The 144179-nt window shown below is 38.8% G+C and overlaps 2 protein-coding genes across 3 annotated transcripts; one reads left to right on the forward strand and one right to left on the reverse strand.

Moving 5' to 3' along the window:
* The first annotated feature begins 21121 nt into the window (after positions 1–21121).
* LOC5567768 (protein Skeletor, isoforms B/C) lies at positions 21122–85208 on the forward strand. Of its 2 annotated transcripts, XM_001657618.2 has the most exons (8): positions 21122–21768; positions 64305–64460; positions 64526–64873; positions 65759–66018; positions 81178–81277; positions 81903–82565; positions 82623–82816; positions 82873–85208. In XM_001657618.2, exons 1-8 carry the CDS (start codon positions 21720–21722, stop codon positions 85021–85023), a joined length of 3921 nt encoding a protein of 1306 aa, XP_001657668.2. In that variant the 5' UTR covers positions 21122–21719; the 3' UTR covers positions 85024–85208. The 2 variants fall into 2 exon arrangements, with proteins under 2 accessions (XP_001657668.2, XP_021712422.1); XM_021856730.1 differs by lacking the exons at positions 21122–21768; positions 64305–64460; positions 64526–64873; positions 65759–66018 and adding an exon at positions 73239–74263.
* Positions 85089–86259, reverse strand: LOC5567767 (putative ankyrin repeat protein RF_0580). The gene is made up of 2 exons (XM_001657617.2): positions 85635–86259; positions 85089–85566 (listed from the first exon to the last, which is right to left on the reverse strand). The coding sequence occupies exons 1-2, from the start codon at positions 86196–86198 to the stop codon at positions 85204–85206; spliced, it is 927 nt and encodes a 308-aa protein (XP_001657667.2). The 5' UTR covers positions 86199–86259; the 3' UTR covers positions 85089–85203.
* Positions 86260–144179: the final 57920 nt, after the last annotated feature.

A 144179-nucleotide genomic window follows, 5' to 3' on the forward strand; every position in this document is an offset into this window, starting at 1 on the left:
TACCAAATTTATGTACCGTTAAGTCACCAGTCACCGTGCGGCCTCCATCCACCGTGCACATATACAAATACCTATAGAATATTCATACAATTTTCACAAATTATTCTTTTGTCAGCAAAATAAGATAAAACTGATGATATGAAGTAGTTTTTGCCATAAAGCATTTTGAAAAACCTATTTTATGTAGTCAAAACCATGTGAATTCTGTTTGATAATGAAATTTTTCAACACTTTTAGTAAAAACGCCAAATATTCCCATTTTTCATTTTAGCGATAGAGTACAAACATTTTCAAAATTTCAACAATTTTTCGCTGTGAATACTATTTGTAAGATGTATTTCATCGTATGAGCAATTTGATTTCATGCAAATTAGAATTTTTATTGTGTTTTAGTCGAAACCCAAATGCACGGTGAATGGATCCTTTTCAATATATATGGTTCCTATTACCGTGCATTAGTGTAGAAGGCATGAAATTATTCAATAATATTAGATTCATTGTTATCTCGTCATTAAACTACTTCATATTTTGTTTTTGAGTGAATATGGAATGGTTTGGACAATACAGTCGAACCTCTTATAACGATTTTAATGAAAAAGTAATTATTTAGCCAATTTTTAAACTTTTTATGGTTTTCATTGTAAATGAAGATTTGAATACTCTTAAAAATTAGTGCGCATACTACTAGCAAGATAGTTGCTCCATCAACAGCGTTTCTTCAAGATACAAACTTAAATCATGACGAAAACTATTCGCACGGTGAATGGTGCACTAGTGTGCACGGTAAATGGTAACATAGAACGGTATGAGGCGACCTTAACATGACATTTTCAAACATAATTTTTGAGTATTTTTTTGTTATGCATTACTAGTTTTATATTTTTTCCTGAATAATTATATAATTGCACGCTACGTAGTGGTATTTTAGTACGCTTCAAATAATTTGGAAAAGTTTTATAATTTTTTGCAGTGCAAATTTTTTATAAATGAACGGTGAATGGTAGCTTGACGGTATTGTCATTTTGAATTTTTTTTAGATTTTCGACATCTTTAATGTTTATAAATAGCTGCGAATTTCAACCTGTGTGAGTTTCATGTTGTTTCCTAGTTGCAGTGTAAATTTCTGGTCAATCGGAGCATTAAAGGCTGAGATCCAGGCCTCCAACCATTTTGAATGTAAAAACGGCCAATGCGTATCTACTTCTGTCCGGTACTGCTCAAACTCTTTAGACTTTGTGCATTTATGTCGTCAAATGAGCATAACTTCAACACGAGACCATCGTTTTGTGTTTGGAATTTCTATCAAACATGCTGATTTGATGAAGATTTTGTTCTGACAATAACGTTCTGGGGAGCACCATGGAAGGAGTATCGATGGAAGGGCAGTAAAAGTGGTGCAAAAATAATACTGCTCTTGATGAAGGTCTAGGTTTTTTACAATGTAGCTGGGACTGTGAACAGAAATATTCGTGAGAAGCGGAAGATATGGGATGCAATTTCAAACTCATGCTAACGCCAAAGAAGAACCTCTTGAGCTCAGCAGTTTTGCGTGAGCTGCTAAGTTTGTTTACCTATACGGTTTAAGCATTAGATTATTGTCTTGAGCACAGAGAAACAAGAGCTCTCAGCTTCGAGATCCAATTACGTCCAATTAGCAAGGTGAATTGAATTCTCAACAATCATGCCTCAGTCGATTGACGATCAGCAACGGTAACCGTCTACGAACAGGAATCACACTAGACCAACTGCGAACTTTTAATTTGCATTGAATGCTCTTCGCTTATACCTGTGGGCACTCACAAACACAACGCAACGCCATTCAGAATCACGGTTTATGCAATCATCACAGACTACAACCGGGCGTCCGAGACGGCACATCTAATTTAAATATCATTAGCCATCACATCGCATCATCTTCGATGGGAACAAGTGCTTACTCCCTGCAGGCAACCGTTGCGAATCTACCGGTGATCTTTAATAGGTGCGACATGCCACCTATCACGAACTACGATCACCGTCACCTCAGCCACTACCTTCATCAACCTCACACTTAGGATAGACTACATTCTAAACATCTATGTTAACTTCGGTAGACTCCCCTTTTTGCTAACGAATTGATGTACTCCTCATTTATTCAACTATCGCATGAGAGCAGACAGACTACGGGAAGGGTGGTGCAAGGGAATCAGTCTACCTGTGGTGCTTCCAAGTCTCGTCTAATGGCGGATGGTGTGAGGTCATGGCCACGAACACCTGACGAGCCAGTAACGTACATGGATCAATGTAGTGCGCACGTCTATGTTTTACTGGTTCCAGGAACAGATAGGCAGAGTCCATTTATTACGTAACGCTAATTTGCAAATTTTCGAGCCCCTCTCCGTGAGCCTACTCCTCCCCTCCCCCTAGAGCGTTACGTAATTTGTGGATGCCGCCCAAGACGTGCAAAAGTTATTAGATATTTCGAGGAGGGTACTGTCATTCCGTTTCCGGTATTTAAACCTCTTTTTACGTAAATTCCATTTAGGCAATATTACGTAAATTGATTATTTATGTATTCGATGCAACTCAGCTTAAGTTTGGTATTTTCTCAGGAATCTTCAGTATACTCGAAACATTGAACCTTGTGCTAAGCCAAGAGAACATCTTTGTGGATATATCCTCCGTGATGATCTAAGGTATATCTTTTTTAACTCACGAGCTCCTTAAAGTATAGGTGTTCAGATTTATAGAGGTAACCGCTGTCATTGGGAGCATCATCATTGCAATTAATACTGACATTAAATCAAACAACTATGATCTATCATGTTTTAAGTTCAATTTGAATTTAGGACTTCAAGGCTACACGCATAATCAGTGATTTTTCTGACGTTAATAAATAAGGTTTACTCTCAAATAGGCTCAAACAAATATTCTCTATAGAAATTCGAAATCAACGTTTGTGAATCCAAAAATGTATTTGAGTTAAGGCCTTCATATCTACGCGCGTGATCAGAGATCTTTCATCGGTTTTGAATAAGGTTCATACCCAAGCACACTTAGACTCAAACAGACATATTCTATCAAAAATGAATCCAATGTTTTTTTAGGATTATCCAAGAACTACGTTGAACCTTGATCTCATGTTTCATCTCATGACATTTACACTCATGTTGGCGCATACAATAAAAGCAAACCAAGTTTAAAATATTCCGATAATCGTTGAACTCATTTGAGTTAAGATTCTACGCGCATATTCAATGACCTTTCAGACGTTGATGAATATAGTGTACACTCAAACTATATATGAATATAGTGTACACTCAACTTGCTCAACAATATATACGTTCTATCATGTTTCAAAATCTACGATTGTTTACAATTATTATCCAAAAACTTCTTTCAGAGCAGGCGCAACTAGAGGTCTTTCGAAGGTTAACGATTAAGATTCAAACTCGAGCAGGCTCAATAAAACACATTCTATTAAGTTTGGAGTCTACCCGACTAGAGGCTTGTAACAAAAATATAATAAAATTTTATCAGAATATGATATCCATATCATATTATGATATAATTTTGTTAGGCTCCGTTATCCATAGAACATAATAAAAAAGAAATATAACATAATGTGTTTTATTTCCCTTTAAGATATTTTTTTGTTCATTTTTGACAACTTTATAACAAAATAAATAGATAGTTATGCATTTCAATAATAAATCGAACAGTATTATAATTTTGATACTTTGTATCAAACATTATAACTTGGTTTGAAATGTTTTTGTTAGAATTAAAACACATTTTGTTATGTTCATATTACTATTCATACACTTTTTGTTATAATTTTAGTTATTTTAACAACATCCTGCATCAAGTTTGTAACAACCTATGTTCGAAAAAAAACTTATAACATAATAACATATGCTGATATAATTTTGTTATGTACCCTTAGTCGAGTAAGGTTGTCCATAAACCTGAAGACCTGCTTCCCACGGAGTTCTTGGCTGACCTAGATCACCAAGGCAAATTAGCACATATGTAGCCGGTATAACGTTACACAAGCGTTGTCAAACGTCCCAGTGCATAGAATAACTCCGCATCTGCTACACGATATACCTACCGTCAAGCTACCATTCACCGTGCATTTAAGAAAAATCTGCACTTCAAAAAATTATATTATTTTTCCAAATCATTTTAAGCGAACTAGAATACCACTACGAGGCGTAAAATTATACCATAATTCAGGGAAAAATCTAAAATTAGCAATGTATAAAGAAAAAATACTCAAAAATTGTGTTAACAAATGCATTGTTAAGGTCGCCTCGTACCGTGCTATGTCACCATTTACCGTGCACACTGGTGCACCATTTACCGTGCGTATAGTTTTCGTCATGATTTAATTTTGTATCTTGAAGAAACGTTGTTGGTGGAGCAACTATGTTGCTTGTAGTGTGCGCACTCAGTTTTAAGGGTATTCAAACCTTATTTTACAATGAAAGCCAAAGAAAGTTGAAAAAATGGCTAAATCATCATTTTTTCATTGAAATCGTTATAGGAGGTTTGACTGTAATGTCCAAACCATTTCATATTCGCTCAAAAATTAAATATGGAGTAGTTAAATCACGACATAACAATAAATCCAACATTACCCAATAATTTCAAGCCTTTTACACTAATGCACGGTAATAGGAACCATAAATATTGAAAAGGGTCCATTCACCGTGCATTTGTGTTTCGACTGAAACACAATAAAAAAAATCTAATTTGCATAAAATGTCATGGTGCATACGATGAAATACATGTAACTAGAAGTATCAACGGCGAAAACTTATCGAAATTTTGAAAAAAATGATACTCTAACGTTAAAATGAAAAATGTGATATTTTGGCGTTTCTACTAAGAGTTTTAAAAAATTCCATTATTGAACAGAATTCACATGATTTTGACTACTAGAACCAGGTTTTTTCAGAAAGTTTTGTGACAAGAACTACTTCATTCCTTCAGTTTTACCTTATATTGCTGACAAAAGAATAATTTGTGATAATTGTATGAATATTCTGTAGGAATTTGTATGTGTGCACGGTAAATGGAGGCCGCACGGTGACTGGTGACTTAACGGTACACATGCAAAAATAGTCAATAGACAATGAAAGTTCTTAGCTAATAACTATGGAAACGCTCATAAGAACGAACGCACAGCAAGAGAGTACGATGCGCAAAATAAGTCTGGATTATCAACGTGTGTACAACGCTAGTTAGTTAAATTCGGGGTTTTGTCGCGTACAGTTATTATTGAAAACGTGCTTTTTACTTCATATATAAAATAGGGTAAAACCTACTTGGACACATCCATAAGTCACGTTGACAAGGTTTTTGCGCGGATGTATTTGCTGCAATTCTGCAAAAAGAAGCACCTCAATACGATTCATATTGGGGTTGAATATGAGCCCGAGAGCATTAAGAAACAAACCCTGACGAAGTGAATCAATGAAAAATTTGGATGGGATACGGTTTTTCACAGTCCATATTTTGATTATAGCAGACGAGATTTGTGAATGGGCATTTATCAAGCATGATTTGTTAGCGAAACGAAACATACAGACCAATCAGTCTTACACTTTTTTTTTCCTGAAATCCATGGAACCCTGAATAAACATGAAATTGAAATTCTACACCAATGAACACCTATGTTTCTTGTGTAGGTTTTGTTGAGCATTTCATTGAAAAAGGTCAAAATAATTCCAAGAAACGACTATCATTTGTATCTCAAGTTTAATTATGCTAACGCTAATCAAGATTTAGTAGAGTCCAAGCTCGTAACAACTAGCTCAGATGCGAACAAATTAATTCGAATGGTAATAATTCATGCTGTTCAGTATTAAAATCAAGATGTCCGGAATACAGTCGGGTCTCCTATTAAACGCATTCCTATAACGTGCACTCCTATTACGCTCACTCCTATAAGACACACCAGAACGGGCTTACGGGATTTCATCACTTTGGGGGTGTCGTTGAATATCTCGTATGCCAAAAGAGATAGCACAGTACTGTCTTCGGCGAAGTTTCAGTGCTAAGTACGATCTACCTTCAGGAGTTGAGGATCATCCTTTTAGTTGAGAACTTGGCCGGTAGGGGCGCTTTTTCTGATTTGCACTATATGAACCATGAGGGATAAGAATGCAAAATTTTGTATCATATAATATCTCTAGATCCTGATGTTTTGGAAGGTTGGTGTCTTCGGAAGAGTTGTTCAGTAGCTCAAGGGCTGACATGCGGTGGTCATTCTGATACGGAATTACGCCACCAGGCGGAAATTGATCAAAAATTCTCCCAATCCGTCGAAAATACTAGGAAACTAGCCACACTTTTATCCGAATGTAAAATATAATGTATTTTTTTTTCTCTAGGCACTTTTACTTAAACGTGACAATGCCAGAAAAATCGATAGCCCTTATCATACTGGACAACTTTGGTCAGGCTACTGAGCTATCAGCGAAACAAAAATTATTTGCTCACTAGCGCCGCCTAGTGGCAAAATTTCGAAACTTTCGACTCAAATAATGTTAGTCCTCGTGATACTGAGCAACTTTGCCGAAGACGCCATCTTTCTAAATGGTCAGGCAACTGAGCTATGCGAAAAACAAAAATTCTTTGCTCACTAGCGCCGCCTAGTGGCAAAATTTCGAAACTTTGGGCTCAAATAATGTTAGCCCTTTTGATAATGAGCAACTTTGCCGAAGACGCCATCTTTCTAAATGGTCAGGCTACTGAGCTGTCCGCGAAACAAAAACTCTTTGCTCACTAGCGCCGCCTAGTGGAAAATTTTCGAAACTTTTGGCTCAAATAATGTAAGTGCTTGTGATACTGAGCAACTTTGCCGAAGACGCCATCTTTCTAAGTGATCAGGCTACTGAGCTATCCGCGAAACAAAAATTATTTGCTCACTAGCGCCGCCTAGTGGCAAAATTTCGAAACTTTCGACTCAAATAATGTTGGTCCTTGTGATACTGAGCAACTTTGCCGAAGACGCCATCTTTCTAAGTGGTCAGGCTACTGAGCTATCCGCGAAACAAAAATTCTTTGCTCACTAGCGCCGCCTAGTGGCAAAATTTCGAAACTTTCGGCTCAAATAATGTTAGCCCTTGTGATACAGAGCAACTTTGCCGAAGACGCCATCTTTTTAAGTGATCAGGCTACTGAGCTATCCGCGAAACATAAATTATTTGCTCACTAGCACTGCCTAGTGGCAAAAATTTGAAACTTTCGGCTCAAATAATGTTAGCCCTTTTGATACAGAGCAACTTTGCCGAAGACGCCATCTCTCTAAGCGGTCAGGCTACTGAGCTATCTGCGAAACAAACATTATTTGGTCACTAGCGCCGCCTAGTGGCAAAATTTCGAAACTTTCGGCTCAAATAATGTTAGCCCTTGTGATACAGAGCAACTTTACCGAAGACGCCATCATTCTAAGTGGTGAGGCTACTGAGCTATGCGCAAAACAAAAATTTTATGTCCACTAGCGCCGCCTGGTGGCATAATTCCGTATGAGAATGACCACCGCATGTCAGCCCTTGAGCTACTGAACAACTCTTCCGAAGACACCAAGGTTGGTGTTATCCAAAACATCAGGATCTAGAGATATCATATGATACAAAATTTTGCATTCTTATCCCTCATGGTTCATATAGTGCAAATCAGAAAAAGCGCCCCTACCGGCCAAGTTCTCTACTTAAAGGATGATCCTCAACTCCTAAAGGTAGATCGTACTTAGCACTGAAACTTCGCCGAAGACAGTACTGTGCTATCTTTTTTGGCATACGAGATATTCAACAACACCCCCAAAGTGATGAAATCCCATAAGCCCTGGGTCTCCTATAACGTAGATTCCTATTACGCCCCCCAACCATGTGTCTAATAGGAGACCTGACTGTATGAGACAGAATTAGCGCATTCAACACTTTAATTTTCATGGGGTAAAATAATAGTAAAAACCGTTCAAATATTATTTTAATTATACAGCTATTTTACAGTTTGACTTACCAAAGAGGTGAAAAATTTCAAAACTTTTAACTGACTCAAGCTCATGATATGCATAGGCGTTTTTTTTCTGGCCTAGCAAATTAAATTTTCAATACGGAAAGTATTCATTCTTAGTCTGATACAGTAAAAAAATCCTTCAAGAAATCTTTCAAAGAACACACGAGCAATCTAATTCTTTCACGAATTTTCCAGGTATTCTTGATATATTATTTTTGCACTTGTCCAGTGCATGCTTCAACAACTTCTTAAGCAGTGTTCACTTAGTAAGTTCCTCCTGGGGTTCCCACAGAATATCATTCCCGAAATTGATAGTTATTATTCAAAAGATTTTATTCTGAAGTTTCTTTAGGCTTTACAATCTTAACAGAAAATTTCTCAAAGATTCTATACCAAATTGTTCGAAAGATTTTATTTCGAATAAAATATTTTTCCATGAAGGTCCTCTATGTACTCATTACAAAAAAAATCAAATAGATTGTTCAAAATACTATGCAGTTACTAATAAATAATTAAAAAAACACCCAAATCGCCTTCAAGATCTCCAAGAAAGGATTCTTTCCGCAAATTCTTCTAAGATTGCCCCAACAGATTTTCAAACTTTGCCTTTGAGATTCATCCTAATTTTTATCTTCAGATTCCTTCACCAAATCTTTCAGATTATCTCAAAGAAATTCTTCAAGGATTGCATGACAAATTAACCACATAAATTATCCAGGACTTCCTGGAAAAAAATCATCGATTCTTACAGGTTACTCCAAACATTCATTCTAATATTCTTCGAGACTTGAATAATCAATTAAAAAAGATTCAATAAAGAAAATAATTTTCGCGATTTCACAAAGAAATTCTCCGCAGATCCATTTACATTTTTTCACAGAAAATTCTGAATTTTAATTTTGTCTTAAAACTAAATTTGATATTGCTTCCGGCATTCCTTCAAAATTCTATCTCAATTTCTTCAAATTCTTCAAATAGATTCCTACCAAAGACAATTGTTAAAACTTTAATCATTCGAATTAAGTTTCTAGCAGATCGCGTTTAAATGTTCTTTCATAAACTCATCCGTGAAAATACTCAAAAATTTCCAGAGTAATTTGCTCAGGGATTGCTCTGGAGAATTGTATTTTTATTTCCCCTGGGATGTCGTCCTAGAATTCTCTCGCAAAGCTTACCAGTGTTCCATCCCAGTATTTTCAGAGATTGTTGACTTAAAACAGCATTAGCGATTGTTGTGGTTTAAATCAAAACAACAGATTAACTAAGGATTTTGAAATATCTTCCTTTTTTTCTCTTTAGATTCGTTGAAATGTTGCTTTTTGTAGTATGAATAAAAATATGTTTGTACGAAGTTGCTCTAGAAAGCGTCATAGGAAAGAGAAACCACAAAATCTTGAAGCAGGCTGAAACAACTGATGGATAACGGAACAACTAAATGTAAGTTCTCTAGAAGCGATCTACTACAGGATAATTGAAATCTCTGAAAAGAATAAAAAAGCAAATTTCTCATCAGAATCTTTTTCTGGAAATCTTGTAGAAGTCTTTCTTCGATTTTTGGATTTCCAAGAACTTCCGTCTCAAAATTGCATAGGGATTCAATTCCAGAATATGGATTCCTAGCAGAATTGATAAAATTATTTTTAAAGTAATGTTTTTACATTGACGAAGATCCTTACAAATTTCTTTACGAATTTCTTAATAAACCCCTTACCACTTATTTTGTTGAATATTTCTCTCAGATTTCTTTACTTCTATGTTGTACACAGAAAGAAGTATTTAAATTTCAACGATCGAGTAAATTTAAAGTGAGTTGGATTGAAAAATGAGCAATTGGTCGTTTAGAATCGCGTTCATTTAGATACACCAAATATGTGCATGAAAATAAACGTGAATTTACAACATGATTTTTAGCTAATTTTAGAAGCAAAAGTATGAATGGGGGTTTTCAACAAATTTCTTCTGATGGTTCGATGGCAAGAGACATCCCAGAAAAAAAATCGTAGATAATTCCTGAATAATCCGGGGATTTGAAGTATAATATATAGAAAGAAAAAAAAACACAGGAGAATTTGTGACGAAATTTGTGATTTATTTTGATTTTTTTTCCTGGGGACTTAAAATATTACAATTCTTTTCTGGGAATACTATAGAGTAAGGTGGGGCAAAAGTTCGACCTTAGTGGTATAATCAAAGTTTCCAGGAAAACAAAAGCAGTTAAAGCAAAACAAATACCATACAGTGAATCTTCAACATATTGGCTATAATTTTGCTGAACAAACTTGTGTCACAACATTTACCCATTTTTAGTTATAACAGTTTCAAAATCGATTGTCTTATTCGAACTTTTGCCCCACCGGTGGGGCAAGAGTTCGAATCTAGTGTGGGGCAAAAGTTCGCTGGCTAAAACACAAAATATCGATCCTTTTATGACAGGCATACTTTACACCAGCCGTAAACTTAAGTTTGACGAAAAATACACACTAAATATTCATCAAAACATTGCCCAAAACCGGGTTAATTCAAATATATTCAAAAATAGCAGTTTTTTCGCAAAACTAAGCTGAAATGTAAAATTTTGATGACAGTTTTCACACGATCAGACAAATCAAACTAAATTTGAAGATAATAAGTGGATTTTAGGCAATTTGCAAATTTTTCCGTGATTATATACATGGGTCGAACTTTTGCCCCGCTGATTCGAACTTTTGCCCCACTATGGGCCAAAAATTGTTTTCAAGCATTTATGCAAAAACTAATACACCTCAAAGCAACCTTATGATAGGTCTAGGAACGCCCTTACATAAAATATTGAAAAAGATTTTATCTTCAATTGGTTCCATGCTACGAAAGTTTGACCAAAAATTACAATATTCACGTCGAAAAACAACAAATAGCCATAACTTTTCCAAATCTCAATCAATTTTTATGATATTTGGATTGAAAGTCTCTTACTTGAATGGCATTCAAACCACCATGATATTTAGAAGATTTGTTTTGAATTGAGCTAGAAATCTTAAAAAGAAACTCTTACCCCACTCGAACTTTTGCTCCACTTTACTCTATGAAAGAATTTGACATACTTTCTGAATTATGTTTGGAAGAACTGCGAAGGAAATGTTAGAACTTTTGAAAGGGGGAATTTACGTTGAAAGTATGAACAAACCGCACTCTATTATTTGACTAAGGTATCGTGGGGGAAGTGGGGTAAGTGGATCATTTGTGCATATTGTGATTGTCCATAAATTCTTGAATGTTTTGAATGTTTTTGCACCAATGCCTCGTTTTAGGTTATGTTCTCACATCCGCAATGATACTATTGCAATACTGGCACTGCACGTGCACTAATACAAACAAAATTGTTGGCCGCAAAAATCAATAAATTTCAAAATAATTTTCTGTCAATCAAAAATCTATTATAGCTGTGCGTAAAATCCAATAGTATTAGTTTTTTTAATGCATGCTAAACATTTCAGTTCTAATTGAATGAATCACAATGAAAAAATGTGTTTTTTATAAATAAATATCAATTGTCCTAGACAGATATATTAAATAATAGAATTAAAAGATTTCGGTTTATTATACTTAAGCATATGTAATTATTATTTTTAAACTACGAATGTCCTTCGAAAACATCGTTAGGAATAAACCTACAGTACTTCGAATAATAATTAATAGCATAACATAGCATAGCATAGCATTAACGACTGTACAAATCGTGGGTGGCTGTCTTTTTCTACATTATAGAAATAAACAAAACAAGCATCACATTATACGTTATATAAACTTTTAGATTGGCATGGTATTTTGATTTTAAAAGTACTTCAAATTTAAAAAAAATGAGTTTTTCATAAAAACCAACCGAACAAGGTCAAAAATCTAAATACACTCGATTCTGTTTTTGCACGGATTTTTTTTACACGGCCGGGCAAAAAAAGTTTCCATACATTTTTTTTCGCCAAAACCTTATTTTTGCATAAAACGTTGAGAAATGATGTTACTTTTTTTGCACGGTTTTTGAAATTTTGAACTGAAAACTTTTTTTGCACGGGGGATGCGTACCGTGAATCGGGATCGGGTGTATGACGTTTTGTAAAGCAACTCATGGGCTTTAATTTGAGGCGTAATCCAGATATGCCGTTTCAAAAATTTTCGAAAAAAAAAATGTTTTTCGGGGTAGTGTTTGAACTTGAGCCATTTTGCGAGTACTGCAACCCTCTTGCATAGAGAGGTTGTATTGATGTTCTTCGATTGAGCTGAAATTTACAGGAGTTGTTTTCCTGTATCAATGAAGTTATTTCGCAAAATTTCAGATTTTTATATTAGAGGGACAAAATAACCAGTAATGATTTAATATAAAAAATATATACAAAACCAAGTAAACTGCTATAGCTATAGTAAAATGCACGGATTTGTATGAAATTTGGCATGTTTACTTTACGTTATATAAACTTCAAAATGAACATGGTATTTAGGTTTGAAAAAATGTTTCATATCGAGAAAATCATGTTTTTTTGTATTTTTTTTTTATCAAATCGTCTTATATTTTGTCAACCGAACTAGGTCAAAAAACTAAATATTAAAAAATTAAAAATCCGGATGGTATGAGCAGTGTGTGAAGGCCTCCGATTACCGGGTACCGTTGGTTTGACCACATATAATCTGAACACTTTTTAATTTGTACCCTGCTAATTTGCTCACCGTCCAGATTAAAAATGATTCAAACGTCATTTAGCTCATGAAACGGAGTAAAGTGAAATGGAACGCTGTGGAACGGAACGCAGAATCAAAACAAAACAGTGAGAGAGGTAACCAGAAACACGTTTCTATGGTGACTAGATGTTCAAATTAAAAATGAACCCCGATGGTTTGCATGAGGTACCATTCAAATTAACGGGGGTGTACGGTATATCGAATCTATGCGAATCTATGACATTTGGTCGAAAGACATTTGGTCGAATGACATTTAGTCGAATGACGCTTGGTCGAAAGTACATTTGGTCGAATGGACATTTCGTCGAATGGACATTTGGTCGAAAAGGTTTAGTTGCAACAGAAAGTATAAGATATTTGGTCGAATTGACATTTCGTGGAAAGGTAAGTGGTCGAATCTTAATCGTATGGAAACAGAGTTTTACGTTTAGGCTGACTATAGTCGAGAGGGCTTTAGGACATTTCGTCGAATGACATTTGGTCGAATGACGTTTGGTCGAATGACATTTGGTCGAAAGTACATTTGGTCGAAAGGACATTTGGTCGAATGGACATTTGGTCGAATTGCTTTGGAACTTTTTTTTGCTGGAATGACGTATAGTTGAACGGAAATTTGGTTGAAAGCTTATTTTTAAATGGTGAGATAATGTATTATTTTAAGTAATCTGAATCATTACCTGTTGTGGAATAAAAAATGGGACATTGTATGTCGTCTTATTTTCAAAATCCATACATCTTTTGATAAAATGAAATTTTCGGAAGTAGTTGTTTTATACATTGACTGAAATGTTTAGCTCTAGTGAATTTATTATTCTTTGAAATTATCATCATTCTTTGAAAAAATGCTCAAGTTTTTATTTTATTACTCAACGCTCAAAGCGCTTGCATTATTTATTACTCTTTTGAAATGTCATCGTTCTTTGTAATGAACTGCTGATCTTCATCTGATGGAAGAATTCGGAGAAAGTGCTTGGGATCTTTCTTTGAATTCCGGGTCTTTCCGCTTACGGAAGTGGGTAAGATTTTTGAATGCGGAAATCACAATTAAAACGGGAGGAAAAAGTTGCTTTAAGGAAAACATTTATGGCCAATTAGCTTATTGTTACTACCAACTTAATAAAATTCCTCAAGCAAATAATGGACCTCGGAAGAATAACATATTTTGCAGTAGAAGCTTTTAGTTATTAAAAATGAAAATTGTGCAGATTCTATGAATCGGGTAAAGGAAGACGAGCTTACTGAGGAGACAAAAAATGGCTTGCTTCCATTTAAGATCAACTTATCTCGAATTGCAGAACATGCCTGAATGAAAAAGCAGCTTGAAACATTAAAAACGCAAGAGGTTGATCAATATGTTGAGAGAGCGTCCATCAAATTGAATTTACAAAATTTTGCTAATCGTGCAGAGATTGTTAGTAAAATGGCTGATACTTTTTCAATTATTCAATCTCTCTTGTATTAGCGACAAAATGCTACTCTCGACTATAGTCAGCCTAAACGTAAAACTCTGTTTCCATACGATTAAGATTCGACCACTTACCTTTCCACGAAATGTCAATTCGACCAAATATCTTATACTTTCTGTTGCAACTAAACCTTTTCGACCAAATGTCCATTCGACGAAATGTCCATTCGACCAAATGTACTTTCGACCAAACGTCATTCGACTAAATGTCATTCGACCAAATGTCTTTCGACCAAATGTCATAGATTCCATACTGTGTTGCCGCTGCCATATCTGAAAGAAATGTCATTTCCTTGCAAAAGTGATTATGTGGATAACAATAAGGCATTGCACCAATGTTTTCGGTAAGCAGTAAGCGTTGTTTCTTATCACGCTGTTTGGTTGGGAATCAACTACCACATTTTATTAATTTGGGTAATGTTTTGATGGGTTTGATTGGGAGGGTCACATGTGTGCGTACCTTATATGATGGTATGTTTGCTAGAGATCATTTTGTAAATAATTGAGTTGAGCTTAGTTTAGACTGACTGCACATATGGCTATTATGAGAAATTGTACTGTTTATATCTTGAATAGAATTTTGACTTTTACTGGCCTTGAAATTTACAAATTTCACGAAAGAGTAAAATTGCATTTTCTCACGAAAATTAGGTATTTTTACAAAAAAAAAAACATTATACGTTACAGTAATTCTTATGATTTTGTGTATTTTCCGACACCAATATACACCGGTTAACTGGGTCATTTTGATTCACTTTTAACTTATGAAAAGTGTACTTCTGCCAAATGTGTTCCATTTTGAATAGTAATGAAAACATATTGGAAAACTATAGATTATTAGGAGATAGTTGACAAGCTGTAAATTGTTCTTATTGTAACTTGGTTACCTGTTTGAGTTCAAACACCACAACGAAAAATGCAGCAAATCATAGCTATAAATCCGAACACTTTTAAATCAAAATCCGATCAACTTTGTTTCAACATAAAGTTGTAAAATTGAACCATGTAAAGCTTTTCAATATCAGCTAAATATATCACGCCTTTAATAACTTGTAGAATGCATGTGTTCTGTATTCATTTAAAAATACAAAAGTAAGCAATGTTTGTGATTTAGTTGTTTGGACAGACATGTTTGTGGTTTAAACTGCAATCATCCGCATTGAACGACGCACAGTATTGTTCTTATTACATATTACTCATGTGTTGATAAAGATCAAAGTATTATTTCAGTTTTATTTGAAAATTGTGTACTTACGGCATCTAAACATACGATTCCAATACAATGTCCGGATTTAAAAAATATTTGGCTCCATTCCGGACACCTCTTTTTACTGTTTAAAACTGTATTTACATCCTATTTTTTCAATGTGGTGTCACTAAACTTTTAAACTATAACTTTGTATATTATTATGTTACAATCACTATATAGAAGGCATATTTTTCATTCAATATAGTTGTATAAACGTTGTGGGTGTATTCGTTGGCACTATCATTAATACAAGTTCACCACGTGAAATACACCACGTCTGGAGTATTTTTTTCATTTTTAAAAATTATTTATCAATGGTTACTGAATTATAAATGCGCGTAAAATAAGTAATCATGTTTATAACAAGTTAAGAAATAAAATAAACATATTAACCTTCAATTTAGCATTTTTTTGGTAAATATTATCAGAATATCCGGATATTGATACCGTCCGGATTTTGATTCACCACGGTACACCGCCAATGAGCCCTTGAGTTGCCCTACAAAACTTTACATATATAGTTTTTCGACCTAGTTCGGTTGACAAAATATAAGCCGATTTGATAAAACAAATAATTAAAAAAACAGTTTTTTTTTCGATTTGAAACATTTTTTCAATCCACATATCATGTTCATTTTTAAGTTCATGTAACGTAAAGTAAACATGCCAAATTTCATTCAAATTCGTGCATTTTTACTACAGCTATATCAGTTTAATTCATTTTGAATATTTGTTTTCATATTAAATCATTAGTGGTTATTTTGTACCACTTCCCCCTAATATAAAAATCTGAAGTTTTACGAAATAACTTCTTTTATATAGGAAAACAACTCCTGTAAATTTCAGCTCGATCGAAGAACGTCACTACAACCTCTCTATGCAAGAGGGTTGCGGTACTCGCAAAATGGCTCAAGTTCAAACACTACCCGAAAAATTTGTTTTTTCCGAAAATTTTTGAAACGGCATATCTGAATTACACCTCAAATTATAGCCCTTGAGTTGCCCTACAAAACTTCATATTTAGATTTTTGACCTAGTTCGGTTGGTAAAAAAAACACAATTTGAAAATCTCTAAAACTTTTATGAAAAACTCTTTTTTGATTTGAAGTACTTTTAAAATTCAAATACCATGCCAATCTAAAATTTCATATAACGTAGAGTAATCATGCCAAATTTCAACACAATCCGTGCACTTTTACTTTAGTTATATCAGTTTTTGTGATTTTGCATGTTTAGTGACATGAAATCATTAGGGGTCATTTTGTCCCACTTCCCCCTAATATAAAAATCTAAAATTTTGCAAAACATCTTCTTTTATATAGAAGAACAATCCCTGAAAATTTCAGCCTGATCAGAGCACATCGATACAAGAAGGGGTTGCGGCTCTCGCAAACTGGCTCTTAATTCAATGTCTACTTAAGAAGATACACGGAACCCAAACTATCTTCAAAGACGTCACGGAATAGGAAGATTGTGTTAGTAGGGTAGGGTGTATAGGAAGATGAGCTCAATTCGACAATTTAGAGCATTACAAATAAGATATGGTAATAAGTCCATAAATATCAATTTTGAATTTACATAATATATCCAAACCATTACTGAAAGAAAAGTTTCGATTAGTTAGATAAAAAAAACATATAATGTCACTGCACTACGTAACAATGCACCATCAGTATTCCCCAGCACTACGCGAATGACACAATTGACACGATTAATCCTGACCGCTTCACCAGCCTCCGCAGAAGCAAGCACACAACTTAGTACTTCTAATAATTACTAATGTATATAAAATGAACGAAATCTCTCTCTAACAAGCGTTTGAAATCGGTGGTTGCGAACACCATGAAAATTCAGTTTGTAAAATGCAATATGGCAGCCAAGTTCAATATGGCCGCCACATATTTTTATTTTTGCAAATGATGTTCTTATGTTTTCTCATTATAAAACCATGTTATTGTGAAGGGGTTGATGAAGAAATTTTCGAGTTATGGCAGTTTGAGTGAGGCAAGAATTGAGCATAATTTTAAACATTTTGAAAGACCAAGTGTAAATAGTTGGGAAATACTTTTTATATTTGTTTTGAATTGAGCTAGAAATGATTATAAAAGAAACTCTTGTCCCACTCGAACTTTTGCTCTCACTTACTCAATGGACATCATGAAAGAACAATGCGCAAAAAAGGCTGGATTATCAGCGTGTATGTACCGTTAGTTATGTAGTTTAATTCGAGGTTTCATCGCGTACAGTACTTTTCAAAAGAGTGACAGATAAACCCTCTTTAAATAAAACGTGCTTTTACAACATATTAAAAGAAATAGGGTGAAAACAACTTCGGCACAATCCACATTGGCATGTTTTTTTTATTTTCGCTGGAATTTTTTTTTAAATTTTGCAACAAGAAACACTATTATACGACTAATATTGTGGTTAATTATTAGTATAAAAGATTAAAAAACCACTGCTAAAGTGAATCACAAGAATTATGAATATGCTACGGCTCCCTACAGTCTTAATTTTGATCATAGCAGACGAGACTTGTTGATGGACATCTACCAAGCATGATTTGGAAAAAATACATGTTAGCAGAGAAAGGACATACGTTGTATAACAAAGAAAATTGGTCAGTCTTTTTGCTGCAATACCGTTTTGATTCATATAACGGACACTTTGAATGCCAGACAGCTCATGGAAATCCTTAATAGAAAAGTCAAATCCTCAATTGCAATCGTCCACTGAAGAGAAGGCAACTGAGAAAATTCAGAGATATCTATGACAAATGCTGATTAAAATGGAACTTCAAAGTGAGAACTTTTGAACGGCGAAAATTGAAAAATTTCGTGTGAAATGTTCCTCACTGAAAGTAGAGTGTCCGGAGTTTGAAGCTGTCCATAATATGAATCAGAACGGTACGTGGTATTGGAATTCTACTGTGGTTTATTTTTCTTTTTTTTTTCTAATGTAACGTCCCTGTAGAGACAGAACCTGCTTCTCAACTATTTTATAAGTTTTAAATGACACCGACACGTTAATTCTTCCAGTGAGCGATTTGCCCTTTGAAGGAAGCACCACACAAAACAACGGACTAGCATGCAACGCCTAGTAGCACAGTCAAATAACATTCCTGATGGAAAATTTTCCGGGCTGAAGCGGAAATCGAACTCACACTCGTTGGATCGATGCGGCTAAATGCTTGATAACACTAACCGCACGGCCACGAAGCCCGACAGTTTACTGAAACTATATTAAGTTTTATACTATGAAATCTTTCGTTTGAATGAATCCATTCGTTATTTTCTGCAACGAAAATTTCAAAGCATCCAGCTACGTAATAAAATTCAATCTCCATTTCGAAACAAACAATTATTGTGTAGTATCAAACGTATTGTAATTGAAATTCATTTATTACGTATTGAGAACTACTAAAAAGCCATGCGAGAAACGCTTGCCTTTGACAATCACAATCTCAATTGGTTTGTTTTAATCTACAAGATAAGATGTTTGACATATAAGCTAAGTTATCCTACACGAGCTTAGTGGCGTTGTGTATTTTCTGCTTCAATGCTGTTTTCAGAGAAGATCTTTTATTCATGTGCACATTTCATTTCTTCATTAAGCGTGCTAAACATTTTTATTATTCTGTTTTACACATAACATACTGATCTCATTGCCAATCATTATTTGCAAGATATAAAAAACACTTCCGAAACATATCTTACATCATTCTTGGTTTGGTGATGCCGCAACCAGTCATGGTCAGCTAAATAAAATCAGAAACCGACGGTTGTTGTGTGTATTTTTGCATTTTATCCCATCTGCTATCTCTTTCAACCATTCACAACAGAACCGTAAAAATAAAACCGCAAGACAACTTTTCCCTTGCTGCTCATAAGGTCACGACCAAAGGATTCTTCTTGATTGATCATGCTTGGGGGGGTCTTATCTTTAAATGCACCATCATGCTGGAGGCGCTAGAACTACGCCACGATCCTAGAGATGCCAAGCGACGAACCCATTCGTTCTCATAAGAAATCGATTGCTGTGTGCGAGCTCTGCTGGAGTCTGTGCCTTGTGAAACTTTCCGAACGAACATACGCACAGTGGGCTGAATCGGACCCGTAATCGGACTTATTTAAAAAACGCTAAATTTGAATCTCGAGATAATGCATTTCCGGTGGGCTAGGTTTCATCCTTTCAAGACCTAAGGAAGCGTCCGTTTTTCACTTATTTCCCTAATATTTATATCTTGTTTAGCTGTTTTGTGCAGAAGTGTGTTTTTCCGTTTTCGCGTTTTGTCTGCAGTGTGTTGGATGAAATCCAAGCAGGAGCATTGATGTGTCACATGATATGGATTGCAATCATCGGATTTATGTCCTTTTATAGGGGCCTTTCTTAGCAGAGTGGTTAGAGTCCGTGGCAACAAAGGCATGCTGAAGGTGTCTGGGTTCGATTCCCGGTCGGTCCAGGATCTTTTCGTAAAGGAAATTTGTTTGACTTCCCGAGGAGGAAAGAATAACTCGCCAATAACTTATGCATACCATATTTTGGTATCATACCAGAATTAGGTATTGTTCAGTTATTAATACCTCATTTTGGTATTAAAATGGTGTTTGAAAAAAATGTTTAAAACAATTAAAAATACTTCATTTTGGTATTCGATAGCAATTGAGGACTGCTGGAGGTATTGAACTAGTATTGAAAAATTTCACTTTTATATGAAAATCCATCAAGTATTATTTAGGTATTACAATACCTGATCTAAGTAACAGCTTGGTATTTGTAGAATATGCAGAAGGTATTATTTGAGGTATTTTATCTCTTATGCAGGGCTCATTCATACCTCATTCAGGTTGTAAGTATTGGAAATTATCTGGTATGGAATACCTCAATTTGGTATTCAGTAGTTATTTTCTTCTGCTCGGGTTCCCTGGACATAGAGTGTCACCGTGCCTGCCACACGATATACGAATGCAAAAATGGCAACTATGGCAAAGAAAGCTCTCAGTTAATAACTGTGGATGTGCTCATACAAGCACTTAGCTAAGAAGCAGGCTCTGTCCCAGTGAGAACGTAATGCCAAGAAGAAGAAGAAGTCCTTTTCTAGGGTCCCGTAATCGGCTCCTGAACATCCCGGATTACTTGTAAATGACCCTATGTTGCAAGAAATTACTTAATTAGTATTATATTGTACTTCACGCAAAAAATCTTGAAGACTGATGTATCGTCTTATTATGGATTTATCGAATAATCATGGAAATGTATCAAATATCCTTTGTATAGACCCCACGAAACAGGTGTATAAATACGGAACTGACGGTCAGACTGAGGCTCCTAGTACATGCCATAAAACTTGAATAGTGTTATGGTGTTGTGTCAAATTTTCATAGAACTCGGCGGAAAATTATGGAATTTAGAGCCAAAAGTTCACGAAAATTCGGTATTGAAAACAGGCCAGGGATGCAAAAATTAATGTGATGAAACCGGCACTAATTAATTTATTGAGCGTTTTTCCATTATTATTGATTATGCATTATTTCAAGATTCAAATTCAGTAGCTTCTAAATAAGTCCGATTACGGGTCCAATTTTGCCCACTGTAACATGGTTGCACTCGTTCACGATCGGAGCTTTTTGCTTCTCGATCGAAACCGAAATGATCGGAGCCCGTGGTTGGGGCTCCCTGGATGTTGCAGCGGGCTACCAGAGTGTACATATTTTCCCGCAGCCCAGCGGTTGGATTTAGTCTGTTGTGAGCTTTTGAACGGTGCGGATCATCTCTTGGCCTATGGGATCCACTTGTTGGACCAGGGCTGTTGTCTTCTCCCCAACAGTTTGAAGCAAGAAGAAGTGTGCTGAAAGTGCGACGCGGCGAGGAACTGAAGAAATTCAAACGGGACTTGAAGGCCCCTAGGAAGGTCTTCTATGTAAATAGTTTTCAATCGCTAGGCATTTGGACGGATGGAGGCAAACTAGTGCGTGACAAATCGTGGCACAGACAAGCAAGCTGGGGAAGGAAAGGTTCCATTAGTGCTCGGTTGGGGTGTTGATTGGCGAAGTGCTTTATGATCAGAAGGGTCAATAACTCAATCGAAAGTGAGATTCTGGATTTGAAATTTCACCGTGAAAGTCGGGCTGGAAAAGTGACAGTGGTGCTATTTCTTCTCTACTCGGGAGTAGGGGTTCGTGTTGTCCAAGTTGGACACGGAGTTGCCATCGGTGGCACAGTGCAAGTGAAGAGTGAAGAAGGAGAAGAACTGGAGTAGGACGAAGCAGCACAAAAACCGTTAAGATGCTGTCCGGACGAGGGTTTACCGTCTTGGCTGGAGCACTTGCGATATGTAAGTTGAATATGATTGGACTCTTTGGATTATACGGTATACTCTAGGCTGAGCTGATGTAGCTGTCGGTTGATCGCTCAGGCCAACCGTGTACCATTCTTCATAGTCATGATATTTGAACGAAATGGTGTCATTAAAAAAAAAGAGATTCCGTAGCATTATTGGGGTCATCACCACCAGTAGTTACTAGCTTGGCAGCATACGCAGATGTATATGCAAGATTTGTATGGCAAAAATATAGTGTCTGGAAAGTGGATTGACATGTGGGACCAAGTGTTTATGAGTTTTTATCTACTCACCGCAGTTCCATTTTGATCTTTTGAACTTTTTCCTTTCGCTCATTGAAGGCTGACAGCTTCATAAAGATTGATTTTTAAACATGACAGACTTCAAATTACATAGAAACGAAGTTGAATATGAGGTGGCATAGTGACAATCATTTAGAGCTGAATCTTAACGAAACGGAAACTGTGCGAATATGAAAATCAAAACTTAATACTTTTTGAAGAGAAGTTGATAGTAAGAGTTTATTTTATTGGTAAACAATGATGAATCACAGTAATCCTTTCAAATTGAGTCAAATTACATATGGTTTCCATTCTATAACTTTATGTTAAGTTTAATATGAAGTCTACGTTTTAGATAGTTCGATTGTAATCGATTCAAAATCAAATGTTTTTGTATGCACAATTATTTTACCGTAATTCGTGAATTCCAACGTAATCTTAACAGATGGACAGTTCGGCAAAATAAAACACTGTAATTCCGTCGAAAATCAAAGGTGAAATTTTACCGAAAACTGTAAAAAATTACCGAACTCCGTTTATTTCACCGAACTTTTCAGCTGTTGAGATTACGGTGAAATTCACTGGTTCCCGCCAAATAGTTTAAATGTTTAGTGTATCGTTATTGTATTTTTTGATCGGAAACATCAAAATATCGTTGCAATGATGTTCGAAAGCTGTTATTTTTTTGAGAAATGTGGATAAGTCTCCATATATGGTAAAATTAAAGTGAGTTGTATTTGGCCTTAAAACTCTGTAATACAACCAATATTGTATGTTTATCACTTCAATGCCACTAGAACAACGTTTTTTATATCTTTATTAACAAGATATTTAGCCCTTAGCTAGTTAATCTCGGGATCAACAACGTTACTTCCCTTAGATGAGATGGGATTCGATCCCAGGTCCTCGGTATGAGAGACGAATGTTTTAACCACTACAACAGCCAGATCCGTCCTCATTAGGGGTCATGCACAAATTACGTCACGCTCCGAGGGGGGGGAGGTGGTCACGCCAAGCGTGACAAGCCTTACAAAAATTTCGGAGGACTCATACAAAAAACGTGACAAAGGGGGGGAGGGAGTCAAAAAAGTTGAAATTTAGCGTGACATAATTTGTGTACCATCCCTTAGGAACAACATGATTTGAATTTGTTAATTAACAAAACATGTTTTAACTGGCATTGCTGCCTCTTTTTGGTCTTTGAAGGAGTGGAAATAAGTTTTATATCTTACTCCTTCTTTATTTATTATTGAGTTAGTTGAGTTCTTCGTCTATGGCATGGTACAGGTTCCATACTAGGTAGCGGTATTGCAGAATTGGAATAACATATGTTATATACAATAGATCAATATTATATGGGTTTTAAAATTGTTGCTCAACCTTTTAACGATGCCAAACTAACTGTTTGCATTAATAATTATTTCTACAGCGAATTCATACATATGAGTTAATTTTGTTGAGAAACATTATTACTGATATTTGTCCACTAGTTAGCGTAGTGTTTATTATATATATCGAAGACATTACAAAGTGGATGGAATTATTGAAAAAAAAATGTAAATTGGCAGTATGGGAAGAAACTAAAATTTCTAAAAATTACCAAGAACTCAAAAGTCCTTATTTTAGGCTGAAATTTTATACAGCTGAGCAATTCTCGCTGAAACCAGGCCGCCATCGGCACCCATCGTTAGAATTCCAATTTTATGTCACTGATCGCTAGTTCTCGATAAAACTTAAGGGTGGTCCTTTCTGTTTTCTCAAATTGATGGACCCCTCGTACGCCAGCTAGCTGAACAGTTTGCGAAAAAGCCCATTTTTCGATAAATCTTGGGTGTTCCTTCACGGGATATGTCTCATATTTCGATTGGAACACATAGCAAACTTAGTGACATCGTATAGAGAAAGGATATAGCTCTCATTTGAAGTTAAAAAAAATAAGCGGCCATTTTGAATTTCGCCATCTTGAATTTCGTAAGAAAAATCGTTTTTCACCATTAGCGCACCGCTAGTTTTCAATTCTGAGATCATCATCAGAAAGCTGAGAAAAAAAAATGCGTAAGATAGGCTACAGAAACTTGGTAAGCAATGGTATTTACCCCATGAAGTGAACGATTTTCTAAATCATGTTCTACGATTTTGACGTATATGGCGAGTGCAATCAATGCAAACATAATTTTTTGTACAACAAAGAAACATTTTTTCAATCGTTGGTGTTTTATTCGAGTCGAGTGAAGAATAAGAATATTATTTTGAGTGAAAAAATCTGGCGGCCATCTTGGATTTTGACGCCATCTTGATTTCAAGTAGTAAAATGGTTTTTTCACCTTGATAGCACTCACCATGTCGAATTTAGAGGCTATCAATAAACACAAGGTTACATATACTCTTCTTATTATTATTCTTAATTTTCCTGTCGTTACGTCCCTACCGGAACCGAGCCTGATAGAAGAAAAGTAAGTGTAATGGTAGCATTAATATTCAACATGTCGAGTGCTAACAAGGTGGAAACTCAATCTACTACTTAAAACCAAGATGGCGTCATAATCCATCGACCATCTTGCCAATTTATTTACTCAAAATAATACTTCCATTCTTCATCTCACTCGAATAATACACCAACTATTGAAAACTTGTTTCTTTGTTGTACAAAAAATGATGTTTGCATTGATTGCACTCAACATATATTTCAAAATCGTAGAACATATTTTTTTAACTGCAAATTAAAGCTATATCCTTTCTCTATACGATGCCACTAAGTTTGCTATGTATTCCAAGGGAAATATGAGACACATCACGTGATGAAATACCCAAGATTTATCAAAAAATGGGCTTTTTTGCAAACTGTTTAGCTAGCTGGCGTACGAGGGGTCCACCAATTTGAGAAAACTGAAAGGACCACCTTTAAGTTTCTTCGCAAACTAGCGATCAGTGACATAAAATTGGAATTCTAACGATGGGTGCCGGGTGAATTGCTCATTATTAAAATAATCCAAAGCTATCTATCAAATTGTACACTGCAGGTTAATTATAAGAACTCCATGTCTAAAAAGATTCCTGTAAGAACTTGTGTTCCTCAAGGCAGCATTTTGGGACCAATATTATACAATATTTTCACATCTTTTTTTTTTTTTTTTTTATTATAGACCCTTTAACTTTATTGTCATTCAGGTCTTGTGTATGGTGGAACCTTCTATAAACTATTGTATACATTGATATTTTTCAGATAACATATAACTGATTCAATTCTTTCTTCATCATCTGCTAAAATCTCCCTCAAACTTATCGGCAATCCTACTTTTTTCCTTTCTTCGTCTAAACTTATACATTCAACTAATAAGTGTTTAACAGTGAGCAATTCGTTACACCACTGGCACATTGGTGCTGCCATTCGTTCGAATAGAGTTAGGACCGTATGACCGATACGTATTCTAGTAAGGACTACATTTTCTCTCCGAGTCTTGCCTCTAGTTTTGTACGGGATGACCGAGTCTTTTACTTCTCGTAATTTGTTTTCCCTAATCTTTCCCCATTCGTATTGCCATTTAATTATTATTTTATTGTTTAAAATTTTCTTCATTTCTTTATAGTCCAATGCTATGCTGGTGTCTATTCTTTGTTCTAAGGCTAACTTCGCTTCTCGATCCGCTTTCTCGTTACCTTCAATACCTATATGCCTCGGTACCCAAAAGAATGTGACCTCTTTTCTATTTTGTAAACATTGAGTGTAAATCTCAAGCATTTGATCTTTCCATAGACTTTTAACTTTACTACTCTCCAAACATGTTACAACACTTAGTGAATCAGTACAAATTAAATATGCACCCGCCCCTTCTTCATTTGCTACCAACATTATTGCCTCTTTTGCAGCTAGACTTTCTGCTCCATAAATACTACTCTCATCATATATCCTTTTACGAATTGTCATATTATCACTGACTACACTATACCCACACTATGACTACACTATGTCCAATAAAACATTTTTGAACCATCTGTGTATAAGGTTTTATGAACCCTGTATTTTGTTACTCTTCTTTCATTGAAGAGCTTCCGCAACATGATTTCAGGTTGTTTACGACGCATTGCTGTATACAGGGTCTTGTCCACGAGAATTTTCTTACGTTTCCATGGTGCACAAGATGGTAGAGTAAAAATGTTAAGTAAAGGAACCTGAACTTCAAGCTCCTGTAGCAGATGGCCTCCTCTTTCTCTGATTGTCAGTTCTGGTACCGGTTTCACTGATCCCCACTCTTCTCCTGAACTGCTTTCATATGTTGTTGTTTCTTGTGATTCATCTTCGCTGCTTGTTGTTTCACATGTTTCTTCGATTATCTGGGGATCCAGAGCTTTCAGTTTCACTGCATACAAGGCTGTCCGTTGATCCACGTATGTATTGAAGCTTGGCATTCCTGCTTCAGCCCTTATACTTTCCGATGGACTTGAACGAAATGCACCGCTTATAGCCCTCATTCCAGCATTGTGTACCACTTCAAGTTTTTTCAAAATATCTTTGGACACTGAAGAGATCAGAGGTGCAGCGTACAACATCTTCTCGAGAATCGTCGCCTTGTACAGCTTACATATTGTTTCTCGATCACCACCCCATGAGCTACTAGCTACACATTTTAATATTTTCATTCTCTGCTGACACGATGCTCTAATATTCTCAACATGTTCTCTGAACCTTAAACTTTGATCAAACCAAACACCCAAACACTTGAATGTTTTTTCCTTCGGTATTTTCGATCCATTTATTGTCAGCTTGTCAGAGGCACTTTTCTAGCTCTAGCTGTTTTAAAAGTCACTGTAGCACATTTTTCCGCGGACACGTTGAATCCAGTTCTTTGTTGCCAGTCACTTATTGTGTTCAACGCATTTTGTAGTATTTCTTCATTTTTCTCAAAGTCATTGCCACCGTAAATGATAACGACATCATCAGCGTAGATTAAATACTTTACTTCACCAGGTAGTTTTTCTACAATAGTGTTAATGGCCACCAGAAAGAGTGTAACGCTGAGCACAGACCCCTGGCACAATCCGTTTTCCATTTTCTTTTCACTAGAAAGCGTACCGTTTGCGAGCACACGAAAGGTTCGACATGCCAGAGATCGTTCTATGAATCTGAGCAGATGTCCACCTATTTTCCAGAACTTCAACTTTTCCAGTATGAGCCTCCTCCACGTTGTGTCATAGGCTTTCGATATATCCAGGAAAACAGCCTGAGCATAGTGTCCTTTATTAAGATGTTCTCTAATTGTTCCTTCCAATTCCACTAAATGGTCTGTGGTGGATTTCGCCTTTCTGAATCCATACTGATATTTGTGCAATAACTTTTTGGTTTCCAAAATGAAAATTAAACGATTGTTCACCATTTTTTCCAAAATTTTTGCAACACAACTATTTAAATAAATTGGCCTATAGTTCAGTGGATTTGTTTTATCCCCTTTACCCTTGTATATTGGGATCACAATTGACTTAGTCCATTCTACAGGGTACACCGATTGTTGCCATAACTTGTTATAAGTCTCCAGCAACTTGTATTTGCAATCTAGCGGTAAGTTACTCAACATTCCATAATGCACATTATCTTCACCTGGGGCAGAGTCCTTCAGACTCTCCAGTGCTTCATCCAATTCATACATTGAAAAGTCTTTATTGTACTCTTCTTCCGGTGCATCGAACATAAGAAAAGGGTTACTTTCAGTTTGCTGTTTAACATCACGGAAATGTTCTCTGTACGAGGTATCACTAGAGACACTGCAAAAGGCTTCTGCAATTGCTTCAGCTATTCCCACACTTGTCGTTTCTTCGCGACCTTCATATTTGATTCCTCCAATGCAAGCTTGCCTACATCTTCCCTGGAGCGACCTGTATTTGTTCCACATATCTTTAACTGAAGTATGCACATTGAAAGAAGACACAAACTGTTTCCACGACTCTTCTTTAGCAATTTTGATCACTTGGCGTGCTTCACGTCTAGCTGTTTTGAAGTCTCTGGCAAGCTCTTCTCTACGTTCGTCGCTTGGTGCTGATTTCATTCTTCTTAATGCCGTTCGTCGTTTCTTTACCGCAACATGGACTTCGTCGTTCCACCATGGGACTACTCTACGCGACGGTGCTCCTTTCGTTCGTGGTATCGATTGCTCAGCTGCAGATATTATTCCCGAAGTAATTCCCTTCATTTGTTCTTCTGGGTCCCCTATTAAAGGGAAATCAACGATACGTTGATACTGCTCCCAGTCCGCTTCCTGAATTTTCCATTTAGGTCTGGTTGGATTCTCTTGCGTTTCTCTTGGGTTACAGATTAGAGTTGGCATATGATCACTACCGTAGCTATCTCCTAGGACTTCCCACTCCAAATTTCCGGCCAGATGTGTAGAACAGACTGCTACGTCGATGCATGATCCTTTACCTGTTGTTTGATTGTAGTATGTTGGTTCTCCGCTGTTTAGAATCACTAAGTCGTTTTTGTCAAATACTTCTTCTAATTCTTTCCCTCTTTTGTTGCTAAAACTGGAACCCCATACTGGATGATGAGCATTTATGTCTCCCACTAGTAATACAGGATTTGGGCCCGCAAAAAGTGCTTCAACTTCCGATATATTAAGGTTTGCTCCGGGTGGGAAGTAGACATTTATGATGGAGAAATTCAAAGGAGGACCAATATTTACTTTAATGGCTTCTAACGTGGTCTCCATTTCGATTTCTACGTTGTCAATGCCGTTCTTAACTGCGATCAGTACTCCTCCAGACGCTCGTTGACAGTTAGGCCGTGGTCGGTTATAAATGGTGTATCCTGTAATCCGAGGCTGAGTGCGTTGAGAGCACATTGTTTCTTGCAAACATATCACTAGTGGTTTTCTATCCTTTATTATAAGGTCCAAAACTTGTCTTCCTGTCTGTATTCCTTGGATGTTCCATGATAATATTACGGGTTGTAGCTTAGTTGCTTGATTTCGAATCCTGCTTGCTTGGGTGGTGCCATTTCTTAATTGTCCTTCATTCGTTGCGGCGTAGTTGGCAGAACTCCGAGGCAACTGACAGAGCACAGGTGGGAGTGTAACGTCCTCGCTCTCGTTCCTCGGACTATTCTCTCCTCTTCTGAAGAGTGGGGAGACTACTTTCTCTTCATCTAACCCCAACCAACTTACCGTTTCGCTCCTTCCTTCATCACAGATGTCGTTCTCGGTGCCATTTCCGTTGCTTCGGTCCATATCGTTATTTCCGTCATTAAGCATATTCCTTACACTGGTCATCTCTATGTTTGGGTGGCCTTCCTCGCTTCTTTTGGCTAGAGTTTGACTTTTCCTTGTTGATTGGCTCATGTCCGCTTCTGCTACTTCTGCTTCGGTCGGTGTCATCTCCTTCCTTTTCTCTTACAGTTTTCACACTTTTTGCTAACGTTCTTTTTGATTTCCTACGAACAGCTTTAGCAACTGGTGCATATCCTTCACTCTCGTTATCGTTGTTCACGGATTGCGACTCTGCATTAGACATTTCTTCTTCACTGATGGAAAATTCATTTTGCTCCTCAGTATCCATTTGTTGCTTTGCTGGACCGTTCTTGAAGTCGTCAATTATCTTTCTGAGTTGAATTACTTCTTCGCGCAGTTTAACTGTTTCATTCTCCTTTTCCTTTTCAGATTTTTGTGACATCACTTCCTTGAGGTTTGCTAATTCTTCCTTGAGTTTTCGAATTTCCACGTCCTTTTCGTTTTCTTTCCTAATGTCTTCAATCCTCGCCTGCGCGCCAGTCACAGCAGAATACGAACGATCTCCATGCATTCGTTGATATTCTTTCCTGGCTTCGGCAAAGGACACACCACTTTCAACTTTTATTTTTATAATTTCCTCCTCCTTCATGTACAATGGACATTTCTTACTCGCCGGTGAATGACTATCCTTGCAGTTTTTGCATGCAGGCTGTTGGGTACAACTTACATCTTTTCCAAGTGTATGAGTACCGGAGCATACTTTGCACACGGGTGTGTTCTGGCATCTCATTTTTGTGTGTCCGTAGGAGTAGCAGTTGAAGCATAACATTGGTGCCGGATAGAACAATCGTGTTGGCACTCTCAAAAGTCCGACGTTGATGTACTCCGGTACTACCGTTCCATTGACGGTCAGTACTAGTGTCGCAGTATTCACTTTTTGTCCATTTTCGTAACGGGTAATTCTTCTCACCTTGCTAATACCTTGTGGTGCCAACTCCTCCAGTAGGTTCTCTTCAGTCATTTTGATGGCCGCTCTGCAGGTGATAACGCAGTTTCTAACGTTCAGCTTTGGGTGTAAGACTACCTCAACCTTAGTTCCGTCGATCAATTGTTTCATCTTCAGCAGCTTTTGCGCTTGATTCACACTCCTGGTCGTTAGTACATACTTTGTATCCTTTTCTTCGGTGTTGGCAGCTTCAACGTTTCCTCCACAGACTTGATTGATAGACTTACTGAGAATGAAAGGATTTTCTGGCAAGTTTTCTCCTTCAGCAGCTCGTAGAGACAAAATAATGCGTTGCCCGTGCATTCCGTGTCGGTCCATCCATACTGGTATGGTTCGATCATTTCTATCCGCTCCATGCTTCGAATGGCCGCCCCAGGGTGGGTCCAAAGACGAAATAGCTGTGGCCATATTGGCCAACAGCGAAGAGTTAGCTAGCTTCCTTCTGTCAGCTTATTTTTGCTGGTCACTCAAATTGAATATTCTACACTCCCAACTGCGTTCTTGCCGTAGCAAGTAACGACTACCCTTTTACCTAGAACTACTATATCACCCAAGGGTTGAAGGTCCAGGTGAATAGTTTAAGCGCGCGTTCACAGAAAATCAATTTCGATGGGGACGCTTGGTAGTTCTTAGTCACTACGATCTCCACCACGCAAACAGTGGTTTCTCCACAAACCACGGAGAGATTTGTTTCTGGTGAAGCTGCCGATTGCGCCTAGCAGGTGGCAATGTACTGGGCAGCGCTTCTTCGTGCTATGTAGCACGCAAGCGTGCGCTTGCTAGTCGACTTGTGTACAATTGTCTACAGCAAACTGGACTGGTGTTTTGCTTTTATTGACACTATTGAAACAGTCGAAATAAGCAAACTACAGAATGCTAGTAATATTCTCCGCGCTCTACTGACTCTCTGAACTCTCGTACAAATGGTATTCTTGGAAGCTTAATTTTCTGTCACTTATAACGCTTCGAAAAAGTTCTTAGAAAATTCACTTCATATGCAAACAAACTTGTCTGTAATAGGGTTACCAACCAAACTCCATTTTCACATCTGACTTACCTGATTTTTTTTTTTGAGGGTGACGCATACCTGTCCACCAAAGGACGAAGCCTGCATGTCATCTGTAGTAGATTGCAAAAAAGTTAAAAACATTTTTCTTCATACTTGCGAATATATAAGATTTCTCCTAATGCTTCCAAAACTCAACTAATAATATTCCCACATAAACCAAAAGCTCTTTATTTGAAAGCTTCAAGTAGAAATTTTGTCCCGATGCAGAGGTTCCAATCAATTGGTCAGATGGGATCTAGGGATCATGCTAGATAAAACTTTACCTTTCGAAAATCACATTGAGGACATTCAAGCCAAATGTAACAAATATGTAAAATGTCTTTATCCCCATATTAATGGAAAATAAAAACTTAGTCTTAAGAAGCTTTTGATCTTCAAACCAATTTTCAGGCCAGCCATGTTGTATACTGTACCAATATGGACTAGCTGTTGTAATACCAGGAAGAAAGCTCTGCAGAGAATTCAAAATAAAATTGTGAAAATGATTCTGAAGCTTCCTCCCTGGTATAGTACCAATGAGTTACATATAATATCCAATGTTGAAACACTGGAACAAATGTCAAATAAAATAATTAATAATTTCAGGAAAAATCGTTGCAGTCTTCTATTGCCACGATTCATGCGTAATATATTTAGGCTACGTTAGGTTGAGTAAATTAAAAACGTGTTATTTTCTCTTATAAGCAAGTGAAATCAACTCATCTATAAAAAATCTGAACTGCTACGGCAAATGAAATGTAATATGTTGTTAACCAAATGTTAACAAAAGCATAATTTTAAAAAAAGAAAAGACAATTTACACCGTCTTTAGCCATAGGCTGCACAGACTGAACGATCACTAACATTAGGCAACGGACAACACGAAACACCCAGTAGCCCAGCGATGAATTTCTCGTTTGACGAAAAGTTTTCACCGACTGGAGCGGGAATCGAACACACACCTCGTGGCACAATACGCCTAGACGACTGACGCCGCTAACCGCAAGGCCATGAAGCCCACATTCACCCTTTTTAACAAATTAGGATGATAGTGCTATCCATCACAGAACACCTAGATATAAAAATGTAATGTTTGGAATGAGACTAATAACAAATTAAATAAATAAAAAATAATAACTCAGGTTGAATCCTCATTGGTAACTATAAAAGTTAAGTATTTGTATCAACTAAGGGATCATTTTTATTTGATTCGTAATGCAAAACTCATGACAGTTTGTTGCTCTTTGAAGCAGATTCACCGATAAACGTCCATTGATTTCATGCTTTCCACAAACATTCCAACGCAAGTGCCGCTTAACATTCGATCGCGCATCTCGCGCACGCAGTTCCAGTTCCTGAGCAAAGAAGCCACAAACAAAACCGATAGAAACGCGAAAAATATGGGTCAGATTTTCCTTTCATTTTGGACTGGCTGCTGCCCATTAACCGTAGACGATCATCGCGCTTCGTAGCCGAACAACGCACACCGTGACGATCGTCCGTGCTGAATCGTAGTAAACTACCATCGCAGATGGGAATAGGAAAGAAAAGGTGATAATAGCCCCCCAAAAGTTAAAGCAGAAAATTGATGTTTTATTCAAATTTTCTGGAGCTGTTCACATTCGGCGTATGGTCAGGGTTGAAGCCGAAAAAACATGGAAAAGAAGTCGCCTGTTTGCATATGTATAAACTCACTGCTCGTCACTAATTGGGATGCTCTTGGACAAATTTCTCCTCCTTAATTTAATTTCGAAGATAATTTAAAATGATCATAATGTGACCATATGGTACTAAATCCACTGTCTGGAAGTGCGTCTGGCAAAACTCGGAGAGAGGTGTGACGCGTTCATGAAAAAATCATAAGCGATATGAAGAAAATCTGTGGCACACGGCGAAGAACTGATAATGATCCACCTGGGCTACCAGTTTCCGATCGGGTGAATGAAAAATAGCGATAAAAAGTTGTCTTAACCTCGATTGGTGTTGATTGGTAGTTTAACGCAAACGTTGAGTGCGTGTTTCCATGTAGTGCAAACTGAATAACAAGGTTACCTTTCGAGCGAGACAATCATATTTAAGCGTCAAGTGTTTGAGTGGACTGGACGTTGAATTTTCATAAATGGGTCAATGAACTTTTTTTTGGGATTTGTGAAAATGACTGTGGGAAACAATCATGTTGATCAAATACATAGGTCATCGCTTTACTTGAAAATTAATAAAGTTAAAAGCCCTTGGAAATCAATGCAGAGCGAGGTTTTGCCGATTTCGAGGTCAAAATAGCATACCGCCTAAAACATTATTTTCATTCCTTTATTAGTATCATTTCAAATAGTACAATTATTTCTCACATCTTGGTGTTCCGTGCAAGACAACACTATCATCCTAATTTGGTAAAACTAGATTAAGCTTTTACTAACATTTTGTTAACTACATATTACATTTAATTTGCCGTAACAGTTCAGAATTTTTGCAGGTGATTTCACCTGCTTTTAAGATAAAACAAACGCCTTCAACTAACTTAACCTACATATATAACGCATTATAAAATTTTAAATAATTTTTTTGGACATTTGTTCCATTATTTCCCCATCGGATATTCTATGTACCTCATAAATGCTATACCAGTAATGGAACTTCAGATTCATTTTCAAAACATTGTTCTGAATCTTCTGCAGAGCTTTCTTCATGGTATTACAACACCAAGTCCATATTGGTACAGAATACAACATGTCCGGCCTGAAAATCAGTTTGGAGATCAAGAGCTTGTTTCTGTGCCATACAAAACCCGAGTGTTCGGAATTTGAGACAGAACGGTATGAAGAAAACTATCCAAACTTTTTGTCAATCTACTACAGATAACACGCAGGCTTCGTCCTTTGGCGAAGAAACATGTAAAGTTCTTTGAAACTTCCTAAAGCAAAAGAACAGTGCTTTTTCGTGCTACAAAAACAGTACTTTTCGGTACTTAGGTTTTTCCATCTACATTTCATTTGCCGTAGCAGTTCAGATTTTTTATAGGTGAGTTGATTTCACTCGTTTATAAGAGAAAAAAACACGTTTTTAATTTACTCAACCTAACGTAACCTAAATATATAACGCATGAATCGTGGCAAAAGAAGATTGCAATGATTTTGCCTGAAATTATTATTATTTTTTTTGCAATTGTTCCAGTGTTTCAACATTTGATATTCTATGTAACTTATTGGTACTATACCAGGGAGGTCCTTTTGATGCTTTCGACTGGTATGTTTCGCACTGGGGGATTTTTTCGGCAATGCAGTCTTAGGAGCAATTAAAACGACAAAATTTTGTTCTATGCCCGACGTTTCAATGGTCTATGCCATCTTTCTCAAGGGTTAGGAAGCTTCAGAATCATTTCCAAAATTTATTTTGAATTCTCTGTAGAGCTTTCCTCCTGGTTACAATTACATTAGCTAGTCCATATTGGTACAGCATACAACATGGCTGGCTTGAAAATTTGTTTGAATATCAAAAGCTTGTTCTTAAGACAGAGTTTTGATTTTCTATTAATAAGGGGATAGAGACATTTTACATATTTGTTACATTTGGCTTGAATGCCCCCAATGTGATATCTGAAAGTTGAATTGAAATTCTTATCTAGCATGAGCCCTAGATACTTAACTTCATCTGACCAATTTATTAATTATGTGGGAATATTATTAGTTTAGTTTTGGAAGCATTAGGAGAAATCTTCCATTTTTGCAAGTATGAAGTAAAAATATCAAAACTTTTTTGCAATCGACTAGGGTAACAGCACCGGTTTTGGCCAGCCCAAAAGAAAATGTCAATACAAATTAAATGGGAAGCCGTATTTATACTACAAATATATCAAATGCAAGCTTCTAATCCATATTATGTGTGTAAAATATCAAAACTGAGCTATAACCATTTTTTCGCTTTGAAAATCCCGTTGGTCAATATTGGCCAACGGAACCAGTTTCGGCCAGACATTTAACTTCGGTTCCTAAATTGGCCAATCGCACTGATTTCTCATGAGAGTGGCCAAATTAGGAGTGCCCTGGCTAAATAAGGTGTATGGGAGTTAAAATTATGAGGGAAATGAATTGTTTTTCTTATGTTTTGAATCAATTTGGACGAGTAAATGAATGTAGCTCTATCATGTGAATGTGATCTACTGAAAACAAAAGGTTTCATGCGGATTGGCTATGTAAAACGGTGGATCATCCACTATGGCTACAACTGGCGTATGCCCGCAGTTGCTACGCGACACGTAAATGCATATACAATAAAATGGATCATGGTCAGTCACCAATCTTTTCAATCTCAATGTTTCAGTGGGACTTTTTAAGATTTACCATGTAAATTTAATTATTGTTATTGTGGTGATAGAACCATTTGTAAAAACAACCGTTCGATTTCGACACGGTTGAAGAACGACAACATGCAAATTTCTAGACATTTTAACACATGGATAATAAAAATTATTTGATTAAGGACATATCTCCTTGACTACGAAAATGGCCTCTAATACGGCACCTTACTTCCCCCTTTACTTTGCGCTCTACCCTCCCACGCTTCTCTCAATGTTCTGGAGAGCGATCACAAAAAATTATTATTTAAAGTTACTAAGCAGTAGTTCCTTAACTGAAAGCATTCCATAATATGTTTTTCACTAATTACCAGTTTTTGAATACAACAACATAGTTATTGCTGTGATTTGTGTTGTAAAATACCACGCACTACCGAATTACTTCTTCTTCACGCACCGAGATATTGTTTGCTGGCTTTTCGGTGCCAGTTCTTAAACTCACTTTTAATGGTATTTCTACTCACCGTATCAATTCAAAAATTTGATGCGATACTGGAAACACTTCAATTTTTCTCGCGCCGTGCTCCTGGGAGCAATAAATCACTAAAAGACATCGATTTGTGCTCGAAAAACAACACCGGAACGCGAATTCACTGAGCCAACATTGTTTATGAATGGGATTTTCAGCTCTCGTTGATTGTAAGTGATGTCAGTTTTTATGTTTGGAACTAACATTGTTTGGATATTCATACACGTGTTACAACTACGTATTTTACAATTTCATAACACTCAAAAGGTGGACAATGCCACAAGTATTGCAACACATTTTTATGCGTGAGAAAACAATTTACGACGCAGTTTAACAGCAAAAATGAATATTAGATATTATACAGTACAATTGACTGTAGAATTCAAATGCATACTGATGTAAAGTGACCAGACGTCCCGGACTATCCAGGACAGAGTAATTTTTAACTTGGCAGTACAGTGTCAATACTTTTTATTTCAATTAACTTAGTATGTAGTACATGTCTTAGATTAAATGTGAATGTAAATTACACATCAAGAATAAGCAGCGCTTGATTGAGAATGAGATCTGATAAGCGCCCAGGATTTTTTCCGGGACACATCTGGTCACACTAAACTGATGGCAACTTTCTCCGTCCGTGAGAAGCGAGAGAAGAGAGGAGAAAACTGCCAAAAAGTTAACAACACACGCATGGTGCGAAAAATGCTTATAATTTTGGTCAAAAATCATGTTTTCACTACCATATGAAGTAAATTGTGATTTTGATCTTTCATGGTGTTGTTGATGAATTCAAATCGACAATAATACCTTTGTATGAAACGTGTGCAAGTAATACTGCCTACATAATTCTGTGGGTGGAGGTATACATGGAGCATGATGATTAATTTTTGGCCGACGCGCATAACATTGTGCTCCGCCTTGTTGAGTGGCTCGAGTGCATTATGTTTACGTGCTCAATGAACTTTCACCTTAACAAATGTCTTAATTGATGCAATGGGTTAAAAATCTTGGGTGTAATGGTCAAATCTATATAAATAAAAATGGAGTGGTGTTTGTATGTCACAAAATGGCTCGAGAACGGGACAACCTATTTGCACAATTCTTTCACTGTTTCCTTCTTGAAGGGTTCCGACGTGTTCGTGCGACGAAAAAGTTTAGGGAAGTTTTCGGAAAATTTGGTAAAACGGGGGAGTACTAATATGTTATTTTGCATGGGAGCTCCCATGACATTTTTCAACAGCCTACTTGATGGCAAGACGAAGTTTGCCGGGACCACTAGTTATTAATAAATCTATTCTATTTATATGAAAAAGATAGTCATTTTGGATTTAGATATCTCAACTATATTGAAAATATACATTCGGCAAACTTTGACATTTGGTAGATAAAATATAGCGTACTTTTTGAGTACAGTTATGTTAAAAATTATGATAATTTTACAATAATCTGTTCAAAAATCAATATATTTAAACAAAAACAAGATTTTTTTTTCATTCATTACATGCGTGTTATCGAATTTCAGTGATGCATGGTGTTTAAATTGAAACATTTTACAATGTTGACGTGACAAGCGTTAAAAAGGAAAATTTAGGTGATTTTCACATTTTTTAACGCTCGTGCGTTAAAATACACTCTAATAAAGATTTAAAAAAAAAAAAAAAAAAACATTTTTTAACATAACTTTGTTATTTGAAGTCCTAGAACTTTGGTGGCTTCGACAACTTGTCGTATTTTTACCAGTTCTAAAACTTTGATGAAGACGCAAAAGAAGCGGAATAAAAAAGTTTGCATCGCAGCGCACCCTATGCGGTGATATTTTCAATGAATTTTTATCGTCGAATTAAGTGACTAATAAATTTAAGATAAGTCTCCTTTGAAACCAACCTGGAGAAATGCACTCCTAAAGCGCTAGAGGTTTTGTCTGGCTAAATTCTGCTCCTGGCCCAGTGTGCATGGGCAAAAAAATAAATTTTCGTTGATGTGGGCCATCACTAGGTTCAAAATGACCTTTTCAAAAAGTTTACTGATGGAGGAAAGCAAACTGATTGGACGATAGCTAGAAGCTTCTGAAGGATTATTGTCTGGTTTTAAAATTGGAACAACCTTAGCATTTTTCCATTTGTCAGGAAAATATGCTAATTGAAAACATTTGTTAAATATATATAACTAAGAATGATAAGCTACTTTCTGGAAGTTTCTTGATGAGGATGTAGAAAATTCCATCATCGCCAGGAGCTTTCATATTTTTTAATTTTCTATTAATAGTTCTCACTTCTTCCAAACCAGTCTCACAGGCATTTTCGAAATTGTTCTCTTGATTGATAATATTTTTGAAGTTCTGAGTAACTTGATTTTCAATTGGACTAGTAATTCCTTAATTAAAATTGTGCGCGCTTTCAAACTGCATAACAAGTTTTTGAGCTTTTTCGCAATTAGTTAGTAATAATTTGTTTTCCTCTTTCAATGTCGGTATTGGCTTTTGAGTGCGTTGAAATTGCCTTCTCCTCGGATCAAGAGTTTAAGATCATCGTCTATAATCACGGATTCAAATTTTACTTCACATTTTGGAATTGCAATGTTCCTGGCTTCAACAATGGCATTTGTTAAAGTTTCAAGAGCATTGTCAATATCAAGTTTTGTTTGTAATGGAATATTAACATCAAGATTAGAGTCAATAAATGTTTCATATATATATTCCTGTCGGCTCGTAAATAATTGAAAGTGGAGCTGATAGGATGGAGAATCGCTTCATGGCATATTTGAAATGCAACAGGGACATGATCAGAATCAAAATCAGCATGAGTAATCAGTTGGCTACAAAGATGTCTAGAGCCGGTTAAGACCAAGTCAATCGTAGAGAATTGAGAAATATCCTGAAGAGCACTCATCAAATAAAATTCTGCCGTTGGAATTACTTTGAGAATTATTCCATGACCGATGTTTGGCATTGAAGTCACCAATGACAAAACATTTTGACTTATTGCCAGTCAATTTTCGCAAGTCAGTTTGGAGCAAATTAACTTTCTGTCCAGAGCATCGAAAAGGCAAATTGGCAGCTATGAAAGTATATTTACCAAGTTAAATTTCAAATGCCAAAAACTTTAATTTCAAATGCCAAAAACAGTTGATGTTTCATACGCCTATAAATGATGATTGTAACTCCCCCACATTCCCCATCAAGTCGATCATTACGACAAATAAAAAAGATAGAATCTTTTTTAAGCTTGGATCCAGGTTTTGAATATGTTTCAGTAATAACTGCTATATGCACGTTATTAGCTGCAAGAAAATTGAACAGCTCGTCTTCTTTAACATTCAAAGATCGAGCATTTCAATTTACAATATTTGTATTATTATCAATCGTTAGATTCAATTGTTCAGTTAGAAAATTAAAATCAGAGGCAGACATATCACTTGAAGTGGGTACATTTGATGATTTTCCGTTAGAATTTTCGGTAGACGAAGAGGCAGAGTAGATGTTACCTGAGGCAGGGTTTTTTTTCCATTTGATTTGAAACAAGTGGAATGGGTACTCATAGTACGAATAGGGAAGGAGTTCAAATTACCTGCTACGATATCGGAAAAGGATTTTCCGTGGGTAGATATCTTCGAAATAAGAAGATTGGAACGGCTACCCGGATTAAAATTAGTTTGTGAATGAGTATGATAATGATCTTCCTGATGGGTATGATTCCTAATCAAGCGATCGTTAACTGAAAAATGAGCATTATTCGATACTCTACCAGGCAAATTCTGGAAACGACCGTTATCGTTACGGATATTATATTTTATCTGCCTGTCACGAGCCTGCGAAGGGCAAGCCCAAAAATTGGACCTATGATTATCCCCGCAATTCGAGCAACTTGGTGGTATCTTCCTTCCCTGGACAGACGTCTTTAACGTGAGAAGAACCTACGCAAATCATGCATTTAGCATCTATGCGACATTTTTTTGTACCATGACCCCACTTTTGGCACCGACGGCACAAGTCTTGCTTTCTCTAAAGTTTTCATATTATTTAGATCTTTTTTTGTTAAAGAGAACTAATTAATATTCCTGATATAGCCCTTTACGAACAGTGCCAGATTGGGTTCTCTTTTTCATAATGATTACTTGAACTGGGGAAAATCCAAATAAATCATTAATTCCATTTTTGATTTCTTCTGGTGACTTGAGAGACCTTTCAAGACGATTTTGAACAAACGTTCAGTTTTGTCTTCATAAGTAAAACATTTGTGCTTCTTCTCTTCAAGATCTTTGAGATGAAGTTCGCGATCTTTAAGAGTTTCCGGCAAAACGCGACAGTCTCCTTTCTTTGCTATTTGGAAGGAAACCTTGATTCCCCTAATGGAGTTCAAGATCTCCTGCCTAAATCCCCCAACAACTGACCACGATAGGCGGCACTCTTTGCTTCCTCACTTGAATCAAAGAGCTTGGGCTAGAGGCTGCTTCGATTTGTTGTTCGGAAAATTTGTTTAGAGCATCGAACTGATTGCTCATTTCGATGCAATTATCAACATTATCCATTTCACCCTTAGACAAAAGTTCGCGTTCCGGAGAAATGTCCTTTCTTCCATTCTTGCCACGTTTAGTGACAGTTTTCCCGCTTTTTTGGAAGGAAGTTGTGAATTCACCCTTCCTCTTATTTGTAGTTGCAATCATGTTTAGTGAAAAAAACGAAAGAAGACGCGGTTTTTTCCCAAGACGGTGTCCAAGAAGGATCACTACCGCTAGCTTCCGCCAACGGATCCAACGAAAAATCGAAGGAACGGGTCCAAACAAGGATCGTAAAGGTATCAATAAAAGAAAAAAATTGTACTGAAAAGTACCGTTTTGGTTCATATTACGGACAGCTTCAAATTCCGGACACGCTACTTTGTATGGGAAACATTTCACCCGAAATGTTTCAATTTTTGCCGTTCAAAAGTTCTCACTTTCGAAACTCGTTTTAATAAGCTTCTTCCATAAATATCTATGCAAATTTATAATGTCCAACTACCTAAGACGTCTCTTTAGTGGTTTGACGATTTCAATTGATGATTCGACTGTTCTACCGTTTTGATTCATATTACGGACACTTAAGGCCTCAGTGAAGTATAACCCAGCTTGGACCATACAAAATAAATCATTCTGTATGATTTTTTAGCGTTATCGAGCGTCGGAAGCCCTTAACTTTCGGATGGTGGGTTAAGAATACGCGTCCGCAACTTGAATAATTTTAAATAAATCAAAACGTGTGGCCTTTTCATGATTCTTATTCCGGACGCTCCCTCACTTTTGCCTCATATTCCGGACGCTTTGATTCGAATTACGGACAGCTCATGATAATCATTAATGGAACAGTCAAATCATCAAATGAAATCGTTCAACCGCTTAAGAGACGTCTAAGGTAGTTGGGCATTATAAATTTGCAATGATATTTATGGAAAAAACCTAATAAAACGAGCCTCGAAAATGAGAACTTTTAGATGGCGAAATTTGAAATATTTCGTGTGAAATGTTTCCCATACAAACGAGAGTGTCCGGAATTTGAAGCTGTCCGTAATATGAATCAAAACGGTACTAATGATTGTCATGAGCTGTCCGGAATTCGAATCAAAGTGTCCGGAGTATGAGGCAAAAGTGAGGAAGCGTCCGGAATAGGAATCATGAAAAGGCCACACATTTTGATGTATTCAAGATTATTCAAGTTGCAGAAGCGTATTCTTTACCCACCATTCGAAAGTTAAAGGTTTCCGACGTTCCATAACGCTAAGGAATCACACAGAATGATAATTTTTGTGTGCTCTATGCTGGGCTATACTTCACTGAGGCCTTAAGTGTCCGTAATATGAATCAAAACGGTACTGTTTTATCACTGAAAAGTCTTTGTAGCACTGAAAAGTACTGTTTTATTGCATTAAGTAGTTTTTAAAGAAAAACTTCCAAGAGCAGAGAGAATCCGTGTACGCACTGCACGAAGGTACGATGCGAACTTATGTTAATAATAATTATCTATAATATTGTACCGCATTGTTGAAAGGCATAAAGATTAAGGTCGTTTTTTTTTAATCCTTTTTTAGTATCATTTCGAACCTCACATTCATTTCTTTAATTAACTGGTCACTTCTGCCAAAAGAATCAATAAACTTCTCTGAACAAAAGTTTTTACTACCATCAACGACCTAGGCACTATGCTATTTCTACGAAATCGGTTAAAAATCACTGCTGTTTTATGGTAACAGAATTTGTATGTTAAAAGGCCTTGAAAGAGAGAGATCTCAGATTATGTTAGGGACCGTCTATATGGAAACTGCCCATAGTGTGTAGCATCGTGATCATGGGCCATCACCGTAATAATATGCCACATTTGCCCAAATTCTGTCCTCCACAAACCCACAAGAACTGGATAATGAACCGGTTTTAGATTCTCACGAGAGCGATTTCAGCGGTAGACAATACGACGCGGGATCACATTTTAAAAGTGATCTCGCTGACCTTGACTTTTGCGGCATGATTCAGAGAATGATAGTTAGACTTAAGCGGTGATAAACAAAGGATGATTCGTTGGATTTTGAATGGCAATCATACACAAAAAGCTACTAAATGATAGCTAGTAATCTATTCTGTGCTAATGAAATGGAAACCAACTGACAGTTAAACTGGGTGATATTCCTAAACTGCCGAAACGATATTATCATAATATGGGCGGCCATATGTGTGGGATTAGTTGACTTACTTTTTGAGAAACTGTGGCTATTTAAACTGGTTTATTTAATGCGGCCGAATCATATGGAAATTGATTGATAATCACTGTGGGGTTGAAGCATTGTAATAGCTTAACCCCTCTACGACAGCATCAGTCTTTTTGTACAAAAACAAATTGAACCTTATTTTGTTTCCATATTTTTCACAAGTTTCAAAATTAAACCATTCTTTTTTTAAGATCTTTGTTGATCATTGGTCATATTCGGAACCAAATATCCGTTTTTGATGGGCACCTACATATTAAAGTTTAATAGAGTTCTGCATGTAGGGAATCCAACCATCAATTTCACTTTGTCGACAAATACTTACATTTACTTTCAAATGTATGATCTTACTGCAAAAGCAAAATATTCGCACAGCTAATACCAACGTTTCATACAAACGGCGCCGTTGATGACCATTCACCTACCACTGCAGTTGCCCAACAGGTTTTGTCACCAGTAAATCTACCCGTGAGAGCGGGGTTTAACCTTTTGACAAATCACTTTTCCTCCCGACCCAGCTACCAGCGGTTTTATAGCTATCATCATCACCATACCGTGTGTAGTTAGGCCGTGCGCGAATCGTAAAAGATTCTTCTGGCAACTCGCGATGGCATCTGGCCGCTCATCGATGTTCGACGCTCCGACAAGTTGCCGGTCAAACTGGTTTGGTATGACTGACTGCACCTTCCAGTACTGCACTGGGTTAATTTGTAGCAATAAAGTTCACTTGGTCGACGTTCAGTCGAAAGGACCGGCCTTTCGGATTGGGTTGTCGCATCGTTGAGATTTATCATGTCGTAAAAAGGCTGCTAAAGTGAAGAAATGTTTGTTTTGACCAGGCTCGGAGCATACTTTTCGTTCAAATGAGATGTGACACTTTTATACATTCCGAAAAGCTTGAAACGTGATTTAATTTTTATATTTTTATGAATCCAAAACACTTGATTTCAAACCTTTCAGCGTTCTAGGTATCAGCCTAATTAGTTTCGCCGGAAAACCATGTTCAGATATTATCTGGCACAGCTCATTTATTTTCACTGAATAGCACGTTGCCTTGAAATCAATGAACAGATGGTGTGTTTGCATACTGCTGAATTTATCTAAGATCATTCGGAAGGTAAACATCTGGTCCGCAGGCTTGATAATGCTCCTCAACATCATTACAGTTCGGCGAAATCCTCTAGAGCAGCGTGCTGCCTTTGCTTCTTTGCGAGGGAGCGAAAAATGCTATGCGGAGAGGCAACGAAAAATGAGCGAGGAAGATGCAGCACAAAACACAACAGAGTAAAATTCCATAAAAAAGAGTGCTCTCAACTCCCGAGGACTGTTTGTTCGGGCGGCAGACTCAAGAGTTCTTTTGAGGTGTGAGTAAAGGTGAGCATCGCAACAAGAGAGAGAGAGAGTACCTGAAAAAATCCTCGCATTTTTTTTTGCACTCACTCGAATCGCTTGAGGATCTGTGTTAAAAATTTTGTGTTCAGTTTTTACTCTTCAAAAAAAAAAAACGGCAAAATCGCCTCCTCTTCGCCTCGCAGAGGAGTTTCTATCAAGCCTGCTGGTCGGTAATCGAGCAGCCCTCACGAAAACCAGCTTATTGGTCGACGAAGGACTCCTCGAGTGATTTCAGTCTGTTATACAAGATGCCTGATAGTATTTTCTACACCGGATTCTGTAGGATACTTCCTCTGTAATTGGCGTACTCCAGTATGTGCCCTTTCTTGTAGATTGGGTGTATGATGCCATCCAACCAACCAGTAGGCATTTCTTCGTTTTTCCATACATTCAGATGAATTCGGTGGATCGATTGGTAATGCAGCTCACTTCCGTGCTTGAGAAGCTCGACCAGGATCTGGTCCTTCTCAGCAGCCTTACAATTCTCCAGCTCGCTAACATCCTTTTTAACCTCTACTATGGTCGCGACATTTTCACACTCACCATTCAACAACTGCTAAAAGTGCTCTTTCCACCTGGCATGCCATCGCTGTTTTATCATGCAGCAAATTCCACTCTCGATCATTGACCGTTAAGGGGCCTTCCTTAGCCGAGTGGTTACAGTCCGCGGCTACAAAGCAAAGCCATGCTGAAGGTGTCTGGGTTCAAATCCCGGTCGGTCCAGCATCTTTTCGTAAAGAAAATTTTCTTGACTTTCCTGGGCATAGAGTATCAACGTACCTGCCACACGATGTACGAATGTGAAAATGGCAACTTTGGCAAAGAAAGCTCTCAGTTAATAACTGTGGAAGTGCTCATAAGGGGGCATCCACAAATTACGTAACGCTCTAGGGGGAGGGGGGAGTAGGCTCAAGCGTTACGGCTCATACAAAAATTTTAAATTTTTCATACAAAAAGCGTTACGGAGGGGGGGAAGGGGTCAAAAATTTCCAATTTTAGCGTTACGTAATAAATGGACGCTGCCTAAGAACACTAAGCTGAGAAGCAGGCTCTGTCCCAGTTAGGTCGTAAATGCCAAGAAGAAGAAGAAAAAGATTATGGACCATTGCATAAAATCTCTGCATATCATTCCGGTTTATTCTACCTTCAGCTTCGGCTACCACATTTCTTCGTGCTGCCTTTTCTTTATGTGGAGGATTCGCTTTTCTTAAGCTCTCGCTGCCCTGTACCGCTCTCTTTTCTGTTGGGTACCGGCCACAAGCATACGGCTTCTGACGACATTCTTCACGTATGTCACTCTTCATCGAACCTGTCGTTCCGCCTTCGACGTTGACCAGTGCGAATCACATCCCGTGCCGTTTTGGCCACAGTTTCGTGGAAAGGACTTAACCTGTTGATATATCCAGAAACTTTGATTCTTTCTTACTGCTACTTGATACTTGATGAGCTACAATTCGCGACGATAAATCCACGCCGAATAAATTAGTTTTCACCACTAGGATTGATTCTAGACCAATCGCACAAATACACCGTTATTTAGCGGTTGAATGTTGTGCTTAACATTACAAATGGTAGAAGACAAATAGTATAACATGGGAAAAATATGTTTTACGTCAACGTTTATGTTTTGAGCGACTTATCCGATGTTGAACGTTAAAATGATCCTTCACTGTAGGTGATCCGTAACTGTGTGGGCATGGTACCTGCCACACGATATACACATGCAAAAATGGTCAATGGCCTAGAAAGCTCTCAGTTAATAACTGTGGAAGTGCTCATAAGAACACTAAGCTGAGAAGCAGGCTCTGTCCCAGTGGGGACGTAACGCCAGAAAAAAGAAGAAGAATGAATTCAGTGCAACCTTACCGGGGTCGCGCTACCTATATCACGTTGCTGGGGCTGCCATCTTAGGTGTAGCTGACGTGATACAGTATTTCATACTCAGTTGCTGGATGCCAGAACAGACGCTGTTTGAGCCACACCTCCTGACATCAGTGCCCAGGCTGCACTACCAGCTAAGTAACTAACCCATTGCTGGCGATCTTTGTCATCATTTGACCCTTGGAAGCGTGAGGTAGGGACTTGTGAGGACCAGAGCTGTGTTGGTCGCTCCTTCCTGATTGATGACTCACCGTTTTGCAGTCCTTTTTCCAACTTCTCTCTAACTATTATTGGTAACGGAATGAATGTTTTTCATACCAATGACTGGTCGGAAGAAGTCTTCTTCCAAGATCTGCGCATTTGCATCATCAATGACTATCTTGACATATTCTTTGGGCACAATCCGTAGGCCTTATCTAGGCTCTCATAGAACTTCTCATACTGCAGTTTAATCAGTTGCTTTTCCCTATCAACACAAAGATTCGGTTCCTTACCGATTACCACTAATAGCTCCTTTTATAAGTTTCTTAATCACTACAGAGCAAATTCCACGTTCTGCTCTGTCGCCGCTACTGTAGTAAATGTGGTACCTGAATGAAGTGTTGGCGATGGGATTCATGTTCTCCGGTTTTGGGCCAGCTTATTTCCTGGATAGCTGCCACGCTCACGCCGACATTCCACAGTTCACGAGCCATTCAAAGTCCTCACGTCTAAGATCCGGCATTGTTGTCCTTCATTCGTTGCCGAGTCTGTTGCCGTAAAATCAATGCGTTTGTTTTACTTTTATCTTTTTTTGTTTGGTGAAGTGTCTTCGATAGGCTACGTAACCAGGGTTGTGCTACATTTATCGTGCTCTCCTGCCTTCTCGGTGGTGACTAACTCTGTTATGATGGCATAATATGGTCATCACCAGGTCTCCATCAAGAATCTACATTAGAACCAGATTCTTCCCCTTTAAAATACATATAGCAAAAAAGTTGAGGGATAAAAGCACATTATGGAACTGTTATTGGCTACCCGTAACGCGGATAGATCACCTTTTCGTGGTGCGTTACGGGGTAAGATCTACCAATTTGAACCCTAGTCTCAACATGTTTGTCGGGCTAGGGTAATATGTTCTGGTAATTCCAAGCATTCGCGGTACAAAGTCCTTATTACTGGCAACAGTTTCTGAAAATTAATCTATTTTACCTAGCAGATGGTTAGAGACTCGGAGTTGGTAAATCCAGAGACTACACTTGAAGCCAGGATAACAATCATGAGCATTAGCTCAACAAGAACTGTTAAGCTTTGGTAATTCAACGACTCGCGTGACTTCTGATTACTAAACAAATTTTCTAGTTTGATTCAGTTTTGCTGCTAGCAAAAAGCACCTTTTTTCTAGAAATTTTCTGGGACTAAACTAACAGCGAAACAAGGGTGTGACTAGAGTTCCGTTGCATGGTCGAATATCAGTAGTACCGATTTGATTCCTCAGAATTTTAATCGATTATGTTTGCTAAAGGGCGCGCCTTCGCTGAGCTGTAAATTTCTATGAAGGGTGTAAATAGCGGGACCTTGTCATCATAGTCATCATTTTTATCAATATCTGAGGAATCAAAACAAGAACTGTACAGAAATCGATGCTTCATTACCTATCAATGGAAATGCAGTAATGCGACATGCACTATACACTAAGGATACGGGTAATGCCACAATAAATCTAAATACAGGTCGCAGTGGCGCATCCTTACAGAAAAAAAAACTGTTATGGGCTTGCTACTCTCTTCTGATAAAATTTATGAGCAGTTCAATGAAATTTGGAAATTCAGAAAGGAATCGTTCAGAAAACATTATCTCAACAAGCACTCTGAATTAAGGACTGTTCATTTTATAAAGTGGACACTTATATCTTTGTTTATTTATTGATAAAATCGTAATCGGTTTTCTGTGCATCATTCAACTTTTATTCTACAATGCACTATGGTCCAGGAATCAGTTTTACGCGGAAAGATGCATTTTGAGCTTTAGAATGAAACATTAGATAAAAACGGTCTTCTACAAAGTTGTTTGTATTAGTTAAGCCCTTTGTTTGGTTTTATTGAAAATAAGGGGGGACCACATTTTCATAGGAACTGTGTAACTAACTTTCTTATTTGTAGAAATTATATTATACATGCTTCAGCAAAGTTATAGACCATTTAATTTCAAGCAACTTTGCCAAAAAAGTTTTTTTGTATCTCTTAAATTGATCGACTTAGAGCTTTTTTCCTGCAGTGACATATGGTGGTTCGAACAAAACTGGTTTTCTGGCTCTAGAGTTTTCAATTCAAATTTCTCATCAAAGTAGTCTATGAAACACTCTTAGAGCTTTGAAAAATGCGTAATTTGGTGAGTGAAAAAACTCGCTATCTCCTTCCGTTTAGGAGTTATTGTTGTTTTTCTCTCAAAAACATGCCTACTTTGATTGTGAATATCTCTGATTGGGGCAAACATAAAAAATATCTTTTGACAGCGTTCAAAAGACAAAACAAAATTGTATATTATATCAAAAAATGACAGATGTGTTTTGTAACTCTAATAAAACGTTTTGAAAATCAAATATTTTTTATCACAAAAACTTTAATAACTTTTGAACTAAAATAGATATCAACAATCTTTTTGCATGAAAATTTGAGTTTTGCTTAGCTCTAAAAGTCGTTCATAGACGACTTTAACGAGAAAATAATATTAAAAAAACTAGAGTTGAAAAACTTATTTTTGTTGGACCACCCTGCGATGATTAGGAAAAAATGCTCTAGATTAGTCAAATTTTGAGCTACAAAAAAACTTTTTTTGGCAAAATTGATCAAAATTTCAAGTTCTACCGCTTTGCCTAAGAGCATATAACAGTATTTTTGCAAATAAAAAAGTTGATTATATGATATGTGTGATATTGTGGACCACCCTAGTTTCAAATGACACAGTATGAACGCTCACATTTTGAGAAACAATTTTGTAGAAGATCATTTTTGTCTAAAATTTAATTTTCATGCTCAAAATGCAAAATAATAAAGAAATACATACTATGAAAATCTTCAAAATAGTTTTAAAGCCCTATATTTCTTATTTCAGATTTCTCGTCAAAGCGGTCTATGAACGACTTTAAGAACTTAACAAAACGCAAATTTTCATGCAAAAATATTGATGATATCTATTTTAGTTTAAAAGTTATTAAAGTTTCTCTGCTTAAAATCCTTTGTTTTTCAAGGCATTTTATTAGAGTTACAAAAATAACACATCCGTAATTCTTTGATATAATATACAATTTTGTTTTGTCTTTTGAATGTCGTCAAAAGATATTTTTTATATTTGCCCCAATCAGAGATATTCACAATCAAAGTAGGCATGTTTTTCAGAGAAAAACAACAATAACTCCTAAACGGAAGGAGATAGCGAGTTTCTTCACGCACCAAATTACGCAGTTTTTGAAGCTTTCATAGACTACTTTGATGAGAAATTTGAATTGAAAACTCTAGAGCCAGAAAACCAGTTTTGTTCGGACCACCCTATGTCACTGCAGGAAAAAAAGCTCTAAATCGGTCAATTTAAGAGATAAAAAAAACGTTTTTTGGCGAAGTTGCTTGAAATTGAATGGTCTATAACTTTGCTGAAGCATGTATAATATAATTTCTACAAATAAGAAAGTTAGTTACACAATTTCTATGAAAATGTGGTCCACCCTAATTTTCAATAACACCAAACAAAGGGCTTAACTAATACAAACAACTTTGTAGAAGACCGTTTTTGTCTAATGTTTCATTCTAAAACTCAAAATGCATCTTTCCGCGTAAAACTGATTCCTGGACCACTGTGCAATGCTATGAAAATATAAGATCTAAGAAAATGCTTTTGGTTGAAGAGCTAAAAAGTTTTTCTGAAAACTCATAAGAAAAGCTGTTCGTCAAAGTTCAACGTTTTTTTTTCGCAAAACAAAGAGCCTATTTTTTATAAACAAATTGTATGTTTGTATCTTTTACTATTCTCCTTAAGGTAGGGTAGAAGCACCGGTTTTGGCCATACGCCAGTTGTAGCCATAGTGGATTATACACCGTTTTACATAGCCAATCAGCATGAAACCTTTTGTGTTCAGTAGATCACGTTCACATGATAGAGCTACATTCATTAACTCGTCCAAATTGATTCAAAATATAAGAAAAACAATTCATTTCCCTTATAATTTTAACTCTCATACACCTAATTTGGCCAGGGCACTCCTGATTTGGCCACTCTCATGAGAAATCAATGCGATTGGCCAAGTTAGAAACCGAAGATAAATCTCTGCCCGAAACTAGTTCCGTTGGCCAATATTGACCAACGGGATTTTCAAAGCAAAAAAATCGTTAAAGCTCAGGTTTGATATTTTACACACATAATATGGATTGAAAGCGTACATTTGACATATTTGTAGAATAAATACGGCTCCCTTTTAATTGTTATTGACATTTTCTTTAAGGCTGGCCAAAACCGATTCTTTTACTCTACAACTTTAAAAAAATCTATTATATTCCACAATTCTCTGACATTAGGTAACTATAGTTATTATTAATATTATTATTTTTATTATTATTTATTAATGACACTTTACCAAACATATGGCATTCGTGTCAGAGGTAACTTTAATGATTAATCCATTTATGACCAAATTTGATGATACACCATTTTTTCACTACCAACAAAAGAGAAAAGTGAAAAGCATGTTCAAAACTAGTTTAGATTACTAAATAAACTGTATTTGTATAAACGAGAGCTAAATCGTGAGTTTAAACCGCAGTCTTAAGTATGAATTTGACTCTTTATGGTCGTTTAACTAAAAAGGCCCATACTTTTAAAATCATGTACGCATATTTATCAATCTACAGCAAATTGTAAACGTTTTTCTCCGAATATTTCTATTGGTAATCTCAGAACATCATATAATGAAAATAATATGTGGAAATTAAAATCAATTATATTACAGCAGGGTTGCCATTTTTGATGATTACACAGCGTAACAAAAAATACATTATTGCGTGTCTCAAGGATCAAATTATGTGTCTCTAGTAGATTTGGGGTTGCTAAATCTGGTGCCATTCTCAAAAATGTTCCAGCACGTCACAATTTTTAGGTCGCCAAAGTTGTATAAAACACTGGTTTTATTGATGTTTACATAAAATTTAAAGTACAATTTATCAATTTTTTTGTAATATAATCCACCAAACATGCAAAACAGAACTTGAACTTTCATTTTAGACATAATTTGATTGAAATTGCGCGATTAAACCGATTTTTTAAAACATGTTTGCAGTCTCCATATAAAATTATTTGTTTCTTCTATATGGCAAAATACAACAATTGTCTAAACCATCAAAAAATATCTTTTCCGCATCGAAGGTATTACAAACTTTGATGATAAGTATTGTAATACACATAAAGTTTGAATTTTGTGGCAAATTAAACCAATATATAACCTTACAAGCTGGCAAACTTGCATGCAAGTTGGCTGAAATAGTCATTTTTTGCATTTTCAACAGCCAATATCTCAAAAACCAGACGTGCTATGATATTTCTGAAAACGGAAATGGATTCAGCAGCCCTTAATTAAGTGAATAGCGGAATTTTGGTGAGGGAGACAAAAACGTGTTCCGCAGTGTTATCAATGTAGTTTGAAAGATCTTCCAAAAACAAAATAATTGTTTTCCTATTGTGCTTTAAATGAGACGTGGGACTAAATAAATAAGCTACTCTATATAGGCATAAGTTATTTTTCATATCAATACTATATTATCACTTCCGTCAGGAAGTACTTTAAATTAAAAAAATCTACTCATATCAATTCCCTTCAAATTTAAATATTTTTGTTTCAAAGTATCGGGGAAAAATGGTTTTAATTATATCTGTAAAAATTTTGCTCCAAAAATAACTTGATTTTTTTTTATTTCGTAAGAAATACTGTACCTAAAAAAAAATTGATTTTGAAAACCCAGGGGCCCAGATAGCTGTAGCGGTAAACGCGTAGCTATTCAGCATGACCATGCTGAGGGTCCTGGGTTTGAATCCCGCTGGTCGAGGATCTTTTCGTAATGGAATTTTTCTCGATTCCCAGGGCATAGAGTATCTTCCTACCTGCCACACGATATACACATGCAAAAATGGTCAATCGACAAAGAAAGCTCTCAGTTAATAACTGTGGAACTGCTCATAAGAACACTTATCTGAGAAGCAGGCTTTGTCCCAGTTGGGACGTAACACCAGAAAGAAGAAGAAGAAGAAGATTTTGAAAACCTACAAAAATTGGCAATTCTAAACGTTGTTCCATATTCGTTTGAAATTTAATTATTTTTAAGATTTTTTTATTATCACCACATTGTACAATACTAGTCGAATGATGTACAGAAAACCGATTGAAATTTCATTGATAAATTAAAAATATACAGCATGCACAAGGTGTCCACTTTATAAAATGAACAGTCCTTAGTTCCAATCAGTTAAAATTTTTAGATTTTCAAAGTTCACTAAATATTAAATAAGGTGATAATTGTTTACTACTTTTTGCAAAGGCTACACTATTCATAATGTACAAAAACACACCCCCATAGCTAACTAGTTGGCTACACAGCTTGCAAACTCATCCACTCGCAATTCGAAATCAATCACTCGCATCGATTAGCGATTTGATTAGGCAATTTATTCCTCTCACCGCGTGTCGGTCAGTACCTCCACCGGACGCCTGGTTTATTTCTCACATATTGTTTTCCTTGTTTCGTTCGATCGGTCTATCCATTCTTTCTCAGCGGATTGAAAAGCGATGATCAAATTCCCACACGTCTTCATCGCGGTGATTGTCGTCGAACTCGTTGTTTATTGAAATTGGTTGCATAGGTTTTCCGCTGAATTGAGTTCCGTTTCGAAGCGGAAAATCAGCGAAAGTATCGACGCTATCCGCTAGTCGGCTACGGATACGCTTTTGATTCTTTGTGTTTTCCATTCGAGGTGAATAGATCGTCACTCCACGTGACTAATTGCTTCAAAGCAAGCGTCCAAAGATCAACGAGGCGTTTCGGGGTGTTCAGACTGTCGTCGGCGTTGTCGCTGCTCCACTATGCTAACACTCTCACTTGAGTGCCTTCGAGCGATCTGAACGTCTAATTGGTTGGAAGTCGTTAACCTTATTTTTTTTACAGACGCCGTGCGCCAAGGCTATGTTTACATTTGAATAGGGAATCGTTCATTTTTTGGGGGTCTAGCTAGTGCCTGACGCGACCACATGCGTGTTCGATCAAACCACGCACAACAGTCTCTAGGTGTAGAGATAATGTGAAAGTGAAAAGAGAATGCGATCCCGTTGGTATTTCCTTTAGGAAACTGGAAGTAGATAATTTTAGAAGCATAATTTCAAATGAAGCATTTCCTCTACGGCCTGTGAAGACTACGAGAGAGATCGCAAGGTTGAAGTCTGGTCCAACTACACTTAGGAAACAATGTAATACAGTCAGCTGGTTGAACAAAATCCTTGCAAAGTCTAAGGATTTCCATGTGAACGAAATTCACTTATCTAACAGTGACTTAACTTCTTCTTATGAAGAATTTATGGAATGTTTACTCAATACACACTTCCCGGAAGTGTAGGCATAGCGTCTACGGATGAACTAAAAGTTTTTACATGTAGGTTCGGCTCGCAGTATCGTGACTAAAAACTCGCAAGCCCAAATTTTTAGGCAACATGGGACAATACTAGATGCAACGGATGTCAAAATTTCAGAGAGTTATACAGTGTCTTACCGATTTTGGCAACAAGGCGTGAATTTTGTGTTGCCAAATTCGGGAATTTTTAAACAATATGATTTTATGATTGTAATCACTAAAAGTTATAGAAATGCAAGACAACTACTAAGAATGATGTGGAAAATTTCTGAGAACCTTCTTCAGTTCTATTTTCAATCTAGGAGTAGATTGTATTGAGTATAAGCACCATCTGAAAAGCACACTTGTTACACAAAACAAAAGCGGGCCAAAAGCAAGCAATGGCCATTTAAAAATATTATCTAATGCAAATGTGCAGCTTTAAAGCAAGACTCAAAAGTAGCTAATTTCGAATATAGGTTCGGTTAAGGATCGTTTGCGGGGGGAATTTTTTTCGGCTATCCTAAACATAACAGAAAGATTCCATTTTTGGTTATGAACTGAAAATACTGCAAGTTTTCATAAATCATCATACTAAAATCCTAGCTGGAATGTGACCATCATTTTCGAAGATTTGGGAAGTATTTTGCTGAAAATAGTTTGCGGGCGTCAGTTTTTGTCAAGAATCATTTTGAATTGATAAGCACACATTGAGGCCATTGGATTGTTGGACCCGTGACAGATAGATCTCCTTGATGTATTCCCTGAAGTTGGGAGATTTGTGCCATCGCCATATTTGAGCCAATTTCTCGTGGGAGATGGGAGAGGAAAGGAAAGGGAAAGATGGGAGGAAATGGGAGTGGGATCTCTTGAAGAGGGAAGATCGCATAAGCGAAATGAGAGCATGTAGCTCCATACCACAATGGGTTCGAAGAGATTCAAAAGCTCATTACCACAGCGGGTTAAGAATAACAGAATGTCTTGAAGATTCAGGCTTCTGAATTCAGCTTCACTTAATAAGTGTTAACCAAGTAATTGGAATCGCATTTGCGCAAAAACTAGACAGTTACATATCAAATGATACAAAGTTCCATAATCAGAGTCACAACTATCACACACAAATGAGTCAGCACGCTGAATATTTGCCATGTTTAGTTTAGTTGGTAGTAACCTGTCAACGCCAGGAGACTGCAATTCTACTTTGACAGGTTTGATAATTACTTCGCCAGGCCAGTAGCGTTGCTGTCGTGGCGCTGGTCTACTGGATTGGATCCGAGCCTTTGGTTGTTCGTAAAGGTCGGGGCATGTGGAGGCCCCCTTCGTCAGCAATCCCAACTGGTGCTAACTGATATGGCCTTAGCCTTCAGCAGGTCAAATAGCGGAGCACGCAGTATCAGTTCTTGATACTTGCAGAACAGCTGGGCGCGGGCGTTGTGGTTGACCCTACCCGCCTTCAGAGGACAATGAGAGTGGTAAGGACCACCCGGGAAGCTGGCCAAGCGCCAGCATGCTACCTTGGTGGACCCCCTAAGCGTGTCATCGATGTTCGTTGCTGCATGACTACGCAGCTAACCTTGAGGTTGCGATGTGCAATAGCCCCTCTCCGAAGCAATGCCTTCTTGATGGTCCCGGAGAGACGAAGGGTTAGGCGGCAATGGGAACGGTTAAGTGGGTCGGAGATGTAGTCCTGTCTGCTGCTTTGCATGTAGTAAACGGTCCCCAACCCCACACTCCTAGACCTACAGGGACCGGGTGTCTGTTGAGCAGATTATCCCCCCATTGTTAAGAGAGAAAAAAAAAATATTTCGCCACCCTTGGAGATGGCTCAGTAATGTACAATTTTGTTTCACAACACGAATCCAAACTATTCCAATATTGCTTGTGCTGAGTTGTTTATCTGAAGCTTCACCCAGCACTTCGAAATTGGAATAGCCGGCTCAGGGCCAATGAAGTCGTGCGATGCTCCATCGCGAGCTAGCTCATTAGCCAATTCATTTCCAACGATGGAAGAATGGCCAGGTACCCATACAAGGTTTACAGAGTTGACTGAATTCAGTTCCTCAATTTGAGTTCGACATGCGATAACAAGCTTCGACCTTGAGTTGGCCGAAGCGAGAGCTTTTATAGCTGCCTGACTATCTGAACAGAAGTATATGACTTTACCCATTACGCGCTGTTGAAGTGCTGATTGCACTCCACACATAAGAGCAAATATTTCCGCCTGAAAAACGGTGCAGTTTCTATCAAGTGAGTAAAACTGATTTAGCTTTAGCTCACGAGAATATACTCCTGCACCAGCTCTACCTTCAAGAAGGGAGCCATCAGTGTAACATACTATATTGTTTGATATACTTCTTTCCAAATAGCCAGACGTTCACGCTTCCCGTGAAGGGAATTGTGTGGTAAATGTCATGTAAGGAAAATGACAAGTAATTGTGAGATCACTTGGAGCAAGGACAATTTTGTCCCAATTCACTAAAAGTGGAAACAGCGAAGTGTGTGTAGATCTACGATTCACCGGATGTTTCTCCAGTAGATCCAGTACTAATAAACGGTAAGAGCAAGAAAGTACTTCTTGTTTAAGATGTATGTGTAGTGATACAACGTCGAGAAGAGCCTCGAGTGCCACCGTGGGAGTCGTAGAGAACGCACCAGACATCGCCATCAAACACATCCTTTGGAGATTGCCCAATTTTGATTGGATTATTCTCACTCTGCCGTTTTATCACCACACGAGACACCCAAATGCGAATATTGGTCGAACAACTGTTATGTAATTCCATTTGATATGCTTGGGTTTGAGGCCCTAAGTTTTACCAAAGGTTCGCCGGCATTGACCGAAGGCCATGCAAGTTGTTTTGACTCTGAAATCAATGTGAGGTGTCCAAGAAAGTTTGAAATCTAGAACGACTCCGACATACTTTACCTGATCAGTCGTACATTAATCTCAGTGCCAAAAAGACGTAAAGGTCAAATTCCATCGTGGTTTCGTCTTTCCGTAAACAGAACAATAGATGTTTTATTCGGGTTAACCGAAAGGCCATATTGGCGACACCAACTCTCGACTACCTGAAGAGCACTTTGCATCAGGTCGAATAGAGTGCTTATGCACATACCAACTATCAGAGCTAGATAGTCACCGGCAAATCCATAAGTTGGAAAACCGCAATTATTGAGTTGACTCAATAGCGTATCTGCTACAAGATTCCACAAAAGTGGTGACAAGACTCCCCCTTGGGGGCATCCGCAAACACTCAATTTACGAATCGCTGCTTAACGCAATGTCGAGAAGAGATGTCGATTTGCGCATTTGATGAATCCAATTGGTAATCATTGTAGGTAGCCCATGGTTTCGTGCGGCTTCCAATATGGCATCGAAAGACACGTTATCAAAGGCACCCTCAATGTCCAAGAAAACACCCAAGCAGGATTGCTTCTGAGCGAATGCTTTCTCGATATCGTATACAACTTTGTGTAAAAGAGTCACAGTGGACTTTCCAGATTGGTAAGCATGTTGATTCACATGAAGAGGCATGTTTGCCAAATAAACATCACGGATGTGATGATCGATAATGCGTTCCAGACATTTCAGAAGAAAAGACGTCAGACTGATTGGTCTAAGACTCTTCGCTTCTTCATACGACGCACGTCCTCCTTTCGGGATAAACTTTACAGTAATATCACGCCAGGATCTGGGAATGTAATCGGTAGCAAAACTGCTTACAAGTAGCTTTTTCAAAACATGTTTGATAAACTCAAATCCCTTTTGGAGCAGAACAGGATAAATTCCATCCGCTCCTAGAGATTTGAAAGGAGCAAAACTATTAAGTGCCCATTGAATCGATTCAGTAGTTACGATACTGCGAGCCGAGGCCAGAGACTCGTAACTACATGAAAAGACATTTGGTTCATCCGTAGATGCTATGTCCACACATCCGGGGAAGTGTGTATTGAATAAACATTCTAAAACTTCTTCATCGGAAGAAGTAAAGTCACCATTAGGTAAGCGAATTCCGTTCACTTGGAAATCCTTAGATTTTGCAAGGATTTTGTTCAGCCGACTGACTTCACTCAAACTGGAAACATTTTTACAAAGGTTTTACCAGCCGGATCGTTCAGCAGAACGAACAGCCTTCTTCTAAGCCTTGCGAGCCGACTTGAACGACTCTGATCCAGCTGAATGGCGTCTGTTCCAACTCATTGGATTGTTTTCTGAGTCTAGTCAGATCGGAATTCGACCATGGGGTCCCTCTTGTAGTTTTTACAGATCGCAGAGGACATGCTTCTTCAAAAGCTTCCATAATGTAGGATATTGTAGTATCAACGGCATCATACAGATCACTTGGATTTTCAATGGACGGAGAATATCCATGAAATTTGGTCGCAACCAATTCAATGTAGAGTTCCCAATTTGTTGAGCGGGGATTCCTAAAACGCAAAGTCTGCGCAGTTACGTTTGAATGTTCAAAGAAGATGTAGCGATGATCAGATAATGATTCCTCATCTGATACATGCCAATTCTTTAACTCGTGACTGATTCTATTCGAGAAGAGCGTTATGTCTAACACTTCTTCTCTATTAGAAACCATGGAGGTTGGGCGATTGCCTGTGTTAAGTAATCCAAGGTCTGTACTTCTTAAGTATTCCATCAGACTGGAGCCTCTCAAATTGATATCTGAGCTGCCCCAGATGATGTGATGAGTATTGGCATCACTGCCCACAATCAGCGGAAGGCCTTTTGTTACGCAGTGTACGACTGTCGTCGACAACTCGTATGAAGTCATCCGTTAGGGATGGTTCATCATGTGGTAAATATACCGAACAATAGACGTATTTCCTGTTGAGGTCACCAACAGAAACATCGATTGTGACAGCACATACATCTCTGGTAGTCAACTCAGAAATGAGTGTAGCAACGATTGCTTTATTAACGAGCACGCAAGCGCGGGGCATGGCACGCGAGTTTGCCATTTAAAGTTTGCTGAAAGTAGCAAAATCTGGGTCCACAAGGTTACCTAGATAGAAGTTCCCTCTACGAAAGTAGGGTTCTTGAACTAGCGCCACTTGGACTGCACCATTTTGCATGAGTCTGCAAAGATTGATCGTTGCTGTTCTTTTATGCTGAAGATTGATCTGAGCTAACCTAACCGTAGCCACTACCCAAACTAGGCAGGATTAAGCTTTTTGCAATTTCAGCACGAAAAAGACCAGTAACGAAAAAAACCAGATCGGTATCTCGAGTCGCCAACGGCGAAAGAGCACAGAATACACTGTGTAAAACGCATAATGTGAATCCATCTTCTTCTTCTTTCTGGCGTTACGTCCCAACTGGGACAGAGCCTGCTTCTCAAATTAGTGTTCTTATGAGCACTTCCACAGTTATTAACTGAGAGCTTTCTTTGCCGATTGACCATTTTTGCATGTGCATATCGTGTGGCAGGTACGAAGATACTCTATGCCCTGGGAATCGAGAAAATTTCCTTTACGAAAAGATCCTCGACCAGCGGGATTCAAACCCACGACTCTCAGCATGGTCATGCTGAATAGCATGGTCATGCTGAATAGCTGCGCGTTTACCGCTACGGCTATCTGGGCCATGTGAATCCATATAGGTGATAATTTAAATTAAATGTCAACATATTCATAACCCCACCCTTATTAGGCCTCAGGATAGAGACTGAAGAAGGGCAGCCGATTATCTCGGAGAAACACAAGGTCACCTGCACCATTGCTTCGGGTAGCACAGGAAGGACTCAATACTGTGGAGGGCGCCCTGGTACCCCACAGGCTCTGTTTGCGGTTAGGTTTTATTTAGACCCCCCTAACCATTCATTCCTAGGCACGGTACGCATCACACCATAAATTAGGGGTCACCTGTCAGGTGGACTTTTACCACCGGAACAGGCAGTCCGTAGTGTTAATTCTTAGCCAGTTGAAACAACCGCTACCGACACTACGCGGCTATCTAGGCTGCTCGGGAAAAGGAGACTAATATTGAGCTTGAGCTTGAGCTTGAGCTTGATTGGCCGCCGTGGATGCACTCCAGTATCGCCAGATCAGCTGCACTTACACAAGGAACCAACCGAATGACTGCTTGGGACTAACAGGCATCCTCAGTGTATAATCTTCTATTTTTGATCTGATGATCTTCTATTTTTAGGCAACATTGGCACCTGCCACGTCAGAATGCAGGCCAATTAGGGGAAGGGGGAGGAATTGATGATGCATTGAACTGGCTCCCACGTAGACCGTATATTCCACTGCATCCACGCCAGTTCATGCGGGAGTGTATGGATGGGGGAAAGGCATGGCAGAGAGGTTTGCTTTTGTGGTTAGCAGACTGCCTATGTATCAGGCGTGCGCGTGAAAGTGGGAAGCGTTAGGGAAACGGTTTCTTGTCCGTCTCTGGTTCTAGCGTTTGCTATGAACGAATAGTTTGAGTGTGATATATTTAGAATGGAAGATAGAAGCAAGTGAGAGATATACAACTACAAAAGTACGAGGAAAGGGACGGGCCTGGGATTGAACCCATGACCTTCTGCATATGAAGCAGAAGTGGTAGCCATCAGACCACCAACCCCGTCTCCTCGGGAGAAGGAGACTAATATTGATGATTAACTCCTGACATGCCGAAGCAGCCGCTAAAACTAAAAATATTTTTAAAAATAAGTATGTAAAAGTATTGAACAATATTTTTTTAGGATTTGATAAGATCAAAACAATATCTGGCAATTTTGTTGATTGGGCAACAAATCAATATCAAAATAAAATCTGACATATGACGAAGAATAAAAATAAATAAAAAGTCGGCAACCAGGATCGTACCCTCGACCTGCAGATTTATGAACAGAAATGCTAATTAATCGGCTATGCCTCACAGTTGCTAGACCAAAGAAATAAGAGCATCATCACTTCGTTTTCTGTGACTACTTGTTGCTCTTAGAGGTTGTCCCACTATTCCGTTCGGCCATTTTGCTGTTGAATATGTTTTGTTTCATGTCAAAGAACTAATTTTGATCTTGTTTACATATTTTCATTTTATTCATTAGTTATCTTGCTGAGATTTTGAAATTTTCGAACATCTTTTCAATATCAAACTGCAAGATGCGATTTTGATTTTTCCGTCTGCCCGGGATATCAAACTAATGTTTATCTCTTAACTTGTAGTTTTAAAGTCACTTTAATGTCACTATTTTGATAGTTTTGGTAATCAAAGTCACTATTGTTTTGCTATCTGGCCGCTACCAGCCCTGTACAATGAGTTTTCATTGCCATAAGAAAAATCTATGAGAAATAGTGTTTCCAGTGAACTTGATAGCATTTATTGTCATACCGCAATCATAGGAGCTACAGTAAAAATGGGCAAATTACCCTATCAAATGGTCAAAAACCGACATCTGTTCTCGACATTACGTTATACTGCTAATCGGAAATTCAGTTTTTGCGGATGTCTAAAAGAAGGAACCTTACTACCAGTTTCGTAGAATCTCGTAGCAGATACGCTGTTGAGCCAACTCAATAAAAGCGGTTTTCTAATTTAAGGATTTGCCGGCGATTATCTAGCTTTGATTGTTGGCATGAGTACGAGAATCTTATTCGGCCTGCTGTAAATGTGCTCTTCACGTAGTTGAGGGTTGCTGTGGCCAATATGGCCTTTCAGTTAACTCGAAAAAAGAACTTTTACGGAAAACATGACCGCGATGGAATTCGACCTTCACATCTTTTGGCTCTGAGATTAATGTAACTGATAAGATTGGGTAGGGGAACTAGCGGCATAATGCACCTGTTAAGGAAGGAAGCGATTTTAAAATCGAATCAAATTATTATAGATCCTTTTCAATCATGTCAAGCAGTGTTTTCTATCAAATAGAAAAAAAACAGTAATTAATTTTCATTTTTCTGGATTCAATAAATCAATTTTCAAAATATGACATGCTATCTGCATATTTATTAATTCTTCTCCTTTTATCTTCTGTCGCCACTTATTCAATGGTATTTAGGGATGGCACAGCTTTTGCCAACATGTTTATTTGTTTGCGGGATAAACCTGAGAAAATGCTGATACGAAACATGCGCATTTGTAAGGTTCAAATTTGCCCGTATCTGCAGCATGGCATTACATACGTTTGCTGGAATTTGAAGTTGAACGGCTGCTTTGGTGTTATGAAATACACACTTAGATTAAATTACTGGGGTCGGTAAAATTTTACTGGGTTTTGGAACTACCGAAAAAGTCAGTAAAATGAAAACTGTCACCACACGCGTGATTGAAAAGCAAATTTCACCATTTTTTATTTTTTATCGATATATGATATAAAAAGAAAGCTCTCTGCAAAATTTTAGTGAAAAATCTCTGGTTTTAGATTTTTAACATTTTTTTTAATTTACTGACTTTTTCGGTAGTTCAAAAACCCAGTTATTTTTACCGAACAGATTGAGTGTGTAGTGGGTGTTATGTCCCACTAGTTCATTAAAGTTTAAGTCCTTCAAAACGCTTTTTAAAGGATAAATTAAACTTTTTCTCACAAAGAATACAAACTATAAGAATACGTAAGGCGATTCTTGCTGATAGTTTCAAATGATTGGTTATATATCGTCCTGAAAATGGTTTAGAAAACCACACAAAATTGCAATAAAAACAGCTTGAAACGTATTTTAGTTTATTATGATTTTCGTTACAGAAACATTTAAAAATATAAATAGAGAAGCATTTTTACACATTTTCTATAACCTCTGGTGAAACGAACGCTTTCCCAAACTCGTCGTTCGTTCAAATAGAAAATGGCGCGTTTGACCCTGACGGCGCATTTTACACCCATAATTAACTGAGAGATTTCATTGACAATTGACTAGTTTTGCATGTGCATATCGTGCGGCTGGTAGGTACGAAGATGCTCTATGCCCAGAAAAGTCGAGAAAATATCCTTTACGTAAAAATTCTCGAACGGTTGGATTCGAACTCACGACCCTCACGGTCTCGCTAAATAGCAGCGAATTTAGTACCGTAATCCGGGGTATCATTGATCAGCGGGGTAACATTGATCGGAATGACTCATCTCGTAAAAAGTTCGTGTCATCATTTATTGATGAAATATTTCCAAAGCATGAATTGCGCTTCTTCTTCTTATATTCATGAGCTAATGAAAATTAAGATTCTTTCGAAAATTGCATTTACTTCATGCGTAAATTTAACAACTTTTTGAAACAACGATTTCAATGGTTAAGGTGCAAGAGAAAATGGCACAAATGTCAAAACTGAAAAAGCAGTTTTCTCCTTTTAAAACAACAATTTCATGAAAATAAAAACACACAGCCTTTTTATTTGGAAAATAAAAGAGCTGTGTGTTTTTATTTTCTTCGATTTGTCTATTTAAAAAGAGAAAACTGCTTTTTCAGTTTTGACTTTTGCACCATTTTTGCTTGGGCCTTAAGGATGACACTACCGAAGATTCATGCCTCACATAAGTTGTGCAAACGATATGAGCAAGGGAATTGTTATTCTTGCTAAAAACGGCATCGCCAAAAACGATTCCGTTGTCCCAACTTTCAAAAGAATGTTCAATTAGGCAACATTAACGAATTACTATTAGGAATTTAAAATTTCCTTAGGAAATTGCCTATCTTTAGGCGTATTCCGCGGTTCGAGGTGTTTTTAATTTTAAAATAACTCAAAAAGTAAATGACTTGTAAGAGTTTGGCCACCATATTCGACTTCAAAAGCCATGATTTAAGTAAGTAACGACATTTTCAATATGACCGAGCGTTGTTTACAATAGTGATCAATGTTACCCCATATCAACTAAACAAAAAAATCGCCTAAAACATATTTTTAACATGCTTAAATCTTTCAAGAAACAAAATACAGTATATGGTCACGAGATATTGGTGGCAGTACTTGTTTTAAAAATATAATACTTGCAACATTTGCATTTTCAAATGAAATATTTCAGAAATATCCTAAAAACTGATCAATGTTATCCCGGATTACGGTACTACGATAATCTGGCTACTATAAAAGCTTATTATTTGGTCAACATAAAGTCAAGTCTGATCAAGACATGTCGAACTAAATTTGAAAAACAGAATTCAGTTAACTCTGTAAACCTTGTATGCGTACCTGGCCATTATATCATAGCTGGAAACGAATTGGCGGAGGAGTTTGCTCGCAATGGAGCATCGCTTAATTCCATTTGCTCTGGGCCAGCCATTCCATTTTTATTTGTTGAGATTATCTTCAGAACAATTCTTGTGCTCACCACAAGCAACACTAAGATAGTTTGGAGCCTTCTGATAACTGATACCAGATAACCTTATTTTGTTTTTATAAACTGGGTGTCTAACTAGTGCTTGACTAGTGTTTGACCACGCACAACAGTCTCAGTCCCAGAGATATATGATGTAAAAGTGCAAAGAGAAAACGTTTCCGGTTGCGTTTCCTAAGAAAACGGAAAAAAAAATTCAAAAAACTTGTTTTCATATATTTCCGCAATTACGTTGTTCCAATATCCTAAATATGTCTTCTCTAACAATTTCGCAGGCACCATCCTATCCAGCGTGGATGCCCTCCAAGGATACTACGGTACTAAGATCGGTGATCTAACTCAGCTGCATCATGGAGTTTCCGGTTCGGTGTACGCTGTCGATGCCAGAACACTTTTTCTGAAGAACTTCAATTACGACGGAGAAGGTCCAGGTAAGTACTTAAGCGTTCCCACAATAGTAAAGACCATCAAATATCTCTTCTGAATCAACTCCAAGCTGCGTACTTCTACGTGGGAAACACTCGTGCACCTAGCAACAAGGGAGCTCATCGCCTGCGGGATGAACGTGGTCGTTCCGGTGTGCTGAGAAAGTATCGCAACGAAGACATCACTTTGTCGCTGCCGGAGGGCAAAACTCTGCGGGACATCCGGTGGTTCTCGATTTGGTGCGATGACTTTAGTGTCAACTTTGGTGATGTGGTCATTCGGAATGACTTGGATTTTCCGAGGCCAACCAAAATCGGTCAGCTGGGTGGAGTGCACGACGTCAGCTCGGACAACATAGTGATCGTCGATGCGCAGACGCTGCTGATTCCAAATTTTAACTACGATGGAGAAGCACCAGGTTTGATACGGTTTTTTTTTTTATTGAGTGAGGCGAAGTTTTTGAAATTCATGGGTGTTATGTTTAAAACATGAGACCTCAATAGCCAGAGCGGTACCCTATTCAGCAAAGTCGCGGGCTGAAATCACGCCGGTCAATGACCTTGTCGTTATGGAAAATTGGAAATTTTCTAGCCTTCCTTAGCCGAGTGGTTAGAGTCCGCGCCAAAGCAAAACCATGCTGAAGATGTCTGGGTTCGATTCCCGGCCGGTTCAGGATCTTTTCGTGATGGAAATTTCCTTGACTTCCCTGGGCATAGAGTATCATCGTACCTGCCACACGATATACGAATGCGAAAATGGCAACTTTGGCAAAGAAAGCTTTTAGTTAATAACTGTGTAAGTGTTCATTGAACACTAAGCTGAGAAGCAGGCTCTGTCACAGTGGGGACATAATGTCAAGAAGAAGAAGAAGAAGCAGAAGGTAACCAGAAGAGACTAAATCAAAGAGGATAAATCAAGTTGAAAAATTGAAATCTCCATGTTTTTTAGCTAATCTTTTAAAATTCCAATTAGGTTTCCGCTAAGTGTTTACATTCGATGATATCGAAATTGTTTCCCTGTATTATGGAAGCACAAACTTTACGGGGAAATGGCGTTCGGAGAAACGCACAACCTGTTGTAGTTCGCTTAACTCGCGCGTAGCCCATGAATTTCAATTATTTTGTCTAAGCACAAGTTTATGTTCACAAACTACGTATATTTTAAAATCACTACTTACACTTTGTGTATCGAGTTTTTGTATGGGAAATCTAACGGTTATAAATAAATTCGCAGCAATGAGTGTAGTTTGTGAACAACTTTTTGCGTACATAAAATCTAATCATTTTCCTCACACTATCCATAGACGCCAAATTCTGGGTAGGACGTGGGGCAAAGCCCACCTCCCAGGGCATCCGCATCCCAGACGAGAACGGCAAGGAAACCCCGCTTCGTCGATACGACAAAAAGACCATCGTGCTAACCCTTCCAGGTGATCTGACCGTGTTCGACATCGGACATTTCGGCGTGTGGTGCGAAGCCTTCACCGTTGACTTTGGCCACGTTCGCATCCCGGACCAGATCAACGTTCCTCCGTCGCTGAAGATGCTGGGCATCAGCCCACAGGTAAAAAATCCTAATAATAACAACAGTAATCGGCGCCGTCAGCCGGCCCAACAACAACAACAACATCAGATTAATGATCGTGAAGAGCAGGGAGTTTTGGAGTATGTCGGATCACTGTTCTACTGATTGCGGTAGATAGCGATCAAGGACGACGACTTCAGCTCATCCATGATGTATCGGGAGTAAGGTTGGGTCACTGAAATATGAGAAAAATTAAATTGTTAAAATCTAAAAGTAAGTAGTACACGGTGTCAAATATTTGACAGCAACCTGATGGCAGCCCAAACATTTATTAGGCAATTGAAAAATTCTGATAGTCATATAAATGTTTTGACCACTGTTAGATCCCAGTAAAATATTTTACACCGTCTATTTGGAGCTTAAGTTATACCCCCCTAATTTGTTCATTTGGAAGCTACTGTGAAAGTTTGAAAGGCTTCTGGGGTCCAAATGATCAAATTTGGGTGGTGTAACCTAAAGTTTTTGTATCTTGATCATTATGGGCCACCCTAATCGGGAGGGAACAATCTCAACCGTCAACCGTCGATAGCCGAGATTGAAAAAAAAGACTCTGATGGGGGTCAGTTTCCTTCACGTCTGCTCTCTTCACGAAACAAATCTCTTAAAGTGGTACAATTAATCAATTAAATGGATTGCGATAGAAATTAGTGGTAATTATACTATTAGCATGTAGTTTTTGTTTAAGATGGAAACTAGAGGTTAATAAAACAGCTGTGTAGCTGTTCACGCGGCAAAAAGAAAGGAAATCGCAAACCGGCTAACCAACGAATCACATCGAAAAATCTCAGCACATTCAACTGTAAATAGCTTGTAAACAATCCACATTGAAACTCATTTAACGTTTATTTTTCGTCCCAACACAACCAGTGACTTAAGCTTTTGAAAGTGACAGTTTTATATCTCTTTTATACAGCGAAGCAAAACATATTCGTGACAATGATAAATAAACAGTTCTTGTACAATTCCTTGTACCGAGAAATTGCTCGTTTTTATTGCTCTAATGGTCTTATATCCAACTCACCTCACAGTCTCACCTGTACACAAAACATAGCACCCTCAATTAACCAACTCAACCGCATAACCACTGATCATAATTTGCACTAGACTGCCACCTATTGCCAACAACGCGGCATCAACGACGGAAGCATCAATCCATTCGAATAGCGCCACTCGTAACTAATCCGTCCTGTCATGACTTGGGTGTAGCCATGAGGGGAGAGGGGGGGAGGTGAATTTCACCCCCTAGTCGATGAATAAAATTGAAATTTGTCTAGTACGCTAAAACTAATCGTATATTTCACATTTTGTTAGATTTGCTCTGGGTATAATCCTAATGAAACAATTGGGTCATTAAAAAATGTTTTGATGATTCTTGATTTCTTTTTTTTCTGTACTCTTTCTATAAATTTTCTCAAAAATCTCTCTACAAGTTGTTCCAGATATTCATAGCCAGCTCTCCTTTACTTGATAGGTATCTCGATATCGAGATAGAGAACCATAGTAAAAGTTGCTTTTCATGGCTACCTCGATGATCCCTTTGATCACATTTGCACTGGTTTTGTATTACAAAACTCGATAACTCCCTAACTCGATGGTCTCTTCAATGTCGAGATATGAAGAGTTTACAGTAGTTTTTGATTAACGGGTGTTCAATAAAAAATCAGAACTTTCAAAGCCGTGCGGTAAAAAAAATTCAGCCGATTCAGTATTTTTCATTAAAAACATTATGTTTAATCTTAGAAAAGTCAATGGATATTGGAGAAAGGGTCCTGATTAGCCGTACGACGCAACTTAGTCACAAAAACGCTGGACGGCACTGACATCCATCCTTCGAATACAATTCCGGATCCTTGTGTTCAACTGCCTTTTATTTTGTACACTAGAGCACTAAGGGAGCCGACAAATTCTCAATGGGACGGCACTGGGGCATGTTGGCCATCTTCGAATAAACTGACAGCACCTGAGCGAAAAGAAACATGCCACCCATTTTTAAGGAGTCCAGAGAGCAATTCTCTTGAAGAGAAAGCAATTGACGCTCTTTTCCTCAATCACAGAAAGGTATTGAAATCATTCTCATGTTATACTGAACAACCCTTACCTAGCCCGTTACTACCAAGGATTTTTCAGGAATCAGTATAATAAACGATAAGTTCTTACCAAAACTTATCAAATTTTTCTTATGTATCCAATAGAAATTCAACTAGACATTGATTGGGCACCAATTCTGGTAAGAGATAACTAAAACATCTCCCTGAAATGTTTCAGGGATTTTCGCAGACATTTTTGAAGGCATTCTTAAAAATTGTTCGAGAACTTACGCAAGCAACTACAGCCAGGTCTCCTATTAGACGCTGCCTTCCACTTTACGCCAACCACAGTAACTCAGCTGTCGTTCTATCGGTTCGAGTGAAATTCAATAAGTATTGCGTTAGCATTATTGCCACCTACAAATAAATATGTTTATTTGTTTACAACCTACTGAAAATTGCGATCGAGGGAAAATGGGTAGCAGGCTCACTTTAGATTTTTGTTCTAGATTTCTTTGAAGAATTTCTACAATGTTTCCTGAGCAATTTCACTATGGTTCTGCTGATGAATTTTCGAATGATTTTTCCTAGCGTTTGAACATTTTTTTTAAGTAATAATCTTCCAAACATTCCTCTATACAGTACTGACCCGATTTTGTCAGCCCCCGATTTTGACTGCCCCCGATTTTGTCTGCCCCCGATTTTGTCTACCCCCGATTTTGTCAGCTTTTTGACCCGATTTTGTCAGCCTATTTTAAATTTGTCAAAAAACTTGTTATCGTCATGTTTTACCACGTTTGCATTAAAATTGATGATGATGTTTGATGTCATGCACGCATGGGCATAGCCAGAGGGGGCAATGGCAATGCCTTATATTAAGTGTTAAAAATCGATATTATCAATATAAAGGAGGGGGATCAAAAAAATGGCTACTCACATGTCCCCTCTTAAAAGCCCATGTAACCATGTAACACGTCAAAATTTGAAAAACAAGAACAAAATAAAATGACCCGATTTTGTCAGGTTCCCTATTTTGTCAGCCTAAAATTCATCGAGGGGCTGACAAAATCGGTTCCTTACTGTAAACCACTCTTGATTTTGACAATGGATTTCTAAGGAACTGTGTTCTAAAGATTTAAACAAATCTTCACAGTGGATTTTTTCAAGAATTCTTACAGGAAGCATTCCTGCATTGAATCAGGAATTTCACTAAAACTTCCAACCATTATTCTTCAAGGATTCGAAGTAACGAAAAAAAAATTCAACATGCATTTTTTTACGAATAACCTTTTGATACTTTTTCATCAATTCTTTCTGTATTTCTTTCAAGAAGTTTACAAGAATCAATCAGTTTATTAGCAATTGTTTTTGGATTCATCTTTATATTTTCCACGACGAACTCTAAGTATTCCTGAGAGAAAATTTCTCATCGAAGTGAAAATTTTAATTTGCAGTCCCACAAGTTTATTATCACCCTCTAAAAACATGCAAAAGTCTTTAATCCTAATCTCTATGATTATACCTCCAATTAATACTCCCTACAGCTCATTGAAAGGCATTGAGTTTATAATACTTTGCACTGTGTTTTGTCAATATTGTGCGCTTTCTGAATAGCGCCAAAACCGTTGATTTTAGAAATATAGTTTCTTTGGAGAAGTTTATTGGTATCGAACAGCATCTTTTTATGCGAAAATTTTGTGAGCAATCCACCTATTAGTGAGATAGAAAAAAAACAAATATTTTATAACATTCAGATAGATATATGATGGCTTGGAAAAAGTTGTAGAAGTGGCAATATGAAACAATTTTGTCGAAGACACATTGTTTCTATCTCATATACTTTTTGAGATATATGTCGTTGCATGTAAATGACTCCTAAGAAAACTTGATCCCATGATTTTTAACATGTTTTGTGAATTCTACAAAGTGTCTTTGATAACATGAGTGCTCGAGGAGGAAAGAATAACTCGCAATAACTTATGCATACCATATTTTGGTATCATACCACAATTAGGTATTGTTCCATTACCTCATTTTGGTATCATAATGGCATTTGAAAAAAATGTTTAAAACAATTAAAAATACTTCATTTTGGTATTCGGTTGAGGACTGCTGGAGGTATTGAACTACTATTGGAAAATTTCACTTTTATATGAAAATCCATCATGTATCATTTAGGTATTATAATACCTGATCTAATTATCAGTTTAGTAATAGTAGAACATGCATGAGCAGGGATTGAATCCTGAGAAAATTGAGAGAATCTCTCACGTATCGCTCTCTGTAACTATCATAACATGCTGCACATTATGAGAGACTGTTTATCGTATACTGCTACAAGTTTGATCAGATTGGGGGGATAGTAGTGCATGATAAAACCCCTCTAAACATGCTCCAAGCCTGGGGGACACTGTTGTTATTAGAAGTTCGTGGATTGTTTATCGTGCCAGTAAAGAAAAACACCTATCCCCAACGGTAAACAACCGAGAAAAATAGATTTTATCATCGCTCTCGCGTTGGGGCTCTCGCTCGCTGCTTCCATTTATCAGACTTGTTACACCTTGCGATACAATGACGATCGTGGACCGCAACAGATGGGATGTTTTTCTTTGCTTGCTTTGATCGTGCTTCATTCTCAAATGAGAGCGAATTCTGCAACGCCTGTGCATGAGATATTATTTAAGGTATTTTTCCTCTTATGCAGGGCTCATTCATACCTCATTCAGGTTGGTAGTTTTTAGAAATTATCTGATATGGAATACCTCAGTTTGGTATTCAGAAGCACTTTTCTGCTGCTCGAGTAGGGGTACAAGTTGGCGATTGTGGCGGTCATCTTTGAATTCCGAGATGTTTCACCTTAAGATAAATAACAACTTTGTATAAATCATAAAAATGTTAAAAATCTCACTAAAAGGTTATGACCAAAATGGGTTTTAAACGAGTTTTTCATAAAATTTTCTGCGCATTTTGCTGGAAAATCAATTCTTTAATGACTCCCTACAACTCATTGCAATATTCCGTTTAGTTATATGAAGGCTTAAAAGTCCATGCGATTATTAATATATTTTAATGTACAATTGCTCATGCTTGTAGATCTTTAGGCCTAAACTCAATGGAGTCCTTTAAGGTGCAAGAAAAAACGAAGCAAATGTCAAAAATGAAAAAGCAGTTTTCGCCCTTGAAATCAGCAAATCAGAAAAAATAAAAACACACAGCCTTTTTAATTTGCAAATAAAACAGCTGTGTGTTTTTATTTTTTCGATTTGTCGATTTCAACGCCGATAACTGCTTTTTCATTTTTGACATTTGCTCCATTTTTACTTGGGCCTTAATAACCAGGAACATCGATACTGATCCATAAAGTACTTCGTTTTCTTATATGAATATGAGGGTCTGTACCATATTAAAAACCCGTCCAAAGAGTGTTGATTACACCAATAGATTGAGGGTATTTATTCAAGGAAGTTTTTGGATGAACTTGAAAACCTGTTGCTCTCACTAAGTTACTAGACAGGGGGACTTGACGGAACAATGTTTTTGCAAAATATAACAATCTTATAGTAACCAGAATAACGATATATTCTTGTTATTAGAAATGATGAAAACGTCGATTTACGCATGGAGAACCATGTGCTCAAATTCCAAGGAATTGTTTGAGGAATATAAATTGCACACATTTTGGCCTTATTAAATTCCATTTAAATCAATAATATGTTAAGCTTACTAAAAAGCATGAATTTTTGAAACTATTTAAATGTATTTCTTAGAAGTAGACTTCAACAGGCAAAAACTTGTTTTACGAACGTAAACTCTCAATTTCTCTATTAAGTAGATGAAAAAACCGAATTTAGTACTATACCATTAAATTCCACTAGAGTTTGTACACGGGTAGAAATCAGAATCCAAAAGCAAGATTATGACTCATGATATCATGATTTCAGTGTGTTTCCATCTTATGAAAATACACCATGATTTGGATTCATGATTCCATAAGTCAGATTGCCGTAACGCAAAACACGCGTTAGGTTTTTGTTAATGATTGTTCGGAATCATGATTCATATGCCAAAAAGGCTGAGTCGCGCATACGTTTATGATCGACAAAATAAAAAAAAATAGCACACACTGAGATTCGAGCCACGAACCTTCGGATTGCAAGCCACGTACTCTACCATTCAACCACTTTGTCATCTCAAATAAAGAGTGATCGATACAAATAAGTTGAATCAATGTGCGCCGCTCAGTGTTTTCACACTGGATGTTATGCTTATGAAGAATCATGATTATGACTCCAGGAACCATGATTTGTGATCCTGATATTATGAGCTAACCAATTTATGAATTTCATGATTTGTAAATCATGATTTGGGGATCAGATTTTTATCCGTGTATCTTTTGACAGATACGCGTGTTTCGACCTCAACTGTAAGGCCATCTTCAGTGTCGTGTGCTCGACTCGACTTGTACACGACACTGAAGACGGCCTGACAGTTGAGGTCGAAATACGCGAATCTGTCAAAGGATGCAAACTCTAGTGGAATTAAATGGTGTAGTACAAAATTCGTTTTTTTTTCCATTTATTTATAGGTATTCCACAAAACACTGAAAGCATTTCAGCAAAACACTGACGGTGTCTTAAAAAAACAGCTCGAAAATTTATTATCAGTTTCTCTATTGATTCGACTTGAAAATTTTCTAAAAATATGAACAGCAAATTTTCCAGAAATCCCCAAATGATTCCGCATCTTTTCGAGCAGCCCTATAGAAATTCCACCGGGATGAAGAAGTTTGTGTAATGTTTGAATGAATTTATTGCATAATCTTGAAGTTATTTCTAAAAATAATATATATTGATGCATTTTATATCTTTAAAAAATGAATCAGATTACGTCCTCGATAAAGTATTCAAAGTGATTCCTAGAAAGTCTTTGACGAATTTTCTGGAAAAAAGAATTCTGGGTTTCATTTCTGTTGGATTTCAAGATGAAACACTCTAAACAATTTCTTGAAGAGTTTTTAGATTATTTTTATTTTATGATTGTTTATTAACAAAGTTTTCATCTCGACTGGTTCATTTTGAAGTGATATTTAGTGTTGAATTTAAAAATATATATCTAGAAATTTTTTTCTAATAATCATTGAAAAACGTTTGAACAATTCAAAGGGAATTTTATGAAGGAATATTTAGAACAAAAACAAACCTTTTGGAAAAAAATGATGAAAATTCATGATGAATTTTGAAAAGAGTGGTAGAAGAAGTATCTGTAGGAATAACTGAAGAATGTATTGAATGAATGTCTACAAGAACCCCTGGTAAACTTCTATAGGTTTCCTCGATGGAACCTTCCAAAAATTTTCTTGAGGAATTACTGGGAAAATAATTGCAATTTATGTAAAAACTCTTAAGTAATAGCTCGTTATTTTCTAAAGAGTTACTTGAAGAAATTGTACTCATTCGCTGCCCCTCACAATAGAGAACCTGGCTACGTTCATGTACCATGATCTGCAATTGCAACCCATTTGCACATTAACTGTTATGCGTGACAAGCTAATGTATCTACCACCCATCTCGCTTCCCATCGTTTTCGCCACCGATTGCTTAATTGACAATGTACACTCAAGATACCTCCGGACTATTAACGCGTCGACAATGGCAAACGGTGGCGCTTTGTACCATTATTATTGTCACATGAAAACATCCAATTCAACATCGATCGTGACAATTCGATTGTGACACGCGCCGCCGCACGATGAATGATGACGATAATTACCGACCGAAGGGAAGCTTTGACAGAGGAGCGGTAAAGTGGCTGACCGACAACCATCGACTACAACAATGGGGCACATTGTATAGAGCTGTACATAAAACGACAGACGATGACAACAATTAGCAGGCGATTAACAAACGCGAACGTGTCAAAACGGTCAACCGTAGTGTGTGATTTTTTGTTTGCTCGGGGTCTCACAGCTATTTAGTACCTAACTAGATCCATTCATTAGCTATTCATCTAGCCTAGATAGCCCACTAGTTCCACAGCAACCACCAGCAGCGTTGCTGACAATGTGTTGCTACTGCTGCAGCAAGAATCTCCTCTCACTGAAAGGCTGTGAGAACAGAATGCAATCATCACACAAACACACACGCATCTGCCTACTTGCGCGCTCGTTTAGTGGATTGGCTGTACATTTTTTGGGCTTTGTAAGTATAATTGCTGCTTTTCTATACATAGATTTTCTAATTGAATGGTGGAGGTGGAGTTGGGATGGTTAGTTATATAACACTGTAAAATTCCGCCAAGATCATATTCCGAACAAAAATTGCGTAATGATTCATCAGCACAGTCACGTGGTAACAGCAATCGAGAGTTTCAGTTATCCTTCTCTCATATTGAGTAGCCGTAGCGTTTTAATGTGTTTCACAAAGAGAAAATCTGCAATCAGACCCCTGAGAAAGTAAATCAGAGATTTTAGGGATACCCACCACCGACGACCCACTAAAACCAGCCCATGAGGTCTGTTTTGAGGTGTACAGAGTGCACAGACAGTACCCTTGGCCACAGACCCTTATCTCTCCGGACCCACCTTACGGTGTTTCTTCAGGAAGGGGCCAGTGCATATAGCACTTAACACATGTATCAGAATGTAAACTGCTTCTCCTAGCCGACTTAAACTATGTCACAAGGGACCACCCTCGGCAGGGCAAATCCTCTGCAGTCAACTGATTGGCGCGCCATAGGCACTGCAATTCTAGCATAATGTGAGTGATAGCCGTAGTTACTGCATTCCAGCACTCGACATCCGCACACATTTTCTTGAGTACATTGTCGTGGGACGTGCACCCTTCGCATGTAGGGAGCATGCGATCTCTCACAACAATGAAACGCGGGAAATCGAACACGACATGCTCCGCTATTTCCCACACACCAGCACAATTGAGGCACGCAGGAGAATCTGAGTGCCCGACCCTATAGTAACCATGTTCTGACAGAAACTGCGTCATGGTTTCTTTTATACCAATCTGATACATTTGGTATAAGCCGATGGGTCCATCTATCTTTCGTGAAGTTATCCTATTCCTGCTGCCAAACTCTGAGCGTTGTGTCTTTACACGCGTTGCGGACTCCTCCGGCACCTCTTTGGTTAAAGCATTGAACATTTTCCTTGATGATTATCCCGATGGGCGTCATCCCGGCACACGACCTCTTTAGATACCGTTCGGTATGCGCTTGCTACTCTTAAGCTTATTATCCTGTGCGTGTTTTCCAACCGCATTAGGTTTCTGCTCGTTCTAAGCGCTTTTGACCAGGTTAATCTTCCACACTTTAGTATGTATAGTTGGACATCGTCCTCGAAAGCGCCGCTATAGCTATAGATGCTCTTTTACAGGCATATTAAACGTGGCTAGCGAAACTGAGCTTGTCATCGATCATTACCACAAGATGCCTAAAGGATCAGTTGGTCTCTATGGTGCAATCACCCACCGAGATAACCGCCCGTTGCTCGGACTTGCGGTTGTTGACCACCACCACCTCAGTCTTGTTACGGGCCAGTCATAGTTTCCATGTTACTCAAATTCAACAATTCAATCGACCCTTTTCAGAACCATCAAATGTGTACTAATGAGTTATTTGTGTAATATTTCGTAATGTGTTTACCACATACTCGCTATATAATAAGAGATATTCATTTCGTAGCACCGTAGGCCTTCCTTAGCCGAGTGGATAGAGTCCGTGGCTACAAAGCAAAGCCATGCTGAAGGTGTCTGAGTTCGATTCCCGGTCTGGCCAGGATCTTTTCGACTTCCCTAGGCATAAAGTCTCATCGTATCTGCCACACGAAAATGCCAACTTTGGCAAAGAAAGCTCTCAGTTAATAACTGTGGAAGTGTTCATTGAACACTAAGCTGAGAAGCAGGCTCTGTCCCAGTGAGGATGTTATGTCAAAAAGAAGAAGAATTGACAATACGGCAAATTGAAATTTACGGTGGCGATGACGATATCGATGACTGCAGCACTTCTACGAACGGAGAGCTCCTCACTGTTGTTGAATTCACAAACCATTACAATCTGAATTATAACTAAAGAAAGGTTGCAAATACGACAATTGACTTATGTAGCCCACATACACTCAGACGGTTTGACCAACATTGACCCCACCCCAAAGTTAGTCAAACCAATGTTGGGTTTTTCCCTCAAACCAAAAGAATATAGAGCCACAACATTAATTTCGAAGCATTCTGTATTTTAGCGCTCCCACAGACATCTATCACACGCCTTCGATAATGCTAACTCCTACGCTAATGCCCTATGCTATGGTCTTCGGCCAGATTATGGTCTCCTTCTTGCCCTGCGGGCGATCATCACTTGTGCGCATGCTATAGTGTACTCACGGCTTCTTCTCCCTAGAGTTCGTCACCTCGTCTTGCTCGCCGTCTTCTTCGCGCCGACAATGGTCGATAGTCTCGCTGTTCGGACCTTTTTGCACCGCCTCCGTTCCTCTAAATGCCCCTCACTGTGGAGCTTTTCTACGTTCGCGCTCGATGAACCTCCGTTAGCAGACACCGACCACTCTGTGAATGCCACCAGACAGGTATTTGTTCTGGCCGACGGGTTTGGATCTCTTGCCGACAACCGAGATCTGTTAGGTCCTCGATCCAGCGATTCACCAGAATCTCCCACCGCCAAGTGCTTGTCCGGATTGGATGCTTTGCTGCCTCGGATTAAAACGTAACAGAAATGTTTTGGAAAAACGTCAAAGAGATTTTTAAATTCCCGCAAAAATCACCAGAAAAATTTGATGGAGTTTCTGAAAGAAAATCATGTTCCTATGAGAATTTGAGCTGAAGTCCGTGAATGTTTTCTTGATGGAGAATTACCTGAGTGAATTCCACATGCAATCTATGAAGAAACCTCTGGTGGAATCCTTAGAGGAATCCCTGAAGGATTTATGTAGGGGATTTTGAGTTGGAGTCCTTAGAGGAAATCCCATTGGAATATTTGAAGGAATTCCTGGTGGTATTACTGAAGGAATTCTCAGAAGAATCCCTGAAGGAATTCCTTTTTTGAATCCATGGAGGAATTCACCATTGAGTCATTGGAGGATATACTGGTGGATTCTCAAGTTACTTGTGAAATCCTTACTAGGGATTTTTTTTGGTAAAATTATTGATAGAATCCCTGACAGAACTTCTGATGTTATCCCAGAAGGTATGCATGATAGAGTACCAAGAGGATTTTATAATGAAATCATAGAAATATTTCAAAAAGAATCTATGAAAGAACTTCCTGCAGAAACTCCAAATTATATTTATTGGAAGATTCCCGATGAAATTCCTAGAGAAACTTCTGATCTTCTTCTTCTTCTTCTTCTTCTTGGAATTACGTCCTCACTGGGACAGAGCTTGCTTCTCAGCTTAGTGTTCTTATGAAAACTTCCACAGTTATTAACTGAGAGCTTTCTTTGCCAAAGTTGCCGTTTTTCCATTCGTATATCGTGTGGCAGATACGATGATACTCTATGCCCAGGGAAGTCAAGGAAATTACCGTTACGAAAAGATCCTGGATCTACCGGGAATCGAGCCCAGACACCTTCAGCATGGCTTTGCTTTGTAGCCGCGGACTCTTACCACTCGACTAAGGAAGGCCCTTCTGATGGAATCCTTGGAAGAACTTTTGGTGTAATCCCTGGAGCAATTTCTAATGGAATCTCTAGAGAAACTCTTGATAAAATTCATGTAGGAATTCCAGGTGAAATCTCAGAAGGAACTCCTTATGGAATCCTTGCCGAAACTTTTGATATTCTTGAAGGAACTCCTGATAGAATTATTGGAGGAACTCCAGATAATATCCCTAAAACGACTCCTAATGGAATCCCTAGAGAAACTCCTGATGTAATCCCTGAAGGAACTTCTGAAATCTCTGAAGGAACTTCTGAAATCTCTGAAGGAACTTCTGACGGGATGCTTATAGGAACTCCTGATGAAAACCCTAGAGTTCCTAGAAGAACTTGTGATGTAATTTCTGGAGGAGTTTCAGGTGCAATCTCTGAAGAAACTTCCGATGTAATCTCTAGACTTCCAGAGGATCTCTTCTGATGAATTCCCTAGAAGAACCCCTGATAGAATTCCTACAGGAACTCCTGTTGAAATCCCTGGATGAATTCTTACAAGATTCCTGATCGAATTCCTGATGGAATCCCTAGAGGATATAATCTCTTGAGGTACTCCTGATAAAATCTCTTGAGGAATTCCAGTCGAAATCTCAGAAGGAACTTTTGATGGAAGCCCCAGATATACTCCTGCTCAATGAATCCCTCCCAAAAAAATAATATTGGAATTCCATTAAAATTCCTCCGGGAATCGCTCCTTTTAAAATTCTTCTAGTGGTTTCCCTAGGAATACTTCCAAAAATCCTTCAGCGATTAACCCAAATATTGTTGCAGGGATTGCTTCAGGTAGTCTTTTATAATTTTTGCTAGAAATTCTTTTAATTATTCCTACAGAGATACATGCCGAAATTAACTCCAGGAACTCTTACAGTGATTTAACCAAAAAATTCTCTTAGGATTCATCAAGGAGGGATTTCACCAGGAAACTTCAGGGATTCCACAAAAAAATACTGCAAAAGAACTCTTAAAATTTCCTACACGGAATTTCCCCAGAAATTCTTTTCGAGATTCCACTTACATTTTTTGAAAGGTTTCCCCAGGTTATTCTCAGAGGATTTTTCTAGGGAATCTTAAATATATTAATTTCTAAATTCTTCCAATGTTTCCTTCAAAGTTTTTTTCTTGTATCCCTGAAGGGACACTACTATCTATCAATTCCTTGCAGTACTTCTTGAGGATTTTTTTTTGCAAAAGAATTTCAGCAGGAATTATTGAAGGAATTCCTGATAGAAATCATGGAGAATTATCTGGATGACTTCCAGATCCAATCCATGGAGGAACCTCTGGTGGAATTTTTAGTTAAAATCCTTAGAGGATTTTTAGTTGGAACGAAATTTTTGAAGGAATTCCTGGTGGAATTACTGAAAAAATTCTCAGAGGAATCCCTGGCGGAAATACATTTTAAATCCCTTGAGGTACTCGTCATAGAATCACTGGAGGATATACTGATGGATTCCCAAATTACTTGCGGTTGCTTAGAAGGTGTTTATGATCCCTAGAGAAATTCTTAATAAAATTCCTGTAAGAATTCCAGATAGAATATCTGAAGGAACTCTTAAAGGAATTCCCACAGAAACTTTTGATATTCTTAAAGGTGCTCCTGATGAAATCTTGGAGGAACTCCTGATAAAATCCATAGAAGGACTCCTAATGGAACCCTTAGAAGAACTTCTGATGTAATGCCTGATGGAAGACCTAATGCAATCTCTGAAAGAACTTCTGCCGGAATCCTTATAGGAACTCCTGATGAAATCCCTTAAGGGGATTTCTGGTAAAGTGCCTGGCGAAACTTCTCATAAAATCCCAAGAAAAAATGCTAATGGAATTACTTGAGGAATCTCTGAACTCCCGATGTAGTCCCTAGAAGAATTTGTGATGTTATCCCTGGAAGAGTTCCAGGTGGAATATCTAAAGAATTTTATGATGAAATCTCTAGAGGAACTTCTGAGGGACAACTCTTGTTGAAATTTCTGAAGAAATTACTGATAAGATACCTAAGGGAATTCGTGATGGAAACCCTGGAGGAACTCCTTATGCAATCCCTAAAAGAATTCCTGATGCATTTTCTTGAGGCAATCCCTAGAAGAATTTCAGGTGGTGTCTCTGAAGAGACTTCTGATTAAATCTCCAGAAAAAACTCCTGCTGAAATCCCTGGAGAAATTCCTGGTAAGATTCCTGATATAACTCCTGATAGAATCCCTAGGGGAGCTTTTTATGATATCCCTTGAAGAAATCCTGATGGAATTTCTAGAGGAACTCCTGATATAATCTCTGAAGGAACTCCTGATAGCATCTCTGGAAGAATTCCAGGTGAAATTTATGGAGGAACTATTGAATTCTTGGAGGAACTCCTTATGAAATCCCCAGGAGAACTCCGATGGAAGTCCTTAAGAGAATCTTGTTAGAGACCCTATAGGAACTCCTGATGGAATCTCTGGAGAAATTCCTGATCGAATCCTTGAAGGAACACCTAATGAAATCCTTAGAAGAACTCCTAATGGAATCACTAAAAAAAACTCCTGATAGAAAATCCAGGTGGAATCTCTGAAGGAACTCCTGATGGAATCCCTAGAAGAAAATCAGATGAAATCTCCATGGTGGAATCCCTAGAGAAACCTCCAATGGAATCCAAAGAGGAACATCCGATGGAATCCCTAGAGAAGCTCATAATGAGAACCCTGATGGAACTCCTGATGTAATCCTTCGTGGACTTCATGATTGAAACTTTAGCAGGAAATGCAGGAAATTTTGATGGAGATCCTGGTGGAATCTCTGATGGAATTCCTGGTGTAATCCTTACAACAACATCTGATAGAAAGTTTTTCTAATTCAAATGCAGCAAATCACATGGCGTAGTTAACGTCATGCGGTCCAAAACACGACCCCTACTGAGCGCTATATTAACGACGGAATCTAGGGCGCTGAGGTCAAGTTCTTTGATTGTAGGTAATTTAGAATGTATGTGTTGTTCGGAAATTAACAGTAGAATCATAATTTACATGCTCTACTCCATTTTTGCTGTATTATTTCATCATCTTATTTAAAGATCGGTTCTGGTGCTTAATAATAACAATTCCAGTTGCATTCATATGAACATATCTCCCTAGTAGAACATTTTTGATATAATTGGTGTATTTAACCTTTCAGTAGGTGTTGCTTTCGTCTTTCCTTTGTTTCTTACCTAATTGCCTCAACCAGCTAGGGAAACCAACAACTAACCCTCATCACACACCACATTAAGGTCAAATACGTCCCACGATCTTCAACTATTTGTATCAATTGTGTCACGAGTGGAATCAATGCTACACTATCATTCAATCAGCGTTCAACGGCATTTGTCTTTTCCGGACATTCCCTATAATTCCGCGCCGCCGCCATGCATCTCATTACTCATACACTGCTCCACTTTCTTCCCATCCGAAATCGATCACACTCAACACGGTCAGTCCAAACTGAACTGCGAAGTGCTGCTGGATGACCTGGCATTCGAGGTGCGATGGGCCGTCGCCGGCGAGAGCATCGTCATCCAATTGGTAGCCAAATTAGGTGAGTACTAACTATCAGGTACCCCTTTACTTCGATCATAAAGCGAACGGTTCCCCTTCGACATGAGAAAAAATGACCCCTGATCAAACGACGATAATAACAGGTGCACCGTAATTGGCGAACCCCAACGGTTCCCGTAACGGGTATCTGAATGGGAAATCTAGATGTTTCGCAACTCAACCAACGCATGTCAACTCGACGATGAACTGAAAGGCCTGCATCGCGCTGGAAAGGTCACTGGGTCAGTGGTGAGAAACGAGTGCGAGAAAGTGACGGTATCACGTAATCGAGATTGCGGGCGCGAGTCAAGCACGTCAAAACGATGTCATTCTTCTCCCATTAAATGCGGAGACTCAGTGCAAATTTATTACTCCTGTTGGCCGATCACTCTATGTGAGCCCGAAGTCATTTAACTGCTGTATGCACTCCGTTGGCCTGTATTCAGCGTAAAAACTGAATGTCGAGGGGTACGCGCATAACGACATTGTATTTAAAGTCCGTTGACTCCATTCAGCGAGGTTATCTAATTGTTACCTAACAGCTGCCGCTTTATGATGATAATGATGATGATGTTGATCATTGACTGGTTCTCATTCTTTCTTTCTTCCAATGCATTCGCGAGCAGAGGATGGAGAGTACATGTCATTCGGGGTGTCTCCGGATCATTCACGCAGCATAATGGTGGGAGCTGATGTGGCAGTCGTGTGGGTTGATAAGGCTACCGGAAAGGGATACGCTCAGGACTACTATCTGGATGCCAAGTCACAGTGCTCTGGAGCTCGCGGAAGTTGCCCGGACACGAGGATCAACGAAAACAGTAGTTCGATCCGTCTGTTGAACGCCGCCATGGTTAACGGTTACTCCATCGTAACTTATCAACGGCCGTTGAGAGCATCGGATCATCTGGATCTTCCGATCTTCACCAACGGATCGCAAGCGATCGTTTGGGCAATCGGACCTCTCAATCAACGCTACGAAGTCTCATTCCATTCACAGTACCTGAAAGATACTAAACAAGTTGACTTCGGTCGCCAACCGTACTGGAATTGCCCTACACCGGAATCGGATCAACAAAAGCAACATGAGAGCCCTCAGAAACTGCAAAGTCTGGAGCCAAATCGTCGTGTAGATTCCATGAAACGTCCGAATGCACCGGCAACCGCTCGACCGCCCGCTAAGGCTGGTGCCTGGGAGATACCTCCAGTTCAGTGCTACGAACCGGAAGATGGAGTATTCTATGCTCAGATGGGTCCTACCGGAGGCAAACAAGGCTATCCAGCTATCACCGGTAAGTTACCTGAATTCTCGTGCGTGTATAAACCGATTACAGGAATATTTGTTTCAGGTCATGTTGGATGGGGTATCTCGTGGTACATCAATGGACTTCTTATCCCGGAAATCAACGTGGTTCGTGGTAAAACATACACTTTCGTAACTGAAGGCGGCAACGATCCAGAGACTCCTGCCAAATATCACCCATTCTACATTACCGATGATTCTGTTGGGGGCTACGAACATCAGGACGAGGAAGCCAGAAAGGTAGTAATAGCGTTATCGTTATCAGCCTGGAAGTAATCTAAGAAACTCTTTTTCAGAATATTCGAATTTTTGCCGGAGTTCACCAGAATCGCAATGGCCAACTAGTTCCGAATGGCGTTGGGCGGTTATGCAACTGGACTCCAAATCCTGATGGTCCCCCTGCGGACTCGTATCCTTCGTTTGGTGCTTACCAGAGAAGTCTCACCTTGAAATGCGACCCCGGTGAGCCAGGAATCATCACCTGGACTCCCGATGCCGACACTCCTGACACCGTCTACTATCAGTGTTTCACTCATCGTTACCTGGGATGGCGAATCAACGTCCACGATGCGTGCGATGTAGCTGCCCCGAGCGAAATCGATGAGGTCTACGTGGATCCTAACGAAGAAGGCATTAATGCTGAACCGTCAATTCGACACGAATCCAAATTGCTGCCATCAGACACATTCCTGGAACAACATGAGAACTTTGTTCAGAAAAACGATAAGGATCTGATCAAAAACCATAAGATGACCGCTGATCAACCAACGGAGAACTTGAAGTTGGATCTAGAAAACGACCCAGAAATGTCCAAAATCATCGAAGAAGGCATCCGAGCTGCCGAAGACCTCGAAGAAAAACTGAAGAACAATCAAACATATGCAAACTACACCTCCAATGAACAGCATCCTCTGTCTCACTCTGAAATCATGCACCATGGAAAGCCGATTCTTAGCTCCTCTGGATTACCAGTTTATCTACGTCCGCCAAATAGTGGTCCGATGTTCCGGCCGGTAAAGCTTCCCATGAGACGACCAATCGCCGTTGAACGACGCCCCGTCAATGGTCGGCCCTCTCGCCCATACAACATACCTCAGCCTTCCATGATCATCAGCCACTACCAAAAACCGGTCAACCCACTGATGCGACCATTTATGCCCAAAACAAAGCTCCCCATGAAAGCCATTGCGCCAATTTTGCTGCTCGGGGAACCAACAGAAATCAAACCATTCCGCAAAGTTCCTCCTCCACCACCTCCACAGTCAATGATTCATCAACCTATGGAAATGATGCTCGTGAAACCCATGAAAACCGTTCCATACATGGTTCCCGATGTTTCTCCACATCTGACCATGAGCCTCAAGAAGATCGAACCCGCTCCGATCACACTTCCCATTCGTCTCACCAAGCGACCGGTCCTGGTAGAACCCCAAAACGTGAAACCAATATTCAAAGCTCCGTATGACGTTCACGAAAACAAAACACCCGTTGATCCGCAGTCCAGCGTTGGATTTGAGCCAAGTTCCGTAGTAGTAGAAAGTGGATTCAAACCGATCTACCGTCGCAATGGTATGATGAATGCCGAATACGACGATCAACTGCGCCATCATGGGGATATGATTCAACGGCGACAGGACTACGATATTGACGAAGCCATAGAGAGTGATGCTTTGATGATTGGCAGTGGTGAACCACAGCGGCAGGCTTTCGAACCAATGTTCATTCCATCACCCCTGGACAGTATGGCTATGGCGCACAAATCAGCCGAAGTTGGAGATCGAAAGGATGGCATTGAACGGTTAACTGGCGACTTGAAGGAAATGAAAGTTGAAGAAGGTGAAGATAAGATGGCAATGCCTGACGATCGAGTAGATTCGTATTACCTTCCACCAGAGACGCAAAACGTTGTCAAAGTCTATCCAGAAGGATCCGTAGTTTCATACGATGGTAAAGCGGTACTTGATGTATCTTTATTGAATTCGCCGAGCAATGTCCGACACGAAGCCATTAAGTCCGTTTCCAAGACAGAACAATTCATCAGAGACACTCCCCAATTCGGACCTTTCCGTGGAGAAATCCCACCCATCTCTGATTACGTTGCGCCAGACTCACATCCAATCTACGGAATTCGTGGATCAAATTCAGTACAACCACCAGTTTCAGAGTATGCCAACCCCTTGGTCCCCGGTGGCATCAACGTGCAAGACAACAAAGATCTCAGTGTAAAACCCATCTCCACCAAACTATCGATTATCAAGCCAGTCGAAGAACAACCGGAAGAGTCCCGAAAAAAGCGTGAAGCACATCATCATCCAGACCACCACGGAGATAGTCACGATGACGGCTGGGAAGAGCAACGCAAGAGCGTTAGCAGCACGTCGACCATGTCAATGACAACACTGCTTTCTGTAGTCTCTCCTTTAATACTCCTCCGAAGAGCGCTGTAAACTCCCACCATCATAACGCTCAGTGCCTCCTTGCTGCATAATTTGTTTTGGGTTAAGTATTGTTAGTTAAGTTTTATTTAAATCGAACACACTTCAGTGGAAGTGAACTACAAAATTGTGCTTAAAGTTTTACACACAAACTGTAAATACCAATAAAGATGCCGTTCGATGGCGTTCCAATTAGATCTTGAGTCGTCGTTTGATGAGATTGATGACCCCCTGCTGATCCGTCAGCCGAGCGTAGTCCAACGGCATCAGTCGGTTTTTGTCTCGAATTTTCAACCGACACTTTCTCTCCAGTAGATACTTGATAATCTCCATGCTGGTGTGCATGTAGATCGCTCGAAAAATCAACGTCCAGCTGCAGCGATCACGTGACTCCGTGCTCCCTCCGTGCGTTAGAACAAACTTCAGCGTGTGTAGATCATTCGTGTCGATCGCATAGTGCCCAGCTGTCATTCCAATACAGTTCCCAGCATTGATATCTGCCCCGTGCTCAAGCAAGTGACGGGCGATCTTGATGTTCTTGTTGTAGATGGCCAACTGCAATGTAAACAAACTTTGTCAATCGAAACTAAATGAGAACGTATAGATACGTAGCTGTCACTCACGTGCAACGGCGTCTCCGAATTGCTCGGAACCCCAAGATTCACATTCGCACCGAACTCCAACAGCAAATCGATCACCTCCAAGTTATTATTGCGCACCGCTTGATACAGAAACGTCTCCCCATTAACCGGAACGTTAACCAACTCCGGTTTGATGCTCAAAAGTTTCCGTATCAAGGCCGGTTGACTCTTTTTCACTGCCCGAAAAATGGCCATCGTCGACGGTACGTCCGGCAGTGTGAAAGATTTGAATATCTCGGACTTTCTCACGCAACCGAAACTTTCGTCTTCCTCATTTTGTTTAAGGGCAGTTATCCGGAACGAATAGCACAGGTTCTGTTCTAAGTTGCGAACGGTGACGGACCAAGCCTTCCCCCAATGCACCATCTGCCATTGGTTGCGCTTGCAGCTGTAGCACTTTTCCACCTTGAATAAATCGAATGGCGCCTCCAGCGGTTCAGAGAAGTCCCATCGGAGACCGATGGTTGAAGTTGTCTGCTTGATAAGATAGACGAGAAATCCATCGTCTGAGTGGATGAGTTTCTCCTGCGGTGTGATGGTGGACATAACTGCAAGACTATTATTTTGGATTTGATTATTTCTTATGTCGGTATGCAAACATGCTGGCTCAATGTAGTTTGGCGCGTGGTTACGGTTAGATCGATGAAATTGCGAGGCGCATGCGTATGGAATCGATGAAAAGCTCGATTTGAAAAAGCTTTCATTACAGCGCTGTCTGTGAGCAAAAAAGTGAAATAATACTCAAGCTTTCGTTTGAATTAAAGTTTCAATTTAATGAAATCAGATGGATATAAAAATATAAACACTCTGATAAACTTCTAAACCTTACTTATTATTTTTGAGAGACCAATAGATTTTATTTTATTCAAATATCTCAAAGAAGTCATCTAGGAGTCAAGCGATTTCATGAAATCTAGAAATAAAGATGGTTCGAAAAAATTTCAATCTCAGTCACAATAATAGCAGTCACAATGACGAAACATTTAAAGTTTCTTAAGTTGTATTGGCACAAATTTACATTTTGAATTATATGTGAATTATGCTACTGAGTACTGGTAAAATAATAATAAAATCATAATACCACACAAAATTTACAAGAGCAAGTATATAAAAGCGACATAAGTAGTGTATGGAAAAGTTGTAGATATAGTTAAATTCTACAACTTTGCTGAAGACACCACGCCGTTAACTTTAAAATCTTGTGAGTTATAAGTGAATTTCGAGTTTTTAAGTGTATTTTTGAAGTGAATTTTCTCAATTTACAAACATTAAGTTGTCGCAGTTTTTGCAGCAAAAGTTGCCTATTGTATGGCCTTTCGAATGCCACTAAAAGAAAAATTTTATTGAACCAACTCCATGAGTTATGGGCATCTAAATAATTCATAGTTTTTCACTTAAATTTCCTTATAACTTCAAAATTACAAGAATTACAAACTTGCGATGTTCGGCAAAATGTGTATCTTTACTTCCTCTGCAACTCTTCACAAGACCACATTCACGTAACACTGAAAATAAAAAAGTTAGACCAACTGTTTTTTTGGGTCCACCCTATGTTAAAACTTTCAAAATCAATTTACTTAGCTCAAATGAAGAGTTAGATCAAAAGTGTCTTCGACAAAGTTGTTCAAAAAACATTTTCTAGAAGTTTGCAGAAGAGTGCAGCCACGAATTTCATCAAACAAAAAGTTTGAGTCAAAATTTTAACTTAAATAAGGGCCACCCTATTCAACTTTTTTCTTAAAAGATGCAAAACTCAATTACGAATAACTTCTCTGAAGACATCGAACGTCTAAAATCGACGAGAACAGAGAAAACACTTTTTTCCGGCTAAATTGTCGATTCGGTCCATTGTGCATTGTCCTAAATAAAGAATAATTCAGGAAATAATTTATTGCATTCCGTCCGTGACTATCATAGATATTTGTAGTTCGCGCCGTGTATTCTTAAAACATAAAATAATGTTTTGTGTTAAACTATGGTGTTTAAAATTAATTGGTGGTTTTTCTTTTAGATCTAATAAGCTTGTTAAAAACTTAAGAGCTAGTAAAAACTTAAAGCCAATAATACGGCAAGTGTTAAAAAGTACGATAAACAGTTAAAAGTACGGTTAGTTACAAAAATGTATAATGTGATTGAAATTATGTGTCTTTGTTATACACAGCCAAAAACATGTTGTGAATTTCAGTTTATTTCCATGCACATATTTGAAGTGCATCAAAATAAACTGATGTGTCAACGACAAATCGCTTATTTTTCAATCGAATGCACTTTAAATTTACACGATCATGTAACATTCAAGAATTTTTAGTTGAAAATTGAACATAATGCTGTAACAATAGATGAATTTGGTTTACTTTTACTATACTAATCTGTTTATGCTACATTGAAATTTAAATACACAATACCAAAAAATAATGTGATTTACGTCTTTTGGGATGCACATAAAAGAAGCGAGCCGAATTACGTAAATTAGTGTCCAATTTCAAATACGTTAGTGTCAGATTCTGGAATTGTCGATCACAGTTGCACCGTTTTTGTGTCCTTTAACATGTAAAATTACATTTTTTGTTCAATACATCTTATCATTTACATCATGTGTCATTCAGTCATAACCAGAATTACGTCTAGAGTAATTTTCATTATTTTTAAGAGTGTAATTTTAACTGTGTACAGCTAAAACAATAGAACCATCAAACAAAAAGTTCAATTAATTCCTATAGTTGAATATAATTTCAAAATAAAAGTTAATATTGTTGTCAAATATTAGTTTGGTGAAGGAAGAGAAAGACATTTTTAAGGTTTGCTAATTTCCCTGAATAGTTCCACTTCTGGGCCTTTCCGTTTTGACCTTCAGGGTCCCAAGCCGGAGGACTTCTTTTTGTGCATCCCCAGAAATTCGCAAGGCCTTTTGGACTGGTCTAAACCGAACAATACTCCAATGCCCAGCCCCAAGCCACAGTCATCTGGAGGATTCTGGAATTGCGGACCGAAGATCTCCATTGAAGACCATTTCCAATCATCTCCATTTTGGGAATAGGCAGTCCTTTAAGCGGGATTATGAATAGAGTCGGCCATCGCAGAGGTTCCAAAACGCATTGTCTGCGCCCGTGTTATCCATCAACCAGTCTTCGTCGAAGTGATTATTGCTGCGTCCGTGTATGCCACCAACCACCACCATTCTGCACAGAGGTTTCCAACGCAATCTTTGCGGCAGCTTCCAACTTTCGCCAAAAACCCACCCCAGTGAAGCCACCAGTTATCGCCGTGCAAGCCACCCCTCCGATGCATGCATGCCACCGCCTACCACCAAGCCAGCCACCGTACAGCAACAACCACCATCACCAAAAGCGCAAGTACACCTTATACATTGATATGTATATGTCTCTCTCTTTATTGCCTAAAGAGGCAAAATATTTGAGATTTCTTACGCGCCATTCAAATTATTTTCAATTTTCATACAAAAAATCTTAGATAACCTGAATTCGATTTCAGCTCAATAATCACGTGGTCCTTTTTCGCAAAGTGCACCTCTTTCGGAAGAAATTAGATGCTCATCCAAACGCAACGCTTTCTATTCATATCCAATGGCTAGCCCGAGAGCGCATTATTTTTGACGTAGAACTACGTCTTTCTCCTCTATACAGGAATGAAATTGGAATTTCAAAACCAAGAGCGTTACGTTGGCATGAAATATTTTAAATGTCTATAACTTTTTACTGGTTTAACAAAATTCCTTGATTAGCACCTCAATCGAAAGAAAAAACATCAAAGGTTCCTGTCGTTCACTTACTGAATCCCACATACCTGTCCAAATAGTTTAATAATTATTTTAAAAGAGAACGTTGATTTCAAGCAAATCTATAAATAGAGGTGCTAAAGAAAAGTTGACGTCATTTGCTTTTCACTCTCCGATTGGCTCGCATCTCAGCAGGAAACAGATCGGCTTGCTCTGACCGGGCGTGCTTCTCAGGCACAGACATCGATAGCGAAGAACACTCCCGTTTCTCTTGCTTCGCTCAAATCAAACTGTCGAGCGAGCGAGAGAAGATGTCGTCCGAAGCCAAAGCCATCACCCAAAGTGCCACCAAGAAGAAGAGGAAGCAGTCCATAGGAGAATTTGCGGTCGAGTGGCATTTCCAACAGCGTCTTTGATGTTCCATATTTTATGGGAACACTTTGATTACAAAAATTATCACATGTAACAAAATTGCGACATATTTAGAATGCTTTTGAAAAGACATTCTCATTGAACAATTGTAATAATTTTGGCACTCATGGATCAGAAATTTACCTTCATAATTAGGGAAACTATAGCTCGTATTAAATATTTAATTGTCAACCCTTCCAACAATTCATGTTCGACCAATTTCTCACGCATTAGCATTCTCCGCAATTTTCAAGTAATTTTTTCCCAGATTGGTCGATCAGAAAGCAAAGACCACAAAGGGAGGAACATCATCTGCTATTCTAAGGTTATAAAACATGCTTCCTTCGTCGGATTCAGTTTCATTTCATTTCCGCTTTCGAGCTGGTAAGAGCTGCTCCGAATTTGCTTAGCGAGAAGTACCTTGCTGCTGTAAATCTGCTGAGCTATTAATCTGCAAGCTGCCAATCCAGCATCTGGTTTGTGAAATCGCTCAAGATTTCTAGGTTGTCCGACCCGCGCTTCAAGATTTCGACTCGTGATAAAAGGCTCCCCCAAATCTACGCGACTTTTTACGGCGACAGCGACAGCGACAAAAAATTGTCTTGATTTCGTTGCTGCAAGCACTCTTATATGGAACCATCACGACGCGAATCGCTGCGTAATCGCGTCGCTGTGGCTTAGACGTGCTCATCAAACAGTGCATGCAGCGAAATATCTGCGAAATCGCGGCGATTGTCTGTCGCTGTCGCCGTAAAAATTCGTTCAGATCTGGGGGAGCCTAAACTCAGCATCGGTAGTGCAGTCCAGTAGCACAAGCAGGATTTGGCTCTAGGGGGGGGTTTTGTGAACTTGAAGATTTGGGAAAGTGAGACGGGTGTAAAAAATCAAGAAGAAAAATTAAAAAAAATTCTATATAAACATAAGCTATTTTCATCTACTCTGGGCAACCATTTTTATATAAATTTACAATACTACTTAAGGGAATCTGTTGCACCTGGTGAAATTTACCAAAAGTTTTCCGAAATACGTTTGTTGGGTATGGAAAAAAATTCGGGTCCCAGAGAACATTTTGTTCTCTACATACCGTTTTGTCCCAAATTCCGAACAGACTCATATTCCGAACACTAGGTTTTTGTATGGCCATGAGGTTGAAATGTTTCGCTGAAATATATCATCAAATTACCAGGAAATTGCAGTCAATTACAATTCAACATAATCATCTTCCAATATATGTTATACCTCGGGAGAAGTGATGAGTCTCTAGTTCGAGACCAGTATAACTAGCTCAAAAATATTTATTTGCAAAATTATTCATTTGAATACGATTTATTCGTGCTGTTCGGAATTTGAATCAAGGTGTTCGGAATATGAGACAGAATTAACACAGTGTTCGGCATTTGAGTCAAAATGTTGTTCCATACTTTTACGTAAAAACTATACTAAACAAGTTTAAATTAATATTTTTATCAACACACCCAACAGCTATCAGTCAGACATTGCGAAGAAACTCAAATTTTCATAAATATCGGCTAATATATGCCCACCATGTGCATTTAAAGCCCCTATTGGCCTTAAGTGTTCGGAATATGAGTCAAAACGGTACATTGTCTTAGATTCTTCTTTTGAAATATGAATGGTTAACGATCAACGCTCCGTCATCGTAATCATCGTCATCATCGAAACTTCAAAAGCAGTTTTTCTGTTCAAAACTAAAAATTACTCGATGAAAATGTGTTCACTGTGTTTCGGTTGGAGAATAGAATACAGTGAACACATTTTCCTGTAAATTTTCTTGATTTTGAACGAAAAAACTGCTTTTGAAAATTCTGAAATCAATGACGGATCCTGCCCCCTTAAAAGGGATTACAGTTTTCCGATATCATTTAAATCTACATTTGTCGTAGTTTATTAGAAAGTTGTTCCAACCTACATTTGGATGCACTCACATACATTAGCGTGTAAGTCGTAGTAAGAAGCATTGCGATTGTCATTAGCAGTTTGTCTAAGGCCAATCAGCATTGCAGATTTTGAAGCATTTCCAGATTATAAACGAAAAATTGTGATTTTTAAGCTTTGCAACGTAACCACCATCTCTTTCATCTTTCCTAGGATTTTTATTTGTAATCAATAGAAACTAAATAATTGCTACTCCAAAAATTCACGTGCTCTCTGGAGGTCATTAAATTCGGCTAAATGCTGAGCCAACTAAATGATTATTCAGAACATCTAGTGTTGTTTCAATCTGCTTTTTAAATGGCCTCAATATGCATACATATCTACATGTTTGTGTTACAAACTTCTCTTTAAAAACCTGTAGCTTATTAATTGTAAAAAACAAGTAATTTTTTTTAACTCCTCGAAGGTCTTCAACTTAGAAAGCCAAAATTAGAACAATATAATTGTTAATACAACTTACTGCTCCGGTGTTTGTGGATTTCAGTGTTGAATTTCAAAAATATATTTGATAATTCTTACGAAAATTTTCTACTCTGGGGGGGGGGGGGGGTTTGACCCCCAAAACCTCCCCTTGGTTGCGCCACTGATGCTACGAGATGAATTAGGAGATTATAGTAAGTATGTAATTTACACATTAGGAAATATTACACAAATAACTCTTTAGAACACATTAGTTGGCTCTGAAAAGGGCCGATTGAATTGTTGAATTCGAGTCACACGGACACATTTTGACGGCGCACTGGTTGAAATCCTCCTCGCCCGATGAGGTTTGCGGTGGCGGCTTCTTCGGTGTCTTCTTCATCACGGCGGTTTTTGAAACTTGGTGGGGTTTTGCTTAGGAATTGCCTTCTTTTTCCCCTCCTTCTCGGATGTCAGCCACAATCACAGTTTAGGACTGCGATGGCGGCCACAACGATCTCATTCTCCTGCAGACTGCTTCCTCTTCTTCTTCTTGGCGGCGGCAGCGGTGATGTCTTTGGCTTCGGACGGCATCTTCTCTCGGTCGGTCGACGGTCAGTTTAATTTGAGCGAAACACGGCAAACGGGGGGTCCTTCGCTATCGATGTCTGTGCCTGAGAAGTACGCCCGGTCAGAGCAAGCCGATCAGTTGCCTGCTGAGATGCGATCCAAGCGGTGAGTGAAAAGCAAATGACGTTAATTTGCCCTATTAATAGATTTGCTTTAAATCAACGTTCTCTTTAAAAACAGTTATTAAAATATTTGGGTATACCTGGGATTCAGTAAGTAAACAACAGGACCCTTTTATGCCTTGCACCTCAATCAAGGAATTTCGTTAAGCCAGCAAAATGTTATAAGAGTTCAAAATATGTCATGCCAACGTAACGCTCTTGGTTTTGAAATTCCAATTTCATTTCTGTATAGAGAATTATTATTTTGTATAAAACTGAGCGGCATAATCAAATGCGAACGCATTCAGTTTCCAGTTGTTAGTGCCTGTGCTTTTATTGATCATAAGTCGCAAGGTGAAACTTTCCCCGAGGTCGTGTACGACTATGACAAAAGCCAGGATCAGCAATTGGTATAAGTTGGTTTGTCACGGGTTACTTTACTGTAAGGACTATTTTTGACAAACTATACTAATTATTTCAAGTTCTATCACGCCTAAGGCAGCAATTCTCTCAAGAGGGTTGACTTGAGGAACGAGCTGCAGCACTTGGGCAATCATTGATTACGGACGCTTAGAGACGAACTGCGTGAAATACTGGATCATAGCGGCCCTGCCTGCACATTGATGAGTGTCAATGTACACTGTACATAGCCTAAATGCGTATGCAATGGATATTGCTACATACCAAATTCTGACCAGTGTAGCACTGAGTGAGAGCTGGAGGTGTAGCGATTCACCAGAAGGATACGGCCTTCAACGTAGCTGTTCCTCACACAATTCAAAAGATTAGTGAGGAATTTTAGGGACGAATGACCTTCGGGTTAAAGTTCCTCTGAAACAACAACAACAACAACAACAACAACAACAACAAGTGAGGAATATGATGCAATCCCAGACAACCAGAAATCGCATGAAAGTTCACGTTACAACTCGTTTATTCATACTAATTACATCAAACCCGCAAAACACCGTGGATAAACTCGTCAGTTTGATGAGCTTCTTCGCATAAAACACATCTTTTCTGAGTTCATTTATACATTTTGTTTCGTCTCGTACACTCGTACAAAGTAAGTCACATCAATCCGTAGCAGCTGTCAAATCAACATTTGTTATCATAAGTTAAGTCGCATAAGATCACAGGTTGATTCGGTAGAATATTTATACACTCGCATTGTATGTTATTATTCATCACATAATATATGCATGCATATCGCCTCCACTTTTGTACGTAGAAGGCCTTTTCGCGACATCTTATAAGTGAAATTTTGCACATATAAAGCCTCCAGGTGATTTCGTTATACGTACATTTTGGTTGTCTGGGATGCTTGGCGTAGCAGATCAGGTTGCAGACATTTGTGCGGCATCGATTATGGTTATGGACATTGAAGTACTGATAATAACAGTTTACATTTCTCCAGGTACTGCTGTGCAAGATACGAAAATGTTCATGACCCGTAATTTATTCAATTATGCAAAACAAGTTACTGCTATTGCAGTCACTGGTGACTTAAATATTGACGTTTCCAACAAAAAAATATGAAATTTGTCACCCGAGTTATCAAACATCTAATCTACTGAAGGAGTTTGGCGAACTATAGCTGGAGCCAGAACTGAAACCGAACCAACCAAACAACACAAGGAAGCGACGGCCAAACAAACAAACTCTATCATCTGGCACAACACTGAATTATTCCTGGAACACCAAACACTGGTTCTCGCAACCACAGAAAAAAATGGTCCTTTTTAGGACCACCAAAATGAGTCCAAAAAGAATTAATTTCTGAAAACTTCATCCGATCAATAACAACACAAAACTAGTACACTTACAAATTCATACACTTGACAAATTATTACTAATCTTTCATCACACTCATACTCAAACTTTACTGTCTTTGAATCAATCTCATAATCAAATCAAACCCTTTTAAATTATTTTACTTTGTTATCCGAAACTCTGAAAAAGCTTCCAACCCAAATGAAAGATCTCACTTATTGAATACTCACAATCACAGCACCTATCATCAATCATCAAACATCCTATTACCTGCAAAAAGCTACCGCACTGTTGTGAGAGTCTAACCCAGAATTGATCGAAGTTGTGTCCATAGTAGTTCTACGTCAACCCCGCGGTAATGTAACAGACTTCACCAACCCCAATTTAAGTGCGCATCGTACCTTCGTGCTGTGCGTACACGAATTATCTCTGCTCTTGGAAGTTTTCTCAAAAACTACCTAAAGCAATAAAACAGTACTTCTCAGTGCTACACAAACAGTACTTTTCAGTGCTAAAATTAAAAACGGTACTTTTCAGTGCTACTTAAACAGTACTTTTCAGTACTATTTTTTCTACTATTGATCCCTTTACGATCCTTGTTTGGACCCGTGCCTTCGATTTTTCGTTGGACCCGTTGGCGAAAGCTAGCGGTGGTATTCCTTCTTGGACACCGTCTAGGGAAAAAACCTCTCGAAGGTCACGTCTTTCTCGTTTATTGACTAAACATGGTATCAACAACTAACAAAAGGAAGGGTGAATCTCTGAATTCACTACTTCCTTCCAAAAAAGTGGTTTTTAAAACTGTCACTACACGTGGCAAGAATGGAAGAAAGGACGCTTCCCCGGAATGCGAAGTTTCTTCCAAGGGTGAAATGAATAATTGTATCGAAATGAGCAATCAGTTCGATGCTCTAGACAAATTTTCCGAACACCAAATCGAAGCAGCCTCTAGCCCAGGCTCTTTGATTCAAGTGAGGAAGCAAAGAGTGCCGCCTATCGTGGTCAGTTGTTCCGAATTTGGGGGATTTAGGCTGGAGATCTTGAACTCCATTAGGGGAATCAAGGTTTCCTTCCAAATCGCAAAGAAAGGAGACTGTCGCGTTTTGCCGGAAACTCTTAAAGATCGCGAACTTCTTCTCAAACATCTTGAAGAGAAGAAGCACAATTTTTTTACTTATGACGACAAAACTGAACGTTTGTTCAAAGTCGTCTTGAAAGGTCTCTCAAGTGACTATAAGTCACCTGAAGAGATCAAAAATGGAATAAATGATTTACTTGGATTTTCCCCAGTCCAAGTAATCATTATGAAAAAGAGAACCCAATCTGGCATTGTTCGGAAAGGGCTTTCTCAAGAATATTATTTAGTTCACTTTAACAAAAAAGAACTAAATAATATTAAAGCTTTATAAAAAGCTAAACTTATTTTCGATGTCCGTGTGACGTGGGAACATTTCCAGAAACCTGGAGGAAATTACCAGAACCCCACTCAGTGCCGTCGGTGCCAAAAGTGGGGTCATGGTACAATAAATTGTCGCATGGATGCTAAATGCATGATTTGCGGAGGTTCTTCTCACGCTAAGGACGACTGTCCTGTGAAAGAAGATACCAGAAAGTTTGAATGCGCCAATTGCAAGGGCCCTCACAAAGCTAACTTTTGGGAATGCCCTTCACGCAAAAGAGTCATTGAGGCTCGTGCCAGGCAAATGAAGGATAATATCCGTTACGATAACGGTCGTTTCCGGAATTTGCCTGGTAGAGTATCGAACAATGCTCATTTTTCAGTTAACGATCGCTTGATTAAGAATCATACCCATCAGGAAGACCATTATCATACTCATTCACAAACTAATTTTAATCCGTCGGGTAGCCGTTCGAATCTTTCAATTTCGAATGTATCTACCCACGGTAAATCCTTTGCCGATATCGTAGCAGGTAATTTGAACTCTTCCCCTATTCGTTCCATGAGTACCCATTCTACTTGTTTCAAATCAAATGGAAAAAACCCTACCGCCACAGGTAACTCCTACCCCGCTTCTTCGTCTACAGAAAATTCAAATGGGAAATCATCAGATGATATATCTGCCTCTGATTTTAATTTTCTAAGCCACCACTATGACTGAAGCAGTCCAAGTAGGTGTAAAATTTACAAATCAAATTGTTATTGGATAACGTTTTTCTAATGGATCCAAATAATAATTTAAATATTTTAAATTGGAATGCTCGTTCTCTGAATGGTAAAGAGGACGAGCTGTTTAATTTTCTTACAGCTAATAACGTGCATATAGCAGTTATTACCGAAACGTATTTAAAACCTGGATCCAAACTAAAAAGAGATCCTAAACTTTTTTGTTTATCGTAATGATCGACTTGATGGGGCATGTGGGGGAGTTGCAATCATCATTCATAGGCGTCAACAACTGTTTTCGTCATTTGAAACTAAAGTTTTTGAAACTTTAGGTGTTTCTGTTGAACACACAGTTTGGTAAATATACTTTCATAGCTGTCTATTTGCCTTTTCAATGCTCTGGACAGCAAGTTAATTTGCTCCAAACTGACTTGCGAAAATTGACTCGCAATAAGTCAAAATTTTTTGTCATTGGTGACTTTAATGCCAAACATCGGTCATGGAATAATTCTCAAAGTAATTCCAACGGCAGAATTTTATTTGATGAGTGCTCTTCAGGATATTTCTCAATTCAATACCCTGATAGCCCTACATGTTTTTCCTCTTCTAGAAATCCATCTACGATTGACTTGGTCTTAACCGACTCTAGTCATCTTTGTAGCCAACTGATTACTCATGCTGATTTTGATTCTGATCATGTCCCTGTTACATTTCAAATATCCCAAGAAGCGATTCTCAATCCTATCAGCTCCACTTTCAATTATTTACGAGCCGACTGGAATATATATGAAACGTATGTTGACTCTAATCTTGATGTTAACATTTCTTTAGAAACTAAAATTGATATTGACAATGCTCTTGAAACTTTAACAAATTCCATTGCAATCCCAAAATGTGAAGTATTTGAATCCGTGATTATAGACGATGATCTTAAACTCTTGATCCGTCTTAAAAACGTGAGGAGAAGGCAATTTCAACGCACTCGTGATCCTGCTATGAAAATTATATGGCAGGATTTGCAGAAAGAAATCAAGAAACGTTTTACAGATTTAAGAAACAAAAATTTTGAAAATAAAATTTCTCAATTGGACCCCGGCTCTAAGCCCTTTTGGAAATTATCTAAAATCTTGAAAAAACCTCAGAAGCCAATACCGGCATTGAAAGAGGAAAACAAATTATTACTAACTAATTGCGAAAAAGCTCAAAAACTTGCTATGCAGTTTGAAAGTGCGCACAATTTTAATTTAGGACTCACTAGTCCAATTGAAAATGAAGTTACTCAGGAGTTCGAAAATATTCTCAATCAAGAGAACGTTTTCGAAAATGCCTGGGAGACTGGTTTGGAAGAAGTGAGAACTATTATTAAAAGATTCAAAAATATAAAAGCTCCTGGCGATGATGGAATTTTCTACATCCTCATCAAGAAACTTCCAGAAAAAAGCTTATCATTTTTAGTTGATATATTTAACAAATGTTTTCAATTAGCATATTTTCCTGACAAATGGAAAAATGCTAAGGTTGTTCCAATTTTAAAACCAGACAAAAATTCTGCAGAAGCTTCTAGCTATCGTCCAATCAGTTTGCTTTCCTCCATCAGTAAACTTTTTGAAAAGGTTATTTTGAACAGAATGATGGCCCACATCAACGAAAATTCAATTTTTGCCAATGAACAGTTCGGATTCCGCCATGGACATTCGACCACTCATCAACTTTTACGTGTAACAAATTTGATCCGTTCCAACAAATCTGAAGGCTATTCTACTGGTCTTGCTCTTCTAGACATAGAAAAAGCATTCGACAGTGTTTGGCATGAAGGTTTGATCGTAAAATTAAAAAACTTTAATTTTCCAACATACATTGTTAGAATAGTTCAAAGTTATCTGTCAAATCGTACACTTCAGGTTAATTATCAGAACTCCAGATCTGAAAGACTTCCAAGGCAGCATTTTGGGACCAATATTATACAATATTTTCACATCTGACTTACCTGAGTTACCTCAGGGATGTCAAAAATCTTTGTTTGCGGATGACACAGGCCTCTCCGCCAAAGGACGAAGCCTGCGTGTCATCTGTAGTCGATTGCAAAAAAGTTTGGATATTTTTTCTTAATACTTGCAAAAATGGAAGATTTCTCCTAATGCTTCCAAAACTCAACTAATAATATTCCCACATAAACCAAAAGCTCTTTATTTGAAACTTTCAAGTAGACATGTTGTCACGATGAGAGGGGTTCCAATAAATTGGTCAGATGAAGTTAAGTATCTAGGGCTCATGCTAGATAAGAATTTAACTTTCAAAAATCACATTGAGGGCATTCAAGCCAAATGTAACAAATATGTAAAATGTCTCTATCCCCTTATTAATAGAAAATCAAAACTTTGTCTTAAGAACAAGCTTTTGATATTCAAACAAATTTTCAGGCCAGCCATGTTGTATGCTGTACCAATATGGACTAGCTGTTGTAATACCAGGAAGAAAGCTCTGCAGAGAATTCAATAATAAATAATAAAATTTTGAAAATGATTCTGAGGCTTCCTCCCTGGTATAGTACCAATGAGTTACATAGAATATCCAATGTTGAAACATTGGAACAAATGTCAAATAAAATAATAAATAATTTCAGGCAAAAATCGTTACAATCTTCTATTGCCACGATTAATGCGTTATATGTTTAGGTTAAGTTAGGTTAAGTATATTAAAAACTTTTTTTTTTCTTATAAGCAGGTGAAATCAACTCACCTGTAAAAAATCTGAACTGCTACGGCAAATGAAATGTAATATGTTGTTAACAAAATGTTAATAAAATCTTAGATTTGTTTTACCAAATTAGGATGATAGTGTTGTCTAATAACACAGAACACCTAGATATAAGAAATAATGAATGTAATGTTTGGAATAATACTAATAAAGAAATTAAAAAAAAAATAAATAAAATAAAATAAAAAAAAAAATAAAAATAAAAAAAAAAACAATTTTTAGGTAATGAAATAACACACAACACTAGCCAGCAACTGTACCGGCTGAGGTTTCTATTGTGTGGGCTTCCAATGGGTCGCGACGTTCTCAAACGACCGGTTACGGAACATGAGTCCGTTGCTCGATAAATACTTGTTTTTAATTATGAATCGTGGTTTATGGCTAACCAAAAAAAAATAAGATTTGAAAGCTTCTCAAATACCATCCAAAATAGCGTATTCTCAGCACCATGGGACAAGTATGTTACATGCCCTATAATATGGTTTATCACATGCGAAGCTCTCTTCTAATCAATTTGAATAACTGAAATTGTGTCGTTTGGAAGGCGAATAAGTCACTTTTGTATCTACAAGTAAAAATAGAAATCTCGCATAATTTATGATCTCGTCTTAAAAGCCATATGTGAACAAGTGCCTAGCTTGTTCTTACTGAGCAAACGAATGGATTCACACTTTATTTCACAATGCTACGATGAAGAGAAGATGCTCCTCTGCCTCCCAGCGGTGATAGTTTTTATTTTGGTCCGTTTAACTGCCTAATAACAACGAGCTACATACTCGGTTACCAATGGTTTTTAAGGTAAAAACACATAGAAGACAAACCTCGAATTTTCAAACGCACAAGTCTAAAGAAGCAGACAACCGGTAACTCAAGGGTCACTAGCTGGTGGCGACCAATCAATAAAATGTTCAACGCAAAAGGTTGTCAGGTTCTCTAGATTTGTACTCTTTAAAATTTGAGGTTTGACTACGATGCATCTTCACGTTAGGACGAGATCATAAGTTTTGCGAGAAATATTTCCTAATAACTTCTTACATCATTGTGACCAATTTAAGTACGGTTTTCAAGGTTTTTCGTGGAAAATAATTGAAATGATGCTTGAGACAGTTTTGCGATTATGCGTATATCATATGTCATTTATGCTTATTACAGCTTTTTTGACTAAGAACAATTAAAGCTTCCATGCCAAGGTGTTCAAATAGTTTGATCTTGCAGTTTGTCCCGTATCTCCATACGTTCAACGCAATGTGCGTCGGTAAAAAACACATATCCATAAATACTTCACACAAAATTAAAAAAAATGTTCTGGATCCTCCGACCGATTTTTTTGATTTTGTTAGCAAATGAGAGCAAAGTCTAATTGTTTTTAGATCGAAACTTCAAACTTACCTATTTTTTGTAATAAAGTAGCTCCTTAAAGAAACCATGCTCCTAGCACAGGTTCCACCAGGGCCTCTTTGGGGATATTTCTGTTTTATATCCAAAACAAATCGTGTGACGTGTCAATCTTCGTGAATTCGAAAAAAAACATGTCAACAAATGAGGAATATACCCTGTGCTGCCACTACTGAGCATCACGCACAGGTTCTAGGAAGGCCTATTTTATTACATTTCCGTTTTTTGAAGGAAAAAATATATCAATAATAGTAGAATAACCTCGCTACCAACAGATCTGGCCAATCCAAAGCAAAAGGAACTGATTCCGCTGAAAACTGTTTTGAAACTTTTCCGTAATATGCACAAAACATGAAGTGTCTCGGGTGAAGCATAATGAAACTTCTGAAAAGTATTCAAATAAATCTAGGATAAGATGCATACAAACTGATGTGGCTTCTCTTCACTATTGCAGTCTTAGGCAGGATCTTTCTGAACAGATGTTTTCCACGATTTTTGGAAAATCTGTCTTGCAGATCTTTATGAATACGCCTGGAATGCACTGTGCAACTAGTTAAAACTCAGCAGAAAGCTATGAAGAGAACTAAAAAGGATTTTACCAGAACTTTGTTTCAAACATCATCAGAAGTCCATCAAGAGTCCTAAAAAGGTTTGGGCTAGAATGTTACCAAGAATCTGTTGTAAACTTCGAAAAATTTCCCTATTAATTACTTAGGGTTTCTCAATAAATTTGTTAATAAAAACTTTAAAGGAATTAGTTATGGAACTCCACATGAATACATCATAAAAACAGTCTTATGATTAATGATATCACTTTGGCTTACTGACCTTTGCCACATTTACTGCCAATAATTGTTTTAATATAATTAAAAAGAGTACAACCTATTACCTATTTGAAGAAGAGTAAAATCGTCCAAACGTCGATTCCGTCAATCGTACCGCTTATTTACGGATGGAGGAATCCCACGTGCAACAGAATAAAAATTTTCTAAAATATATTAAGGATTTCATCAGAAACTTAACCATAATCTAGCCAGCAATTATCTTATTTATAACCCATTCGAGATTTCATCTATTATCTGCAAGGGGTTTTCCTACCGATTAGTGTCGGGTTCGCGCAGTGCAAAAAAAATGGTGTAACCCAGTCATAAATGTTTGATTCACTTACTACAGCGAGAGCGAGCGATGGGACCGGAAACACACTAGTTTGGCATGCAACGCGTAATCGATTAATATCGGGAGTCCGGTTAGGTGTGTTAATATCATGGGCCGCATCACCATTAGACTGGCCCTTAAACAAAAAAGTTGTAAAATTCAACGGGGCACCCCCTAAATATGTGCCTTAGGGTAAGAAAAAAGCTCTCTCAAAATTTCAACTCATTTGGTTGCTCCCCCAGCTGGCGCATTCAATTCAAAGTTTGTATGGAGTATTCGTCTCAAATATATTGAAAATTGACCCTATGTCACTGTTTCGTCTCGTACACTAGTTAATCGCGTTCAATTGAGCCCAGAATGACAAATTCACTAGTTGATACGCTAATGAACATAGTTGCCGAAGGTTGTATCTGGATTTAAGCTCATTTTCATTAAGCTTTCAGTTGTTGAAAGTTAGGCTTAGATCAGCACTCCCGTACAATCACACATGTGCATGCACCTTGTGCCACAGCTCGCCCAGTGTCATAGGTGGCTATGATGCGCTTAGTGGCTACCACCCAGCTAAGTTGAAGGAATACTAAGCAATATTGCAAATCTACTTCAGATAGTTAAAACACCAACTTTATCAATTTTAATCATCATAAAACCTTCTACAATATTGTTTGTTATAGTATCAAGTAATATTTTTGATATTCTGGGTTCAATTGAACGCGATCAACAATTTTCCTGACTCAAACAGGAGATGATGTGCTGTTTCCTATATGTTGGAGCTGAAAATCCCATATTAACTTCAATTCAATTGCGCCAGCTCATGGAACGACCAAATGAGCTGAAACTTTCAGGAAGTCTTCCTCTAACCCTAAAGAATAATCCTGGCGGGTGCCCCGTGGAATTATACAACTTTATTTTTCTCCCATACTAAGGTGGGCCAGTCTAATCACCATTATGACCACCTTTTTCCACTAACCCAATGTCCTTTCCAAGACAACTGTGGAAATGCAGAGGTATATTCGCTCTTTGAACTCTCGATTCGTGCACGTTGAGAATGGTTCGCTAATCCTAAGCCCCATTGTTTAAATATCTGTGCAACTTCGATTGACCTGGTCAATCACGGAGTGCAACTACGAAGCGGTCATCTATGATTGAGCTCATGCTCATTATCCGCAAAGGTTTTACTTACAAATTCTTCACGCATTTTCTCTTTTTTTCTCTTTGGAGCTTGAAATTTAATTAACCAGTTCATTCAAATTGTATTGCTCTGGAGTGGCCATATCAGTTGATAATGAATTGATTCTCCATTTATTGACAAAAAACGGAAATGTCCTCTAGAAGGCCCTGGTGGAACCTGTGTCAGGTGCTCTGAGGTGGCCAAATCTATTGATATTCAGTTTATTCTTTCTTCATTGACATCCAATCCATTCATTGACAATCCAATCCATTCAGTGAAGAGACCGGCGTTCCACAAGGATCCGTCATATCAGTGACTTTATTCCTAATAATTATGAATGGCGTATTCCAAGACCTTCCAAACGGCGTCAAAATATTTGTCTACGCTGACGACATCGTAATTGTAGTATCTGGACCTACAATCGCGGCGACACGAAGGAAAGCCCAAGCTGCCGTTACCAGAGTAGCCAAATGGGCTTCCTCCGTCAGTTTCACTATGTCAGCTTCTAAAAGTGTCCGTTGCCATGTGTGCTCATCCAGACACAGGGTCAGTGGGCCTCCGATCAACATCAACAACCAAGCCATCCCCGTCCGTAAAACGGCAAGAGTCCTCGGTGTCACCATCGACCGAGGCCTGACCTTCAAGCCCCACTATGAAGGAGTCAGAGCCAACTGCCGAAGTCGCCTAAATTTATTGAGGTCCCTATCGAGACCACATCACAGCAACAACCGGAATATCCGATTCCGTGTAGCCGCTGCCATCATCGATAGTCGCCTGCTCTACGGATTGGAAATCACATATCTGGCTATGAACAACCTCATCGACGCGCTATCCCCGATCTACAACCGATATGTACGAATTGTCTCGGGGCTCCTCCCTTCCACTCCGGCCGACGCTGCATGTGTGGAAGCCGGACTCCTACCTTTTCGCTTCCTCGTCACCGTGACCCTCTGCACGAAAGCAGCCACCATCGCAGAGAGAACCGCGGGAAACCGCAGAACTCGCCTCATGGATGAAGCAGACCATCTGCTAGAGAACACCACCGGCTTGCATCTCCCACCAATTGCCAAAACACCCTGGTGTGGTGAGCGAGACTGGCGCAGCTCAAATCTTAAATTTGATGACAGAATAAAAAACAGCTTTAGAGCAGGAGACTCATCCATTCGGTTGCGAAAAACCGTCGCCGAGATTCTACGGAAAGACTACTCAGCACACCAGCGTCGATACACTGATGGATCGCTTTCCGTACGAGGTGTTGGAATAGGTATATCGGATGAAAACCTAGCAACCAGCCTCAGCCTCCCTGGACAGTGCTCAATCTTCTCCGCTGAAGCAGCTGCTATTTTATACGCCGTCACCGCACCTACTACTAGCCCAATAGTTATCATCACCGATTCAGCGAGCTGCTTCACAGCGCTCCAGTCTGAAGCCCCCCGTCACACGTGGATCCAAGGGATAATAAAAAAAAACTCCTAACGATGTGGCCATAATGTGGGTCCCAGGACATAGTGGTGTTCCTGGTAATGCAACCGCAGACTTCCTAGCAGGATCCGGCCCTTCTGGCCCTCGTTACAGCACTAAGGTGCCCCTTGCCGATACTCGACGGTGGGTGAAATCAACCATACGCCAGACATGGCAGGCAGAGTGGGCGAACTCACGAGGGGCCTACCTGCGAAAAATCAAACGAAGCACTGATGCTTGGACAGACCTAAAGTCAATGAAGGACCAAAAAATAATTTCCCGGTTGAGAACCGGCCACACAAGAGTATCCCACAATTACGAAGGAAATCCTTTCCATCGGACATGTGTGGTATGTAACACGGGTAACACAGTTGAGCATTTTATCTGCAACTGCCCAGTCTTTGATGGCCCCAGACAGATGTATGGGATTTCTGCTAGTATTCGAGAAGCTCTGCAGGACGACCCCTCTTCAACGGCGGCGCTTATCTCGTTCATAAAGGACGCCGGATTATAGATTTAGAGTTAGCGTCCTTGAAAAATTTTACGTGATCGTAACTCACTATTTGTTGTAGTCCCGTGATGTTTTGTAGTAGTTTTAAACTTGTCGGATCTTTTGTCCGTTCTGAGCGTTAGTCACAAACGAAACGTGCGTCTAGCTCTTTGTTGTTTTAATCCGTGCCAACTTATAAACTCTGTGTAACAACTCTGTGTGCATAGGTTAAGTTACAAAACTTTTGTAGTTTTTTCTCAGGCTGGCCCTTCAGGCTTGTTCTGTTTTCTTTTTTTTTTTCTTTTACCTGACTGGGGATGAACCTGCCTACGGCAGAAAATCCCTTCAATAAAAAGTAATTCAATTCAATTCTTCATTGACATGTTCTTTCGAATTCCAGAAGATTGAGACGTCGCACGGTATGTTTTGGACAAAAAAAGGAAATGTCCCCAAAGAGGCCTTCGTGGAACCTGTGCCAGGAAATCTAGAGTAGCCACATCTATTTGTACCGAGGTTTTTCTTCTTTTATTGGCATGTTCTCTCGAATTCACGAATATTCGAGTGTACGAAGGTACGGTGCTGCCATCTGGGAAAAGTTTGCTCGATGCGTGAAGCGTCGAAAATTTTACCCGACAAGGTGTAGGAAGCGAAATTTCAAATGCTCATATAAAATTGACTACAATAGTTATTTAAAATCTTTTCAGTATATGTTGATATACATTTGATGGGCTACATTAAAGGCATATAATTTTAAGTTTTATATTTTTTTCTCAATATGCTGCTGATTCTATAGTTGATCAATAGTCTAACCCCGTACACTTAACAGAATTTAATTAAAAAGTGTTTTGAATTTTTTAGAAGCATTTGAAAATTGACTTCCTATGCTATGCCATGTAAAATAATCGGAGCTTCACGCATAGGGTCAACTGTGGTAATTACCTTCGTAGACGCGAATTAAGACGTCACACGGTATGTTTTTGGACAAAAAACGGAAATGTCCCCAAACTGGCCCTGGCTACGATGTTCCAGAACGGTCCACTTATTCAAATTATGTTGAAATGATAACAATCGATCATTATGTCTTGTTTTACATAAAAACTTCAGTGTTGTAACTGAAATAAATAAAAAATAATCACATATCCCGAATTTGGCACCCTCTTGACCCCAGTACAACCCGGAATATATCCGGCATGGTTCCGAATTCAAAATTGTCCATTTATGACAAACGACTGAAACCTTTTTAAAGTAAACTGACGGTGGTTTTAAAAAAAATCGAATGGAAATTGACGAAACGGCAGCTATTTGAAAATGCCTTGTCGGAGGTCGGTTACGTAAAGGTTAACGACTACATAATGAGAAATACAGTTCACCAATGTAATAGCCAGTAAGTTTCATGTAAATCTTGACCGTCGTTTTTTCCTGGTTTTAAACCATGCATTTAAGCGTTTATATTTGTCGTTATAAGAAAAATTTCGTAAACTTCTCAGTTTTATTCAGAAGAATTTTGTAAACTTTTCAGTTTAACGGCGTTGTTTAAGGTGAAGATGTATCGAAGCCAGATCTCGAATATTCAAGAGCACAAATCTAGAGAACCAGACAACCGTTTGTGCCGAAAAATTAACTCACTGGTCACTCGCTGGTTGTGACCAATGAGTTATATTTTCCCGCACAAACTGTTGTCTGGTTCTCTAGATTTGTGCTCTTGAAATTTAGAGGTTTGGCTTCGATGTATCTTCACCTTAATCTTCACCGACTAATATAAAAGATGTACCGATTTATCATTAGTAAAACTGTTTTTGCTGCGAACGATTTTTTATCGAGCCTGAGCACCGAGACCGATACATCCCGTCAATGTTAGTTGGTTTTTATTTTCAACATTGACCCGAGATGTAAATCAGTCACAATCAATCAATCACAAGCAGAGCTCTTTATGAGAAGGCGTTTTCCACGATACACTCAATGTTTTTTCTGGGTTAGAAATATTTTTATTGTTTTGTAATAATGGAAATAAAAAACACTGTTATACCACTGAAAAAGTATATGCTATACCTTAATGCTGAGACGATAGAGATTACTTCTACTTGACATGATTACAAACGAAAAAGAGAGCAGTCATAAAAATCTCAACATGAACCCTTTCTTTCAATTTACTAACAGGAGCTTCACCGCATCGATGGAAAGATTTAATCCCATCTTGTAATCTTTATTGCTTCCGACATCATCCGATGGTATTTGAATGCAGGACCAGGTGTTCCATTCAGGGCATTAAATTAAATTCCTTTTCCATTTCGGACGAACCAGCTGACAGAGAATTTTTCTCGCTTTTTCAGGCCTTACATTATAATTGGAACGAGACATGCTCTAGGTATATGTTTCCGGTCCATGGATTTAATATATATGTGGTCCTTATAAGTAAATGAACTTCCTAAATTTTATGAAAATCGAATATAAGTCTTTGAAGCTGTGACACTAAGACGGGTAAGACGTAGCAGGCTTATTATACCGCTTAGCTCAAAGAGGCCACGAATCCAGAAGGGTGTCCAGATCATTTCATCTTTTGTCGATTTGTAGATACCTACTTGTGCGCAGCGGTCATCCTCCACCAAAGTCAAACCGTAAAACATTGGTATATCACGGTGAGTCTGATATCGTTAGTAACGAATAAATAACCACCTGAACCTATCATTTGTAAGATCTGGTATCCTAGCATTCTCTTCGTCAGTTTTCATTGAGGGAAACAGAAGAAGTAATAGTTTGAAAATATAGGACAATTTTCAAGTGATATTTTAATTGTTTTATTTTATTTTTTGTTTTCTCTTTTTTTATTTAGGGGAACTTACGTATTCTCGGCAGTCTAAGCCGATGCCGCGCTTCTTTTGTAATTTTCTCGGCCATCAGCAGACAAATTCCGTGTTTGCCTGTTTACATTTGTGCGCTGCTCAATCGTCTATCGATTCACACCGACAGACTTGTCAACATGCTTTTGGAAAAGTTTTTACAACGCTGCGAACATATATTGTCAGTGTGACTATTGTCGGCAGCCTCAATCTCTTCGGCAACATTCCCATAAGAACTGTTGGTGAATCTCTTCGGCAGCTCCAAATCAGTCGCATATTGAGCCGTGTTCATTTGAACGATATTCGATATTCGATACGATATTCTCTGGCGATATTATTTGTTCAGTCTCGGAAATCTCGTCAGCGGGAAGCGGGCAGAACAAAGAATCATCTGAATGTTTTCATTGATGTGTTTCGATAGAAAAATACTAATTATTTGGTGTTTGAAATTTGGTTGCCGATAATAGTCCAATGGTGCCGAAGCCGTTAGTCTCCCTACCTATTCACAAATATAATTTTAATCGAAATCTTTTAGACTTAGATCTCAATTACTTCAAAAACACTAACGGTTTAACTAAAGTGTTTTTTTTTTTATTAAAAAAATATTTATTTATGTAGCTATAATATAAAGTTAAAGGAATCACTTTATGCACTCCAACCTTTTGTTACGACCGTTGTTGGGGAGTTAAATTATGTTTTTGAAAAATGCAAAATCTAGATGTCGAAATACTTATCCGAGATATTGGGCAAAGTTGAAGTATGGAACGAAACTTTTTAAAATGGCCATATAAGTTGTTCTGATATTAGATGGCAATCGAGCAGTGGATTGTTATCAAAAGAGCCAATTATATGGGGATGTTATATGCTGATACCTGGGAGGGAGAAACCGATACGAAATTTATGTACGTCAAGGTGAGCCGAGATTCTGCTGTCACGAACTGTCACTGTGAGCCCAGATCTAAAGCAATGGACAAACATGATAAAAGCGCGTAATTGATTAAAACATATTTTAGCATTTTATCAAATGTGACAAAAAATCGATTGAAAAGCTATTCATGCTTATCCAAAAGTAATGTCACAATAACACCTTTTATTCTGATTGAATATAAAGTATTCAAATACGCATTATTTTACTTTTTCCAATAAAAGCGAAAATGAAATACATAGCAAACTTTGGCCCTTTTTCTATGTTTGTCCTGAACGATCGAAGGAACACAACAAAAGAAAACTAGCGATTTTCATCAAGTTTGCCTTGATTATCGTTGGCAAACTGGAGTTTTCTTGCAGTTCGAAATATCTTTGTGTCATATTTCGTGTGTAGTATCGGTGCCTCCCTCCCAGGCTGATACCAATAAATATTATAGATATCAATATCGAATGTTTACCAAGGAAATGTTAAGGGCCGCATTTACGGGGGGACCGGGGGGGGCATGGCCCTCAGGCCCCCACATTTTAGAGGCCCCTATGAATTTTAACAAACATATTTATAGCAAAACTTCTACGAATAATTAAAATCATTGCAATAGTACATACTTGTTGGAATCGCAATATGTGATTCCATAAATCCGGTGAAAATTATGCAAATCAACTCAAACAAAATTACTAAAACAACTTTGTGACTTTTCCTACTAAGCTTTCTCAATGAAGTCTTAGGTTCAAATGCAATTTATATATCTTCAGATTAGGACTTAATAACTTAAATATTTATTTTGAAATGACTCTATCGATCACATTGCAAGGAGCTTTGGAGACTTCTAGCTTAAAAAAATAGAACAAAAAGAGATCAGATAGGAATCAAAATGAGACCGAAAATGCACCAAACAGAAAACAGAAATACAAAATGATACTTTACTGGAACCAGAAGATAAGAGTTTGATGCTTCATCATAGAATCAGGCCAGACAATTTTTTTTATTTCTCTTGACATACTGTAATACTGTCGTATACTGCTTTTATAACTTTATGTATTCCTTCACGATTTTCTTTAGAAATTTCGTAAGAATTTAAGTATTTTCCTAAAGATTAATAGATTATCCAAGATTTACGTTGTTAACATCTTCAAAAAACCTTTCTAAGATCTCCCAGTGTAACAACTGGAGAATCCGGTTAAAGGATAAGAGAAAAAATACCTGGAGAAACTAAAGTGCTCAAAGATTTCCTGGAGAAAATCCTCTAAGCATATTTTTAAACATCACTGGAAGATTTTTGGGAGAAGAATCTCTAGAAGAATTTCTATGAATAAATTAAATTTCTGGACAAACCACTTAAGGATTTCTTGAAGTTTTACCTCGAGACATGTGAGAAGAAATTCTTGCAGAACCATCAAAATTTTTCTCTGGAGCTCCTAGAATTTTGCATTTGGATTCACTGCAACCATAATAAAAAAATAATGAGACTTTAAAGACCATTTTGATTAAAATAGATAAAGATAAAAGATACTTTTTAGAAACTTGCATTAAACTAGACAGCAAATCTCTAGAAAAAGACCTGCTAGCAGCCCTACACAAATGTTTTCAACTCAAAACTGTTAAATAAATCTTTATGTTCAACAACTTGATCACTAAATATAGAATTATCATAATGTGAATTAAGGTACCTATACAAAGAGAATTATGAAATGAATTTTATTGTTGACAAATGAGCACCGAAAAGCATCGAATTTAACCTGTAAACATATAAAATCTACGAAAAAGTGTATAATATTTAAGAGAACATTAGTTAAATTAATTAAAATTTCAAATTGGGTGACGTTTTTTAACAAAAGTATTTGTTGAACGTTATAAAATAGTTTGACTTCTGATAATGAAAACATTATTAAGGGTTTTTTTTAAACATATTGTCTATTCTGAAGTATCAAAATGTTTTGCTGAAAAAGACAACGGCCCCAGGGCCCCCACATTTGTAAATCCGGCCCTGGAAATGTTGCATGCCAGTCGGCCGAAGCACAAATGTTCATGTGGCTGGCAACACTGTTAAAAAGAATTAGGAAAAGCTCAAAATCACAAAACTTAAGCGGAATAGTAAATAGAATGTCCAGCAACATAGGTGTAGTCTTCAACTTTAATCCAGTTTTTCATTAAGGATTCAAAATGATATCGTCGCTGGCAACACAGCTCAAGTGAAATGGATGAAACTCAATACACTGATGAAATGGTAGGAATAAGCTAAACACAGTCAATATCCCATGAAGCGATTCTCAATCCTATCAGCTCCACTTTCAATTATTTACGAGCCGACTGGAATATATATGTAACGTATGTTGACTCTAATCTTGATGTCAACATTTCTTTAGAAACTTAAATTTATATTGACAATGCTCTTGAAACTTTAACAAATTCCATTGTTGAAGCCAGGAACATTGCAATTCCAAAATGTGAATTAAAATTTGAATCCGTGATTATAGACGATGATCTTAAACTCTTGATCCGTCTTAAAAACGTGAGGAAAAGGCAATTTCAACGCACTCGTGATCCTGCTATGAAAATTATATGGCAGGATTTGCAGAAAGAAATCAAGAAACGTTTTGCAGATTTAAGAAACAAAAATTTTGAAAATAAAATTTCTCAATTGGACCCTGGCTCTATGCCCTTTTGGAAATTATCTAAAATCTTGAAAAAATCTCAGAAGCCAATACCGGCATTGAAAGAGGAAAACAAATTATTACTAACTAATTGCGAAAAAGCTCAAAACCTTGCTATGCAGTTTGAAAGTGCGCACAATTTTAATTACGGACTTACTAGTCCAATTGAAAATGAAGTTACTCAGGAGTTCGAAAATATTCTCAATCAAGAGAACGTTTTCGAAAATGCCTGGGAGACTGATTTGGAAGAAGTGAGAACTATTATTAAAAAATTCAAAAATATGAAAGCTCCTGGCGATGATGGAATTTTCTACATCCTTATCAAGAAACTTCCAGAAAGTAGCTAATCATTTTTAGTTGATATATTTAACAAATGTTTTCAATTAGCATATTTTCCTGACAAATGGAAAAATGCTAAGGTTGTTCCAATTTTAAAACCAGACAAAAATCCTGCAGAAGCTTCTAGCTATCGTCCAATCAGTTTGCTTTCCTCCATCAGTGAACTTTTTGAAAAGGTTATTTTGAACAGAATGATGGCCCACATCAACGAAAATTCAATTTTTGCCAATGAACAGTTCGGATTCCGCCATGGACATTCGACCACTCATCAACTTTTACGTGTAACAAATTTGATCCGTTCCAACAAATCTGAAGGCTATTCTACTGGTCTTGCTCTTCTAGACATAGAAAATGCATTCGACAGTGTTTGGCATGAAGGTTTGATTGTAAAATTAAAAAACTTCAATTTTCCAGCATACATTGTTAGAATAATTCAAAGTTATCTGTCAAATCGTACACTTCAGGTTAATTATCAGAACTCCAGATCTGAAAGACTTCCTGTAAGAGCTGGTGTTCCCCAAGGCAGCATTTTGGGACCAATATTATACAATATTTTCACATCTGACTTACCTGAGTTACCTCAGGGATGTCAAAAATCTTTGTTTGCGGATGACACAGGCCTCTCCGCCAAAGGACGAAGCCTGCGTGTCATCTGTAGTCGATTGCAAAAAAGTTTGGATATTTTTTCTTAATACTTGCAAAAATGGAAGATTTCTCCTAATGCTTCCAAAACTCAACTAATAATATTCCCACATAAACCAAAAGCTCTTTATTTGAAACTTTCAAGTAGACATGTTGTCACGATGAGAGGGGTTCCAATAAATTGGTCAGATGAAGTTAAGTATCTAGGGCTCATGCTAGATAAGAATTTAACTTTCAAAAATCACATTGAGGGCATTCAAGCCAAATGTATCAAATATGTAAAATGTCTCTATCCCCTTATTAATAGAAAATCAAAACTTTGTCTTAAGAATAAGCTTTTGATATTCAAACAAATTTTCAGGCCAGCCATGTTGTATGCTGTACCAATATGGACTAGCTGTTGTAATACCAGGAAGAAAGCTCTGCAGAGAATTCAATAATAAATAATAAAATTTTGAAAATGATTCTGAGGCTTCCTCCCTGGTATAGTACCAATGAGTTACATAGAATATCCAATGTTGAAACATTGGAACAAATGTCAAATAAAATAATAAATAATTTCAGGCAAAAATCGTTACAATCTTCTATTGCCACGATTAATGCGTTATATGTTTAGGTTAAGTTAGGTTAAGTATATTCCAAGCGTTTTTTTTTCTCTTATAAGCAGGTGAAATCAACTCACCTGTAAAAAATCTGAACTGCTACGGCAAATGAAATGTAATATGTTATTAACAAAATGTTAATAAAATCTTAGATTTGTTTTACCAAATTAGGATGATAGTGTTGTCTAATAACACAGAACACCTAGATATAAGAAATAATGAATGTAATGTTTGGAATGATACTAATTAAGAAATAAAAAAAAAAAAGCTTAACACAGTCTGAGATTTTTTCTATGGGGTGATGTTTAATATCTAGTATGCGTTCAAAGATAGCACAGTACTGTCTTCGGCGACGTTGCAATACTCAGTAGGTCTACCTTTAAGAGTTAAGGATCATCCTTTCTGTTGAGAACTTGTCCGGTAAGGGCGCTTTCTCAAGCTTGCACTCCTGATGATTTGGAAGGTTGGTGTCTTGAGAAGAGTTATTTACCAGCTCAAGGGATAACATGCGGTGATCATTGAGATACATAATTGCGCCAACATGAAGTTCCGGAATATGCTCACCTGCTGGCAAAATCTTGAATCTTTTAGCTACAATAACTATAGCCCTTGAGCTACAAAACATTTTTATTCGAAATCGCCATCTTTCTAAGTGTTCAGGAACATGAGATATCTGCAAAACAAAAGTTGCATACTCACTAGCACCACCTGATGGCAAAATCCCAAATCTATTGGCTAAAATAATGATAGTCCTTAAGCTACTGTACACTCTTAAAAATAAAGAAAATAACTGTGGACGTATATCTCGTTATGACTAAAAACACATGATGTAAGTGATGGACCGACACAAAAACGTGTGCTTGAAGATGAATTGAAGAAAAAGGTTTTTTTACATGTTAAAGGACATGAAAACGATGGAACCGTGATGTATTTGAAATTCAACACCAATTTACGTGATTCGGCTCGCTTCTCTTATGTGCATCCAAAACGACGTAGATCACATGATTTGTTGGGATTTTGCCGAAGACGCCATCTTTCTAAGTAGTGAGGATCCTAAAATACTTAAAACACAATAGTTTCACGCTCACTAGCACCGCCTGGTGGCAAAATCTCGAATTTCTTGAATTGAATAATGATAGTCCTTGACTTATTGAACAAATTTGTCGAAGACTAGGATGTAAAGATATCAGCCAAACAAAAATTCGATGCAAGCTAGCACCGCCTGAATTCCGCATCTCACTGATCACTGTGTGCTAGCCCTCAATCTATTGAACAACTTCGCTAAACATCATTTTGAACACTATTTTGATTGCTTTTTGAGAAGTTTATCATTTATAAAAACGGTCGATAATCTTTATTTCAGTCGTAAAAAGAACGATCGTTAAAAGAGATTGGAGTTCAGTATCTTGAGCAAAACTGTAGATTTGGACAAGTAAACAAGTTTACTGCAATTAGTTTTTTTGTGTGAAGCTATCATATGTTCAGATAAGTCACATAATTCACTTCAATCAAATCGGTTACCTCGCAACGCAACAAAATTCACCTTACGCAAATCATGATAGGAAAAATCGTTCAAAACTATACGTTAAAATTGATATTATGTCTGACGTGCTATAAATTACTAAAATCTAGCCTACCAAAGTTAATCATTTGGAAAATTGGAATAGTTATAAATGTATTGTGCAATACTGTATTTATATATACTGTGTTTGTCATGCTTGTTTCAGCTTAAAATACTTTTGTATGTGTTTTTTTTTATAAAGTTTGTACTTTAAAGCCTGATTCGCTGCTGACAAGTAATTTCTCGGCCTATCTTGATGCATGGGAAATTTCTGCAAGGAATCGATCAAGGAAGTGTTTTTTTTTCTGATCGCAGTACGCAGTTGAAAAGAGATGTCAGTTCAAACGGGAGTCGCTGTAGAAAATTTCTGCAAGGAATCGGCGAGAAATTTCTTTAGCGATTCCTGTTCAGCAGCAAATCAGGCTTAACACAAAACAATTCTGTACTTTAACGCAAGAAATGAAATAGAACTTTCTATTAAAATTCTTCAATCGAGTTCAAACTGCAATGATGTCGAACAGTATTGTAGTTGAGGATTTCCATGTGTTTCCATATCAAAGCTACCCCAAAACAGAAAATGGGCTTTCGATTATTTGAAAAATTGAAGGTTAATTAGAAATGAATCATTGCGAAATCTTTGCAATCGAAAGCTAAACTATCAGTGCTTGTGTTGAAAATTAAAACTAAAAATCTTCAAAACAAAATGCAGCATGCATCATAAATAAGATTTTCTTCTCTTTTTAATGTACCGTAAAACGGGGTAACTTTGATAATGCGGGTAACTTTGATAGTGCGTAACCCACCACATACTAAACGAAATATCATAATTTCTGTTAATCAGTTAAGCAAAACGAATGCAAAACTAAAGAATATTAGTATGACACTTCATGTAAGAGCGGTTTTCATTTGAATCAAGATCATTTTAGGCTTTTTATACGAATTTAAAAAAATTACACAATTTTAGCATTTTCGAAACGCTTACAAACAATCTGTTCTACGATCACTATTTGATGTAGTTTTGAATTGCTGGCCACTTATCTTTGACAGCCTAGTTATCATAGAACTTGAATACGGTCTCAAATCTCTTAGCGTAAAGCATTTTCACAAACTGGGACCATTTTTGTAATCTAAGTCAGAAATTTTCATATAACGTTAAACGCCTAGAGGTATGCTGTTACCGGTACCGTCGAGTTGCGCACCCTATCTCAACCGGTTCCCTCACTGGATTGATAAGGTGTCACTGGTCGATGTCAAAGAGATCACGATAACAACAAAACGACGATTATATGCATAGAGCGTGGAGTGAATTATATTAAAGCTATTTTTCTACTATCTAAAAGTTATATTACATTATAAATAATCTATTGTGCTTAAAACTAGTTTCTTAGCCTAAATACGAACTAGTGGAGGTAAGAAGATTGAATTAACATTGAATTTATATCCTAATATGAGATTCATTGTACACCTACCCAGGAGCTAAAACTAACCTAAAAGGAAGTCAGTTGGACAGTGAAATTTGAGGAAAATTATGATTTGAAGGGCAACTGAAAAGTAAGTTAACTTATAAACCTAATAGAACGCTTAACTAAATTAATTCACGTTACAGTTTTGAAGCTACAATAAATCAGCTACCAAAAATCGGTCTAGCCTTTCGTTTCCTGTCGCAACATTCTTCAAAATTTTCATGATGAGTCATCGCTCTACCACCAACAAGAAGGATGGATGTGCTGGTTGCAACCGTCCGGACGAAGCGGACAATTTGGTCCAATGCGATGCTTGCGATGTGTGGTGGCACTTCAGTTGTGCTGGAGTCACAGGATCGATCGCCGATCGTTCGTGGGTATGTACCCGCTGCAAACGATCATCTCGTGCTTCGTCGAGAGTCAGCGTTACGAGTCGATCGTCATCGCATTTGGCGGAAAATATGGCCCGTCTACGCGAACGTCAGGAATTGGAGAAGTAGCGCGCAGAAGTAGAACTGGAAAGGAAGTTCTTAGACGAGCAACGAAGGCTGTTGGAAGCTTCGATTACCGCCGAAGAGGAACGTCGGAGCCAAGCAAGTCGCGGAAGTAGCCAAAGGAGAGTTCGAGACTGGATAGAGAACAGCGCGGATCGGGAAACTGGCGCAGCAGGAGGAAACTATCTGCCAGCAGCTACTACGATTCAGCAGCAAAATTCGATTCTGCGTCAAGAGGACTCCGAGGCTGCGGCGGTAAAAGATGTGGAAAAGGAACTACCTTCAGAGTTTCCGTCAAATTTAGACAGTCAACATCACAGTTCACCTCTCCGAGATAGGACTATTCCTGCCTTTGAGACGTGTGACCTAAGCGAGCTTCAACCGTATCCGGAAGTCAATCAGCATAACGCCAAGGATCTAATCCGCGAATTACGAGTGAGATTGGAGCGGTGTTTACAGCAATCCGAGCCAACATCGCCTCAGATGGCAGATTTGCAGCAGCAATTAAGGCTATGCAGGGAGGAAATCGAAGGAATGCATTCAACCGTGTACCGTTTAACGACGGTGCCGACACCCACAACCCAGATGGAGGTAGTACAACCCAGAGCAGTGACGTTAGGCGCTGTACCAAAGCAGCGTACGAACGAAATTTCTTCAGGTAAGTGTCATGCCTCCGAAAGCCAAACCGATAAAGCACACAAAAACCATGTTTTACAACCGACATCATTTCCAACCATGCAAAATCCTCTAACCGAGCAGCAGCGTATAGCTCACGCGCGCTCAAATCCGATATTTAACAATGTTTTGTTAGAAAAGCCGACTGTTACCCAATGCACACCTCTCCCCTCTACAAAAACCCAACCTTCGCACCTGCTACGTCAGCAAACGCAGTATGCTTTGGTTTACCAACCATTTGTACAACAACAGTCATTGCGTCCGCCCCTAGAACAGCCTCCAGTGCAGCAGCCTTCGGTGCAGCAATTTTCGGTGCAGCAGCCTTCAGTGCAGCAGCCTCCAGTGCAGCAGCCTTCGATGCAGCAGCCTTCAGAGCAGCAGCCTCCAGTGCAGCAGCCTTCAGTGCAGCAATCTTTGGTGCAGCAGTCATCAGTTCAACAATTCTCGGAGCAGCAGCCTCCAGTGCAGCAGCCTTCGGTGCAGCAATCTTTGGTGCAGCAGCCTTCAGTGCAGCAGCCTTTAGTGCAGCAGCCTCCAGTGCAGCAGTATTCAGTGCAGAAATCTCCAGTGCAACAAATTGCAGCACAACAACCCCCGATACAGCAACCTCAAGCGCAACAACCACCGGAAGAGCAATATACAGCACAACAGCCTCCTATACACCAGTTTTTAATGCAACCGTCATCAGTGCAGGAGTCTTCAATGCGACAGCCGTTGGTGCAGCAGTATTCAGCCCAGCAGTATGTAGTGCAGCCACCTTCGCTTCAGCAGCCGTTGACACAGCCACTATCAGCACATCAATATAATATGCAGCAGCCTGTGGTGCGGCAATATCTAGCACAGCAACCTTTGCTGCAACAATCTCAAGTTGGAGCCTATCCTTCTCCGGTAGTGGTTCCTGACATGAATGATCTAGAGAGAGGGATGGACGAACCGCCTACACAACAGCAGCTAACGTCTCGTCAATCGTTGGCCCGAGATCTTCCTACGTTTTCTGGGGATCCAGCCGAATGGCCGATATTCATCTCCAACTTCGAATATACGACGAGGACTTGCGGCTACACAAATGGAGAGAACAAGCTCCGCCTACAAAGATGCTTGCGAGGGCGTGCGCTAGAAAGTGTACGAAGCCGTTTAGTGTTTCCGGCAGCGGTACCCCAAGTAATTGAGACGTTACGTATGAGATACGGGCGTCCGGAGTTGTTAATCAACGTTTTGTTGCAGAAGGTTAAAGCGATGCCCAGCATACGAGGAGACAAGTTGGAATCGCTCATAGAATATGGGATGGCGGTCCAAGAATTATGCGATCACATTGAAGCGGCGAATGAGAGGGCTCATTTGTCAAATCCTACACTGTTGCAAGAGCTTATTGGGAAATTACCAGCGGATCAGAAACTGATGTGGGCTGGCTTTAAGCGAGGACGTGCCTTGGTAGATCTCAAAACCTTTAGCGAATATATGTCCGGTGTAATGCAGGACGCATCAAGTGTGGTGGTGTACGAACCGGATTCACGAAAAATAGGAGGAAGGGAGAAAACAAAGGGGTACGTAAACTCGCACATTACCAAGGTTGACGGAACTTCATCTTCGACGCCAAATCAGAACAAGCCTAGTGAGTGTCTACATTGCGACAAAGAAGGCCATAAACTTCGGGAGTGCCAAGCGTTTCGAACGCTTTCCGTTGACGATCGATGGCGGCGTATCCGAACACTGAACGTGTGTCAAATCTGCTTGTTCAGTCATGGAAGAAGAGCCTGCCGGATTAATAGTCGTTGCAATGTAAGTGGATGTCAGTTCAAACATCATCCACTACTGCACGGAAAATCCACTACTCCAGCAACACAAATTGGAAACACTCACACTCATCAGCTTCTCGATTCGGGTGTCTTATTCCGCATCATACCAGTGACGCTACATGGAAAGTCCGGGAAAATCAACACCTTTGCTTTTCTGGACGAGGGCTCTTCATCAACGCTTATTGACGGTGCTCTGGTAGCGCAGCTTGGTCTAGTCGGAGAACCAAATCCTATTTGCTTAAGATGGACTGGGAACACATCGCGGGTAGAGAAAGATTCTCAGCTGGTAACCATCACAATATCAGGAATGGAGCAGAAGCACTTATATAAGTTAGTAGATGCTCATACGGTTCGGAACTTAAATCTACCGACTCAATCTTTCGAACTATCAGAAGCAGCAAAGAAGTTCGCATATTTGAAGCAGCTGCCGATCCAAAGCTATCGCAACGCCAGACCGGAGATTTTGATCGGAGTTGATAATATCAGACTTGCTGTGCCACTTAAGATAAACGAAGGAGATGGATCTGGACCAATTGCCGTTAAGACACGATTGGGCTGGTGCGTTTATGGTCGGCAAGGTCCACAGAGTAATAGAGGATTCAGCTTTCATATTTGTGGCTGTACGAAAGACGACGAATTACACGAGACCGTAAAACAGTTCTTCGCCGTTGAGGAAAGTGGAGTAAAGTATCTCGAAACTTCTCTCAGTGCAGAAGACAAACGAGCTCGAGAGTTGCTGGAATCAACAACTAAGCGAGTTGGTACCCACTTTGAGACAGGTTTACTCTGGAAGCACGACGAGATAGAGTTACCGGACAGCTACGGCATGGCGTTGCGAAGACATCAGTGCCTCCAACGTAAGATGGAACGTCAGCCTGCTCTGAAAGAAAATATCAATCGGCAAATAAAAGAATACGTCGAGAAAGGGTACGCTCATCGCGCAACTTCTGCCGACCTTGAAACTGCGGACCCAAGAAGGATATGGTTCTTACCCCTAGGTGCAGTGACGAATCCAAACAAGCCTGGAAAGGTACGCCTTGTATGGGATGCAGCAGCGAAGGTTTCTGGAGTTTCGTTGAACAGCGTCTTGCTCAAAGGGCCGGATCAACTTACATTGTTGCCAGCTGTACTGTTTCGCTTCCGGCTGTATTCTGTTGCTGTCAGTGCGGATATAGAGCAAATGTTTCATCAGGTCGGGATTCGACCAGGCGACAGAAACTCCCTGCGCTTTTTGTGGAGTGAAAATTCTGATGGACCTGTGGAGATATACATAATGGATGTCGCTACGTTTGGGGCCACGTGCTCACCGGCATCTGCGCAGTATGTGAAAAACCTGAATGCCATGGAACATTTACAGCAATACCCGAGGGCCGTCGAAGGGATAATAAAAAGCCACTACGTAGATGACTATCTGGACAGTTTTGGCAGTGAAAGTGAGGCGAAGAAGATATCAGCTGAAGTTCGTCTGGTTCATCATAACGTTGGATTTCATCTACGAAATTGGAGGTCGAACAGCGAAAGTGTCACGGCAACACTAGGTGAATCAGCAAAGGAAGACAGCAAAAATCTTTACCTGGAATCTGGTGAACATGTAGAGCGAGTACTCGGAATGCTGTGGTCTTCAAGGACAGACGAGTTGAGCTTCTCCGCTTCCATGAGCGAAGAAGTCAGACAACTTTTTCGTAACGGTACCCGCCCAACAAAACGACAAGTACTGCGGTGCGTTATGTCACTGTTTGACCCTTTGGGGCTTCTGTCGTTCTTCATTATCCACGGGAAGGTGCTTATACAGGACCTGTGGCGAGCCGGTACGGAGTGGGACGAAGCAGTAGGTGAAGAAGTATTTGATCATTGGATTCGCTGGACAAAAATGATCGAGTTCGTAGCATCCATAAGGATACCGAGGTGCTATTTCCCACGAGCAACTGAAGAAACGTACAAGGCTGCTCAACTGCACGTTTTTGTTGACGCCAGCGAAATTGCTTACTCGTGTACAGCGTATATTCGGACGGCTACCCGAGATGGAGCCTTCCAATGTGCTTTAGTTTCTGCTAAAACCAAGGTGGCTCCGCTCAAGCCAATGTCCATTCCGAGGTTAGAACTGCAAGGATGTGTACTTGGTGCTCGTCTTCTAAAATTCGTGCAAGATAGTCACCCTATCGCATTTTCTAAAAGGTTCCTTTGGACGGACTCTACGACAGCGAGGTCATGGATCAGGTCGGATCCGAGACGCTACAAGCCTTTCGTAGCTCACCGAGTAGGAGAGATATTGGAGAGTACGGATGCAAACGAATGGCGGTGGGTGCCGTCCAAGCTCAACCCTGCGGATGAAGCCACAAAGTGGGGCAGTGGACAATACTTTAGCAAGGATAGTCAATGGTTTAACGGACCAGAATTCCTGCGACATCCCGAGGAAACTTGGCCTCAAAGAGACGACGAGATTGGGTCAACTACTGAAGACATAAGACCTTCAATATTGTTCCATTTTGCGGTTGATACGACACTGAACTTCGAACGTTTTTCATCGTGGAACAAATTGCTGCGTGCCACATCATACGTTTTACGTTTTCTCTTCAATATCACCAAACCAGAACAGAAACTGCGTGGACCGCTTGCACAACCTGAGCTGCTGAGCGCAGAATATACAATTTGGAAACTTGTACAGCGAGAAAGTTATCCTGACGAAGTAGTCACCCTCGAGCAGAATAAGTCCGATATGCAGAAAACACCCATTGATCGGAAAAGTAATCTTTTCAAGTTGATGCCAATATTGGATGAAGCTGGATTGGTGCGGCAACGAAGCCGCATTATTGCTGCGAAGAATGTGACCTACGATGCCAGGTATCCGATAGTTCTACCATCGAAGCATCGAGCAGTCAACCTCCTGATAGAAGACTATCATCGTCGCTACCGTCATGGAAATAACGAAACCATCGTCAACGAACTTCGACAGCGTTATACCATTTCGAAGTTACGTCGGCTCGTAAAGCAGGTTGCTTTTAGCTGTCAACTATGCAAGATCCGCAAGGCTCGACCTAGCAATCCGCCGATGGCAGCCCTTCCTCCAGCCCGCTTGGCAATGAACGTTCGTCCATTCAGCTACGTTGGTCTCGACTACTTTGGGCCGCTTCTCACAAAAGTAGGACGCTCAAACGTGAAGAGGTGGATCGCCCTCTTTACGTGTCTTACTGTACGAGCCGTACACTTAGAGATAGCGTATAGCTTATCCACTGCGTCGTGCATCTCCTGTGTACGACGTTTCATCGGTCGCCGAGGATCGCCGATAGAAATATTTAGCGACAACGGAACAAACTTCCAGGGGGCGGAACGCATACTCCGAGAGCAGATCGGAAAGGAGTTATCCATGACGTTTACCAATACGACCACGAAGTGGAGCTTCATTCCTCCTGGAGCTCCACATATGGGGGGTGCTTGGGAAAGGTTGGTGCAGTCTGTTAAGTCTGCCATGAAGGATGCATACTAGACAGTTTCACAAAAAAACAAAATGTCTGGGATTCAACCAGTCACCCCCTAGTACTAGTTGCAATACTAAAACAAACTACCAGTCAAATTTTCATCCAATTTGGAGAAGATTAGGAGGTGCCTCAAGTCGAATTTGTGTTTTTTGGCTATTTTTTACCTTAAAAAAATTCTAACGAGAATTTGGAAAAACGAAAATCAAAATAAATACCACTAGTTGAACGCATTATTAGTACTTTACAACTTCTGAGAACACTGTATGCCGATTAGAGATGGTTTTGACCTCATAAAATTGATTTCTGTTCATTAAAGTACCTGTAAAACATACATTTTTCTACAGTGTTTGTTCTACAAGATTCTTAACCTCATGCCTGATCATAAAAGTTCAACCGTAGTATCATTCCTTTGTTATTTCCGAACATTATTGTAGTACATCATTTTTGTATCCAAATTACAGATAAATTGTAAAAATTCGTCGGAAATACGACATTCCTCATTCCCCTGCATTTAGAGCTGCTGCCAAATGGCGCAATTGCTGACATGTTACAAAATTGAACATAGTAGCTTTGCTTTTTCAATGATGGATGATGATTGAAGAAAACAGCTATCAAATGTCATCAACGCAGTCGTGTTTCAAACAACATTCGCATTTGATGCCAAGCAATCACATGTGCCATATAGCCCCGAGGTCAAACTTCTCGACTACTGATCTTGAGGATCAGAGTTTGATTACGGGAGTTCATTTAGAGTGTTGTTTTTTGCCATGGACCAAATGACCTGAGGCCAAAAAATTCATTATGATTCATTGTCCAAAAGTGCATCTTGTGTCTGAGTCTTAATCACAAAAATCTCCCACTTCTGAGTGAATGAAGAGAAATGCTCAAGTAGTGATTTGCGCCTTTAGTCCTTTTTCTATGCTGCATATAATAAACATTGGTTTCACCTTTTTTTTACAGAGCATTCGTCTCTGTAAAATTAATTGGTTTCACTCGAAAAAAAGGAATCATAATTGAACTCCGATCCTCAAGATCGATAGTCGAGAAGCTTAACCTCGGGGCTATATCACATATGTGATTGCTTGGCATCAAATGCGAATGTTGTTTTAAACGCGACTGCGTTGATGACATTTGATAGCTGTTTTCTTCAATCATCATCCATCATTGAAAAAGCAAAGCTACTATGTTCAATTTTTTAACATGTCAGCAATTGCGCTATTTGGCAGCAGCTCTAAATGCAGGGGAATGAGGAATGTCGTATTTCCGACGAATTTTTACAATTTATCTGTAATTTGGATAAAAAAAATGATGTACTACAATGATGTTCGGAAATAACAAAGGAATGATACTACGGTTGAACTTTTAAGATAAGGCATGAGGTTAAGAATCTTGTAGAACAAAAACTGTAGAGAAATGTATGTTTTACAGGTACTTTAATGAACATAAATCAATTTTATGAGGTCAAAACCATCTCTAATCGGCATACAGTGTTCTCAAAAGTTGTAAAGTACTAATAATACGTTCAACTAGTGGTATTTATTTTGATTTTCGTTTTTCCAAATTCTCGTTAGAATTTTTTTAAGGTAAAAAATAGCCAAAAAACACAAATTCGACTTGAGGCACCTCCTAATCTTCTCCAAATTGGATGAAAATTTGTCTGGTAGTTTGTTTTAGTATTGCAACTAGGACTAGGGGGTGACTGGTTGAATCCCAGAAATTTTGATTTTTGTGAAACTGTCTAATGCATACGTAGAAGGGAAATTGAGCGATGAGGAATTGCAAACACTGGTTGTAGAAGCAGAAAGCATTGTCAATTCGAGGCCTCTGACATACTTGCCGTTGGACTCCGAGGAGTCTGAAGCTTTGACACCAAATCACTTTCTTTTGGGAGCGTCTAGTGGAGCGAAACAGAGTGATGTGAGCGTAGGTGAATCTCAAAAACATCTACCCGATACTCTGAGAGGAATCCAATGCCAACTGGACAAGTTTTGGCAACGCTTTCTGGTAGAGTATCTACCAGTCATCCGAAGACAACCAAAATGGTTCAACGAAACCAGACCCTTACAGGTTGGTGATCTCGTCCTGGTTGCAGATGGCGCTAGGCGTAGTGAATGGATACGAGGAAGGATAACCCAGATATTCGAAGGATCAGATGGCCGAGTCCGACAAGCTGCCGTGCGAACCCGACAGGGAATCTTCAGACGACCAACGACTAGGCTGGCTGTCCTCGACGTACATGGACAAGGTGCTGCCCCAGAAGACGCAGGGAAGCACCGGGGGGAGACTGTTACCGGTACCGTCGAGTTGCGCACCCTATCTCAACCGGTTCCCTCACTGGATTGATAAGGTGTCACTGGTCGATGTCAAAGAGATCACGATAACAACAAAACGACGATTATATGCATAGAGCGTGGAGTGAATTATATTAAAGCTATTTTTCTACTATCTAAAAGTTATATTACATTATAAATAATCTATTGTGCTTAAAACTAGTTTCTTAGCCTAAATACGAACTAGTGGAGGTAAGAAGATTGAATTAACATTGAATTTATATCCTAATATGAGATTCATTGTACACCTACCCAGGAGCTAAAACTAACCTAAAAGGAAGTCAGTTGGACAGTGAAATTTGAGGAAAATTATGATTTGAAGGGCAACTGAAAAGTAAGTTAACTTATAAACCTTATAGAACGCTTAACTAAATTAATTCACGTTACAGTTTTGAAGCTACAATAAATCAGCTACCAAAAATCGGTCTAGCCTTTCGTTTCCTGTCGCAACATATGCAATGCCCTACAAATGTTCGTTATTCATTCAATTGTTCGAATCATACTCCATTATCAAAGTTACCCCAAAACAGAAAACCAACTTTCGATTATATGAAAAATTATATATCCATTCAAAATAAATCTTTTGCCAATTTATCGACTGTAATCGATAGCTAGGATGTCAGTACTTGTTTTAAAAATATAAATTGTAAATCTTTGAAACAGCATGCAAAAATATTCAAGTTTTCTTCGAAAAAACTATCAAAGTTACCCCGTTTTACGGTATTCCAATCCTCTGAGCTCAAAGATTAGAGCACCTTGTACCTTTGATTTCTGCCCTAAATGCTTATCTTTGACAGATACGCGTATTTCGACTACAACTTGCAGTCTTCTTCAGTGTCAGTTACTCGTATCCACTTCCCAAAAACTATCAAAGTTACCCCACTATTCATATTTTCAAATAATATTCATCATAAATGGGTTACACGATCGCATTAAACAAATAATTTTAGAACCATGAATTTATTGGCCTAGGTGTACGATACTTGCAGATCTCCCCCTACGTGTACCACTTAGATATATTCAAGAATCGGTGGTAGGTCATTTGGTATAAAGTCGTTTGGCATAATGGTCGTTTGGCATAATGAGTCTCAAACAAAGGATTTCTTAAGATGACTTTCGTTTTCACGTTTCAATTGAATCCCACTGACGACAGAAGGCTGATTTTGGAGTCAATTAAAAATGACAACAATCATATATTCTTGAATAAACTAAAGAATATTAGGAAAGAAATTGCCACAGAAATATTTTCACCTAAAAATGTGTTATTAATTCGAGTCATGCTCTGATAAGATTTTTTTTGCGTTAAGATGAAGATGTAACTAAGCCAAACCTCAAAGTTTCAAGAGCACAGAAATCTAGAGAACCAGACAGCACTTTGAGCTTAAAACTCTAGATGTGTGCTCTTGAAAATTTGAGGTTTGGCTTCGATGCATCCTTAAAGCCTTAAACATTTTCAATCAAAAATATTCTGCTATCGATTATGGGCTTTTATCGTATTATGCTGCAATAATAGATCTTTGGATTAAAACTTTCAATATTTTGCAAATAATGTTTCCCTTCTTTGGTCAAGAAATATTCATCAAGCGTTACGTCCCAACTGGGATAGAGCTTGATCGGCAGCGAAATGTTCTATGATTGTTCCCTGTATTATTGAATGCGAACTTTCTTCGCAAATTTACTATTTTCAAATATGTATATCACAGCAAGCTCAAAGAATACTCTATGTTCTGATATGTAGAGAAAATTATTATTTCGAACTTCTTCCACCAGATCCATTCAAAGTTTTATTAAGTTACACTTCCTAATGTAACAACATTTTTTTATATCCATGGTTTAGCAAATCTCTGAACGAACATCATGCTTGTTGAGTACCTATCAGAAATTGTAGCTATGGGCTCGTTGGTGTTGATGTCAGTAAAAAGTTTCAAAAATGACTAGGGTAACCAATATATTTTGGACCCCCTGGTCCATTTTCTTGCAAATTTCCAAGTTTAATTCGAAATACCAACACAATTCGCATGCCATATGAAAAGATAGGACTATTCCGTACTTGCATCAACCGTTTGTACATAGAAAATGTGTTTGTTTTATCTGAAATTAATTAAATTTAATCGGTGCATCCATATAACCGTTACAACACGTTACACACAGAAATTAAAGCCGTCAGAAATTTTACAAATGTAAACAAAAACTTTTTTCAAATTTCTGGACTAAAAGCGTACAATTTTTTCGGTTTTCCATTGTCAATCGATTGATGAGACTATGGGCAAGCATATTATACAACCAGTGTCGTGGTGTCGATAAAAAACACCGGGGGTCCTAAATATATACTTTGAGGGTCCAAAATGTATTGGTGTGTCCAAAATAATGATAAGCAGTACATCACAATTCAATTATTTTCGACGTTTTCTGGATTCTACATGACCGTTTGGGCATTTTTATCTTGTAAAGGAAGTTTTTCTCTACATTTTGGCATGTTCTTTGACTTGGTTACGCTGTGTAATAAATTAATTGGAACAAAAAGCTAAAATCACTTCCTTAGGGGATCCAAAATACGACCGTTACCCTATATTCAATGAAAAAAGTTTGTATGTTTTCAAAGGTATTATATATTGTGTTGGAATCTGCTCCTTCTAAATCACTCATTATGCCAAACGACTTTATGCCAAATGACTTAATGCTTAACGGGGTACAATCGCAATAATCATCGAAGTTCATCAATAATTTCAAGAGTTGCGAATCTTTAAAATTGAAAAACGTCTGACGGTATATAAACCACTCTAACTTTTGATTCCATTAACAAAATGTTTTTCAATTCACAGGAAAGATGTTCACATTTTTCGAATATTGAACATGAACATTATGATTATTTGATTTGCTTGTGAATGGTGAATCGTGCACAGCACAGGATTTTTTTTAATTTAACAAAATATTTCTTGAAAATGGCCCTCACAAAATCGAAAATAACTTTTGCTTCCATTTCCCTAGAAGAAAAATTTTCAAATTTAACATGAGGATGCTGGGATGCTATTTTGAATGGTCTGTGCAGAATTGATGGTCTATTATTTTCGTTAACAAGGATTTCAGACACACCGTAATACCGGAACCCGTTCGAGCGATATCCTTGTCCTTAGTCATCACTTCTGCCGTTAATTCCGTCATCCAATGTCCTTGCTTGGTGGGACCCCGCCAGCTTTGGAATCCATATTTAATGAACCAATCATAAAGTATAATGGCGATAGAATGAGCTGACAAAGAATATGTACCCACCAACCAAGTGAGGGGAGTCCCAAATGGCAGTTCTGTTCAATTTTGTCCCCAGTGGTCTCGAGCTCGGTGAAGTGGAATGAAATTAATATTAAAAACGAAATAGCTGGGAAACATGCTCGGGAAGCGACAGGGAAAAAGCACGATCCTCGACGTGATGGTATGCTGGTTATGCCAATGGTTGGTCCCTCCGGAGGGGAAAGGGTTTTAAGGATGCTGTCAGTGCGGGAAGATTATGTGCGTGTGGGCAAGATTGATCGGAGGAAAAAATGGGGTTGGAAAGCAAGCAACGGATTTCTTTTCTTCCGTTTAATCACCCTCGATGGACATGTTTTTCATTGTCATTTACAGTCGAGAATTACGTGACCAAAACGGAACCATCTGCGGTTGATTGTGGTAATTAATTTGCAGAGATGTTCGTTTTCGGAGTCCGTCGACATGTTTCTACGTCGCTAAATTCAACTTTCTGTATAGCTCAAGCATTACCGTAACAATATTATTAATGTGGGCATTGTAGCCATACGGTTAATGTCAGTTTTCCCGCGATCCCGGGATTTTACAAAATTGATTTGAAATGAGCATAAGACTTTTTCAACTCGGGTATATTCGGTTTTTTCTTACAAAAACTTTTAGGGTTTCGTGTCGGGTCCGGGTTTGAAAAAATAAAAAAGACGGGTTCGGATTTGAATATTGTCAAACCAAACCATTCATTCATTTATTTAGTTAACATCCAAACATACAACACTGAATCAACAATTTCACGCCACATGAAGAGACGAACCAGCCAAGGGCTGAAAGTCTCTCTAATAAAGAAAATTCATTCATTCATTCATTCACGTCACAATACTCGGTTCGTGGCCGCATCTCTCCATCCTCGATCCTGCCCCACGCTCATCAAATCGATGCGCACTTGATCCGCCCACCTAGCTCGCGCTTCTTGTACCAACAAGACCCGACACGAACTCCATCTTTGCAGGGTTCGCATCGTATCCTTCCAGCTTTGGCCCCATTCTGGGTTCGCCGTAGAGTTGGGCGAGCTCGTGGTTCATCCTTCGCTGCCACATACCGTTTTCCTGCACACTGCCAAAGATCGTCCTAAGTAAATCCTCCTCGAGCATCGTCCACATTTCATGCCCGTACAGGACTACCGGCCTTATGAGCGTTTCGTACATGGTACATTTGGTGCGGATGTGAATCTTTTATGCCGCAGTTTCTTGTGGAGGCCATAGTAGGCCCGACTTCCACTGATGATACGCCTCCGTATTTCATGGCTATCGTTATTGTCAGCTGTCAGCAAGGATCCAATGTAGACGAACTCGTCGACTACCTCGAACGTATCCCCGTCTATCGCAAAACTGCTACCTAGGCGAGCCCTGTCGCGCTCTGCTAACATCCCAGTAAACACAAACTCGTATACGATAGCGCATAAGAGTGCAAATGTGGAGGCGATATACGTACATGCGCCATAAGACTCCGTGCAAGATGTACGTATATCGCCTCCACATTTGTACTCTTATATCCCATCATAAACGATGGTGTGTTTACTGGGATGTAGTTTGTCTTCGAAACGTTCACCACCAGTCCAACTTTTGCTGCCTTGCGTTTAAGGCGGGTGTATATGGTTCAAATGTATTTCAAATGTTCGGCCGACAATGTCTATATCATCCGCGAAGTAAACAAATTGACTGGATCTCGTAAAAATCGTAGGCTCTCCGCATAACACCTTCTAGCGCAATATTGAACAACAGACACGAAAGTTACCTTGCCGTAGTCCCCGGTGGGGTCCAAACAAACTGGAGTGCAGTGATGGAAAGTAGCGAACATCTTTGCTGAACTGGAACAAAAAAAAAACAAATGTTCCCGAGCGTCAGAGCGCTGCTTTACTCGCATCTGTCGTGCTCTCGAGTAAACGAAGCTAAAGTGATTCATGATCGTGTTCGGAACTGTTCAGAGTCAATTATGCTCCTGGGCAAAAAGCTGCTTCCCCTCCGAGATTTCTGGTTTTCAAGAGTTTTTGACTACAAACTGGTAGTTTACTGTTGATTTGATGGTTAAATAATTAATTTGTCTGTCAAATCAATAATAAATCACACCTTGCTCGGTTACTCGCGAGTAAACGTTCTCGAGTTTTTTGCTACATCTTTTCTCATGTTCTCCCGAGCAGATGGGTGCGGCCTTACTCACAACTAGTTTGTTCGCGATTCTGGCATGTTTGTTATGCATTGGTACATATATACTTGTGAGCTGTTTCGTGATGCGATTTTTTCCACAACTGCTGGAGTGTTCGCCTGAAACCTTCAAACAGTTTTACACACCTTCCATCGTCTCTTATCAGTCCCGGGAAAGCTGTTCTCGTCCATGGTTTGCCATAGCTCTACGCGGTCGATACTATCGTAGGGTTACCAATATATTTTGGACTCCTTGGGTAATTTTCCTACAAATTTCCCAGTTTAAATCGAGAGACCAACTTAATTCGCATGCTATTTGGAAATATATGACTATTCCTCACTTGCATCAACCATTGGTACATAGTTTATTATGTGTTTAGTTTATCTGAAATTAATTTCATTTAATCGGTTCATCCATGCAACCGTGACAACACGTTACACACAGAAATTGAAGCCGTCAGACATTTTTCAAATGTAAACAAAAACTTTTTTCAAATTTCTGAACTGAAAGCGTAGAATTTCTTCAGTTTTCCATTGTCAATTCATTGATAAGACTATGGGCAAGCATAGTATACACCAGTGTCGTGGACTTTGTTGCCAAACGTTACAAAATGCCGGGTGTCCAAAATATATACTTTGAGTGTCCAAAAAAAAGAAAAATAATGCTTCACATTTCTATTATTATTTTCGACGTGTTTTCGTTCCTACATGACCGTATGGGTATTTTTATCTCGTAAAGGAAGTTTTACTTTACATTTTGGCATGTTCCTTGACTTGGTTACGCTGTACAATCAATTAATTGGGACAACACACTTCCATAGGAGGTCCAAAATACAACCGTTACCTTATGGCGCCTTGAAATCGATGAGAAGGTGATGCATTGGGACCTGGTATTCACGACATTTTTGGAGGATTTGCCGTACAGTAAAGATCTGGTTCGTTGTCGATCGGCCGTCAACGGAGCCGACTTGATAGCTTCCAACGAACTCGTTTACTACAGGTGACAGACGACAGAAGATGATCTGGGATAATACTTTGTAGGCCGCATTTAGAATAGTGATCGCTCGAAAGTTCTCACAATCTAACTTGTTGCCTTTCTTGTAGATGAGGCATATTAGCCTTTCCCAGATTGTGCCTATCAGCCGATGCAGACAAATGGCCAGCCTCTCCGGGCCCATCTTTATGAGTTCAGCTTCGATACCATCCTTACCAGCAGCTTTATTGTTCTTGAGCTGGTGAATGGCATCCTTAACCTCCCTCAAAGTGGGGGCTGGTTGGTTGCCATCGCCCGCAGTACTCCAGAAGGCGTTTCCTCCGTTGTCCCGTCCATCATTGCCTGTGCTCTCAGCGCCATTCAGGTGTTCATCGAAGTGCTGCTTCCACCTTTCGATCACCTCACGCTCGTCCATCAAAATGCTCCCTATCTTAACCCTGCACATCTCGGCTCGTGACACGAAGCCATAGCGAGATGCGTTTAGTTTCTGATAGAATTTACGTGTTTTTTGAGACCGGCACAGCTGTTCCATCTCCTAAAACTCCGTCTCCTTCAGGCGACGTTTTTTTCTTCTGAATGAGGCAGGTCTTCTGTTGCCTTGGCTGTTGCCGTTTCCGTCTATAACGTTCCACGTTCTGCCAGGTCCCTAGCTGCAGCACGACCACCCGCGCTGGGTTCTTCTTCTCCAGAATTTGCCTACATTCCTCGTCGAACCAATCGTCGTAGGCTTCGTCCCACGTACTCAACGTTGCTCTCAGATGCATCTTTGATGACTGCTTTCACTGTTCTCCAGCAGTCCTCAAGAGGGGCTTCATCCAGCTCACCCTCTTCCGGTAATGTAGCCTCGAGGTGCTGCGACATCCGGTTGCTTGAGCCACTCTATGTCATACCGGGGCGGCCGTCGGTACCGTACGTTGTTAACAGTGGATAGTCAACAGTGGTAAAATGAAGTGGCAGTAGAATCAGTACGCATCATCAACTGTAATTAACGTCGGATTTCTGCTTTCTATCGGCCAACACCCTGTGTATATCGACTAAGCATATTATCATGCATCAGGGAGGCTGTTATCTCTAAAAATTATCCACTGTTGTGAAAAATATCATCGAAGTCAATTCTGCCTCGGCGACACAACGATATAGCGTTTGACAGCAAGGGTTCATCTATGAGTCAACTGTGGACAAGAAGCAAAACCAATACGATGTCACAGTCTGCTAACAATACCAAGCGAGTGAAACCTGATGAACCTTCCAGTTCACCGACGTCTGATGTCACAAACAACGAGTTGGCCCGTATGATCACCAATCAAAACAAAATATTGCAGGCTCGTATGGACAAACTTGAAAATGAGCTTAACAACCAACTTTCGAAGGGATTGGAGGAGATTAAAGCAGAATTATCTGATGTCAACAACAGATTGAGCAAAGTGGAGACCGAACAGGAGACTAATGCTGAATCCATTGCCAGGACTCTCTTGACTGATGACCTCATAGTCAGTGGGGTCCCTTACACCATTGGAGAGGATCTGAAGCACTATTTTCGTTGTTGGTGCTCGGCCATGGGATATACTGAGAATATGATCCCGCTGGTTGATATTCGCCGCTTAACAAGATCACCGATGAATTCCGGGAGCAACTGTCTCATTCTAGTACAGTTTGCCTTCACGAGCCAACGAAACGACTTCTTCTCCAAATATCTTGCGATGCGTTCTTTGAATTTATCGCAGATCGGGTTTCAAACCAACAAACGGATATATATCAATGAGAATTTGACTATTTTGGCCAGGAAAATTAAAACCAAGGCGATCGAGTTGAAGAAGCAAGGAAAATTGGCGTACGTATTTTCCCGTGGCGGCTTGATTTATGTCAGAGAGCGGAATAGCGGAGATAACATTGTCGTCAAATCCCTGGAGGATCTGCAACGCTTTGGTCCACATCACCATCAATGAACCTTTCCTTCATTATTTTTCTCAGTCCTTCCACTCCAATCCATTATATTTCCATGACTCCTCTCCTAAAAGTTTTGGGGCTGCTGCTACGAGGGTGTTTGGGTTGTTGCTGTTGCTGTTGCTGCTCGATTGGTGTGCTGATGAAATTACCGTGTCGTCTGATAGAGAAAATTTTTTGTAATTGTAAAATCATGTTAATTATTGTTGATGCGTCGATAAGATAAAACGTTATTAAGTTTAATTAAAATTTAATCTTAAAGTGTTTATTTTGTATAGCTTTTAAACTGTTTTCTTGACTTGTAATTGCTTTTCGTTAACTATTATGGCTAATAATTTGATTGTCAATACTTCTAATAATTGGAATACACAAGGTATTGTTATGAAGTCTGCCTTTGTACCTAACAAATTATCGGTTTGTTGTATGAACAGCCAAAGTATTTGTGCAAGGAAAATGTCAAAACTTGAAGAACTGCGTAAAATAGCCAATGTTTCTAATGTGGATGTTATATGCATTTCTGAATCTTGGCTAAATGAGAGAATATCCGATGATGTCATCAAAATTGAAAATTATTCAGTTATCAGAAATGATCGCGTAGGACGCCTGGGTGGCGGCATAATTGTATATGTTAAAAAACAGTTTAATTTCAAGATCCTTGATAAATCAAGGTATGTTTCTGGTGAAACCGAATATATTTTTCTCGAACTAGTAGTTAACAATCAAAAACTTCTTTTAGGTTTCTTTTACAATCCTCCTGAGTTTGATTGTTCGCAACTGCTAGCCCAAAAATTTTCTAATTTTGAATTCCAATTCGAACATGTGTTGTTAATGGGTGATTTCAATACGAACATACTCAATCCTCGATGTGACAAAAGTAAAAAATTTGTTTCATTCATGGAAAATTTTTCATTTTCATCTCTTGGAACTATACCAACACACTTTCATAGGACAGGCTCTTCTCAAATTGATCTTATGATAACTAATAAACGAGAATCAGTTCTACGATTTAACCAAGTTGATGTACCATGCATGTCGAACCATGATTTACTGTTCGCATCTTTAGATGTGGATGTTCTGCTATCCAGTGCCGATCCAGTGAGTTACAGGGACTACAGCAGGTTCAATCCTTCCACTGCTATATCTATATTTAATCAAATAAGCTGGGATGAATTTTATCAATCAAATAATCCAGAGATTTTATTGCATTTTTTCAATGAGCACGTGAAAACAATGTTTGATACCACTATACCCGTGAAAACAAATGTGATAAACCGTAAATGCAATCCCTGGTTCAATGCTGAGGTATCTAGAGCAATAGTTGATCGTGACTTAGCTTTTCGGCAATGGAAAACAACAAGAAATGACAGCGATTTTGAACATTTTAAAAGGCTACGAAATTACGCTACTTCATCAATTCTGAATGCTAAACAGCGTTACTGGAATTCTAAAATTGCTGGCTCTGGCAGTGTTAAAAATATGTGGAAGAACCTAAAATCTTTGAACATTACAAGGAAAAACGACGGTTTTCTAATGAACTGCAGCCCTGATGATATTAACAAACATTTTTCCCAGAGTTTTAGTTCACCTACACGATCGTTTTATACCCAAAATATTAACTCGAGTGAGACATTTTTCCGATTCAACGAAATTCAAGACTATCATATTATAAACGCAATTTATGAAGTGAAGTCGAATGCTGTAGGTCTTGATGATATACCCATAAAATTTATAAAAATGATACTTCCGCTAATTATGAAGCCATTAAAACATATTTTCAATAGTATTATCAAAAGTGGTATATATCCTAAAATTTGGAAGTATTCTAAAATAGTACCAATTAAGAAAAAATCCACGGAAAACTCACTGGAGAACCTTAGACCTATCAGCATTTTAAGTGCAATTTCAAAGGCTTTTGAACGGTTGTTAAAAAATCAAATTACTTGTTATCTATCTGGTAACAATCTTTTATCGCAATACCAATCAGGTTACCGCAAAGGACATAGCATCAAAACGGCAATGTTAAAAGTATGCGATGATATCGGTCTTGTTTTAGATAAAGGAGGATCAGTAGTTCTCTTGTTGCTTGACTTCTCCAAAGCCTTCGACACCATTTCTCATGTTAAACTTTGCAATAAGCTTGAACAGAATTTTGGATTTTCATATGATGCCGTTAGACTTATTCATACATATCTTACAGATAGGAATCAGACAGTTTTTGTTAATGATTGTTTTTCTAATTACCTCCCAATTTTATCAGGAGTTCCTCAAGGATCCGTCTTAGGTCCTTTATTATTTTCCATTTATATTAATGATCTACCGTTGAGGCTTAACGGATGCCAAATTCACTTATTTGCAGACGACGTCCAAATATATGTTAATGTGTCTGGAATGACTAGTGATGCTGCTGCATATATGATCAATGATAATTTATCAAGAATATCATCATGGGCTTCAGAAAATTCGTTGATGTTAAATGCTCGAAAAACACAAGCGTGTTACATAACACGCCAGAGCCGTAGTCATGACAAACCGAGCTTAAGTTTAAACGGTATACCAATCAGTTACGCTGACAAAGTTGTTAGTTTGGGCGTAACTATTCAAAGTAACTTTGAATGGGACAGTTTCATTTTGAAACAATGTGGAAAGATTTATTCGGTTTTACGCACATTACGATATAATACAGATTTTCTTAAGACTGATACAAAACTAAAATTGTTCAAGAGCTTGATGTATCCACATTTCTTATTTTGTGATTTTGTCACCACCCAACTATCTGCAAACATCCTGCATAAACTAAAGGTAGCTCTCAACTGCGCAGTAAGATTTGTATATAACTTAAACAGATATGCTCCTGTTACTCACCTACACAAATCGTTGATTGGTTGTTCATTCAACAATTTTCCCTTAGTTAGATCCGTGTTTTTACTGCACCCAATTGTAACCAAAAAATGTCCTGCATACTTGCATCGTAAACTTATTCGATTAAGAAGCCCTAGAGGTATTAAATTTTCAATGCCGCGATCTATAACTTCATATTATGCAAGTTCCCTTCTTGTTAGAAGTATATACAATTGGAATTCTTTGCCGGCTGAATTTCAGTCAATTGTTTCCTCATCGCATTTCAAGAAATCAGTTTTACAGCAAGTCAATTAAAAATTGCATTTGATCTGTTTCTAATAGTTTGATTTTTGTTTATGGCGCACTTCATGTTACCTTAGACAAACTGAAACATAAAAGACATGGTCTTAAGTTTATGGATGAGTAAAATAAATAAAATAAAATAAAATAAAATAACGATGAAGTGTTTTGGGTGCAGTTTAACCGTCACCAGACAGTGGTCAGAGTCGATGTTAGCACCATGATAGGTCCTGACATCTTTAATGTCGGAAAAGTGCTGTCCATCAATCAGAACGTGGTCGATTTGTGATTCTGTCTGCTGTGGTGATCTCCAAGTGAATCGGTATGGAAGTAGGTTACCTTTAAACGTTCGCATCATTGATCTCTTCCAACACACTTCCTGCAACGCTACGATGCCGAATCCGCAGTCCTTCAGCACGTCGGCGAATATGCGTGTCTTTCAAATGAAGTTGAGAGATTTACAGTTGCCCGTAACGACCTTCCAATCACTAGTCCCTTTACATCACTGTGATCTTCACCGATTGTCCCAGTTCGTATTTTCTCGTTGATTTTTCGCTTGATTTTTTACGGCTTTTTTATAGATTTTTGCACTTCTAGCAAAGCTGGAAACTTTCACCTAACCCAGCTATCTGGGGAGCACATGGTCAACTGCGGATACACAACTCGAGTGCAGTAACAGAGAAAAAAAAGGGGAAAACAACTCTGTACCACGCCCCTATTCTTTGGCCTCGGCTACAAGTCCGATGTCTCCCTGGAACTACCTTATGGTATTACTTCAGGAGGCAGAGGGCTTGTTGATGCCTCTACGCCTTTTCGTCACCTCTTGCTCTATTCGATCTGGCTGCAATTTGTCTCTTCAACGACAATCACATTTTGGGGCCTTCCACATGCCTGGGCAATGTGAGAATTTTTTCGATAGATGCTACTGTGTTTTGTTGGTGCGCTTGACATGTTTCTGCTCGTCATGCTCTAGGGGCGGACCGGTTGGATGCCGAGGTCGGTCTTGCGAATACGATGGAACGAAACTTTCGGTTCACAGGTGCCCCGACGATCATTTGCCGGCGCTGATCCACGATCTACTCAGCTAGTCCCCGACGGTGGACTCAGCCTACTCCGAAGCTAGCCAGGCAGATGCCGAGGTCGGTCCTGCGACTCCAGTGGTGGGAAACTTCCGGTTCACAGGCGCCCCGACGACCATTTCAATCTCCATACACTCAGGACAGAATGGTGAAGACGCATGGCCGAATCGATGCAGATACTGCTTGAAGCAGCCGTGACCTTACAAGAACTGTGTCAGGTGAAAGTTCACTTCTCCGTGATCCCTGGTCACCCAGGCCGATAGATTGGGGATGTGCTTGTGGGTCCATCTGCCGTTCTCGGAGGCATTCCATTCTTGCTACCACTTGGCCAGCGAACGAATTCTTGCCAACTTCCTCGCCTGCCTAGTTTCTCTTCGCTGATAGCAGTCGATGTCAGGTCGGGTCCAGGTAGCCGTAGCGGTAAACGCGCAGCTATTCAGCAAGACCAAGCTGAGGGTCGTGGGTTCGAGTCCCACCGGTCGAGGATTTTCTCGACTTCCCAGGGCATAGAGTATCTTCGTACCTGCCAAACGATATACACATGCAAAAATGGTCATTGGCATAGTAAACTCTCAGTTAATAACTGTGGAAGTGCTCATAAGATCACTAAGCTGAGAAGCAGGCAGGAGGCCAACATTTATCTGGAATCGAACGCCACACCACCCCCCCCCCTCCTATGCGATTCGAATATTTGTCATCGCCAAAAAATGTTTTTGATTCGCATATCCATAGAATCATAATACAATAACTATTATGTACATTTAAAAATATTTTCTTGAATATCGATAACCCACCATTATTAGGAATGATTTACTGGACTGTAATTTATAAAAGCAATCAGTTTTCGTTACAAGTTCGGCCCAGTTCCAACTACTTAAATGTAATGTATACATTGGCACCAAGATAGCCGTAGCGGTAAACGTGCAGCTATTCAGCAAGACCATGTTGAGGATCGTGGGTTCGAATCCCGCTGGTCGAGGATCTTTTCGTAAAGGAAATTTTCTCGATTTCCAGCGCATAAAGTATCTTCGTACCTGCCATACGATATACACATGCAAAAATGGCCAATCGGCAAAGAAAGCTCTCAGTTAATAACTGTGGAAGTGCTCGTAAAGGCATAATCTAAGAAGCAGGCTTTGTCCCAGTTGGGAAGTAATGCCAGAAAGAAGAAGACATAGGCGCCAACTTGTGACGAAGTTGTGGGCGAAGCTCTTCAAAATTATCCAAAACCCTGAAAAAATATATGAAAATCCAGAATGGTTTTCAACTAATTTTTCAAAACAACGTTCTGAATGTTCAAATCCAACGCATGACTGATATTTCTTTAAATCTATTTGTTATGTTCGTCTTAGAATTCAGGTGGTTTTATCGTTGGAATCCGATTTTTGTCTGCTAAATTTTTCGAAATTGAGTTTATACCATAAGAAAAGATAAGAATGAGTGCAACCGAAATTCAAAAATTTGTACTTTTAGCTTCATAACCTCAAAGTTCCCATAAAAAAAACCATATATAAAATATTAGGCATTTGCAACCAATTTTAAAAACTCCCAGATGCTTGTATTGTACATTCAAAATATGTTGGGTGTTTTAATTGTTATCTGTGACTAATCAAAATATCTCAAATATCGATAATTCTTTAACTTGCACATGATTTAAAAAAAAAACCTGCATGCATTACACTAACATTTTGTGCTTAACAATCATCAAGGGATATCTTTCATAACTTTTAAATGATCATAATTAGAGATATAACGATCTAACGTTAAATAGTCCTGGAATTATTCAAGTTTGGAATTGATTATCCTTCAGATGTGTGTCCTCTAAAGGTTATGGGTAATTATTTTCAAATGCTCCCGTGTTAGCTTTTTCGCCCCCTTTCTGGATTTTATGCCCTCCAAATTCTGTTTTACAAATTTTCGCGCCCTTGAGCCTGAAAATCGCCCTAGAATTACGCCCAGATGTTCCAGCTATGGCATGCCCCCCGACAGTGATCTAACCGTACATGAATGCTTTGCAGTTGCTAACTAGTAGCACCTCCGTTTTATGGTGGGCTATCTTCAGCTTGGCTCCCTCCATTCAATCTTCGACCAGACCAATTACCTCCGTTGCCAGCATTTCTACTCCTCCCGCGTCTCATCTATTACCGTAAGGGCGACGTCATCGGCGAAGCCGACAATCTCGATCCCCTTGGGTAGCTCCAGCGACAGGACATTTCACAGCGTTGGTCCCAGTATGGAACCTTGTGGGACTCCAGCCGTTCTTCTTAACTCCTTCGGGCCGGTGTTGGTATCAAACCTCAGTACACGGTTTTGGAAGTAGCTCTTTAAAATCTGGCACAAGTAGTCGGGAACCCGCATTTTGTGCAGCGCTATGGCAATGGCCTCCCAGCTGACGCTGTTGAACGCGTTCTTCACATCTATCGTGACCACGGCGCAGTAACGGTCTCCTCTGCGCTTTTGTTTCAATGCTTTGCATATTCAGATATGGTAAGGAAGGTTATGCAGAAATGGCTGGACGAAGGTAATTTTCCAGAAACATGGAAAATTCAGAAACTGGTACTGTTGCCAAAACCAGGAAAACCATCCGGGGATCCAGGATCATATAGGCCTATATGTTTAATGTGGTAGACACATTAGCAAATATTACACAAATAACTCCTTAGTTCACATTTGTTGGCCCTGAAAAGGGCCGATTGAACTGTGAGAATCGAGTAACACGGACATATTCTGCCAGCGAACATGTTGAAATCCTCCTCGAACGATCAGATTTGCGGTGGCGATGACGATGAGCGCTTGAGCAAGCGGCTTGGGCTGATTTTCTTCAGCCATTTCGCAGCCAGCGATTTCACAAACGGGACACTGGATTTGCAGCAGCTTCACGTAACATGGACACATTTTGACGGCACACTGGTTGAAATCCTCCTCGCCCGATGAGGTTTGCGGTGGGGATGACGATGGGTGCTTGAACAAGCGGCTTTGGTCGATTTTCTTCAGCCATCTCGTACTTGCCTTTGCGCCCCGATTCCTGCACGGCCAATTCTGGAAGCGCGAGTCCATTCAAGAATCTTGAGAGATTTCACAATCCGGACGCTGGATTTGCCGCCGATTGATGATCAACAGCTAGCCTCTGGTAGCGAGGAGCTGAGCAGGTTTGGAGGAGCTCTTACCAGCAAATCAACCTTGCGTCTTCCTCTTCCTGCGACACAAATTGAACTGTGTCGCGGGTGCAAACGCAAAACGAAAATGACTCGCCCGACCGTGTTCACATTTTTTTGATGCTTTCGACTGGTATGTTTCGCACTGGGGGATTTTTTCGGCAATGCAGTCTTACTTAGGAGCAATTAAAACGACAAAATTTGTTCTATGCCCGACGTTTCAATGGACTATGCCATCTTTCTTAAGGGTTCTATTAACGAATTGAAAACAAATTTATACATTAAAAAGGTCACAAAGATGTACAAACAAGAAATGAAAAACTTACAGAAAAAGGTCGTTCTTCGTCAGGTGGGACGTTATACACATTCAATATCGTCAAAGTTTTACAAAATGCCATCAATTTTCTACAATTTAACAATTATATAAATAATCAAACGTACAAAAGACAATTTAAAAAATTACTTACTATTAATTAAATAAAAAAACTAACAGGAAAATGTTATATGGTGGGTCACTGCTCTAACTAATCGTCACTTACTCTCTAATCAACAGTCATTTTGTATTTACATTTAAAAGTTTGAATAGAATATTGTGTGAAAGTTTTGTATGTTTATATTCTCTATTGGCCGTCGTTGTCAGTAGTATTAGTGTTATCCATTATTTGTCAATCGATATTGTTTGTTTTGATTTTTGATTTTAGTGTGTGTAAAATGCCTGCATATGTAGTACTAAGACTGTCGCAATCGCTTCGCTTGTTGACCGTCTTGTCTGTGGTAATTATATGACACACTTCCAAGATAGGGAGAGCAGAGAATCGTCTATGGCAATCAAGTATCTCTGTTTTCTCTAAAGCGAAGCGGTGTTTGTTATCGGCTGTATGCTGTAGGAGAGCTGTTCTCTCTTTTAATCTGCCGAGTGGTTTTGTAGATGGCATCGGTCTCGTGCGTTGCATTGATTCTCTCACCACATGGTCACCAACTTCATACAACGAGTGAGAAAACTGAGCACCAATATGTCCAAATTAGAGGTTGATCGGATAATTGATAACCATCTGCAAACGAATCATTATCCCAGATCCCTCCGTCATCATCTCATGAACCAAAATGTGAACGAGAGAGAGAGAATCAATGCAACACACGAGACCAATGCCATCTACAAAACCATGGTCTTCGTTCCAAATCTCACAAACCGACTAGCCAAAACATTCAAAACTGATTTTCCAAATGTGACGACGTCGATGAGGAACGAATTTTCAATCAGAAGTTTGTTCACTCAAACTAAAAACAAAATCCCAAAAGAGCAACGTTACAACGTAATTTACAAGATACCCTGTGGAGACTGTAATGCTAGTTACGTTGGACTCACCACAACTAGCCTGAAGAAAAGAGTAGGACATCATAATCATTCTTGTTTGTACATCTTTGTGACCTTTCTAATGTATAAATTTGTTTTCAATTCGTTAATAGACCCTTGAGAAAGATGGCATAGACCATTGAAACGTCGGGCATAGAACAAATTTTGTCGTTTTAATTGCTCCTAAGACTGCATTGCCGAAAAAATCCCCCAGACCGTGTTCACAGTCCGACCGCAAAAAGAAGACTGAGGTAAGAAGCAGGGTGCGGTGTGCTTTTATAGAGGGAAGCGGAATCCAAAAATGTGCTTGGACGTGATTGGTTAGATAAGAAAGGGGTCAACGTTTTACGATTTTTCAATAGTGTTTTGCTAATAATCAATAGTGTCCTCCATTTGAATCGACGCGTAGATAAATTTCCAATCGATTCATGTATAAATATTGAAAATCGATAAATGACTGAGTTATTAGCGGTCAAAACCTGACCATTTTTCGTTACATGCTCAATTTTTCGTTTTTTGGAATTGTACCCTCATATGTTGCCGAAAGACGTTATCCAACGTCAAAAAAGAGTTTTGTTTTGTGAACGTGTGAATAGATGGAGCAAAAATATCAAAAACCGAAAAATTTAATGTGATTTATATATGTTTTTGTGGTGAAAAGTAGATGCTGCTAACAAAGGGATTCAATCCAACTGGACAGCCGACCCATGAGAAATCTGAAGAGGCCTCTAGTAGCATCCCACAACCAACTCCCACCATACAGGCTAGCTTGTCTTCCTCTGATGGAAAAGATGCATGTTTGACCTCACTTCCTGGCCCAAGCGGTGTCACCTCAATGGCTCCCAATGAGGGCAGTGGAAATGTCAAAAGTGTAAAATTGACCACAGGGGATAAGCCAGCAGGCCTAGGTAAGGGAAAGGACAAAAACCAAAATCTAAGACATCCTCTAAATTCAAAAGTTGATGATCCGCAACATCCAACGAAGGACGGCAAACGTCCGGAAAATGCGGAACGCCTCAGCAATGATTAAAATCCTCCAAGTGAATCTCCATCATGCTCAGTGCGCAACAGATGTGCTTTGCAGGAGGTTCACAAAAGAACACCTTTCCGTGGCACTGATTCAAGAGCCATGGGTCAACAAAACTCGAATACAAGGTATTCAACTAAACTCGTGTAGGTTGGTATATGATGACAGCCAGCTCTCTCCCAGAGCAGCTATTCTAATACGCAATGATACTAAATGTTTTCCAATTACAGAATTCATCAAAAGGGACATCGTGGCGGTCAGGATGGAGGTTTCTACTGCTAGGGGCAGTACTGAGATCATTATGGTTTCGGCGTATTTCCCTGGCGACGCAGAAGACATTCCTCCTCCAGAGATGGCTGCTCTTGTCTCTTACAGTCAAATACACAACATCCCCTTCGTCATCGGTTGTGACGCCAATGCTCATCACCTTGTATGGGGAAGTACAAACACAAATATCAGAGGTGAGCATCTTTTGCAGTTTCTTTCCTCCAAAAATATTGACATATTCAATGTCGGTGATAAGCCCACATTTGAAAACATCTTACGACAAGAAGTCCTTGATCTGACTTTATGCAGTCAATCCATCTCGGATAAAATAAAAAACTGGCATGTTTCTAATGAAATATCTATGTCAGACCATAAACATATAGTCTTCGAGTGGGAAGGGGGTCTAATGATTCAAAAGTCGTTTAAAGATCCCAAGAAAACCTACTCAGCTATTCTCCGTTCTGAAGAGCCGAATATTCAGACTATTATACAGTTAGAAGCAGCTTCGGATTCTATTAAAAACGAAATTCTAAATGCTTATCAAGAGAGCTGTCCGATCAAAACAGTTAGTTCGAACAGAGATGTTTCATGGTGGAACTTCAACCTTGATAAACTCAGAAAAACTGCTCGGAAGGAATTCAACCGAGCCAAACGCACTTCTGATTGGAGTCTATACCGAAAGGCTCTGACAGAGTATAACAAAGAAATGAGACGAGCAAAACGGAAATCATGGGTTCTCATGTGTGAAAGCATTGAGAAAACTCCCGTAGCTGCTCGACTTCA

Source organism: Aedes aegypti, chromosome 1 (genome assembly GCF_002204515.2).
Source record: "Aedes aegypti strain LVP_AGWG chromosome 1, AaegL5.0 Primary Assembly, whole genome shotgun sequence".
Lineage (NCBI taxonomy): Eukaryota > Metazoa > Arthropoda > Insecta > Diptera > Culicidae > Aedes > Aedes aegypti.

Excerpts from the sequence above, each read along its gene's own strand:
- LOC5567768 (XM_001657618.2), top strand. The coding sequence starts at position 21,720 with ATGCTGTCCGGACGAGGGTTTACCGTCTTGGCTGGAGCACTTGCGATA. Across the intron at positions 81,278-81,902 it reads CCAATTGGTAGCCAAATTAG|AGGATGGAGAGTACATGTCA; the intron begins GTGAGTACTAAC and ends ATTCGCGAGCAG. Across the intron at positions 82,566-82,622 it reads AGGCTATCCAGCTATCACCG|GTCATGTTGGATGGGGTATC; the intron begins GTAAGTTACCTG and ends TATTTGTTTCAG.
- LOC5567767 (XM_001657617.2), bottom strand. The coding sequence starts at position 86,198 with ATGTCCACCATCACACCGCAGGAGAAACTCATCCACTCAGACGATGGA. Across the intron at positions 85,567-85,634 it reads ATTCGGAGACGCCGTTGCAC|TTGGCCATCTACAACAAGAA; the intron begins GTGAGTGACAGC and ends TTTACATTGCAG.